Genomic DNA, 144,179 nt, shown 5'->3' on the forward strand with positions numbered 1-144,179 from the left:
AATGAAGGTGTGTTTAAAGGGGAACTCCGGGGCATTTGAAGCGTGTTTCCATTGCTAGAGGTTGTCAAATAATGATAGTAGGACACAGAGAGGTGCAGATCTGCGCTCCCTGTGTGGAGATCGCTCTGTCCGCACAGCATGTCATGCGAGGCTAATACGTGGTGGCTAAGGGGCAAGCGCTAACCCTTCCACGTAAAACAACAACTTGCACACTGCAGAAACGTCACACCACTTTATAACCCATCCGACAATAAAGTCACAAACCTTACCATCAAAACCATATGCATGGTTCTCACATTACTGGCATGGGGACGTTACAAAACAACTTTATAAACAGCATGTAACTCACCGGCTGGTTGTAGGCTCGCGCATGTGAAAGCCCAAAAGAGTCGATGGAGAATAATCCCATATACAAAACAATTATATTCTCTAGAAAAACTGCGTTCAAGTATTTAAAACATTACAACAATGCATGCCCAGTAATATTGTTGTAATGTTTTAAATACTTGAACGCAGTTTTTCTAGAGAATATAATTGTTTTGTATATGGGATTATTCTCCATCGACTCTTTTGGGCTTTCACATGCGCGAGCGTACAACCAGCCGGTGAGTTACATGCTGTTTATAAAGTTGTTTTGTAACGTCCCCATGCCAGTAATGTAAGAACCATGCATATGGTTTTGATGGTAAGGCTTGTGACTTTACTGTCGGATGGTTTATAAAGTGGTGTGACGTTTCTGCAGTGTGCAAGTTGTTGTTTTACGTGGAAGGGTTAGCGCTTGCCCCTTAGCCACCACGTATTAGCCTCGCATGACATGCTGTGCGGACAGAGCGATCTCCACACAGGGAGCGCAGATTTGCACCTCTCTGTGTCCTACTGTCAGTATTTGACAACCTCTAGCAATGGAAATGCGCTTCAAATGCCCCGGAGTTCCCCTTTGACGAAACACATGCAAAATCCAAACTCTTTTCAACAACAATACTCATCAGTCTCAATCCAAACCCCCAACAAAACATTTTTTGCCTCCCTTTTAAAAACCCTACCCTTAGTCACATGACTGATTAGACCAAACCATTAACAGGTAGGTTCAAATATTTACATAATTACCAATAAATCATAGATATGTACATACATCCATAATTGCAATATATACACAATATAATCACCTATTTACAAACCCCTAAACCATTACTTCACACCCCAAACATTTTGACATAAGAATCGTTGTCCAGGAAAAAGTCAGACCTCACATCGCTTGGCGCTATTTTTGCTTCCCTTGATATCAATGCATCCAATGTAAACTGTGCAGACCGAAGAGCAGACCGAGCAGTAAACACCGTAACAGGTGCGGCTATCGCTAGGTGGCTGGACGCATTGATATCAAGGGAGGTAAAAATAGCGCCAAGCGATGTGAGGTCTGACTTTTTCCTGGACAACCATTTTGTGATGCAAATGTATTACTCTTTTGAACGCATATTGTTTTGAGAAGCAAAACGCTTTATTTTTTAAACCCCAGCCAACTAGCCGGACTACCTTCATCAACGCCAAAACGAGGCTGGAACTCTGCTCACAGGACGCAGCAGGGGGTAAGAAGATGTTCAGAAATGATGTTGCTGATATGGGATGTTACACAGCTTCATGTCAAAAGAGGCGAACTATCCCCTTAAGCAGCCGCCCCATGTACAGAGGCTACAGTCCTCGCTGCAGCTGGCCCCGATTCGACTCCCGCACCGCCCGGCCCTGTGCTGCGTGTCTTTCCCCTCTCTCTGTCCCCTGCTTCCTGTCTCTCTCGAACTGTCCTAACATTAAGGGCATAAAAAGCCCCAAAAAATACTTTAATAAAAAAAAAATACAACAGAAAAACTAATTGAAACAAATGCATAGAAAAAGAGCAGTCCAATAAAGTCAAAATGAAATGATAATGAAACGGCAGTGACGTACTCTATAGTACACAATAAAATGTATAGGCCTATGGCATCTTATGAGATGTTGGCTTATGAATATGAGTAATAGCTTAAGAGAAAATGTGCACTGACCAAACAAAAGTTTACACTACAAATAAAAACAATATATAAGATAGACCGGGAATTGATAGATTTTATGTCATACTGTTTACTAAGTAATTAATTTGTGAGGAAAACGATTCAACCGGAAGTGCATTCGCGATTTTATTTTGAAATGTACGCCGTGCATTTCCGGGCCTGACAGTGGAGGTCTGCAGCCAGGACCTCTGGGCCGGAACTCCACCCTGTGACCCCGGAAACAAACACCGCAGCCGGCCGCCAATTTTCTTTGTGTGGGACTCAGCTGCTGGACGGTGTGTTAGCGTGTCTGAGCTGAATATCTGAGTGTGTGCAGCAACAATGTCTTCAGTTCAGCATCTGAGAGAGTTTATCAGCCAGCGACTAACTGCTGCCGCCGAAGAAATATTCTCAGAGTTTGAGAAAACCATCGTCCAGTACGAGGAAGAGATCGGCCGTCAGCGCAGACTGCTGGATATCAGCTGGAAACCGCAAATAAACTTCCACAGAGTGGGTAAGTAAGGCTGTGTGGAGGAACAGGGCTGCAGCTCTGAGCTCCGCTCCGGTTCTGTTGGGCTCAAAATGTGCTTTTCAATGCATTTTCCCACTTTTTCGAGGCCGTTGCGCACGCAGCATTGTGCTTTTTATGCTGGTCGGACCATCGGTGCTAGACTAGTAACGCGCCGAAATTCATGATGGAAACGGAAGAATAAGAGTCTGGCAACAGAGTAATATGTGTGTCTAATGCCTTCGGCATTGGCACACATAATAATCTGAGCATGAACCAATGCTGCAAACCTCAATGAGCTGAAGCAGCGTTGGAAAGAAGAGTGGGCCAAGATTCCTCCACAACCATGTGAGAGACTGATAACGTCACACAGACGACGCTGAAGTTGGCCTCCGATTCACGAATTAAAGGAGTGGGCATAAAGGGCCAGAACAAGGTCCTGTATGGAAACTACATTACTTACACTGCTCAAATCTGGATAGAATTATTCTAAAGAGGCTATAGATTCATTAAAACCTTGTTTGGGATTTGTGAAACCTTTTTCTGATTTGTGAAAACAGGGCCATTTTACTGCTTTTTTTGGTATTCTGATCACCATAAACTGAGTCAGAAATAAAGATAAAGTCTTAGCACTTTAGAATTAAAAGATTATGTAAATCTGATGTATCTTAAACAAGCTAACAAACCTACGTTTCTGCTCACCAGCCAGTTGATTGTTGCATCTCTGCTGTTAAGAGTGTTAAAACTTGAGACTTTCTCGTATCCTAAATAATTAGTCTCATTCACATTAAGTTTCACCCTCACATCTGTGGAACCCTTTTTATTACTTATAACTAGTGATGCACGATATGACAAACTTCCACTGATACCGATATATCCATATTTTTATATTAAATATAATCTGCAGTTTGTTTAAGATGGAAAACTGATGTTTTACTTGCTCTGGCCTATCTATAACAGCAAACAAGTTTTTGGCTCTTTAAATGTTTATTTTTTTTCATGTCATTACAAAAATATGTTACCATTTGCTATAAATAACAATAACAGAGCAAAAGTCACAACTCCACTTTAAGACAAAGTGCATGTAAGGTAAAGTGCAGCCCTTGAAATATTTAACAGAACAATGGGGTTTATCTGTAAAGGCATTTGTGGAGGTAGGTCAAGTATTTTTAAAAAATAAAATATATGCATTGACATTTGTCAACCTCAATTACAAAAATGTTATCTAATAAATAAAAATGCAACCTCAAAAATAAGGTTGATTACCCACTAAAGGTTGACATAATCATTCCTGATTTGACAGCATAAAAGCATCTTTGCTTCAAAATGAAAACTGTGATTTCCTCTTTCTTCTCAACATATTTTTCTTAACCTCCCCCGAAAAAATATGAGACTGCATCAGGCAGCATCAAGGCATCTTGAGTTCAAAATGGAAAATGAGATGATTTTCTCTTTTTATCTCAACATTTCTTAACTAAACTATCTTTTCACTTGTCACTGTCTACATTGTATTCTCTATTTTCTAGGTGAGGGCATCAGTGGGAGATTTTTCTTAACAAAAAGGAGCATTTCTGCCTTCTCACATCCAATTCGGTTCTGTTTTTCATCAATAACATTTGCAGCTGCAGAAAACAAACGTTCACTGTCTATGCTTGTGCAAGGAGAGGAGAGGCAAGGTCTGGGAACCGTTTTTTGTTGCTTCTCCAGTAGTCCATGGGGCTTTGAGATCGAGGAATCGTGGGCTCTGAGAGATAGGCTTGGATCTAAAATAGAAGAATAACAGTATACATATATATATAAAACAATATATATGAGACACTATGTTTTGGTCTACTTCTTAGAGATTACCAAAGCCTTATGTAAATAGATAAATTACCTGCTGATCTGTTTGCCTTTGGTTCAGCTCTTTTGAGCTGTTTTCTTGAAGGATTTCGTCGTACATTGTCAGCAGGGAAACATTGTTGTTGTCATCTTCCTTTGTTTTCTTCTCCTTTGGCTCTTCTTCACTGTCCTTTTCAGCTGATGCTACACCTCGTACTTTGTCCTTCAAAACTTCTGTTGCTTCCCTTTTTGTTTCTGGGTCAAAGAAGCAGTCCTTGTATCTGGGGTCCAAAATAGTAGCCAGAAAAAACAAGCCCTCTGTGTAAATGTGGTTGAAATGCTGTTCTACCGCTTGCAGTAGGGTGCTCCAAAGCCTGATTCTTACTCGGCGCAACCGCGCAACTGTTCTGGCTCGAGAACCATTAATGACGTCATCTAAAGCGCCAGCCCCTTCACAGTTCCTTCAGCTCATAAGCGCAGTTTGTGCCGAGTATGCGTCACATTTGCAGTTGCGACGCGTGAGGATTTTTTAGCTTGCGACGGGGGGCGTGGCGGAATTTTGGGTCACGTGACCGTTTGCGCCATTTGCGACCAGCTAGTAAGAATGGGTCAAAGCGAGGTTGCGCCGAGTAAGAATCAGGCTTTAGAGGTTTTAATTCCAGGATCTGTTGAAGCTGGCCTATTTAACAGGCGTCTCAAAGCTTGAATGGAAGGTATAACATCAGCCGTGGTGGCTGAGGCTGAGCTTATATCCTTTGTCAGCTGCTCACAGGGGTTGAGAATCGTAACCATGTTTTCAATTAAAGCCCACTGATGTGTGGTCAAAAAAGCAGGTAACTCAAAATCCACAGCAGATGTTGCCAGGGCCCTCTTTTGCTCCATCAAACTCTGCATCATATGGAAGGTGCTGTTCCACCTAGTGGGCACGTCTTGCTGTAGCCTCGCCTCCTTCGTTCCAAGCTGTTTTTGCAAGTTCTGCAGACGAGAGGTGGCGAGTTGGGAATGTTTAAAATGACCTATTATCTTCCTGCCAGTCGACACACAGTCCTGGATGCTCCTCTGGCTCAATACAGATTCATTAACAGCTAGCTGGAATGTGTGAGCCATACAGCCCAAGCTAGCAAGCCCACACTCATCCATAGCTTTTCTCATGTTACGTGCGTTGTCTCTGATCACAACATGCACTTGTTCTTTTTTAATGCTCCGCTGTGTTAGCATGGTGTCAAAAGCTTGACAAATCATTGTCGCTGTATGCGACCCGGTGCACTCCTGTGCATGCAGCATTGCTTTTTGCATGTTAAAGTCATCATCCAGCCACTGAGCCGTTAAGCTTAGCATACTGACCGGGCTAACATCTGATGTCCATATATGTTCGTTGTAAAACTTGCGTGTTTTCCGTTCTTGTCGATCAGGTTGTGGATGTGTGTGGCGACAATCCGAGGGACACATCCGAGAAGAAGCGGCGGCTTGGAAGTGTGTAACGTGGCTCCAAATATGCAATTAACGCACGAAAACCCGGGTTTTCAACAACACAAAAAGGCTGATCATCAAGCGCTATAAACTCCATAACTTTATCATTTATGTTTTTCGCCTTTTCACTGTCTCTTGGAAAGAGTTAACTTTCTTTTCAAATGCCTGTTGAATTGGGACATCAACCCTCAGGGTTGTTGTTGTAGCGCTTGCCTTGACTTTAGCACTGCTAGCGGCTGCAGCCTCATACTCACTCAATACTGCTTCGCCACGGTGACGGCTTTTCAGGTGAGCTATGAGGTTCGTTGTGTTAAAACTTGACGCTTTCTTTCCTCCTCTCGGAATCCTTGCTGAGCAAGTTTTACAAACTGCAAGGGTTTTGTCATCTGCCACCGAGAAAAACCACCATGCTGGTGATGACATGTTGTATTAGCTTGGGTCCTGGCAGCGGCGCAGTAAATGACGTAACCAGTGCGCCATGGCCAGTGTTTCGACTACTCGACCTGAATAAAACAGCCGGCATCTGCAAACTTTTATTTATCGGATTATTTTATCTGAAAAATGTTCCTATCGGATCGATAAAAATGGCTAATTTCCCCCCAAATCGGCCGATATATGTCGTTCATCCCTACTTATAACTAGGGCCCGACCGATATGGTTTTTTCAGGGCCGATACCGATAATTATGGAAATGGGAGGCCGATAACCGATAAATAGAAACATTATTCACGATAAATTAAAAATAGCACACACTGACACAAACTTTCATATCCATTAAGTCTTTTTAATTGTAAAAATGAAAAGTGCAGGGAGCTGCCAGCAGCATTTGTAAAATAAAGCCAAACATAACTTGGAATAAAACGGGAAATAAAATAATAGTATAAATACATAATTATCAATAAAGAAATAAATCACTCCCTGCTATGAGAATACTTGAATATATGCTATTTTTATATTAAGAAGTAATAGAAAATGAAGTGACTGAGAACTAAAAATCAAGTGTAGGGAGCTGCTTATAGCATTTTTAAACCGTAAAATAAACATAAACATCCCTGTACAACTCGACAATGAACCATCTACATTAGGATGCTTTAATGCCCATTCTCAAGCCTAATATTGCCAATTTAGCAGGATAATGTTGTAGTGGAGGAAGCACAGTTGCTCTGCGTGTTGTCCAGTGAGGCTTTTTCCTCACCTGAGTCGCGTCGCGTACGGCTTCATGAAGTTGTTCACCTAACACCATGGTTGTTAGCGCAAGCCTGCTAGCTACTTGGTGGTGGTGTGACAGCCTGTCTGGCTACCCGTAACAAGATGTTACTCCAGATGTTTGAAACGCAGCGACTGGCCAAAACGTAATTCTATTAAAGTTAATTTAGAGGGACATTACGACCAATCACCGTTGGCTCTAACGTGCTGGGTAACCAGTTGTTACGGAACAAGATAGGCTCTCACACCAGCAGGCTACCAAGTAGCTAGCAGGCTTGCACTAACAAATGGTTAGTCTCAGGAACAAACACAAACACGTTTTATTTGGTCTTCATTGACCATGGCTTTCAGTCCACCTTTCGTGTAGAACTACAGACACGTTCACGTGTCCATGTGGGGGTTTAAAAATGACCGTACACTATGCTGAGACTGCTTTATGGACAGCCGTTTCAGTGAGGAGTATTCGCTGTCATTCTGGTTATCCTTACGTGAGCTAAAGGTTTGCGTCGTTACACAGATCAAATGGACCATTTTCACTAGTTGTATACACTAATAAAGACGTTGTGCTGCCGTGCTTTTGCAACGTTGGTGTGTTTGTGACTTATTGCAGGGGATAAGGCTTCGTATATATATAATATTGCTTGGGGTGCCTCATATTCTTCTTACCTTAACCAGATACTCCTAATTCAGAAAAGATTCTTAAGAATGATTTCAAACTCTACAAATCAGGCGCCATCTGCACCTTTATTCAGTAAATTCAGACTCTTGTCAGTTTTTTCTATTAATATGCTTCAAACATCTCTGTTTCTGTTTAAATTCATTCATTGTAAACAAGACATTCCAGGCACTTTTCATACGTTCTTCTTGTTATCATCAGATATTCACTCGTATTCAGTAAGAGGTCAGAACAACCTTCTTTTACCTCTTTGTAGAACTTCCAGACATAAATGTTTTATCAAATTCCATGGTTCCCAGCTCTGGAAGTCCCTAGACAGAGGTGGCAAGCTTTTATCCTCCTACAAAATGTTTAGGTCTAGTTTGGTGAGGTATCTTCTGTCCAGGCAAAATTTCAATTGAAATGAAATTGTGATTTTGTTCTCTCTCTGTATTTTTCCTTGTCTCCTCCTCTTTTCTGCCTTTTCTTTTCTTTAATTGGTTGATTTAATTTAGTGTTTTGTATAGGGTTTATAAGCCCTTGGGCTTCCTTTCCTCTCCTGCACATTCTTTTGGCCTTTGTATTAATAAATGTATTTTCTTGTTTTATCATTGTGCATATTTAAAAAATATATATATATATATAACTTCAAACAAACTCCCTTTAAGGGAGTTTGTTCTCTCTGCTTCAGGCAGTACTGCCACCACCGTGGCCCCACTTGCGCCACGGCCGCCTTGAAACCGTTCGCAGCCTTGCGTGTTGATTGGTTGTATTCCGTGTGCCAAACAAATCAGATGCTGTGACGGGCGGGGCAATGCTCATGAACTCAAAGTGGCGAGAGCAGAAGACGCGTTCAGAACGAAACGGCTGCAAAATTGGTTGTGAAAATTATAGAAACTTATCGGTGGTAATTTATGGAAAGTATGGCCGATGCCGATATCCCCAAAATGCTGAATATCGGTCGGGCCTTACTTATAACTACAGTCTTTGTTATTTAGTGATGGTGTAAATAACCATTTCCTTGTGACCTTTTGTCTTTCCAGAGCTCCCACAGTATTATCTCTGTGAGAAAGAGATTCCTGTTAACCTTGAGAAGGACTCCAGTCTGGACCAGGAGGAACCAGAACCTCCACAGATTAAAGAGGAACAGGTGGAAGTCTGCACCAGTCATGAGGAACAGCAGCTCTTACTGAAGCAGGAGACTGATAACTTTACGGTGACCCTAACTTATGAGGAAAGTGACCGTAGTGAAGCAGAACCAACAAATGTCCAGCTCCAAGATCAGAGCCAAGATGAGGAAGGAAGTGGGCGTGAATCAACTGGAAATGCAGAGCTGAGGCCAAAGAAGAGGCGTCACAGTAACGATGGAGACAACTCTTCCATGTCAGAAAGTCACCGTAACACCGCGAAAGGTAAAGCATCTTTAAAACTTTAATAATGAATCAGCAAGACGTTATTCATCACCACAGGGGGTTTTACATGTTACAGCCGCATCACAGAAAACAGACTCAAAACCAGCACCATGTACAGTAATACTTACACACAGATATAATCTGAAGATGGTGTTACACACACAGTCTGTGGGTGAAAGGAAAATGTGAGGCTGAACAAGCTGGGAATGACATTTATATATATATATTTATTTATGTTGGAAATACAATAGAAAAACACTTTATTCATCCCCCAGTGTGGGGAATTCAAATTAGTCAAGTAGCTAAACAACGATTGTATATTAAAACAATAATAATAATAATAATGATAAATAGATAAATAAATTTGAGAAAATGTCAGCAGACACTGTTAACACACTGACTCCCAAGTCACGTAAAACTACGTTTTTACTGCCCATGCGTTGGCTCCCACATGGTAAAAATACGTTTTTACGTTTTTTTTATGGATTCTGAATCTATACATTCTAATGCACATTCTGTGGGATTTTTGTAATTATGTGATGAACAGAACTGACATAGATGGCAGTCAAAAACTGGTGTCATCATCTGGACATTTTGATCATTACGCCAATGGCTTTGCGTCAACTCAAGAACAGTTTTGATAACGCTGCATTGATTGTTGTGCATTTCCGCATTTTGTCCAATCGCACGTGTCGGTTTCCAGAGGGTGACGGTAAAGTAACATAAACAAACAACAAGAAGGAGAATAAGACACGCGACAAGTCTAAGAACAGGTTAGCTTTGCAACATGCGACACGACGCAAATCCTCTGACCCGGATATGTAAGTATCTAAAGTGCGACAGGCTGAAAGAAAGCACGTTTCACAAAAGCCCCGATCTCAGTTTGTTGTTGATTTTGGTGGATACCCGCCTTGGTTTAGCTAAGGATAGCTCGCTAATGGCGGCACCTAGAGACACGCAGTTTTGACCCACAAAGAGTTTAAAGTCTCAGCTTTCAAACGAGCCATAACATGTTTCAGTGGCCCTATCACATAATATGCTGTGACTGTACAAAAAACGTCAAAAAAATGATTTAGAACGCTGGGATTCTACGACATAATTCTGTAAAAACCGCCGGTATTCAATGTGTTAAAAAGCCTTATGGCTGTTGGGACGAAGGACCTCCTGAACCTCTCAGACCTGCAGCTGCTCCTCTGTCCTGCCAGGATGCTGTGCAGAGGATGTTTCTTATTCTCCAGAACAGAATCTAACTTCCTCCTCATCCGCTGCTCCACCACAGCACTGAGAGGGTCCAGCCTTCTGCCTACAACAGAACCAGCCTTTTTCACCAGTTTGTCCAGGCGCCTACAGCCTTTGTCTGCAGTGCAACTCCCCCAGCAGACAACAGCATAGAACAGTGCACTCTCAGTGACAGTGTGATAAAACATGCACATCATGTGATGAAGGATGGCTCTGGCCCCTCCTGTACACTGCTTCTATGTTGGCAGACCACTCCAGTTTATTATCCAGCAACTACTGTCTGGAAATGACAAAGGTTGAGCAGACAAACAGGAACGATGGATAACAGTTTTCACATTGTGCTGCTGGTGGAAACTCTTCCTGCTTTGGGGATGATTGGTCTGTGGTGGTGCTCCTTCTCACACTGCGGCTGCATCAGTCTGTGGCTGAAGGAGAAGCTCAGAGCTCCAACAGTGTCGTGTTGGTGGTGAACATGCCGTCCATGACTGATGTTAGGTTGGCTCCCATCCTCTTCTCACGGAGTTCAAAGGAAAGTCCAGGACTGAGCCGGCCTCCTGACCAGCTTGTTCAGTTTTGACCACCTCAGCACACCATATCATGGAAAAGGGCTGATGATATCTGATAATATCACTTTGGCCTTTCTGTGCTGTCAGACCAGAGCAGTTTGTTTATTGTACACCGAGGTACTTGTACTCTTCCACCTCTAAAATATAGAAAAAAGCAGCTTGGTACACAAGAAAAATGTTACTTTATTCTTCTGGATGAATCAAGGAGTTCACAGTCCCTCCAAAAGTTAAAACACACACTGAGCTAACACACTACCTGGGCTGACTAAAAAGAACTTGGGTCATGCAGACCCCTCCCACAGATTAAGAGAAAATATTGTCCACTCTTGGCTGAAACTAGTTTCAATGAGGGCTGTTATCACACAGTGAAATTAAACCTGCAGCAAGCCTACTTAGCCTACTCATCAATCACAACACCCTAGTTTCTAGCTACCTTTGATGGAGCAAGAGATAGAGATTCAGTTTGGATGCAGATGCTGTGGTGTATGTTTGGTTTGGCTGGGAAGAAAAGCAGTTCAGTTTTAGAGAGGTTCAGTTGGAGGTGATGGGCTTTCAGGCATTTTGATATGTCAGAGAAACAGTTTTAGTTTGGTGCTGAGACCGTGTGGTCGTCAGGTGGGAATTACATGAGGAGCTGGGTATCGTCAGCATAACATTGGTATGAGAAGCCATGTGATGGGATCATCTGGCCCAGTGAGGTGGTGTATAGGGCAAAGCGAAGGGGTCCCAGTACTGAGGTTTGGGGGACCCCAGTGGAAAGGTGGTGCGCTGCAGAAGTGTGGCCAAGCCAGGATACTTTGAATGACCGACCAGTGAGGTGTGATTCAAACCAGGAGTGTGCTCTCCCTGTGATGCCCACGCTGGAGAGTATGAACAGAAGGATACAATGGTTGACAGTGTCAAACGGAGCCGACAGATCGAGCAGGATAAGAACTGAAAGAAGATTTAGGAATACACGAAATTTATCTGCTTTTAACCCATCCAGGTTGGCACCTGTTGAACACACATGCACACGCACAGGGTCACACACTCATAGAGAGAGATGCCAACCTGGAGCGGTGTTAGCCAATCACAGCGCCCGGTTTACTGATGTGTTATGGGATAGTTTCCCGTGGGAGTCTGTCACCGCCTCCTTTGTTTTGCTGGTGTTTATGTGAAGGTGGCTGAGCGTGCAACAGCTGACGGTCAATGTTGAGCCCTCTGAGTTCCAGTTCAGTCCCCACTGATACAAACCCAACAATGAAGCTTTTGGAGGTGACAGGTGTGTTGTAAATGAAGTTTAGGCAAGGCAAGCCAAGGCATCTTTACGGTGCGTTCACACCAGACGCGGTGCGAGTGTTGCCGCGGGTGTAAATTGAATGAATAGTAAAAAACGAGTGAATAGCTCAAGGGGCTATCCATTTCATTCTCTCACCAACCATGGCTGATATAAGTACCATCGCGTCCTTGTACCTGCTGTGGCAGTCCGAGATTCGTCTGAAACGCACACGCCGTCGTGTTTGGGTCAGTGACATCATCCGGAGGCGCACTCAGCTCGGATAATTTCATCGCCTTCTCCAGGAGTTGCGTCTGTATGGCGGCCGCTTCCAGCGGTATTTCAGGCTCACCAGGACCCAGCCCGATGACCCGCTCGGGAGGATCGGTGCCGTGATCTCTCGTCAGGACACCAACTACAGGCGCTCCGCAGCTGAAATGGAGCTACGGTGCCATGATCACCTGAAATCGGTGATTTAATTTTTTTATTTTATTTAGTCAGGGACCATGTGCAAAGTACATTAATTACAAAGTAAAGAGATGACCTGCACCAGATTGTAGCTTAGAAGCTAATTTCCATCTGCAGTCCCATCTGCATGTCACAGACACGACTCCATTTCAGCTGCGGAGCGCCTGTCCATCTGTCTCCACGTCACTGTCGTCCAGAATCTCAACGCTGATAGGCTGTCTGACGTGAATATTTCGCCAAAGTTGGATTTTGTTTTTAACTCGCGCGGCGGCATGCGCCTCACCGCGCCCCACCATGCTAAAAAGCAGTTATCAATGAGATCACTGTATCTCTTTTGATGGTTCGAATGATCAATGAGGATGAATCAATGAGTTCAAGGAATAAGTAAAGCTTTCACAAAACCTTTGTGTCTTCTTACTTTGATTTACTTTATTTATTAGTTTGTGTGTCATGAGGCTGTCTTGATGCAGTCTGTCACAGTAAGCATGATCTAAACCAGCCTGTGGCTTCTATATAAATGTTACCTGCACAGAACCTGATATCTGAGACTCTGATTGTCAATCAAGCTAAAAGCAGTTATCAATGAGATCACTGTATCTCTTTTGATGGTTCGAATGATCGTCCTTCTGGAGCTGAGGAATGACCCGGCATGCTGTGCTGGCTGCTCATGCACCTTATTCCTGTAACCTGCCACTCACAGCGCTTCAAAGGACAGGAAGAGCGTACGATCACGTCTCGTCAGATCTTAGATTCATCTGTCATCGAGTTATTAACCTTTGGTTTTGTCCCTTTTCCCCCAGATATCTCACAACAATATGTCTGTAAGGAGGAGGAGGAGATTCTTACTGACCAGCAGTTCTTTAACCACGAGAGCAACTCCAGTCTGGACCAGCAGGAACCAGAACCGCCACAGTTTAAAGAAGAGCTGGAGGAACGCTGCACCTCTCAAGAGGAAGAGTGGCTTGAACTGAAGCAGGAGACTGATATCTTATTGGTGACTCCTACTCATGAGGAAAGTGAACTAACCAGTGAGCAGCTCCTCTCTCAGAACTCCTCTGTAGCTGAGAGACAAGAAATGGAAAAAAACTTGAGAGACGAAGAGTCTGAATCAGCTCAAAATGCAAAGCTGAAGCCACATAAGAGACGTGGGAGAAACATAAATCACAGTAACGATGCGATCAATGAGAGTCAGTTTAATGCCGACACAGGTGACCAGGCAGTAAAATGTGGAGTTTGTGGAAAAGCCTTTATAAATCACTCTGAGTTGAGGGCACATTACGGAATGCACACAGGTAAGAACCCATATTCTTGTGAAATATGTAAGAAAGCTTTCAGACAAAAAAATAGTTTGTTGGTCCACATGAGGATTCACACAGGTAAGAAACCATATTCTTGTGAAATATGTAAGAAAGCTTTCAGGAATAATAGTATTTTGTTGGTCCACATGAGGACTCACACAGGTGAGAAGCCTTATGTTTGTAAAACCTGTGGGAAAAGATTTTCTCAAATGTCAACACTTAAAATGCATATGCGAATCCACACAGGCGAGAAGCCGTTTTCATGTTCTACATGTGGCAAATGTTTCAGATGCAGCAGTCACTTAAAAGCTCACATAAAATTTCACACAGGTGAGAAGTCGTACTCATGTGAAACATGTGGTAAAGGCTTCATACAGAGTGGTGATCTGCGGAAGCACATGAAAACTCACACAGGCGAGAAGCCTTACGTTTGTAAAACCTGTGGGAAAAGATTTTCTCAAATGTCAACACTTAAAATGCATATGCGAATCCACACAGATGAGAAGCCGTTTTCATGTTCTACATGTGGCAAAGTTTTCAGATGCAACAGTAACTTAACCTCTCACATAAAAGTTCACACAGGTGAGAAGTCGTATTCATGCAAAACATGTGGCAAATGTTTCAGTCGGAGTGGTAGTCTGCTGCATCACATGAGAACTCACACAGGTAAAAAGTTGCAGTCCTGAAACATCTGTAAAGAAATAATGTGAATGACTTTAATAGATGCAGAGAACAACTATAATTCCAGCTGGGACGCTGTGTAAAATGTACATAAAAACAGAATGCAATGATTTAAGAAGCTCATATTCGAATCTTTTATTCACAATAGACTGTAGCAGTGTTGTATAAAGTACTGAAATCTCACACTCAAGTAAAAGTATAGATACCCCTCCAAAATATGACTTTGGTATAAGTCCAAGTCATTGACTGAAATGTTACTTGAGTGAAAGTCTTAAAGTATCCGAAACCTCTTGTACTTAAGTATGAGAATTACTGTAAAAATAGATGTACTTAAGTAATGTAATGAAAAGTATGAGTAAAAAGTAAACAAGGCAAATGCAGTTTGAATGAAATTTTTTATATTTTGGTAAACTTTGAAGGTCAAATACACTTAAAATCTACACACAACCAAGTGCAGGCAAAATTTAGACCAGGTTTAGACAGAAAATACAAACTTTGTGAACCTTTAAGTTTTTCTTCTTCAAGTAAGGTCAGTGCTGAAAATGAGGCGTACATTACACCATTAAGAAAAAAATGAAACAAAAGAGGCTGCTACTGTTATTGCCATCATTATAAACAAAATTTAAAGAAAAAATAGGAGAAAACTGAAGCTTATCTGGCAGCTGAAGAGGAAGACCTTTTTTTGTAAAACTACCTTAAAACCTAAAACAGGGGAGTTTCTGTAAGAGAATTTCCACGTCTTTGGGCAGGCAGAACATGCATGGGGTCAAAACACTGCTGCGTTTTTTTTCTCTCTCTTTTTTTTTTTTGTAACAAGTAACTAAACCGAACAATGAAAATGAATCGGAGTAAAAGTATGCAATTAAGTTCGGAAATATAGTGAAGTAAAAGTGAAAGTTGTCAAAAAAATTTAAACTCGAGGAAAGTACAAAGTATTCCAAAATATACTTAAGTACAGTAGTGAAGTATTTTTACTTTGTTACTATACAACACTGGACTGTAGAGATCAGACAAACTGTGTCTCACAAAACAAAAATAGGTCATGTTTTGGGGAATCCTCCTGATCATACAAACTGTGCAAACACTGGGTCAAAGTGCATGATGAACACAGTTTGCCAAACAGTGGGTGCCACCAATGGGCTGGCTTGGACAAACTCTGAAAACCCATTAATCCAAATGACAAAAGATCTCTGCTGTAGAGTTTAGTTGAGTATGCTCTAAAACCTGGTGGAGTCAGCTCAAAATTCAAATGAGTGTCGGTCTCCTTTTGGTTATTAACTGTTAAATGATGATGGGCAGCAGGTTTAGCAGAGAAACCCAAACATCCCTGTCCCTGGCCACTTCCATGTACATGGTACATTTGTACGTACGTTTTTCTTGTGTCACTTGTCAATTTAGATACACTCGTTATTCAGAACAGCTTAGAAAAAAGAGATGGAAGTTCTTCTCTGCATCAGATGTAATATATCTGTGCAGTTAGTTTTTCTTTAAAAGTCCTCTTCAATTATCTGGAGGGTTTCAAAGACCAACCAGTCACTCATGATTGATAGGATGGATCATTTGGATGTGCAGCCACAGTCTATCAGACGGTTCTGACACTACTGATGTCTCGCTTTGTGCTTTTACATGTAAAGTTATTTATGGATTGTGAACTCTTGCATTCAGGTTTTGCTCCCTGCCAACAGGACTCATTGTTTCATCTTATGTTTGCTTGTATTTTGTGATTACATCAACTTTTTAATGTGAATGAATCTGCTAGTGTGTCTTGTCATGCTTCCACCTCTGGCACCCTCTATACTTTCATTACCCCCTACCCGAACCAGGGTTTGAATCCCATTCCTACTTACCTTTAGCACAATTTTTCTTGTGTTTACCTTAAATCTAAATGTAGCCTAGCTAGTGAATGTTGTGAATAGGGCAGCTGACAACAAGGGAAAGACCATGTGGCAGATTGGAAAGACAATTGACAGGAGGCAAAGACCCAAAAGGTGCTGCCATGGGCTAGCAATCCACGGTAGCGGTAGTGGTAGCGAGGCCTATCAGCTTTGTTACAACCAGCATAAGCTACAAGTAGATTAAAGAGAATACCTCTTGAGTCAGCGAGAGCAGGGGCGGAAGATGACTCCCAGGCAGACTACATGGCAACTGACACTTTTTTACTCGTCCTCGAGTAATGGCACCTGTGTCTGGCCCTTCCGCTCTCCTGGCCCGCTTTCTGTCTGTGGCGTCTGCCTCTCTGTCTCAGCTGGTTATCCTATGTCTGCTACTTCCACAATTATTTCCAGCTAATAATGTATCGGCATCACTTGTATATGATCGGCAAATGCTGTTGGATATTAGATCCGCAATGTGATCCACCTCAACTACCTCCGTTTATCCGCCTTTGCTTGCTGCGACAAGGCCCCTCGATGCACCGTGATTGGAGAGAGAAACCGGCGCACCCGCCTAAGAATCGCTGCAAGCGGAGGAAGCGAGGGACAAGAAGGTGAGGGCCTTCAAGTCAAACTTGGCCGGCATCGATATCCATTCCTGGTCTGTCATCTTGTGGATCGTATCCTCATACCTCTCCTCCAATCAGGCGCTGCCTGGCCCCGAAGCCTTGTCAGAGCATCATACCTGCAGGCAATGTTTCCGGATACACCTGGCGGACTGCGAATGCATTTTCCCTGTCTCCACCGGGATCGTCACGGCCTGCCTGTGCTTAGGACCATCGAGTGTTCCTTTCAATGCTGAAACTAAAGCCCTCTCCTCTGTGAATATCTGCTTGATAAACGCCCGCTCTGTGGCGAACAAGGCTCACGTTCTCAAGGGAGAATCTGGATTTTCTGTTTATAACAGAAACATGGCAACAAAACCAGGAATTTATTCGTTTAAACCAGAGGTCCCCAAACTTTTTTGGGTGGGGGCCACATCAACTTTCCTTTCTGTGATGGGGGGGTCAGTCTATAACAGGAAATGATATGGACCAAAGTGACAACCAGTATTATTATGGAGATTAAAATGATCATTTGTTGCAGCTGCACTTTGCTTGGCCTTGCCACCTGTTGGTTTGCGAAAAAAAGTAATAAAAAGTCTTCACATGTTTATTTGAAGTACCACAGATACTCTTTTTTTTTTATAGAAAATAAAAACACAACCTAATGTCAGGTAACAATGAGGTGATGTGATTTTGTAACAGGTACAGGTTGGTTAACAATTAGTAGGTATTTTGTCTTTACAGGTCATGAAATTATATTAATACAGAATAATAGTAAAAATCAGGTGAAGTAGTCTTATCTAGGTGAGCTGACTTTGTATGTACAGAGTAAAGTAAAAGTGAGTTAACAATAGTAAAGTATTTTGTCTACACAGGTATATTTGTTTACTAAAGCTACAGTGAAATAACATTAATACAGAATGATTGTAATAAACAGGTGTATAAGGTGATCTGACTTTGTATTTACATGACTGTTGGATGAGGTTTTTGTGCTGTGATGATGAGGATTTCTGGCTCCAGGGTGGGAGCGATCAAAAACAATCGCTCCTTCTCACTTCAGGGTGGTCCTGGAAGCATGCAGGCCCTTCAGGAATGGCAGATAAAAAACACAAGCAGCCCATCAGCAGATGACATGCTGCAGTCTCATTTTCTCTGTGACATCACTGGTCAAGAAACATTTTGGCTATAAGAAGAGCATTACTATACTGACATTTTTTCATATTCATAGTTATTGAAATCAGCAGGCTTACCATGTCAGTGTGAGCTGTGGGCTTGCTTCTGACTGATGAGGAGATGGATGGCAGGTTCTATTCCAGTTACAGCCAGCCTCAGAGACTGATGCAGGTGTTGGTCTGAGAGTCTTGATCTCATCAAATTTTTTATCAGCTTCATGCGAGAAAAAGTTTCCTCACAGATATATGTGCTCCCAAAAACTGTGGACATCTTCATTGCATGCTTTCTTATGTTGGGGTAGGTCTCGTTTGGGAGGGAAGCATAGTACTCTATGAGACAGCTGGGGTTGAATGCGTCTTTCAGCACATCACAGGTCTGCAACTCAGCCAGTTCAAACTGAAGAGAAGGCAGGGTGTCGTTAATGTCGGCAGCAAAAGGGTTCTGGAATACGCAAATTTCTTTAACGTGGTCATGAAGCTCACGGAACCGCACACTGAACTCCGCCCTCAGCGTTTCCAGTGCGTCCTCGCACTTCTCGGTTGGGAACGGGACCGCTGGTTTCTCAGCTGAGAGGCTTCCAGTAGCAGGGAGATTGGTGAAGTCTTGTTTTTGCACTTGTCCAACAAGCAGCGCCAGTTTAACCTCAAATGCTTTGATGTGGGAGTACAGGTCACAGATTAATTGCCCTGCAGCTGTAAATTGAGGCCGTTTAAATTTTCTGTCACATCTGTTAAAAAGGCGAAGAAATTAGCTACAACTGTAAATAATTTGTAAATAAGGTAAATCTTAATTGGAATGCCAATCTTGATAATTAAGTGTGGATATTTTATAATAGGAAAATACAATTTTAAAAAATAGGCCATGTTTAGAGGGATTGCATGGGATTGTTAAGTGGGCCACTCCAATTGTTTAGGCGGGCCGGATGTGGCCCGCGGGCCGTAGTTTGGGGACCACTGATTTAAACGAACTATGTCCTGTGGAATGCTCCTTCTTTGGATCCCCGCAATTGTCTGGCCGCAGTGGAGGACTCGCCGTAGTATGGAGGAACTGCTACCCCTGCCAGCTGGTGAGCACGGAAACTCTCTCCTCTTTTGAACTGCAAATTACAAAAGTTGGTCGGCTAAAGTCTTTCTATTGTATCCTTATCTACCGCCCTCCTGGTCCTGCTGGACAGTGTTTATCTGACTTTACGGACTTTCTGTCTTCTGTTATTAAATTAGAAAATTTCTTAGTTCTTGGAGATTTGAACCTGCATATTGACGATGCTGATAACCGTGCAGCCAATGATTTTATAATTATTACTGAATTACATAATCTAAAGCAGCATGTAAATGGTCCCACTCACAGTGGTGGTCATACGTTGGACCATGTTTTCTCACTTGGCTTGGATGTTAACAGAATTCGTTGTGAGAATATGTTGATCTGTGATCACAAATGCATCTTTTTTAATCTCTCTGTTATTGCTGACCCCCCCATGTCTGAAAAAAATTTGTTGCACACGCATCGTTACTCAAAAAAACTAGAACATTTCACTACACGGTTTGATTTTGATTTTAATACTAAGGGTAATGATGTTGAACTCTAAATGCAGTCATTCAATGACTGCTGTTCGGTTGTGCTGGATGTAGTGGCTCCCTTTAAGATAAGATCTAAGGCAATCTGTGGCTCTTCTCCTTGGATGACGGACACTGTTCGTAGTCTAAGAAGACAGTGCTGCAAGACTGAATGCCTGTGGCAATCCACTGGTTTTGAAATACAACACCTGTTTCTTAAGGAACTCATGCATGATTTTAATAACCAAGTCAAGAAAACCAGCACTGCTTACTTTGCTGATTAATCTCTTCCTCTAAGAGAAACCCTAAGGTTTTATTTGACACCATCAGTAACATTTTTTCATCTCCTGCCACTGTACCATCATCTTCCCAAAGTGACTCAATTTTTGTTGAAAAAGTAAATACTATCAGGTCTAATATTGAATTTGGACCACACTTTCATACCTAAAGCCTTCCTCCATCTAGGCCTAGTATTTTTTAGGCTTTCCAACCCATTAGCTTCCATGATCTGTTTGGTATTATCAATTATTACTTAATTCCATCTTCATTGTTCTTAAAAATCCTACCCTCCATCGGGCCTGCTGTATTGGCTCTTGTCAATGCATCACTAGCTACAGGCTGTGTCCCATCCTATTATAAGCAAGCTATTATACAACCCATAGTAAAGAAGCCTAATCTTGACCCATCAGTTTTTAAGAATCACCGGCCCATATCAAAATTGCCGTTTTTTATCTAAAATATTAGAAAAGGCTGTGGCTAACCAACTCACAGGTTTTTATTTTATTTATTTTATTTTATGCCTTTAATGGACAGGGCAGTTCAAGAGAGACAGGAAGCAGAGAGAGGGGGAAAGACATGCAGCAAAGGGCTGCCCGATGCGGGATTCGAACCGGGGCTGACTGTAGCCTCTGTACATGGGGTGCCTGCTCAACCCACTACGCCACCGACCACCTCACAAACAGCTTTTATTTACAATTTGGATCTTTATGACAAATTGAAACAGAGACAGCTCTGTTAAGAATGCATAACGACATTCAGATGGCCTCTGACGCTGGATACTGCTCATCACTTGTGCTCCTTGATCTTAGCTCTGCGTTTGACACTGTTGATCACCATCTACTGATGAAGAGATTACACGACTGGGTGGCATTTCAGGTATTGCCCTGGACTGGTTTACGTCATATCTTACTGATGGGAGCTTTGCAGTTTCATATGGGGACTTTCTCTCCACATCCTCACCTCTGTCATGTGGTGTGAACGTGGAAACGTCTTCTTTTTTTCACACCTCGCATTTGATCGAACTCCTCCTACAGATTTAGTGGTAACGGTTCCAAACTTGGCCAGGTTACTCTTAAGCTATGGGAGAGAAAAAATCTTGACAAACTTTTCCAAGATAATAAAGCTTTCACAAAAACTTTCTTACTTTGATTTACTTTATTTATGAGTTTGTGTGTCATGAGGCTGTCTTGATGCAGTTTGTCACAGTAAGCATGATCTAAACCAGCCTGTGGCTTCTATATAAATGTTAGCGCTTCAAAGGACAGGAAGAGCGTACAAGCACGTGCACTGTTGTGCGAAGGTCTCATTTACTCATCAAAACTTCAGGCTCAGTTGGACATATAATTAGTCTCATTTGCATATTTTACGGTTCACCACATTTCTGTCGACATTTCAAACTAAAATGTTTCTCGTCAGATCTTGGATTCATCTGTCATCGAGTTATTAACCTTTGGTTTTGTCCCTTTTCCCCCAGACCTCTCACAACAATATGTCTGTAAAGAGGAGGAGATTCTTACTGACCAGCAGTTCTTTAACCACGAGAGCAACTCCAGTCTGGACCAGCAGGAACCAGAACCGCCACAGTTTAAAGAAGAGCTGGAGGAACGCTGCACCTCTCAAGAGGAAGAGTGGCTTGAACTGAAACAGGAGACTGATATCTTATCGGTGACTCCTACTCATGAGGAAAGTGAACTAACCAGTGAGCAGCTCCTCTCTCAGAACTCCTCTGAAGCTGAGAGACAAGAAATGGAAAAAAACTTGAGAGACGAAGAGTCTGAATCAGCTCAAAATGCAAAGCTGAAGCCACATAAGAGACGTGGGAGAAACATAAATCACAGTAACGATGCGATCAATGAGAGTCAGTTTAATGCTGACACAGATGACCAGGCAGTAATATGTGGAGTTTGTGGAAAAGCCGTTATGAGTTATTCTGAGTTGAGGGCACATTATGTAATTCACACAGGTAAGAATCCATATTCTTGTGAAATATGTAAGAAAGCTTTCAGACAAAAAAATAGTTTGTTGGTCCACATGAGGATTCACACAGGTAAGAAACCATATTCTTGTGAAATATGTAAGAAAGCTTTCAGGAATAATAGTATTTTGTTGGTCCACATGAGAACTCACACAGGCGAGAAGCCTTACGTTTGTAAAACCTGTGGGAAAAGATTTTCTCAAATGTCAACACTTAAAATCCATATGCGAATCCACACAGGCGAGAAGCCGTTTTCATGTTCTACATGTGGCAAAGTTTTCAGATGCAGCAGTCACTTAAAAGCTCACATAAAAGTTCACACAGGTGAGAAGTCGTACTCATGTGAAACATGTGGTAAAGGCTTCATACAGAGTGGTGATCTGCGGAAGCACATGAAAAGTCACACAGGTAAAAAGTTGCAGTCCTGAAACATCTGTAAAGAAATAATGTGAATGACTTTAATAGATGCAGAGAACAACTATAATTCCAGCTGGGACGCTGTGTAAAATGTACATAAAAACAGAATGCAATGATTTAAGAAGCTCATATTCGAATCTTTTATTCACAATAGACTGTAGCAGTGTTGTATAAAGTACTGAAATCTCACACTCAAGTAAAAGTATAGGTACCCCTCCAAAATATGACTTTGGTATAAGTCCAAGTCATTGACTGAAATGTTACTTGAGTTAAAGTCTTAAAGTATCCGAAACCTCTTGTACTTAAGTATGAGAATTACTGTAAAAATAGATGTACTTAAGTAATGTAATGAAAAGTATGAGTAAAAAGTAAACAAGGCAAATGCAGTTTGAATTAAATTTTTTATATTTTGGTAAACTTTGAAGGTCAAATACACTTAAAATCTACACACAACCAAGTGCAGGCAAAATTTAGACCAGGTTTAGACAGAAAATACAAACTTTGTGAACCTTTAAGTTTTTCTTCTTCAAGTAAGGTCAGTGCTGAAAATGAGGCGTACATTACACCTTTAAGAAAAAAATGAAACAAGAGGCTGCTACTGTTATTGCCATCATTATAAACAAAATTTAAAGAAAAAAATAGGAGAAAACTGCAGCTTATCTGGCAGCTGAAGAGGAAGACCTTTTTTTGTAAAACTACCTTAAAACCTAAAACAGGGGAGTTTCTGTAAGAGAATTTCCACGTCTTTGGGCAGGCAGAACATGCATGGGGTCAAAACACTGTTGCGTTTTTTTTCTCTCTCTCTTTTTTTTTTTTGTAAGAAGTAACTAAACCGAACTATGAAAATGTATTGGAGTAAAAGTATGCAATTAAGTTCGGAAATATAGTGAAGTAAAAGTGAAAGTTGTCAAAAAAATTTAAACTCGAGGAAAGTACAAAGTATTCCAAAATATACTTAAGTACAGTAGTGAAGTATTTTTACTTTGTTACTATACAACACTGGACTGTAGAGAACAGACAAACTGTGTCTCACAAAACAAAAATAGGTCATGTTTTGGGGAATCCTCCTGATCATACAAACTGTGCAAACACTGGGTCAAAGTGCATGATGAACACAGTTTGCCAAACAGTGGGTGCCACCAATGGGCTGGCATGGATAAACTCTGAAAACCCATTAATCCAAATGACAAAAGATCTCTGCTGTAGAATTTAGTTGAGTATGCTCTAAAACCTGGTGGAGTCAGCTCCAAATTCAAATGAGTGTCGGTCTCCTTTTGGTTATTAATTGTTAAATGATGTTGGGCAGCAGGTTTAGCAGAGAAACCCAAACATCCCTGTCCCTGGCCACTTCCATGTACATGGTACATTTGTACGTACCTTTCTCTTGTGTCACTTGTCAATTTAAATACACTCGTTATTCAGAACAGCTTAGAAAAAAGAGATAGAAGTGCTTCTCTGCATCAGATGTAATATATCTGTGCAGTTAGTTTTTCTTTAAAAGTCCTCTTCAATTATCTGGAGGGTTTCAAAGACCAACCAGTCACTCATGATTGATAGGATGGATCATTTGGATGTGCAGCCACAGTCTATCAGACGGTTCTGACACTACTGATGTCTCGCTTTGTGCTTTTACATGTAAAGTTATTTATGGATTGTGAACTCTTGCATTCAGGTTTTGCTCCCTGCCAACAGGACTCATTGTTTCATCTTATGTTTGCTTGTATTTTGTGATTACATCAACTTTTTAATGTGAATGAATCTGCTAGTGTGTCTTGTCATGCTTCCACCTCTGGCACCCTCTATACTTTCATTACCCCCTACCCGAACCAGGGTTTGAATCCCATTCCTATTTACCTTTAGCACAATTTTTCTTGTGTTTACCTTAAATCTAAATGTAGCCTAGCTAGTGACTGTTGTGAATAGGGCAGCTGACAACAAGGGAAAGACCATGTGGCAGATTGGAAAGACAATTGACAGGAGGCAAAGACCCAAAAGGTGCTGCCATGGGCTAGCAATCCACGGTAGCGGTAGCGAGGCCTATCAGCTTTGTTACAACCAGCATAAGCTACAAGTAGATTAAAGAGAGTACCTCTTGAGTCAGCGAGAGCAGGGGCGGAAGATGACTCCCAGGCAGACTACATGGCAACTGACACTTTTTTACTCGTCCTCGAGTAATGGCACCTGTGTCTGGCCCTTCCGCTCTCCTGGCCCGCTTTCTGTCTGTGGCGTCTGCCTCTCTGTCTCAGCTGGTTATCCTATGTCTGCTACTTCCACAATTATTTCCAGCTAATAATGTATCGGCATCACTTGTATATGATCGGCAAATGCTGTTGGATATTAGATCCGCAATGTGATCCACCTCAACTACCTCCGTTTATCCGCCTTTGCTTGCTGCGACAAGGCCCCTCGATGCACCGTGATTGGAGAGAGAAACCGGCGCACCCGCCTAAGAATCGCTGCAAGCGGAGGAAGCGAGGGACAAGAAGGTGAGGGCCTTCAAGTCAAACTTGGCCGGCATCGATATCCATTCCTGGTCTGTCATCTTGTGGATCGTATCCTCATACCTCTCCTCCAATCAGGCGCTGCCTGGCCCCGAAGCCTTGTCAGAGCATCATACCTGCAGGCAATGTTTCCGGATACACCTGGCGGACTGCAAATGCATTTTCCCTGTCTCCACCGGGATCGTCACGGCCTGCCTGTGCTCAGGACCATCGAGTGTTCCTTTCAATGCTGAAACTAAAGCCCTCTCCTCTGTGAATATCTGCTTGATAAACGCCCGCTCTGTGGCGAACAAGGCTCACGTTCTCAAGGGAGAATCTGGATTTTCTGTTTATAACAGAAACATGGCAACAAAACCAGGAATTTATTCATTTAAACCAGAGGTCCTCAAACTTTTTTGGGTGGGGGCCACATCAACTTTCCTTTCTGTGATGGGGGGTCAGTCTATAACAGGAAATGATATGGACCAAAGTGACAACCAGTATTATTATGGAGATTAAAATGATCATTTGTTGCAGCTGCACTTTGCTTGGCCTTGCCACCTGTTGGTTTGCGAAAAAAAGTAATAAAAAGTCTTCACATGTTTATTTGAAGTACCACAGATACTCTTTTTTTTTTTATAGAAAATAAAAACACAACCTAATGTCAGGTAACAATGAGGTGATGTGATTTTGTAACAGGTACAGGTTGGTTAACAATTAGTAGGTATTTTGTCTTTACAGGTCATGAAATTATATTAATACAGAATAATAGTAAAAATCAGGTGAAGTAGTCTTATCTAGGTGAGCTGACTTTGTATGTACAGAGTAAAGTAAAAGTGAGTTAACAATAGTAAAGTATTTTGTCTACACAGGTATATTTGTTTACTAAAGCTACAGTGAAATAACATTAATACAGAATGATTGTAATAAACAGGTGTATAAGGTGATCTGACTTTGTATTTACATGACTGTTGGATGAGGTTTTTGTGCTGTGATGATGAGGATTTCTGGCTCCAGGGTGGGAGCGATCAAAAACAATCGCTCCTTCTCACTTCAGGGTGGTCCTGGAAGCATGCAGGCCCTTCAGGAATGGCAGATAAAAAACACAAGCAGCCCATCAGCAGATGACATGCTGCAGTCTCATTTTCTCTGTGACATCACTGGTCAATAAACAATTTTGGCTATAAGAAGAGCATTACTATACTGACATTTTTTCATATTCATAGTTATTGAAATCAGCAGGCTTACCATGTCAGTGTGAGCTGTGGGCTTGCTTCTGACTGATGAGGAGATGGCAGGTTCTATTCCAGTTACAGCCAGCCTCAGAGACTGATGCAGGTGTCGGTCTGAGAGTCTTGATCTCATCAAATTTTTTATCAGCTTCATGCGAGAAAAAGTTTGCTCACAGATATATGTGCTCCCAAAAACTGTGGACATCTTCATTGCATGCTTTCTTATGTTGGGGTAGGTCTCGTTTGGGAGGGAAGCATAGTACTCTATGAGACAGCTGGGGTTGAATGCGTCTTTCAGCACATCACAGGTCTGCAACTCAGCCAGTTCAAACTGAAGAGAAGGCAGGGTGTCGTTAATGTCGGCAGCAAAAGGGTTCTGGAATACGCAAATTTCTTTAACGTGGTCATGAAGCTCACGGAACCGCACACTGAACTCCGCCCTCAGCGTTTCCAGTGCGTCCTCGCACTTCTCGGTTGGGAACGGGACCGCTGGTTTCTCAGCTGAGAGGCTTCCAGTAGCAGGGAGATTGGTGAAGTCTTGTTTTTGCACTTGTCCAACAAGCAGCGCCAGTTTAACCTCAAATGCTTTGATGTGGGAGTACAGGTCACAGATTAATTGCCCTGCAGCTGTAAATTGAGGCCGTTTAAATTTTCTGTCACATCTGTTAAAAAGGTGAAGAAATTAGCTACAACTGTAAATAATTTGTAAATAAGGTAAATCTTAATTGGAATGCCAATCTTGATAATTAAGTGTGGATATTTTATAATAGGAAAATACAATTTTAAAAAATAGGCCATGTTTAGAGGGATTGCATGGGATTGTTAAGTGGGCCACTCCAATTGTTTAGGCGGGCCGGATGTGGCCCGCGGGCCGTAGTTTGGGGACCACTGATTTAAACGAACTATGTCCTGTGGAATGCTCCTTCTTTGGATCCCCGCAATTGTCTGGCCGCAGTGGAGGACTCGCCGTAGTATGGAGGAACTGCTACCCCTGCCAGCTGGTGAGCACGGAAACTTTCTCCTCTTTTGAACTGCAAATTACAAAAGTTGGTCGGCTAAAGTCTTTCTATTGTATCCTTATCTACCGCCCTCCTGGTCCTGCTGGACAGTTTTTATCTGACTTTACGGACTTTCTGTCTTCTGTTATTAAATTAGAAAATTTCTTAGTTCTTGGAGATTTGAACCTGCATATTGACGATGCTGATAACCGTGCAGCCAATGATTTTATAATTATTACTGAATTACATAATCTAAAGCAGCATGTAAATGGTCCCACTCACAGTGGTGGTCATACGTTGGACCATGTTTTCTCACTTGGCTTGGATGTTAACAGAATTCGTTGTGAGAATATGTTGATCTGTGATCACAAATGCATCTTTTTTAATCTCTCTGTTATTGCTGACCCCCCCATGTCTGAAAAAAATTTGTTGCACACGCATCGTTACTCAAAAAAACTGGAACATTTCACTACATGGTTTGATTTTGATTTTAATACTAAGGGTAATGATGTTGAACTCTAAATGCAGTCATTCAATGACTGCTGTTCGGTTGTGCTGGATGTAGTGGCTCCCTTTAAGATAAGATCTAAGGCAATCTGTGGCTCTTCTCCTTGGATGACGGACACTGTTCGTAGTCTAAGAAGACAGTGCTGCAAGACTGAATGCCTGTGGCAATCCACTGGGCTTGAAATACAACACCTGTTTCTTAAGGAACTCATGCATGATTTTAATAACCAAGTCAAGGAAACCAGCACTGCTTACTTTGCTGATTAATCTCTTCCTCTAAGAGAAACCCTAAGGTTTTATTTGACACCATCAGTAACATTTTTTCATCTCCTGTCACTGTACCATCATCTTCCCAAAGTGACTCAATTTTTGTTGAAAAAGTAAATACTATCAGGTCTAATATTGAATTTGGACCACACTTTCATACCTAAAGCCTTCCTCCATCTAGGCCTAGTATTTTTTAGGCTTTCCAACCCATTAGCTTCCATGATCTGTTTGGTATTATCAATTATTACTTAATTCCATCTTCATTGTTCTTAAAAATCCTACCCTCCATCGGGCCTGCTGTATTGGCTCTTGTCAATGCATCACTAGCTACAGGCTGTGTCCCATCCTATTATAAGCAAGCTATTATACAACCTATAGTAAAGAAGCCTAATCTTGACCCATCAGTTTTTAAGAATCACTGGCCCATATCAAAATTGCCGTTTTTTATCTAAAATATTAGAAAAGGCTGTGGCTAACCAACTCACAGGTTTTTATTTTATTTATTTTATTTTATGCCTTTAATGGACAGGGCAGTTCAAGAGAGACAGGAAGCAGGGGGGGCAGAGAGAGGGGGAAAGACATGCAGCAAAGGGCTGCCCGATGCGGGATTCGAACCGGGGCTGACTGTAGCCTCTGTACATGAGGTGCCTGCTCAACCCACTACGCCACCGACCACCTCACGAACAGCTTTTATTTACAATTTGGATCTTTATGACAAATTGAAACAGAGACAGCTCTGTTAAGAATGCATAACGACATTCAGATGGCCTCTGACGCTGGATACTGCTCATCACTTGTGCTCCTTGATCTTAGCTCTGCGTTTGACACTGTTGATCACCATCTACTGATGAAGAGATTACACGACTGGGTGGGCATTTCAGGTATTGCCCTGGACTGGTTTACGTCATATCTTACTGATGGGAGCTTTGCAGTTTCATATGGGGACTTTCTCTCCACATCCTCACCTCTGTCATGTGGTGTGAACGTGGAAACGTCTTCTTTTTTTCACACCTCGCATTTGATCGAACTCCTCCTACAGATTTAGTGGTAACGGTTCCAAACTTGGCCAGGTTACTCTTAAGCTATGGGAGAGAAAAAATCTTGACAAACTTTTCCAAGATAATAAAGCTTTCACAAAAACTTTCTTACTTTGATTTACTTTATTTATGAGTTTGTGTGTCATGAGGCTGTCTTGATGCAGTTTGTCACAGTAAGCATGATCTAAACCAGCCTGTGGCTTTTATATAAATGTTAGCGCTTCAAAGGACAGGAAGAGCGTACAAGCACGTGCACTGTTGTGCGAAGGTCTCATTTACTCATCAAAACTTCAGGCTCAGTTGGACATATAATTAGTCTCATTTGCATATTTTACGGTTCACCACATTTCTGTCGACATTTCAAACTAAAATGTTTCTCGTCAGATCTTGGATTCATCTGTCATCGTGTTATTAACCTTTGGTTTTGTCCCTTTTCCCCCAGACCTCTCACAACAATATGTCTGTAAAGAGGAGGAGATTCTTACTGACCAGCAGTTCTTTAACCACGAGAGCAACTCCAGTCTGGACCAGCAGGAACCAGAACCGCCACAGTTTAAAGAAGAGCTGGAGGAACGCTGCACCTCTCAAGAGGAAGAGTGGCTTGAACTGAAACAGGAGACTGATATCTTATCGGTGACTCCTACTCATGAGGAAAGTGAACTAACCAGTGAGCAGCTCCTCTCTCAGAACTCCTCTGAAGCTGAGAGACAAGAAATGGAAAAAAACTTGAGAGACGAAGAGTCTGAATCAGCTCAAAATGCAAAGCTGAAGCCACATAAGAGACGTGGGAGAAACATAAATCACAGTAACGATGCGATCAATGAGAGTCAGTTTAATGCTGACACAGATGACCAGGCAGTAATATGTGGAGTTTGTGGAAAAGCCGTTATGAGTTATTCTGAGTTGAGGGCACATTATGTAATTCACACAGGTAAGAACCCATATTCTTGTGAAATATGTAAGAAAGCTTTCAGACAAAAAAATAGTTTGTTGGTCCACATGAGGATTCACACAGGTAAGAAACCATATTCTTGTGAAATATGTAAGAAAGCTTTCAGGAATAATAGTATTTTGTTGGTCCACATGAGGACTCACACAGGCGAGAAGCCTTACGTTTGTAAAACCTGTGGGAAAAGATTTTCTCAAATGTCAACACTTAAAATCCATATGCGAATCCACACAGGCGAGAAGCCGTTTTCATGTTCTACATGTGGCAAAGTTTTCAGATGCAGCAGTCACTTAAAAGCTCACATAAAAGTTCACACAGGTGAGAAGTCGTACTCATGTGAAACATGTGGGAAAGGCTTCATACAGAGTGGTGATCTGCGGAAGCACATGAAAAGTCACACAGGTAAAAAGTTGCAGTCCTGAAACATCTGTAAAGAAATAATGTGAATGACTTTAATAGATGCAGAGAACAACTATAATTCCAGCTGGGACGCTGTGTAAAATGTACATAAAAACAGAATGCAATGATTTAAGAAGCTCATATTCGAATCTTTTATTCACAATAGACTGTAGCAGTGTTGTATAAAGTACTGAAATCTCACACTCAAGTAAAAGTATAGATACCCCTCCAAAATATGACTTTGGTATAAGTCCAAGTCATTGACTGAAATGTTACTTGAGTTAAAGTCTTAAAGTATCCGAAACCTCTTGTACTTAAGTATGAGAATTACTGTAAAAATAGATGTACTTAAGTAATGTAATGAAAAGTATAAGTAAAAAGTAAACAAGGCAAATGCAGTTTGAATGAAATTTTTTATATTTTGGTAAACTTTGAAGGTCAAATACACTTAAAATCTACACACAACCAAGTGCAGGCAAAATTTAGACCAGGTTTAGACAGAAAATACTTTGTGAACCTTTAAGTTTTTCTTCTTCAAGTAAGGTCAGTGCTGAAAATGAGGCGTACATTACACCTTTAAGAAAAAAATGAAACAAGAGGCTGCTACTGTTATTGCCATCATTATAAACAAAATTTAAAGAAAAAAATAGGAGAAAACTGCAGCTTATCTGGCAGCTGAAGAGGAAGACCTTTTTTTGTAAAACTACCTTAAAACCTAAAAAAGGGGAGTTTCTGTAAGAGAATTTCCACGTCTTTGGGCAGGCAGAACATGCATGGGGTCAAAACACTGCTGCGTTTTTTTTCTCTCTTTTTTTTTGTAACAAGTAACTAAACCGAACAATGAAAATGTATCGGAGTAAAAGTATGCAATTAAGTTTGGAAATATAGTGAAGTAAAAGTGAAAGTTGTCAAAAAAATTTAAACTCGAGGAAAGTACAAAGTATTCCAAAATATACTTAAGTACAGTAGTGAAGTATTTTTACTTTGTTACTATACAACACTGGACTGTAGAGAACAGACAAACTGTGTCTCACAAAACAAAAATAGGTCATGTTTTGGGGAATCCTCATGATCATACAAACTGTGCGAACACTGGGTCAAAGTGCATGATGAACACAGGTTGCCAAACAGTGGGTGCCACCAATGGGCTGGCTTGGATAAACTCTGAAAACCCATTAATCCAAATGACAAAAGATCTCTGCTGTAGAGTTTAGTTGAGTCTGCTCTAAAACCTGGTGGAGTCGGCTCCAAATTCAAATGAGTGTCGGTCTCCTTTTGGTTATTAACTGTTAAATGATGATGGGCAGCAGGTTTAGCAGAGAAACCCAAACATCCCTGTCCCTGGCCACTTCCATGTATATGGTACATTTGTACGTACCTTTCTCTTGTGTCACTTGTCAATTTAAATACACTCGTTATTCAGAACAGCTTAGAAAAAAGAGATGGAAGTGCTTCTCTGCATCAGATGTAATATATCTGTGCAGTTGGTTTTTCTTTAAAAGTCCTCTTCAATTATCTGGAGGGTTTCAAAGACCAACCAGTCACTCATGATTGATAGGATGGATCATTTGGATGTGCAGCCACAGTCTATCAGACGGTTCTGACACTACTGATGTCTCGCTTTGTGTTTTTACATGTAAAGTAATTCATGGATTGTGAACTCTTGCATTCAGGTTTTGCTCCCTGCCAACAGGACTCATTGTTTCATCTTATGTTTGTATTTGCTTGTACTTTGTGATTTCATCAACTTTTTAATGTTTAATACTTGACAGATTGATAAAGAAACAACATGGTTTTGTAAAATGTTTTATTCTAATAAACTCATTTCTAAGAACATTTATTTTTTGTTTTTAAATTATTTCATCTTCCTCGGTGTGTTTTACCATCTCCTGAATTGAGTGACATCTTTGCTCCAACCCTCACCTGGGGTCACAGATCTGGGTAGTGACCCAAAGAATGAGGTCGTGGATACAAGCGGCTGAAATGAGTTTCCTTCAGAGGTGGGCGGGGCTCAGCCTCAGAGATAGGGGGAGGAGCTCCACCATCCGGTGAAAGCTCGGAGTCGAGCCGCTGCTCCTCCACATAGAAAGGAGTCAGCTGAGGTGTTCACCTGGTTAGGATGCCTCCTGGGAGGAGGCCCCGGGGCAGAACCAGAACTCACTGGAGGGATTATGCTGCTTATGGAGAATATTGCTGGAAACATAAATGTACCCAATGACGATGTTTTGTAATCCATAAATTTGTAATTTCTTACACTATCAATGACTCATGTTGTACCAGAGGGGCATGGACTCAATCTGTGTCCAATAATGATGATAAAAGATAAATAATAATGTTATGTGCTTCCCAAAATCACAAAATCATAAGTGACCTCTGTGCTGTTAAACTCAAACACTTACCAGCTCTGTCAATGCTCCCACTTGCACTTTTAGAACTATTAAGCCCAAATAAACAGTTTAATTTCACGCAGCTGTCTTGTTATGTCATCTCTGGTGTTTATGTGTTATCTCACCTGCACACAAGAACAGCTGCTTCATGTTGATATCACTCATGATAGGGTCTACATGTGTGTTTATGTATATATCAGGGCTCTAAATGTATGTATGTATGTGTGTATGTATATATGTATGTATGTATGTGTATGTATGTATGTATGTGTATGTATATATGTATGTATGTAGATATGTATGTATGTTTGTGTGTATGTATGTATGTATGTATGTATGTTTGTGTGTATGTATGTATGTATGTATGTATGTATGTATGTATGTTTGTGTGTATGTATGTATGTATGTATGTATGTTTGTGTGTATGTATGTATGTATGTATGTACTTGTGTATCTATCTAACAGTGGACTTCGGCGTCGTTACACATTCACCAACAGTGGACCATGGAGCCAACAGGGGTCATTGTTTAGGTCCCCTGTTGGACATGCTTTAAATCATGTTAAAATCATGTGAAAAACCATCTGGTGAAGTTTGATCACTTTAGCCAAGAGGGGACCTAAATGTGTGTGTGTGTTAAATTCGATGTTCAGTTGTCTCCCTCCAGGCTGGAGCAGGGATTTCAACGACCCATTCACACACGTCGCTTTTTACACTCCTCCAAAGTGTGAACGACTTGCAGCTACAGCAGCCTTTCAGACTGTAGAGAGGCTGTCAAACAGGCTACTTAGACTACGGCTACACGAAAACGAAACAAGGTTTTTTTTTAAAACGGGTACGCAAACGATTTCGACCACACACTTGCTGAAAACGATGCAGTATACACGAAACACCTCTATGTGCGCTGTAAGCCACCCCCACCGGTTACACCAATACAATAGAAGAAGCAATGCGCATGCGTGTACGCCCCTACTTCTACCAGCGCGAAGCTCACGTTGTTCCTTCAACAACGCCGCTGCAGTTAGCAGTGTCTGCAGCAGTGCTGCTATCAATGTTGTGGGGTCCATGATGATCGCTGTCTGTCCTTGTTGTGTTGTCTTCTTCTTCCGGATTTTGAATGGAAGCCGCTTTTTGTTCTGGTCACTGACGTATGTGTATACGTCACTGCGTTGGCCATGTGGCTGTGCAGATGTCAACAAATCCGTTTTGGCTGTAACAATGGAAACGAAACGACCCCGTTCTCAGATCTTCCCACTCTGGAACCCGTTCTCAAAAACTATCGTTTTGGGGTACTGGGAACGCCGGCTCCGTATGGCCGCAACAGCCAAACGATAAGCAAAAGTATCGTTTACAGTGAAAAACGTTTTCGTGTAGCCGTAGCCTTAGTGAACAGACCAGTACCTTGAAACATAATGTTATTTTTTTAAACAAGATATAAAGGTACAGTTTTCGTAAGTCGTAAGTTTTAAGCTCAACACTGTATTAGGTATAATAGAAATTAAAAAATTTTGAAAACTTGAACTCCCAGAATAAAAGTAGAAATAAAATGGTCAGCATTAGAACATTTCTTTTGAATTTTCATTTTACACTAATTTTTTTAAATCTTAAATCTTTTTAAAAGCATGTGATTTCAATCATTTTTATGTACTTGTATCCTAAATCTGTATGAGGATGTATTTAATTAATTGTTATGCATTACAGGAAAAGGTTTGTTACACTTGGTTTATATGGAATGACAGGGGTCCACTGTTGGCTGGTAAATAATGACACAAGTTCCCAGTGAGTTAGCATGGAGCGACATACACACTCCAGCATGTATGAATAAGAAAGAAATAAGCAAAATGGTCAACAAAAGAAAATAATTATAATCTAAGCATAATCTTAGATTTGTAGTGTTATATTTTAACAAAGTGGCAATGTTGTCACTAGCATTTGAAATGTCTGATGCACTGGAAAAACACAAGTGAAACAATATTAAACTATTTCAGATATTGACATGAAGGTGTTACCAGAGAACAGTCAGTTAACAGGTAAAGTGGGGGGGGAATGAGGTAATGGGAGTCACCAGTTTGTCTGAAATACAGTACAAGTGATAAGTCAGGTAGAGTACAGATTAACCTCACAAAGTTCAGTGTTAAACTTTTGCAACAACAATTTCTACAGTCCCTAAGGCTGTACTGGAGATTTTTTTACTTCTTACCTGCATTGTTGTCACACACTAAAAGTGTGACTTTTTTCTGAGGATGACAGTCTATGTAACATGTTGATGATTTAAAAAAAATTTATTGGCAAATACAAAAGGCATATTTGATGGATGAAACTGAGTTTGCATAAAATGAAAACGTTATTTACATTGATTTTTCTTTGGAACTTCGTGTTATAAAACAGAAAAAGAATGACTTTAGTCCACACTTTGCCTGTACAAAATGACACTGGTCCTCTGTTGAATGGTATTGAACGATACTTAACCTGTTAAGTTTTTGTTTAACGGTTTGTATTCAACAAAACTCAGAAAGAAGTGCAAAAATGCAGAACAGTTTATATGTTAGGCCAAAGTTTATTTGAAGTGCTTTGAAATACATACATCACAAACTCCTAAACTGAGAGTTTCTCACTTGCTTTTGCTGCACTCCTAACGACGGAAATGGCTTTCCACATAATAAACTATCAAGACAGCTTATCACATGAAAAATCTCATAAGCTCACTATAAGAGCCCCCCTCGCGGTAATACAGACTTTCCACCCTCAGTGATGAGTGCTGTTAGACAATAATTGCTCAATAAATAAATGACAGTACAATAAATAAAATATATAAATGTTTGTAGCAACAATTATAGTTAAATGTGAGTTATCAAAAACAGTTGTTTCAATATTATGGCAATGATGCAATGTTTACATGAACTACTAATGAATAAGCCAGGTAAAAAAAAAAAAAGCAGTGAAAAGAACAGTGAAAGAATTAGCTGTAGCCAACTACAACAGCTCACATGTTAAATTCAGTACACTGATGCTCCGTTTACATGGACTACCAACATTGTGACCCTTTCCCTGATGCTCCGTAATGCGAGCTCCCAGTATTCAGGCACACAACACTGATACTCCATAATGCGAGCTCCCAGTATTCAGGCACACAACACTGATACTCTATAATGCGAGCTCCCAGTATTCAGGCACACAACACTGATACTCCATAATGCGAGCTCCCAGTATTCAGGCACACAACACTGATACTCCATAATGCCAGCTCCCAGTATTCAGGCACACAACACTGATACTCCATAATGCCAGCTCCCAGTATTCAGGCACACAACACTGATACTCCATAATGCGAGCTCCCAGTATTCAGGCACACAACACTGATACTCTATAATGCGAGCTCCCAGTATTCAGGCACACAACACTGATACTCCATAATGCGAGCTCCCAGTATTCAGGCACACAACACTGATACTCCATAATGCCAGCTCCCAGTATCCAGGTGGTTAACGTTGATGGGCCATAATGTGAGGTGTCAGGATTCTGGCTCCAAGCATTACTGGTCTTATCGTAGTTACCACAAAGTCCTCTTCATAGCTGTAATTTTGTTATGCACAAAGTATTTCACTGCTTTCCAGTCTCTTCCATTATCCCTTAGGGTCTGATTGTCATTTAGGCATCTTTGACAGTCCACTTTTCCAGGGATCTTCATTTCCTTCAGGAAGTCCTTGAAATGTTGTTCAATGACTTCTCTCTCAGTCTTTGACCACGGCCTTTTGGATTTCCCTGTAAGTAAATGAAGAAAGTGATTTTTATTAATACATTTATTCATTTTCTAACTGCAAATCTGGTCAACAAAGATATTCCATGTAGACAATATTCCTTAGAGTGAATGGAATAACATACCCTTTTTACTGAATGGCAATGATGATTTTTTAAAGCCCCCAGTTGCCTTTCTTGATGTAGCAGTGCTCCCTTCACAGTGTCCATCCTCTGAAGTTTCTGAAAACACATAGCAATAAAATGTTTACATGAGATTCAAGTGATTTAACAATAATAATTAATAGTTAATAATAATAATGATAATAATTTAAAAACACTGTGTTTAGTGGCCAGATTTTTCTTTACCATTACTACAGCGCATATAGTGGAAAAATTTACCTTTTTGATTTCTGGTAGCAGTCCCCTCAGATTGGACATCTGCGTCTGAGTTGCTGGACTCCTCTTCAGCTGCAACAAAATGTTAAGTAAATACTTAAACACATTTTATTTTTCAACAAAGTATCCAATTTTCTTTATTTAATAAAAAAATAAAAGAAATCCTTTACTTACAGTTGATGTTTGGTGTTATGTCTTCCAGGGATTTTCCTTTGAATTTACCCATTCCATCTTGCAGAGCAAAAAGAAGTCTACTGACTTTTGCCATTTGGAGTGTTTCTTCAGGCAGTCTGTAAAACTCCCTATGGACCTCAATGTCATGTCCCATGAAAGTTGCCAGCTGGTCTAGTTCATGGGTTTGCAAGTTTAAGAGCTGTGAAACCGTGGCTACATGCCTTCTTAGTTTGGTTGATGTGAGATTTCCTGGGTGTTTTGCTCCACAGCTCTCAGAAAACCGTTTTAAGCAGTCATATCCACGAATACTCTCTTGGGATCCATAAAATGGACGGGCAAAAATGTAGGGATTGGTTGGGGAAATCCCAACCTCTTCTCTAGTTTTAATCAGAAGTTCTACAGACTCTTTTATACTTGTCTGGAACAGCACAGGTACTCTGCGGCCCCTTTTCCCCCGTACCTCTACCCTGATGAGATTCTCACATAGTTTTTTTTCAAACGGTGAAAGGCTCTCCAAAACTTCATCATGCATGCTGTGTTTGTTCCTCTGTAAGTATGTGTTGAGTTCCATTCTCGAAACTTCTCCTTCACGGCGGCGATTGAACAGGATTAACTGTGCCAGAGTGACTTGAGAGAGCGCACTCCATGATTTTTGTGATGGTTGATCAATAAGATTGTTTTTGTGGACCTCCTCAAGGCATTTCAGGTGGTCCTGGAGCTTTTTGATGTCTTCAGACAAAGGCAGTATTTGGGGGCTGTTCCATTTCTTCTGGTAAAAGGTTTTCAGGGCATTGGATGATACATGTGTCGTCCATTCCAGTTCAATCAGCTTAATAAATTGCTCTGCTTTTGACTTTAAGTCATTGTCCCCTTGACGCAGAGCCTCTCCTTGCAAAATGTACGACACTTTCACAAGAGAATGGCGCAGTTTGAGTGCTGTTGAGGGCACTGAGAATCTGTTGGATAACTCATTAAACCCAGTCATCTGTTTTACAGCCTCAAGGACTGTGTTGAATTTTCCCGGGCAGATCAAGTCCTTCAAAAAGACAATGTCCTTGTCGATGTTTCTGGCCATCAGAACAAGTCTGGCAAGTTCCCTCATCTTGTTTCTGATGTCTGCACGGTGTCGTCCAACTTCTCCATTTTTGAGGAACATTCTCTCTCCCAGTGAAACAATAAGGGTGTCAGCCTTTACTAACTGGGTTACATTGTCGCACGTCATATCCTGGAAAACCGTTTTAAGTCCAGTGGAAATTGCAGTATCTGTGGGTAACATCAGGGAACAACTTGCCTGAACTCTTCTTATCACCGGTCCATCTTCTTTCACTTGGAGTCTGCAACGTCTGTGGTGTCTCCAGAGATCTGTCTTTATATACATGGCAAAGCAAAACTTGCAAGGCAGGTAGTCTGTTGCAGCTGATGGATAGGTTGCTTGCCTTTTAGGTATGATTTGTCCTTTCCCAGAGGACAGGACAGAACAGTTGTGGTGATAGTTTCCCATGTTTCTTACTTTGGTCATAAGCAAGCAGTGCATTGGCGATCCTTCCTTGTGTGCAAGTGCCTTGGCCACATCAGGTTTATCTGAATGCTTCTGCTTCAGATGTCTTGTGATTTTTGTGTAAGACTTCTCACAGTAAAGGCAATAATTCCTCTTATAGATACGTTGGTGTGCAGTGTTTGAAGACATTTTCACTGTGATGCTATGTTGTTGAGGTTTACTGCCATATGAATTCTGTTCAGTTTTACAAGATGGTTTTCCATGGATTACTTCATTTTCTGGCATTTCTTCTTCTGATGATTGTTGATCCTCAACTTCTTCTTCATCTGACATTTCCAGAGAAAGGGAAACCTTTTCCTCGATGGTCTTAAATAAAGAAAATGTAACTTATTTATTACTTTGAAAATAATAAGATAATATCCATATCCATAACAAAGTTACGAATGTCTTCACCACTGCTTATATAATTAAACTCTTACTTACCATTTCACACTCAGAAAATTCCTCTCCTGTGGGAAAAGATGGAGGCAACAGGTTACTGCCAGTAATCTCAGCCTGATTGCTGACAATACTCTCTGCAATGTCCATTTCATCTGGTGTTTCGGGACAGCGATTTGCTGTATTGGTTCCATCCTGTAACAAGAACAACAACAACAGAAAGTAGTGGATAAATTCATACTGCTTATCGAGTAACAGTAAAGAAAGTAAAGAAATGTAGGCATTGGAATGAACAGTAAGACAAAATCTCTACGTGGAAAAATCTTTAGTGTCTTACAGATAATAAACTTTATATTGCCCAACCCTACTTGAAAACAATTACTCACTTTATTTTGATTGTCATTCCCAGTGTTGTTCGTGGTTCCAGTATAATCAGACTGATGTGTGAAACCTGTATATAAATCAAGATATGTTTAATTCAATTCAAATTCAATTCAAATTCAATTCAAAAATACTTTATTTATCCCAGAGGGAAATTAAATGTTGATGTAGCTCAATTAAATCAAAGAGTTATTATAGATGCTGATGGCTGTGGGCAGGAAAGATTTCCTGTAGCGGTCCGTTTTGCATCCAAACTGAAGAAGCCTTTGACTGAAGAGACTCTGTTTTCTGATAACAGTCTCGTGGAGAGGATGTTCAGGGTTGTCCATAATTCTCTTGATTTTATGCAAAATCCCTCTTTGCATTATTGTCTCCAGAGGTTCCACAGTCGTCCCCAGAACAGAACCAGCCTTCTTTATCAGGTTGTTGAGTCTTTTTAGGTCCCTGGTTCTGATGCTGCTGCCCCAACAGATGACGCAAGAGGAAATGACGCTCTCAACAACAGACTTGTAGAAGATCTGCAACATCTTGTTGCAAACCTTGAAGGACCTTAGCTTCCTCAAGAAGTACAGTCTCCTCTGTCCTTTCTTGTAGATGGCTTCACTGTTGTGTCTCCAGTCCAGTCTGTTGTCCACATGAACACCAAGGTATTTATATTCCTCAACCACCTTCACTTCTTCTCCCATGATGGAAACAGGGTTTGATCTGACCCTGTTTCTCCTGAAATCTACAATCATCTCCTTTGTTTTGTTAACATTCAAGATGAGATGATTGTTCCCACACCATGCCACAAAGCGGTCCACCAGCTCTCTGTACTCAGCTTCTTGTCCATCTCTGATACAGCCGACAACTGCAGAGTCATCTGAATATTTCTGTAGATGACAGGAGTCTGACTTGTACTGGAAGTCTGAAGTGTACAGAGTGAAAAGGAATGGTGAGAGTACAGTCCCCTGTGGTGCTCCTGTGCTGCTGATCACCTGGTTAGACACACAATTCTTCAGTCTGACAAACTGTGGTCTGTTTGTCAGGTAGTCATTAATCCAGGTGATTGTTGAGGCCTCCACCTGAGTCTTCTGGAGTTTCAGACGAAGCAGATCAGGCTGGATTGTGTTAAATGCACTGGAGAAATCAAAGAACATGATCCTCACAGTGCTGCCTGCTTTGTCCAGATGACAGTGGGTTTGTTGAAGCAGGTGTATGATAGCGTCTTCAACTCCAACTCCATGGCGATAAGCAAACTGCAGGGGGTCCTGATATGTGCTGGTTTGCTTACACAGGTGGGTCAACAGGAGTCTCTCCAGGACCTTCATGATGTGGGATGTCAGGGCAACAGGTCTGTAGTCATTGATGTCTGAGGGGTGAGTTTTCTTTGGTACCGGAACCAGACAGGATGTCTTCCACAACAGTGGTACCTTCTCTTGGGTCAAGCTAAGGTTGAAAAGGTGTTGCAGAATCCCACAGAGCTGCTCTGCACAGGCCTTCAGGACTCGGGGGCTGACACCATCTGGACCTGCAGCCTTGTTCCGGTTCAGTCTCTCCAACTGCCTCTTCACCTGACTTCTAGAAACAGAAAAGTGGGAGGGGGAGGCAAAGGGGACAGCAGCATCTCCTGATTGGGTTGAAGACAAACTAGTGGAAGCAGAGGAATCCATGACTGAGGTGGAGGTGGAGATGTGACAGGAAAGCTGTGGGTCAGAGGAGGGTGGGATGTCTCTTTGGCTGGGAACAGGATGGGAGGATGGTGAGCTTGTTCCTGAACTGAACCTGTTGAAGAATGTGTTCAGCTCATTTGCTCTGTCCAGACTCCCATCCATCTGATCCTCCCTCTGCTTGAGGCCTGTGATCTTCTTCATTCCTGACCACACATCTCTGATATTGTTCCTCTGCAGTTTACTCTCAAGCTTCTTTCTATACACCTCCTTGCTCTCTCTGATCTTGACTTTGAGCTGCTTCTGTATACTCCTCAGTAACTCCCTGTCTCGCTCCCTAAAGGCTCTTTTTTTCCTGTTCAATAGTTCCTTTAGCTCACTGGTGATCCAGGGTTTGTTATTAGGGAAGCATCTCACTGTTCTGGTGGGGATGGTGTTGTCCACACAGAAGTTTATATAGTCAGTCACACACTCAGTCATGGCATTAATGTCCTCTCCATGTGGCTTACAAAGAGAAACCCAATCGGTTGCATCAAAACAACCCTGTAAGGCTTCTTCAGCTTCCTCTGACCACTTTCTAACAGTCCTTTTTGTGACAGGTAGTCTCTGGACAAGGGGTTTATATGCTGAACAGAGAAAAACAAGGTTGTGATCTGATTTTCCCAGGGGAGGTCTTGATTTGGAAATGTATGAATCCTTGACATTTGTGTAAAACAAATCCAATGTCTTGTTTTCTCTGGTAGAGCAGCTGACAAACTGTTGAAAATTAATCAATTTCCATGAAAGTGATTTAAGACTGTGTTTCTCACTCTTTGTAAGGTAAACAAGCTTTCAGTATGAGGCCTTGTCTGTTTCATTTCCGACCGTAGCTACATTATGTGTCAATCAAAACATATTTCAGCAAAAACTCAACATCTAACTAGAGGCAACATGTAGCTCACTGTGCGTTTTAACTTTTGCAGGGACTGTGAACTCCTTGATTCATCCAGAATAAGTAACATTTTTCTTGTGTACCAAGCTGCTTTTTGCTATATTTTGACTGCTAAGTAGGCTTGCTGCTGGTTTGGTTTCACTGTGTGATAACAACCCCCATTGAAACTAGTTTCAGCCAAGAGTGGCCAATATTGCCTCTTCATCCTAGAAAAGGTTGTATACCAACAGCTTAGTGACTTTCTCCTGTCTAACAATGCTTTTGATACTTTCCAATCAGGCTTTAGGCCCCACCACAGCACTGAGACAGCTCTGATCAAGGTGACAAACGACATCCGCCTGAACACAGATGCCAGTAAAGTCTCAGTCTTAGTTCTGCTTGACCTGAGTGCTGCCTTTGACACAGTTGACCATGCGATCTTATTACAGAGCTTAGAAGACTGGGTGGGAATCTCTGGTCGTGCTTTAAACTGGTTCAAGTCCTATCTGGAGGACAGGAAATATTTTGTTGAAATCGGTAACTGTGTCTCAGACCAAATGGCTATGACCTGTGGGGTTCCCCAGGGGTCAATCCTGGGACCCGTATTGTTCAATCTGTACATGCTTCCACTAGGCCAGCTAATACGCAGCTATAATGTGTCCTACCACAATTATGCAGATGACACTCAGATCTATGTGTCACTGACGGCAGGAGAACACGGTCCTATAGATACATTGTGTCGCTGCATGGAACAGATCAGTGTGTGGATGCAAAACAATTTCCTCCAGCTAAACTCAGACAGAACTGAAACCATTGTCTGTGGCCCACAGAAACAAAGAGAAAGTGTTATCAGTCACCTTGAGATTCTCTATCCGGACGCACCTAAATTCATTTTGGGGGATTTTAACCACTGCCAGAATCAAAGGAATAGTGTCTAAACCAGACTTAGAGAGACTGATCCATGCGTTTGTCTCCAGCAGGTCAGACTGCTGTAACGGCCTGCTCACTGGGCTCTAAACGGGCTATAAGACAGCTGCAGTACATCCAGAACGCTGCTGCTCGAGTCCTGACTAGAACCAGGAAATACGACCATATTAGTCCAGTGCTCAGGTCTCTGCACTGGCTTCCTGTCGCTCAGAGAATAAACTTTAAAACAGCTCTGCTTGTAGAGCTGGGCGATATGACGATATATATCGTGAGGACGATAGAAACATGTCTATCGTGACCTTTCTCCTCTATTTTTTCTATCGTGATAAACTTTTTTTCATCATTGTGCTCTCCTCGCAGTGCGTATGCTTGTGCACAGCTAGACAGCCAGCTAACAATTAAAAGGAGGTTTGACCTCTCTGCTAGACCCCCTGGCATGGCTGGCTCCTGTTCCTCCCCCAACCCGCTGGTGAGCACCCCCCCCTGCAACCCCCGCTACTGGTATGAGGAGGGGGGACCAGACCCCACCTTCTGGAATATCCCCACGCCCCCACTCCACCTCTGGGGCCGACCAGGACTGCCCGCTCTCCATCAGCAGGGCTGATGTCTACCGCTCTTTCAAGCGGATCAACCCACGGAAGGCGGCTGGACCAGATGGCATCCCGGGACGTGTCCTGAAGGCTTGTGCTTACCAGTTAGCGGAGGTATTTACAGACATTTTTAACCTGTCTCTTTCCCTCAGCTCCGTCCCCACCTGCTTTAAAACCAGCACCAGCATTCCCATCCCCAAGCAGCAGAAGGTGACCAGCCTAAATGACTGGCGCCCCATAGCCCTCACTCCCATTGTCAGCAAGTGCTTTGAGAGCCTGGTCAAAGGACTCAGATGCCCCATGCTTCCCCCCACCCTCGATCCCTTGCAGTTCGCTTACAGAGCCAACAGGAGCACAGAAGATGCCATCACCCACGTCCTCCACACGGCCCTCTCCCACCTAGAGGGCAGGGGCACCTATGTGAGGATGCTGTTTGTGGACTACAGCTCCGCATTTAATACCATAATTCCCTCCAGGCTAGATGGCAAGCTCCGGGACCTGGGCCTGAACACACCACTGTGCGACTGGATCCTGGACTTCCTGACAGACCGCCCCCAGTCGGTGAGAGTGCCTGGTCGGACCTCCTCCAGACTGAGTCTCAGCATTGGGGCACCACAGGGCTGTGTCCTCGGCCCTCTCCTGTACTCCCTGTACACCTACGACTGCGTAGCGACACAGACATCGAACCATGTTGTGAAGTTCGCTGACGACACGGCAGTGGTGGGTCTGATTTCTGGCGGCGATGAGTCAGCCTACAGGGAGGAGGTGGCCATCTTGGAGCAGTGGTGTATGGCCAATCACCTCTCTCTGAATGTCAGCAAGACCAAAGAGATCGTGGTGGACTACAGGAAAAAGAAGGAGGAGCTACAACCAGTCACCATCATCGGCTCAGAGGTGGAGAGGGTGGACACCTTCAAATACCTTGGTGTAAACATTGAGAAGGACCTGACCTGGGACTGCCATGTGACCGCAGTTGTCAGAAAGGCCCAACAGCGCCTGTATGGACTCAGGCGCCTCAAGCAATTCGGCCTGACACCCAACACCATCAGGGACTTCTCCAGAGGCACAGTAGAGAGCCTCTTGACAGGCAGCTTCACATCCTGGTACGGCAGCTGCACGGACAGAAACCGCAAGGCGTTGAGGAGGGTTGTTCGCACTGCCAAGAACATCACCGGGTGTGAGCTGCCCAGTCTGGAGGACCTCTACGCCCAGCGCTGCCTGAACAAATCCCTGAGGATTATTACAGACCCCACCCACCCCCATAAAAACCTTTTTTCCCCGCTAAAATCCAAAAGGGTGAAGGGATACAAGATCCTCTCAACGCACACCAGCAGACTGAGGAACAGTTTTTTTCCCACAGGCTGTCAGACTTTTAAACAACAGTGAAAACTGATATGCTTGCCTATGTTTATTTATTTATTGTTTTAAGTGTTTTAGGTTGTTTTTATCATGTTTTATTTGTTTTTAGTATATCAGAGCTTCCAAGCGCAAAGTTTTTCACATGTATGTTCCCACAGTGCATCTAAGTGACGAAATAAAGTGAATCTGAATCTGAAGTGTATTTCGTCTCGCCTCTTCTTCTCTTCGCCTGAAACCGACGTCACGTTAGTGGTGAACGGGCCGACTCCGCCCACGTCCAGGTCATGGTTTGGGTGGAAAAGGAAATGGTACTGGTGCCGTGTCGTGTAGTGTAGTGTCGCGCTATATCGAACCGAGTAGAGTAGGGCTAGCTTGGCAGTGGAAAAGGGGCATAAGTGAACCCCTGATCCAGCAGCTTGTAGCAGCAGCTTCAGCAGCCGTAAGTTGAAGTAATGGTTTCCTGTGTGACGTTATCAGTCTCTCACATGGTTGTGGAGGAATCTTGGCCCACTCTTCTTTCCAACGCTGCTTCAGCTCATTGAGGTTTGCAGCATTGGTTCATGCTCAGATTATTTTACTTGCAATGGACAGAAATGTTTAACATCTGGTCATGAAGATTAGAAATTGATCTATATGTGATTTTAGAAGGTGATCCCCCAGATTGAGCGTAGGAACATTACCCAGATGTTAGAATTCAGGGTCTGTAAATAAAAGACAGCCTGAGAGGGAACCGGAACACAATCCAAAACAAACCACCATCACATTCTCCATGAGTTCTGTAACAGAGGCCATGTGTGAGAGGCACAGAGTGAAGCTTTTAAACTTTCTGTCTCTGCAGAACATGGTCTGTTCACAATAATGTGCACAGCCGCTGTGTTATTAATTAATTAATGTTTTTTTTTATTGTCCTCTTATTGTTTCTACTGTGTAGATGTGTTGGTATCTAATAAAGTTGAACAGATTTAATGATAAAACTGGAGTTTTAAGATGCAGCTGCAGCTGGATGTGTCACACCGTCAGATGTCCGGCTGCTTGGTTCTGCTGGACCAGAGGTCCGTAAAATGAGCCGAGTTATGCGTGGAGACTGCATCCGTACAGAGAAGTGGAAAAAAAACTTTGTTTTTCAAGAAAATTTGTGAGTAATCGTGATCTCAATGCAGATTAAAAAAAAAATGCTCGTGATTATCATTGCAGGCCTTGACGACGCTGAAGTTGGCATCCGATTCACCAGCCTCCGATTCGCGAATTAAAGGGATGGGCATAAAGGGCCATTTCACTGCTTCTTTTTTGCATTGTGATCACCCTAAACTAGGTCCTGTATGGAAACTACAATGATTAGACTGCTCAAATCTGAATGGAATTATTCTAAAGAGGTTGTAGATTCATTAAAACCTTGTTTGGGATTTGAGAAACCTTTTTCTGATTTGTGAAAATGCAGAACAGGGCCATTTCATATGGAATAGGGTATATTACTGGTTGAACTATGGGATGTCTGATGCAGGCAACAATAAAGGCTCTGGAAGTAGTCAGAAAAATTACAAGGATTGAAGCGGTGGTAGAGGTTGACCACGGGCAGATGGAAGACAGGTAAGAGAAGTCATTGTTTCGAAATAAAAGAACATGAGAATAAAGTCAACAAGTGGAGATCCTCATGGAAATTAAAATGAACATGGAGAGGCGAGGAATTTTGGGACAAAGAAAGGTTTCACAAATTCTAAAGTGTGTTTGATATCATTTATATCATGTAGTGAATAATTGAATTATTTTTCATACAGGTTCTGATTTTGGATGGTCCAAATATGAGAAAGAATGCTCAGATGACCTTTTTGAATTTTCAATGACAAATAAAGTTTTCAGAAATCATAAAATGTGTTTTAAAGCCTCTAGCCTATAGCCTCTTTAGAATAATTCCATCCAGATTTGAGCAGTGTAACTATTGTAGTTTCCATACAGGACCTTGTTTTGGCCGATCAAAATGCAAAAAATGCAGGGAAATAACCCTTTATAACCATCCCTTTAATTTGCGAATCGGAGGCTGATGAATCAGATGCCAACTTCAGCGTCGTCAGGCCTTGAGCGGAGGATGTAAAGTGGATGGGTTAAAAGCAGAGGACAAATTTCGTGTATTCCTAAATGATCAGTTCTTATCCTGCTCGACCTATCGGCTGCGTTTGACACTATCAACGATTGCATCCTTCTGTTCATACTCTCCAGCGTGGGCATCACAGGGAGAGCACACTCCTGGTTTTAATCACACCTCACTGGTCGGTCATTCAAAGTATATTGACATATTGCTTATTTTATGCATGTGAGACAGCGAGAGGAGACAACCTTCATAAGCAAACAGTAATAGAAGACCTACCCGCTTTTATTTTGTAGAAGTCTGTTGCTCACAGGCTTTTATTCTGTAAAAGTCTGCTGCTGTCTGCTGTGGAACAGGAAAAGAAAGTAATCGGCGGATCCACCAAACATGGAGAAGGGTACGGAACTTTTACTCGGCCATTTTCATTTTAAAGTTCTTCCAGACGGCGGAGTCGACAGAACCAAAGTCATCTGTAAACTCTGCCAATATGCCGCCCGTTGATTGGATGCGAGACTCCGGTTCTTTTCACAGATTTTTATTAACGCCATATCAACACCGTAGAACTAAATGTTTGAGTAAACAAAGTAAAAGACAACATTAGTTGTTGTAATCATTAAAGAAATAGCATTCTTAGCATTGTCGCTGGTACCGGGAGTAGGTCGTTTAGGCCAGGCTACCTGAGCAGCTGAAATCTTTATTATTGTACATTCGTTATTATAAGATATAAGTCAGCTCTACTGGTCTGTCTGGGTAGCCTACATATCGATGGTAAATTATTTAATAACCAACTTTAGTGTGGAAACGTTTTTTTTATTTAATAAATGGTGATTTATAAATTCATGAAATTGTGGAAATAATCATCCGCATTGCCACATTCATTGGACAATAATGCTGTAATTATTTAGAAGCCCGTTAGATTGGCGCGGTTTGTGAGAATTAAAATAGTGATTTATAAGATAAGCATGCATTGTCATCGAAAGGGTGACTGATCTGAAACACCACATTCGTTGGACAATAGGCCTAATTATTAATAATAATTCGTTATTTAGAAGCCCGTTTGCGAGATGGGACGTGGTTGATACACGTGAACACAAATTCACTAAATATGTGTTTATTTTACAGTTATTCGTAGGCCTATATATTCTGCTTCAATTGTATTTTATTTGAAATATTACTGTCATACAATTATGTTTGGACGAATAGTAAATTGTTGTTTAGGTTGAGTACAAGGGGAATTCCCCTAAGATGGGACGTGGCCTTTGGTTTTTTTTATGCCCCTACCTGCTCTGCATCCAACAGGCTAATTCGATAAAGTGAATATAAAAGGAATATGAAAGGAAAACAGCACCATATCAACCAAAATCAACACTTTATTTATCCCAAGTAAGGAAAGAAAAGGCACAAAGTGTAGGGAGCCCTAGGCTGTACAGGCACACACACACACGGCTACTCCACGTCATCACTCACTCTGACGTCACCCCGGAGGAATGATGGCGGCACGTGGTCCATGCTGACAACAAAGTTCAGATCCTTGGGTTCACATGGTCTCGTCCTCTGCCGACGACGATTCGCTGCCCTTGCCAAGTTCAGCGGCTTGGAGAGTGCAGGACAATGCACACCCTCCTGGACTTCATCGAGCAACACCTCTTGAACGATGACCGCTGCCGACTTGAACAAGTCTCTCGTCGCCTCCGCCTTCACGCGGGCTGCGACTTTGGCGGCTGTGGCAGCGCCGGGATTGGGTCCATGGTTGTGCGGGTATTGGCCTGCTTCAAACACACCATCACGCTGCAACACTTTGGCTCTGCATGCTGCGCCGTTTGGACGGGCAGTACATCTCCAGGTGACGGAGCTGGATCTAGTATGGTGAACACCAAAACGGTAGCCGGAGTTGTCTATCAGCTGCGGACGTCCTCTCTTTGTCCCACACTCGACAACTTCGTAAGTTGGCGCCACTGGATGGTCGTCCAACACTGTGTCTTCCACAACCGTCTCTTGTAGGGACTCCTCTATGGACTCGTTGTTCCCTGTCCGGGATGGGACTGGCGAAGGCATGGATGCGGGGGGTTGGTCTTCGATGACAGAGGATCGGTCTGTGGCGTTCGTGTCACGGCACGGGGCGCAGGTCCGCTGTACGTTTGATCTCTGCATCTGTCTGTAGAGGTCTTGCGATACACCTTTAGCGTGAAGAAAATAAAAACAATTAATACAGTGCATACATGCTTTGACTTTAGGCCAACACTTCATGTGATGTTAATTTACAACCCTGATCCCACCACAGCAGAACAACAGAATGAAACACTTACCGGTATCACACAGCCTGTGTTGCCACCCAGAGCACAGGTGACACACCAGTGTCTGTTGTCTTCTCGTTACTGCAGAGTCGCACACTATGCAGGAAACCGTTGTCGAATGAATGAAGTAATTCTTTGACCAAGGGTGCTTTTAAAGCCATTGTCGTGGGGGCGGGGGCGGAGGGTGGGGGGATGGCTTAGAAGGTGTGAAACCATTTGCATCCTAACACACCTGACACAAATATGGAAATGCCTTCACCTACATTTTGCAGCTATGAAGGAAATAATAGACTTTATTTTTTTAAGCTACAAGTTGCTTATCTGACATGGCATTAATGCATTTCCCCCCTCACATTCTCGTCGCAACTGTATCTTCACCGTTGGCTGTTGCCTACTGAATCTCCTATATATATATATATTTCCACACTAAAGTTGGTTATTAAATAATTTACCATAGATATGTAGGCTACCCAGACAGACCAGTAGAGCTGACTTATATCTTATAATAACGAATGTACAATAATAAAGATTTCAGCTGCTCAGGTAGCCTGGCCTAATCGACTGCTCCCTGTGGCCTAAACGACTCCTCTGTCGGCCTAAACGACCTGTATCCCTGGTACCAATAAATAATCAAAGTAATACTGGCCACTTTATCTGCTTCTCAACCAGCGGCAGAGTCATTCCCCAGAGGCAATCTGCAGGGTCAGAACTAGGATTCTTTAACTTCCACTTCTCCTCTGCATCACATTCACACAGTTACAGCAAACACCACCAAGCATGGAGGAATAAAATAAAGAGAAACTAGCAGCTAACATCACCGCTACAGGTGTGAAGCTAACGGAGCCAACCGGCACTACTTCCTGTTTTACTGGTTTCAACATAAAAGCACGTATTTCAAAATAAATTTTTAAAAAACTCCTGCATTTACAGCCAAGTTGAATTTTCTCATCATTGTAGTAGTTCCAGTCTAAAATATCACTTAAAGGCAAAACACACAACTGATAGCAGCAAGTCATTCAAGGAAACAGACAGTGGAGCGAGGCTTCTACATAAAAACTACAGAAAGATGCTGATGTTAAAAGTGTGTTTGCACAACAAATGTTATGGCACTTTCATTCATATGGCAGCACATTTAAAATAAAGCTAAATGCTAAAAGCTATACGCTACTTTTGGATTCATTTTTGCACATGGTGCTGGTTTTGAGTCTGTTTTCTGTGATGCGGCTGTAACATGTAAAACCCCCTGTGGTGATGAATAACGTCTTGCTGATTCATTATTAAAGTTTTAAATAGTGTTGCACCGATACCGATACCAGTATCGGGCGGGGCCCTGATCGGCACTAAAATGGTGGTATCGGTGAGTACCAACAAATAGGGCGCCGATACCATTTCCGATACTTGTATGACACTTGAACGTCTCACGACACTCGCTACACTGTGTTGTGATCACTGTGCAGCTATCGCTATTGGCCTGCTCCAGACCAATGAGAGCGGGCCAATAGCTGCTCTTAACCAATGCCGGGGCAGCTTTATCTATGTGTGAGGAGCAAGACGTCTGGCGACACGGCACTCTGTCAGCTGGGGAGGGTGTCGTTGGCAGTCATCTAGAGCTGCCGGCGACGAAGTCAGCTAGCCAGGGGGAGTTTGCAGCGCGAGTGTGAGGAGGGGAGGCTGGGTGCTTCCTGTAGTCAAAACAGGGTCCACGATAGAGAGTGCTGGACCGGCATCACTCCCTGTGCGGTCCTGACAGCGCACTACCAGCCCACAGCCAGTTACCGTCTTCGCCGTCCAGCAAAGCCCCGGGGAGTTGGACGGCGGCACAAGCTCAGACCCCGGGGGAGGATCTCGCCAAGTGGGCGAGTTAAGTATTCCTCTCCTTTTAACTTCGTGTTTTAGTGTTTATGTATAGGTCGGCCTATTGTTATGTGGTATTGATTGGTGGGGTTGCGTGGGGAGGAGTGACGGGTCTGTGGTTAAACGGGCGTCATATGCTGCAGGTTAGCCGCGTGTTTTGTGGTGTGTTGACTCTGTGTGCTGTGTTTAAAGCGTGCCTTAAAGCTAGTGAAGCTAGCCTGACTTGTAGTGGGTTTTCATTCCGTGTGCTGTGTTTAAAGCGTGTCTTAAAGCTAGTGAAGCTAGCCTGACTTGTAGTGGGTTTTCATTCCGTGTGCTGTGTTTAAAGCGTGCCTTAAAGCTAGTGAAGCTAGCCTGACTTGTAATGGGTTTTCATTCCGTGTGCTGTGTTTAAAGCGTGTCTTAAAGCTAGTGAAGCTAGCCTGACTAGTAGTGGGTTTTCATTCCGTGTGCTGTGTTTAAAGCGTGTCTTAAAGCTAGTGAAGCTAGCCTGACTTGTAATGGGTTTTCATTCCGTGTGCTGTGTTTAAAGCGTGCCTTAAAGCTAGTGAAGCTAGCCTGACTTGTAGTGGGTTTTCATTCCGTGTGCTGTGTTTCAAGCGTGTCTTAAAGCTAGTGAAGCTAGCCTGACTTGTAATGGGTTTTCATTCTGTGTGCTGTGTTTAAAGCGTGCCTTAAAGCTAGTGAAGCTAGCCTGACTTGTAATGGGTTTTCTTTCCGTGTGCTGTGTTTCAAGCGTGTCTTAAAGCTAGTGAAGCTAGCCTGACTTGTAGTGGGTTTTCATTCCGTGTGCTGTGTTTAAAGCGTGTCTTAAAGCTAGTGAAGCTAGCCTGAATTGTAATGGGTTTTCATTCCGTGTGCTGTGTTTAAAGCGTGTCTTAAAGCTAGTGAAGCTAGCCTGACTTGTAGTGGGTTTTCATTCAGTGTGCTGTGTTAAGGGTTAGTCTGTCGTGTGTGTCGCGACCAAGGAAGCCTGCGTTCCCAATCCTTCTCTCTCTCCATTAGATCGGAGCCCCCCACCCCATGTGTTTTATGAACTTGTAAACTAATAAAGATTTAACATTTTACATCCAAGTAGTATGCAGCTCTTCATATTTATTTATATATATATATATATATATATATATATATATATTAATTTTTATTTTTTTTCAAACAGAGTGGTATCGGTATCGGCCGATACTGCACAGCCAGGTATCGGGGCCAAAAAATGGTATCGGTGCAACACTAGTTTTAAAGATGCTTTACCTTTCGCGGTGTTACGGTGACTTTCTGACATGGAAGAGTTGTCTCCATCGTTACTGTGACGCCTCTTCTTTGGCCTCAGCTCTGCATTTCCAGTTGATTCACGCCCACTTCCTTCCTGATCTTGGCTCTGATCTTGGAGCTGGACATTTGTTGGTTCTGCTTCACTACGGTCACTTTCCTCATAAGTTAGGGTCACCGTAGGGTTATCATTCTCCTGCTTCAGTAAGAGCTGCTGTTCCTCATGACTGGTGCAGACTTCCACCGGTTCCTCTTTAATCTGTGGAGGTTCTGGTTCCTCCTGGTCCAGACTGGAGTCCTTCTCAAGGTTAACAGGAATCTCTTCCTCACAGAGATAATACTGTGGGAGCTCTGGAAAGACAAAAGGTCACAAGGAAATGGTTATTTACACCATCACTAAATAACAAAGACTGTGGTTATAAGTAATAAAAAGAGTTCCACAGATATGAGGATGAAACTTAATGTGAATGAGACTAATTATTTAGGTGCACAGATACGAGAAAGTCTCAAGTTTTAACACTCTTAACAGCAGAGATGCAACAATCAACTGGCTGGTGAGCAGAAACGTAGGTTTGTTAGCTTGTTTCAGATACTCAACACCTTTAGCTTGAGTCACATCAAAACAGGTTGAACATTAATCTGGCTCTAATTTAGCAATAAAATAGCATTTACGGTATTAGCAATAAAACTAATATCAATCTAACTCCAAACTAGCAATCACAAGAGCAACAAGCTAAATTAGCCTAGCATCAAATTAGCATTTTTTTTTAACCCAACCTAAGAGCAGAAGCCTCTTAAGCTAACATAGTTTAACATCAATATTAACACCAGCAGTAGCCCAGCCTAGTCATAAGCATATTTGGCAAGATCCCAATTGACCTGGCCTAATATCAAGATAGCATTAGCACGAGCTTGAGCCTAACCTAATCATAAGCGTGCAAAAAGTTTAGGGGGAATAGATAATGGAAGAAATTACAAAAAAAGAGAAATAAAAAAGGTTTGTCTTTGTTTAAACATGTTTTCCATGATAACTGAATCTGACAGAGAGGACAAAGGGTTAGAAAGGCTCAGAAGATTAGACAGAAAATATCTTTGGAAGATGTTTTTTGGTAGATTTAATCCCAAAATTCATTCACAGAAATTAATAATTTTTTTCAGCATCAACTTTTACGTCACTAATAAGAGACCTACAAACCTACAGACCTGCAAAAATAGAGCTGGATTGTGCTGGATAGAGTCAAGGATTGTTTTTATGGCGCATTTAAAAACAGTGAGCAGAGAGCAGCTTGGTGAGAGGATGTAAAAGCCGTTCAGGCTGACAGAAACAGCGGATTCAGGATGAGGCCCGTTAAAGCCCAACAGAACCGGAGCGGAGCTCAGAGCTGCAGCCCTGTTCCTCCACACAGCCTTACTTACCCACTCTGTGGAAGTTTATTTGCGGTTTCCAGCTGATATCCAGCAGTCTGCGCTGACGGCCGATCTCTTCCTCGTACTGGACGATGGTTTTCTCAAACTCTGAGAATATTTCTTCGGCGGCAGCAGTTAGTCGCTGGCTGATAAACTCTCTCAGATGCTGAACTGAAGACATTGTTGCTGCACACACTCAGATATTCAGCTCAGACACGCTAACACACCGTCCAGCAGCGGAGTGCCACACAAAGAAAACTCTCTCTCTCTTTTTCGGGTTGTTTTTATCGCGGTTGGCAAACAACTTAAGGAAGCATTACCGCCACCAAGTGGTGAGGAGTGTGATCACATGACAATTTCCTAATTCTCTCTCTATATATAGTATATGACAATTTCCTAATTATATATATATATACACCCACACACACATCCACATATACACACATATATATACTCTTACATATTTACATATACTGTACTACATTCTATTATACAACTTATACCATTTTAAATAAAAAATAACCTCAAATCCTCTGCTTCCTGATTCTTTTTGCGATAGATAGAGAGAGAGAGAGAGATAGATAGATAGATAGATAGATAGATAGATAGATAGATAGATAGATAGATAGATAGTTAGTTACTTCATTCATCCAAATTTGGGAAATTATTGTGTTGCAGCAGCGGCGTACATTTAACAAGCAAATAGAATAAATAGAATAGAATTTGAATAGAAATAGAATAAAAATAGAGAATAAACATTTGCTATATACACATCTACAGTATGAAGAGTAGTATGAAGAATAAATCTACTATATCCAATTTCATTTTCATCCTACTAAGTAGTGATGGCAAAATGAGGCTTTTTGAAGCTTTGAATCATTTTGAACCATTGTGTCATAAAGTGGTTCACTACCCGAAGCTTCATTCAATGCCCTTGGGTGACATCTACTGGCAGCAGCGAGTGTTGCACCAAATGAAGCCCTGCGAATGTGATGCATATAATAACACTATAATAACAGTTATGTGTGTATGTGTGTTGTACATATGTGTTTGTAGTACCTCATTAAAGATTGAGTAATTTACCCATGAAGTAATAATTTAAAAACAATGTGAACATTTTTAGTTTGTCATTCATATTTTCTTTGGGAGTGTGCTTGGTGTAATAAGGAGGGTGCTTGTGTTACTTCAGGTGTTTTTATTCAAGAAAAGTAGTTTTTGACTGAAACTGCATCCTATGAATGTGTGCTTAGTAGATTGAGTGGTGATAGGGAGGAGGGGGTGACCCCCTGGGGCAGGTTTTGGAACTAAATAAAGGTAAATAATGACCACCACTAGGACTCTGTTTTTTTTGTTTTGTTGTGCTTTCCCCAGGTGGGATCCTGTAATACTGTGTGCCTCAGCAGTCAGATATCATTATGTACTCACCTTGTCTTTGTGTCAGCTGCCTATTTTTGAGGCAAATACGTGCGAAGTCGGTTATTAGAATTCATTCTTACTCATATACTACTTGTTCCTGTATAAAGAAACATGTTTAATTTGCCATGTACCAAGCCTAAGAAAAGTTCAGTAAAAAACTTGAATTAAAAAAAAAAGAAAAGTAGTTTTTGCACAGTAGAAAAGCTCAAACGGTTTATTATTATTTTTTTTTTTTAATTTCTCCAGCTTTGGAAAATACTCTGTCACAGGGAACAGAGGAGGCTGGTGTGACCAGGAACTGTTTGGCTCGAAATATTCCCACACTTGGGAACGCTTCCTCGATGGTTGCTCCATGAGAGAATAATCCAAAACTCTGAAAATCAAAAAACGAGAGCAGTTCGTAACGTATAATACGTGTAGAACGGGGACATGAACCGGGGCTTCGGCCATCTTGAATACACTGAATCGCAGCAAATGTTCAAAGCTCCGCCCATCAGCTGGAAGCAGTCAGCTGACTCGGTCTGAATGAAGCGGCGAAGTGGTTCAAACGTCATCAGTGACGTCACATGAAGCTGCTTCACCAGAACTACCCCGTCGAGTTTGAAGCGCGCTTCGGAGCTTCGCTGTTGGAGGTAACATCACTCCTACTAAGATTTCTAACTAAATTATTTCTCTGAGCCTGATAATTCCTATAATATGAAATAACATGTTCAATTGTCTCATCTTCCCCACACTCACATTTCCCTGACTGATGTTTTCCTATCATGTATGGATTTTTATTCAATCCATTATGTGCCATTCTAAGTCTTGATATAATCGTCTCTTCTCTCCTACTTCCTGCTGATCTTCTCATTTTCCCTATCTTCCGTTGTATTTTACACAACCAACGTCCTTTTCTTTCTTCCATTTTATGTTTTATAATACCCTTTTCCTCTTTTACACTCAGTCTTACATTAATACCAATCAATACTCGTTTTACACTTTGTTTAGCCATTCTATCTGCCATTTCATTTCCCTCAACTCCATATCTATTCTTCTTTTCTAATAATGATAAATCTACTCTTGCTTCAGGCATTATCCATGGTGGAACTGTAGGTAATGGAACCGTTTGACTTATATCTATTTTATCTAAATATATTTCACTAATTTTAGTGTTTACTCTCGTTCCATAACTTTTCATTTTTTTCTTTTTCCCAACCTGTTTCTAATACTTTTAAAGTTGGATGACCTTTTCTCTGTTTGACAAATAGTTTAAGGATGATTGTTCCCTTCTCATTCTTAGAGGCATTTCACCCATTTCCACCTGTAATGCTGCTGTAGGAGATGTTTTAAAGGCACCTTTACATATTCTTAAAGCCTGATATTGAATATAATTTAACTTTTGAAGATTTGTATCTGCAGCTGAATTATACACTATGCACCCATAATCCAAAATTGACCCACTGATTACCTCTCACAACACAACCTCCTTGATCCAAACCAATCTGGGTTTAAAAGTGGACACTCCACTGAAACGGCTCTGTTGGCTGCGACAGAAGCCTTAAAAGAAGCCAGAGCGACAGCTAAATCATCAGTACTTATCTTCTGTCAACCATTGTATCCTTCTGTCCGTACTCTCCAGCGGGGGCATCACAGGGAGAGCACACTCCTGGTTTTAATCACACCTCACTGGTCGGTCATTCAAAGTATCTTGGCTTGGTCACACTTCTGCGGCGCACCACCTCACCACACGGGACCCCCAAGGCTCAGTGCTGAGACCTCTTCTCTTTGCCATATACACCACCTCACTGGGCCAGATCATCCCATCACATGGCTTCTCATAACAATGTTATGCTGACGATACCCAGCTCCATCTGTCATTCCCACCTGACGACCACACGGCCTCAGATTGTCTCCCTGACATATCAAAATGGATGAAAGCCCATCACCTCCAACTGAACCTCTCTAAAACTGAACTGCTTGTCTTCCCAGCCAAACCAACCATACACCACAGCATCTGCATCCAAACTGAATCTCTATCTCTTGCTCCATCAAAGGTCAAAACTTGGGTGTCATGATTGATGACCAGCTGACCTTTAAAGATCATGTTGCCTCCATTGCTCGATCGTTCTGCTTTGCATTTCTAAACTTATGAAAGATCAGGCCGTACCTAACCCAACACGCCACCCAGCTCCTGGTGCAGGCCATGTTCTTCTCCCGCCTTGACGACTGCAACACACTCCTAACTGGTCTCCTAACAGGTCTCCTAACAGGTCTCCTAACTGGTCTCCTAACAGGTCTCCTAACAGGTCTCCTAACAGGTCTCCTAACTGGTCTCCTAACAGGTCTCCTAACAGGTCTCCTAACAGGTCTCCTAACAGGTCTCCTAACAGGTCTCCTAACTGGTCTCCTAACAGGTCTCCTAACAGGTCTCCTAACTGGTCTCCTAACAGGTCTCCTAACAGGTCTCCTAACTGGTCTCCTAACTGGTCTCCCAGCCTGTGCTGTGAAACTGCTGCGGATGGTCCAGAACATAGCGGCGCGTCTGGTCCGCTTATGTGAAGTCGCTTTTAGAAGACCTGCACTGTGCCATGGCTTATCTCAGATGAACTGCAGAGCTGAACAGAAACGGGTTAAAAAAGTCGGGTTAGAAAAGTCAAAGGTCAGCTTCTGTGAGTTGGAGATCGGGTACTTCCAGTGAACAAAGGCGTAGGGAAGTGTAGTGGCTATTCGTCCTCTTGTGTCAATAATCAAAATTAAAAAAAAAATGTCAAAACCATAGTAAACTAAATTAAATCAAATGGCCACTGAGACACCTAGGGAGTGAATTTACACAGGTAAATTTTGTCCATTGTCCAGGAAAAAAATTAGGTTTCTTTAAGTTTAATTCTCCATCCACAAGCAAACAAACAAAGAACAATGGGCCTTTGCCGCCTCTCTTGCCCTGGTAAAAAACTATTTGCCCTCCCAGGTGCCTGCTCACCTGTGACTGCCTGCTCATCTAAGTAAACTCTCCCAGTGCGCCCCAGCTAACCCGTGCTTTCAAAATAAAAGCAGAATTAAATACCCAAATTAACTCAAACAATACTAAATATCATAAACAACCAAAAAAAGTGTATTTCCCAAACTAAACCCCCAAAAGATAACTAAATAATAAGTGAGCCAAATATACAAAATAACAAATAGCTCCTACAGGAAGCATAAGCTCTCTGATAAGTGGAAGCCCACTGTCTACACTGTGGTAGCTACAAAACCTGCTTTGCATATTTGCCGGATTAGAGATCTCGGGGTCTTGTTCACGAGTGAGGGACGAATGGAACAGGAGATTGACAGATGGATCGGTGCGGCGTCTGCAGTGATGCGGGCTCTGCACCGGCCCGTCGTGGTGAAGAAGGAGCTGAGCCAGAAGGCGAAGCTCTCGATTTACCTGTCAGTCTATGTTCCTACCCTCACCCATGGTCACGAGCTGTGGGTAGTGACCGAAAGAACGAGATCGCCAATACAAGCGGCCGAAATGAGTTTCCTCTGCAGGGTGTCTGGTAATGGCCATCAAGGCCATTACCAGAGTATGAACATCTGGTTTTACCCATCAAGGTAAAACCATTCTTCAACTTCCGTGTCGAGCTGCTCCTGGAGAATGAAATCGTCATGAAAGGAAACAGAGCATTTGTGCCTGACTCTCTGCAGTCCGAATACCTCCGCATGCTACACACAGGACACCCAGGGACAGAGTCAACAAAGAAAAAGAGAGTGTCTTCTGGCCATCAGTGAACGGGGACATAGAGACTGTCATCTCATCATGCAGTGTGTGTAACAGCCTGAAACCACACCAACAAAAGGAACCATTAAAACTGCACACAGTCCCTGACCTACCATGGTCCATTGTTGCCACCGACATCTTTGAATGGAAAAGCCATCATTACCTGGTGCTCGTGGACTCATACTCTGGGTGGTTTGAAATTGACCAGCTCAGCAGCTTATCTTCCAAGACTGTCATACAGAAGCTGAAGCGCCACTTTTCTGTAAATGGCATACCACTGAAATTATACTCTGACAATGGCACCCAGTTCACTAGCCAAGCACTTCAGGAATTCGCAGAATTATGGGACTTTCAGCTGGTGACAAGTAGCCCAGAGTACCCGCAGTCTAATGCCCCTTTTCCACCGCCAAGCTAGCCCTACTCTACTCGGTTCGATATAGCCCAACACTACACAAAACTACACGACACGGCACCAGTAACATTTCCTTTTCCACCCAAACTGTGGCCTGGAAGTGGGCGGAGTCGGCCCGTTCACCACTAACGTGACGTCGGTTTCAGGTGACTACAAAGTGTCACGCCGCGGTTAGTCAAAAGTAAACACAAGATCGAGTGTAATGTGTAATGCAGTTGACAATCCATATTGTTTAGTTAAACCAAGCTCTTTATTAAAAAAGACAGCACAAAAGTAAACAGCAGGAGTTGTCTCAGATACAGGCAGGGACGCCAGTGTTGGTGCCGGTGGAATGCAGATAGCAGCTGTTGCCTCAGCTGCAGATTGCGATGCCATTGTCGGTTCTGAAGCCTGCAGGATTGGAGGATCTTCGCTGACCTCAGCAACCGAACACTCATCGGTTGCACAAACCGAGTCTTGAGTGAAAAAAAATAAAAAGTGTGAACATACGAAACGCATACACGTAACCGCATAGGTGAGACACTGTGCTAGCCTTCCAAAACAGCGTTGTTTGCTAGCTCACTCAGAACAACTTATGAGACGTCTGTGTAACTTTTTACACAAGTTAAAGACTGAACATGTATTTGTTACGATATAAAACATGCATTTGTTAAGATATATGCGTTGCACCAATGGGATAAGAACAACTTACCATTTTTCATCGCCTCCAACAAAGACGTTGCCGTATCCATGCAGTTCGCCGGGCTGTGACCGTAAATGCCGTCCATTTGGTCGAACCACTTCCATGTCTTTCGGTTTGACCCACTCCGGCTGTTGTGGTCCTTTACCTGCCGGTAATAGCTCTTCAGCTTGTCTCGGCACTGCTGAGAATTCCGGTGATAGCATGGCTAGCCATCAGCTTGGTTATATCCTGGAACACCTTCTCATTTTATGTCGCTCCGTCCAGTTCCTTCTGCACGCGGTCCTCAGCCACCACACACAGAAAGGTCTGCACCTCGCTCACTGTCCATGGGTTGGCTTTCTTTCTCTGGTCTTCCATCTTCACAATTCTGTTTATTCTCTGGTTCTCTCGCAGTTGTGTTTTCATACATGGCGGGTGTTTCATACATAAAGCTCCCCGAGCTTCGTTGCGTGTATGACGTAATTTCACCTGACCAATCAGTGGACAGCACTGATCATGTGACGTTTTAGCACCGACAAGTACCTACTAGACCCACCTCTGAAGCAGGTACTTGCCGGGGCTCAAAATTGTAACGGGTCCCACCTTCAACCCGCGGTGGAAAAGCTCCCAACCAGGGTAGAGTGGGACCGTGTAGAGCTGTGTTGGTACAAAAATGTTCGGTGGAAAAGGGGCATAATGGGCTCAGTGAGAGAGCTGTGAGGAGTGCAAAGAAGCTGCTAGAGACCACAGAGCGTGATGGAACTGACTTCTATCTGAACCTGTTAGGGATGCGCAACACGCCCCGCGGCACGGTCCTGGGATCACCAGCACAAAGATTACTGTCCCGACGCACCAGAACAACTTTACCCATCTGCAAAAAGCTACTGAGACCAACAGCAAAAGCCACCACCAAGGTCAGGTTGCAGCTAAAAAAGAGGCGCATTGGGGCGGTCGGTGGCGTAGTGGGTTAAGCGGCCGCCCCATGTACAGAGGCTACAGTCCTCACTGCAGCTGGCCCCGGTTCGACTCCCGCACCGAGCGGCCCTGTGCTGCGTGTCTTTCCCCTCTCTCTGCCCCCTGCTTCCTGTATCTCTCAAACTGTCCTAACATTAAAGGCATAAAGCCCCCCAAAAAATACTTAAAAAAATAAAAAATAAAAAAGAGGCGCACAACACAGAAACACTACTATGACAGAACCAGCAAGCCACTGACACCCCTCGCACCAGACCAGGTGATTAGACTACAAACCACAAAGGGGTATGACAAACTGGGGGTCGTAAGGAAGAAGTGCACTGAACCACGTTCATACATCGTTGAGTCTGAAGGAAAGGAGTACCGACGAAACAGACGCCACATCTTGCCTGTTAAAGAGCCACAACCTTCACACACAGAGGAACTGGATACGTCACAGCACGCACCTGAGCCGCAAATCAACAAAACAACACTGTCTGAGAACTCTGTAACGGCAGTACCAGAGTCATGCCACAATTAATCAAGAAAAGACTCCCAGCAAGGTGGTGGAGCACCACATGAAGGTGCATGCAGAAGGCCCAACTCAACCCACCCCTTCCGGGTATCTCACCAGGTTTGGCAGGGTATCTAGACCTAACAAAAAGTACATGAGTTAGATGAAATGTTGTAGTAAATTCTGAGAGAGGTCGTCTTCAAAAACCGGTGTAAAAAATGAGTGATGAAGAAAGCTGCTGAAACGGACGTAGTCGAACAAAAGAAATCTTTATTTCTGTCATCAGGTCCGTCTCAGTTACAGAAAATGCATTTCCCGGGAGAGCCTGTGGTCAAATGTGAAAACTCTCTGCCTGGGGAGAGAAAGTCCCTTACATTTAAAGAAGATTCAAGGCCACTGGTCCAGGCGTAAAGCCAAAAGATATGGTCTGACTGTAAGGTCCCATATCAAATCTACCTTATTTGGGTAAAACTATTTAAGAGTTTGTTTTTCAGTGTATCTCAGTGTCTTGCACGGAGACGCGCGGAGGCGTCTTGAAATTAACCAGCTGTGGACTCATTACACTCTGGTTCGTCCATTTTGTCTGTGGACTCAATGAACTCAGTTCAGATTTCCTCATGTGCCTTTAGGCCCCATTTTGCCTGTGGGTCCATACACCTCAATGTGAAAAGAAAAATGCCTGAAAGATATCTAAATGTTTTATATTAGTTCAGATTAATGTATCGCGAGACTAGCTCGCGAGTTCTCGTTGTATAGTACCGGCGGTAGCTGAAGCAACGTGCTGGATGCGAGTCATTGGATTTATTAATAAACAACCACTTTGACTCAACTCTTCATCTATTCGTGACTTTCAAGAATAGAGACAAACTACAGCATGGTACTGAAATATCTGGTTAGTACTCTGAGTTGTGTTAAGGCTTGTAAGAATGGAGACCACACCGCTGCTATTTCGAAGGTCTTTATTTTCCTCAACCTTTCCTCACCGAAAGGTTGACCGTGTCTTTTGTGGCGGATGTTGCTCCCCTATAAAAAATGTACAGAAACAGAAAACAAAAACAAAAGTTCCCACTCACTACTCTTATAAATGTCGAGTTAAAACAATAATTTTGTGAAATTGTGAACAAGCCAAATTAATCCGTTACATTCAGTCAGCCGAAAAGAGCACAGGTCACCCCTCAGGTCATTGAGCTGCCACTTTCTTGACTTATATTCTTTATGATTTTGTGAAGCACATAACATTATTTTTTATCTTTTATCATCATTATTGGACACAGATTGAGTCTCTGGTACAACATGAGTCATTGATAGTGTAAGAAATGACAAACTTATGGATTACAAAACATCGTCATTGGGTACATTTATGTTTCCAGCAATATTCTCCATGAGCAGCATAATCCCTCCAGTGAGTTCTGGTTCTGCCCCGGGGCCTCCTCCCAGGAGGCATCCTAACCAGGTGAACACCTCAGCTGACTCCTTTCTATGTGGAGGAGCAGCGGCTTGAGCTTTCTCCGGATGGTGGAGCTCCTCCCCCTATCTCTAAGGCTGAGCACCTACCGATTGGTAGGCGACTGCTCTTTCGGTGGCGAGTGCGATTTGTCTGTCAGCGTTTGGGAAGTGTGTTTCTTTGACAGGGAGAATAACACCTGAACTGGCAGTAAATGCAGAGCCTATCAAACACATGAAAAAGCCAGTTTTTTGCACATAGCTACTCCTGCATACTTTCAGGTATTTCCACAATTTTGGTATCAAACCGTTCAGCTCTTTCAGCAGATTCCCGCTATCATTTTTGGTGCTTTTAACTTTTACACTTTTTAAGATATTCAACTTTTATTCAAATTTTCCTGTCATTCAAATGAATGGAAACTGCTTTCAGCTCTTCCAAATCATCTTCCTCTTTCCAATCTAACTACCTCTGCATGCTTTCAGCTGGAGACACCATTCAAACTTTAAATGGGTCACAAGACATTCAGCTATTACCAATAGTTTCAGCTTTTTCAAATCTTCAGCCAATTTTGAGATAAGACAGTTGAATGAGCAGTGCGCAATGAGCACACAGTTGAGTGCATGCTGATAAGTTTCAAATGTTTCTGTTTTTTCAAACAAATTCCTCTGACTTTCATACATTTTAACTTAGAGAAACACATTATACCTTAAAATGTAGGAAAAATTGTCCTCTTTCAGCCAATGTAACTACTAAAGAGCTCACATTTACAGAATTTCAGCTATGAGCCTTGAATCGAGAGCAACCTCTCAAATTCTCTCACTTACTCCAATGTTAAATTTGGTAGTACACAAAAATAAGCTTCAAGTGTGTTCAGCTCGCTGCCATTTAAAAATCTTTCACTCAATTGAAATAAAAACTACATTGCCGGGGCGGTCGGTGGCGTAGTGGGTTAAGCAGCCGCCCCATGTACAGAGGCTACAGTCCTCGCTGCAGCTGGCCCCGATTCGAATCTCGCATAGGACGGCCCTGTGCTGCGTGCTATTCCCCCTCTCTCTACCCCCTGCTTCCTGTCTCTCTCCACTGTTCTATACAATGAAGGCATACAGATACGACTTTTACTTTTCGAACAGAAACCGTTTGTTTTGTCACAGTCAAAATTATAGTTTAATTTTAAGAAAACATAGTGTGTGCACATATGTCAGTTTGCTTTCTGTTTAACACAGACGAGCCGCAGCTGGTTCTGTCTCCGTAGCAACGCCTCTGTTCTAATACTGCTTATGAGGGCAGAGCCAAGATGAATGCCCTGTTATGACAGCTTAATGTTATCAATCAGATCTGCTTTTCTACTTTAAACAGAGTGGGTGGAAGTTTGAAAATACCCACAATGCAATGGGAAAATGCATTGAAAAGCACTTACTGGGGCCGTTTTGAAAATGCCATAAAAGTTGTATTTTAAACAGGACGTTGATTAAAATGACATAGCTGTCTACAGCAGACATGTCTTGTGAATTTTTGTTCTCACAGAGACCCAAAATTCAATGGGAAAATCGATTGAAAAGCACTTAACGAGTCTCAAAATGCATTTTGAAAATGCCAAAAAGCTTTATTTTAAAAAGGACCTTGATAAAAAATGACATAAATGTCTTCTCCATTTTGGGACTCGCGGAGACGCAAAATGCAATGGGAAAATCAATTGAAAAGCACTTAAGGAGGCCATTTTGAAAATGCCATAAAAGCTGTATTTTAAACAGGACCTTGATAAAAATGACATAACTGTCTTCATAAGACGTGTCTTAGGACTTTTGAGCCTCGCTTCTCGATTGAAAAGCTCTTCACGGGCCAAAAAGCCAAAAAATGACCTATTTTGGAGGCCTCATAACTCAGCCATATGACATCACAGAGACCTCATTCAAAGTTTATATGTGAATGAAGACTCTGAACTTCAACTGAACTAAATGGTTTGTTGATAGGACGGGCAGTAGATTGGCACCCATCAAAATTTCTTCAGAAATTTTCTAGTTCCCTATACTCCCTATATAGATAAGTGAGCAGTGCTGACCAAAAGGTGGGAACCTCCATTCATCAGTGTTTCGTCTAGTTGGGCCCACGACACCTCAAGGAGGCTAGACAATGATCACTGGCGTCCCAGAGTAACTCCCCTAATGCCAACCAACACTGCACCTCACACCACAACAACCAGCTTTTTTCTTTTTTTTTCCACAACCACTAGCTACACCAGCCTCTCACCAACTGCAAATCAGTCACAGCGGGGTGGGGATTCAAACCCTGGTTCGGGTAGGGGGTAATGAAAGTATAGAGGGTGCCAGAGGTGGAGGCAGGACAAGACACACCAGCAGATTCAGCAGACAAACTCACCTAAACAGTCCTACAATCACTAAAAATTCCAGCAGAAACAAGGCCATTCAGTCCAACTCACCTAAAATGGCAGCCTGGTTTCAAAAGGCTCACATGGGCCAGACCCTCCATTTAAATATCTTGAATTTCTTCTTTGCTTCTTCCAAGAGTCTGTTTACCCTAAGTGCTCCCACTAATGGGCCCCCAGCTGCCATTGCATCTTGTAAACCAAATCCACTGACTGGACTTTACTGCCTCATCTGACACTTCCTTCACTATTTTCCTCACACTCTGTCCACTTACACCCAGCTCCCTCAACAATGAGACAACAGACTTTGCAACAAATCCTCTACATCCTACTTCCACTGGACAGATTCTAACTTTCCATCCTCGCTGATCTGCTTCTGCCCCCAACTCCACATACCTAAGCTTTCTCCTTTCATATGCTTCCACACACCGAGGAAGATGAAATCATTTAAAAACAAAAAAGAAATGTTCTCAGAAATAAGTTTATTAGGAGAAAACATTTTGCAAAAAGCCCTTTCTATCTCTTTTTTCTAAGATACCCATTTCCCAACATTGTGACCGACACTAAACAATTCAGTAGACAGAAATTTCACAAAGAGGCTATAAGCCAAACTTCAAGGCACTCAACAACATTCCCAGCCATCCAATCACTGCAACAGGTTTGCTTCCTGATGGTATTGTGAAAAGACAGAACAGCTCTAATCTTAACTACAATGATTGACAATTTCAAACCAATTGTTACAAGTTTGCACTTTGAGAAATCTAAATAAAAACTAAATAAAATCACTTTCAAATCATAAATCATTTTATTCAGAACAGAACAAAAACATATATATCAAATCCTGACAATGAAACAGGGGCTGCACAGCTGGGTTTGTCTGCTCAAGCTGTGTGTTTGTTTTTAAATCTTTAAATGGACTTGCCCCGCCTTACCTCTCTGAGCTGCTCCATGCTTATGCTCCTGCCCGGTGCCTCAGGTCAGCTGATCAGCTGCTCCTGGAGGTACCGAGGGCCAAACGGAAGCTCAGAGGAGACAGAGCCTTTTCTGTTGCCGGTCCGAAACTTTCGAACGACCTCCCGTTTCACATTAGACAGGCCCCTTCACTGCCCATTTTTAAAACCCGTCTTAAGACCCATTTTTATTCCCTGGCTTTTAACCCAGCATGAGACTCTGTTTCTAGTGTTGTTTTATTGTTTTTATTATTTTAATATTGTTGTTGTTTATTGTTGTTTTTACATTGTTTTTGTGTTTAAAGCCTTCTTTTCTTTTGTGTTGTACAGCATTTTGTTTTAGCGACAGCTGTGTTAAAAGGCTATATAATAAAGTTGATGATGATGATGAATGCCCCAGCGACCTGACCCCAGGAGAAGCGGTCGATGGATGGATGGATTGGAGAGCTATGTAATCATGAAATGGGTTAATGGGTTTTCAGAGTTTATCCAAGCCAGCCCATTGGTGGCACCCACAGTGATGAACCAGCAGCAGACAATAAAGACAACATCATTTAACAGTTAATAACCAAAAGGAGACCAACATTCATTTGAATTTGGAGCTGACTCCACCAGGTTTCAGAGCAGACTCAACTAAACTCTACAGCAGAGATCTTTTGTCATTTGGATTAATGGGTTTTCAGAGTTTATCCAAGCCAGCCCATTGGTGGCACCCACTGTTTGGCAACCTGTGTTCATCATGCACTTTGACCCAGTGTTTGCACAGTTTGTATGATCAGGAGGATTCCCCAAAACATGACCTATTTTTGTTTTGTGATACACAGTTTATCTGATCTCTTTTGTTGCCCCATCCCAACATTTGATGTTCTCTACAGTCTATTGTGAATAAAGATTTGAATATGAGCTTCTTAAATCATTGCATTCTGTTTTATGTACATTTTACACAGCGTCCCAGCTGGAATTAGGGTTGTTCTTGGCATCCATTAAAGTCATTCACATTATTTCTTTACAGATGTTTCAGGCCTGCAACTTTTTACCTGTGTGAGTTCTCATGTGATGCAGCAGACTAGCACTCTGACTGAAACATTTGCCACATGTTTTGCATGAATACGGCTTCTCACCTGTGTGAGTTCTCATGTGAAGCAGCAGATTATCACTCCGACTGAAACATTTGCCACATGTTTTGCATGAATACGGCTTCTCACCTGTGTGAGTTCTCATGTGCTGCAGCATATTACCCCTCTCACTGAAACATTTGCCACATGTTTTGCATGAATAAGGCTTCTCACCTGTGTGAGTTTTCATGTGACACAACAGACCATCACTCCGACTAAAACATTTGCCACATGTTTTGCATAAATATGGCTTCTCACCTGTGTGAACTTTTATGTGAGCGGTTAAGTGACTGCTGCATCTGAAAACTTTGCCACATGTTGAACATGAAAACGGCTTCTCACCTGTGTGGATTCGTGAATGCATTTTAAGTGTTGACCTTTTAGAAAATCTTTTCCCACAGGTTTTACAAACGTAAGGCTTCTCATCTGTGTGAGTCCTCATGTGGACATTCAAACCCTTTTTTTGTCTGAAAGCTTTCTTACATATTTCACAAGAATATGGGTTCTCACCTGTGTGCATTCCGTAATGTGCCCTCAACTCACAGTAACTCATAAAGGCTTTTCCACAAACTTCACATATTACTGCCTGGTCACCTGTGTCGGCATTAAACTGACTCTCATTGATCACATCGTTACTGTGATTTATGTTTCTCCCACGTCTCTTATTTGGCTTCAGCTTTGCATTTTGAGTTGATTCAGACTCTTCGTCTCTCAAGTTTTTTTCCATTTCTTGTCTCTCAGCTTCAGAGGAGTTCTGAGAGAGGAGCTGCTCACTGGTTAGTTCACTTTCCTCATAAGTAGGAGTCACCAATAAGATATCAGTCTCCTGTTTCAGTTCAAGCCACTCTTCCTCTTGAGAGGTGCAGCGTTCCTCCAGCTCTTCTTTAAACTGTGGCGGTTCTGGTTCCTGCTGGTCCAGACTGGAGTTGCTCTCGTGGTTAAAGAACTGCTGGTCAGTAAGAATCTCCTCCTCCTCACAGACATATTGTTGTGAGAGGTCTGGGGGAAAAGGGACAAAACCAAAGGTTAATAACTCGATGACAGATGAATCTAAGATCTGACGAGAAACATTTTAGTTTGAAGTGTCGACAGTGTTCGACAGATATGTGGTGAACCGTAAAATATGCAAATGAGATATATATGAGACAGAAAACAACTGTATAGTTCTCCTACAAAAACGAGCCATACGGATTATTAATAAGGTTGATTACTATGCACATACTCCCCCACTGTTTATGATATCACATGTTATGAAATTCCTGTCTGTTTTCTGTGATGCTGCTGTAACATGTAAAACCCCCTGTGGTGATGAATAACGTCTTGCTGATTCATTATTAAAGTTTTAAAGATGCTTTACCTTTCGCGGTGTTACGGTGACTTTCTGACATGGAAGAGTTGTCTCCATCGTTACTGTGACGCCTCTTCTTTGGCCTCAGCTCTGCATTTCCAGTTGATTCACGCCCACTTCCTTCCTCATCTTGGCTCTGATCTTGGAGCTGGACATTTGTTGGTTCTGCTTCACTACGGTCACTTTCCTCATAAGTTAGGGTCACCGTAAAGTTATCAGTCTCCTGCTTCAGTAAGAGCTGCTGTTCCTCATGACTGGTGCAGACTTCCACCTGTTCCTCTTTAATCTGTGGAGGTTCTGGTTCCTCCTGGTCCAGACTGGAGTCCTTCTCAAGGTTAACAGGAATCTCTTCCTCACAGAGATAATGCCGTGGGAGCTCTGGCAAGACAAAAGGTCACAAGGAAATGGTTATTTACACCATCACTAAATAACAAAGACTGTAGTTATAAGTAATAAAAAGGGTTCCACAGATATGAGGGTGAAACTTAATGTGAATGAGACTAATTATTTAGGTGCACAGATACGAGAAAGTCTCAAGTTTTAACACTCTTAACAGCAGAGAAGCAACAATAAACTGGCTGGTGAGCAGAAACGTAGGTTTGTTAGCTTGTTTCAGATACATCAGATTTGCATAATCTTTTCATTCTAAGGTGCTAAAATAATCATCTGCTCCTCAGCAGGTGTTAAAACTCGTTACATATCACACTGTGTCTTTATTTATGGGACAAAAACTAAGTGAACCCCTGATCCAGCAGCTTGTAGCAGCAGCTTCAGCAGCAGTAAGCTGAAGTAACGGTTTCCTGTGTGACGTTATCATTCTCTCATATGGTTGTGGAGGAATCTTGGCCCACTCTTCTTTCCAACTCTGCTTCAGCTCATTGAGATTTGCAGCATTGGTTCATGCTCAGATTATTATGGGTGCCAATGCCGAAGGCATTAGACACACATATTACTCTGTTGCCAGACTCTTATTCTTCTGTTTCCTTCATGAATTTCGGCGAGCTACTTGTCTAGCACTGATTGTCCGACCAGCATTAAAAAGAACACCACTGCGTGCAAAACCACTTCGATCGGTGTGCTATTAAGTTTGGTTCTCATAAGTCGAAAGAAATTCCGGCAAAATGGGAAAAAGTGGGAAAATTGTGGATGCAAAAATGCATTGAAAAGCACTTAACAAGGGCTTTTTGGCACTCAAGGAGCGCCAAAATGCTCTATTTTAGAGGCCTTATAACTCAGCCATAAAGCATAACACAGACCTCATTCAAAGTTTATATGTGACAGTAGACTCTCGGCTTTAACTGAACCAAAGGGTTTGTTGATACATTATACAGCTTTGACACAACGGCAGTTTGCTTTTTAGGAAGACTACATCTCAGCTGAGGTGTCTCTCCCACTCTGTTTCTTACTCTAAATTCAATATTGCACCAATTCCTCGAAACAAATGTCTCTCATGTCCAAAATATCTGCTTGATCTGGACAAATTTTACTTCAAAACGTGGGAATTTTTGTCCTTTTTCACACAAAGTCCCACTCATTGAGCTCTGCCTCACATATTTCTTACAAATTGCCTCTGAACCCAGAGGTCACCTCACCATTTCCATTATAAAAGCCTAAAGCAATAAAATCAATGTTAAAAATTATTCTAAAACTGCCATAAAAAACGAGCCACACATAGTAGCCAAATGAAAATTACACCGCTGGTTTTTGTCGTCTCTTGGGGCGCTGACGGTTCAAGAATTATTCGGATACGACTTTTACTTTTCGGACAGCGATCCTTTGTTTGAGACAGTCGAGTGCAGTCAAAATTATAGTTTAATTTTAAGAAGCCATAGTGTGTGCACATATGTCAGTGTTACGGACAGATTTTAGTTTGGGACTGTGATTGACATGCTTGGGTGGTGACGTGAGTAGATTGGGTCACGTGGTGATAATTTTGTATTTCACCTGGGCACTGGGGAGATGGAAGGCTAACTCGTACGACAGTGGGTGACTGGGGAGGCCTACTTTTTGCTGACCGCTCGCTTGGGCTACGCTACATCTTGCACCTTAAGCTTCAGTTTGCACAGCGCTTTGGCACTTTCCGCACGTTTTGCACACCTGGTTTCAATCGCTATGTATGGATTTTAACGATTTCATTGATGGAACACTGTGACGTTTTAACCCTTGAAGAAAGACAAGTCAATAAAACAAGCAAACGGAAACGTGGATCATCCATCCATCCATCCATTATCTTCCGCTGGTCCGGGGATCGGGTCGCGGGGGCAGCAGCTTGAGCAAAGAGACCCAGACGTCCCTGTCCCCGGCCACTTCCTCCAGCTCTTCTGGGGGGACCCCGAGGCGTTCCAAGGCCAGCCGAGAGACATAGTCTCTCCAACGTGTCCTGGGTCTTCCCCGGGGTCTCCTCCCAGTGGGACGGGCCCGGAACACCTCACCGGGGAGGCGTCCAGGAGGCATTCTCACCAGATGCCCGAGCCACCTCATCTGACTCCTCTCGATGCGGAGGAGCAGCGGTTCTACTCCGAGCCCCTCCCGGATGACCGAGCTTCTCACCCTATCTCTAAGGGAGAGCCCAGACACCCTGCGGAGGAAACTGATTTCGGCCGCTTGTATTCGCGATCTCGTTCTTTCGGTCACTACCCACAGCTCGTGACCATAGGTGAGGGTAGGAACATAGATTGACCGGTAAATCGAGAGCTTCGCCTTCTGGCTCAGCTCCTTCTTCACCACGACGGGCCGGTGCAGAGCCCGCATCACTGCAGACGCCGCACCAATCCGTCTGTCAATCTCCTGTTCCATTCGTCCCTCACTCGTGAACAAGACCCCGAGATACTTGAACTCCTCCACTTGGGGAAGGATCTCATTCCCGACCCGGAGAGAGCATTCCACCCTTTTCCGGCCGAAGACCATGGTCTCAGATTTGGAGGTGCTGATGGTCATCCCAGCCGCTTCACACTCGGCTGCGAACCGCTCCAGTGAGAGCTGAAGGTCACGGCCTGACGACGCCAACAGAACCAAATCGTCCGCAAAAAGCAGAGACCCGATTCTGAGGTCGCCAAACCGGACCCCCTCGACGCCCTGGCTGCGCCTAGAAATTCTGTCCATAAAAATTATGAACAGAATCGGTGACAAAGGGCAGCCCTGACGGAGTCCAACCCTCACAGGAAACATGTCCGACTTACTGCCGGCAATGCGGACCAGACTCTGACACCGGTCATACAGGGACCGAACAGCCCATATCAAGGAGTCCGGCACTCCATACTCCCAGAGCACCCTCCACAAGAGTCCCCGAGGGACACGGTCGAACGCCTTCTCCAAGTCCACAAAACACATGTAGACCGGTTGGGCGAACTCCCATGCTCCCTCCAGGATCCTGCGGAGGGTGAAGAGCTGGTCCACTGTTCCACGGCCAGGACGAAAACCACACTGCACCTCCTGAATCCGAGATTCGACTATCCGGCGGATCCTCCTCTCCAGTACCCCCGAAAAGACCTTACCAGGGAGGCTGAGGAGTGTGATCCCCCTATAGTTGGAACACAACCTCCGGTCCCCCTTTTTAAAGAGGGGCACCACCACCCCGATCTGCCAGTCCAGAGGCACTGCCCCCGATGTCCACGCGATGCTGCAGAGGTGTGTCAACCAAGACAGCCCCACAACATCCAGAGCCTTGAGGAACTCAGGACGGACCTCATCCACCCCCGGGGCTTTGCCACCGAGGAGTTTTTTGACCACCTCGGCAACCTCAGCCCCAGAAATGGGAGGTCCCACGTCCGAGCTCCCCAACTCTGCTTCCTCATCGGAAGGCGTGTCGGTAGGATTGAGGAGGCCCTCGAAGTACTCCCCCCACCGACTCACGACGTCCCTAGTTGAAGTCAGCAGAGCCCCGCCCTCACCATACACGGTGTTGACGGTGCACCGCTTCCCCCCCCTGAGCCACCGGATGGTGGACCAGAATCTCCTCGAGGCCATCCGGAAATCGTTCTCCATGGCCTCCCCGAATTCCTCCCAAGCCCGAGTTTTTGCCTCAGCAACTGCCGAGGCTGCGTTCCGCTTGGCCTGTCGGTACCCATCAGCTGCTTCCAGAGTCCCACTGGCCAAAAAGGCCCGATAAGACTCCTTCTTCAGCTTGACGGCCTCCCTCACCACTGGGGTCCACCAGCGGGTTCGGGGATTGCCGCCACGACAGGCACCGACCACCTTGCGGCCACAGCTCCGGTCGGCCGCCTCAACAATGGAGGCACGGAACATGACCCATTCGGGCTCAATGTCCCCCACCTCCCCCGGGACATGGCTGAAGCTCTGCCGGAGGTGGGAGTTGAAACTCCTCCTTACAGGGGATTCCGCCAGCCGTTCCCAACAGACCCTCACAATACGTTTGGGCCTGCCAGGTCTGACCGGCTTCCTCCCCCACCAGCGGAGCCAACTCACCACCAGGTGGTGATCAGTTGACAGCTCCGCCCCTCTCTTCACCCGAGTGTCCAGGACATACGGCCGCAAGTCCGATGATACGACTACAAAGTCGATCATCGAGCTGCGGCCTAGGGTGTCCTGGTGCCAAGTGCACATATGGACACCCTTATGCCTGAACATGGTGTTCGTTATGGACAATCCGTGACGAGCACAGAAGTCCAACAACAAAACACCACTCTGATTCAGATCGGGGGGGCCGTTCCTCCCAATCACGCCCCTCCAGGTCTCACTGTCATTGCCCACGTGAGCATTGAAGTCCGCCAGCAGGACGAGGGAGTCTCCCGGAGGAGCACTCTCTAGTGCCTCCTCCAGGGACTCCAAAAAGGGTGGGTACTCTGAACTGCCGTTCGGTGCATAAGCACAAACAACAGTCAGGACCCGTCCCCCCACCCTAAGGCGGAGGGAGGCTACCCTCTCGTCTACCGGGGTGAACCCCAATGTACAGGCGCACAGCCGGGGGGCAATAAGTATGCCTACACCTGCTTTACGCCTCTCACCGCGGGCAACTCCAGAGTAAAAGAGAGTCCAACCCCTCTCGAGGAGGCTGGTTCCGGAGCCCAAGCCATGCGTCGAGGTGAGTCCGACTATATCTAGCCGGAACCGCTCAGCCTCGCGCACCAGCTCAGGCTCCTTCCCCAGCAGAGAGGTGACGTTCCACGTCCCAAGAGCCAGCTTCAGTAGCCGAGGATCAGACCGCCAAGGTCCCTGCCTTCGGCTGCCGCCCAGCTCACATTGCACCCGACCCCCATGGCCCCTCCCACGGGTGGTGAGCCCGTAGGAAGGGGGACCCGTGTCGTTTCTTCGGGCTGTGCCCGACCGAGCCCCACAGGCACAGACCCGGCCACCAGGCGCTCGCCGGCGGGCCCCACCCCTGGGCCTGGCTCCAGGGGGAGGTCCCGGTGACCCGCGTCCGGGCAAGGGAACACGGCGTCCAAAAGTATCACTCATCATAGGGGTCTTGTGAGCTGTTCTTTGCCTGGTCCCTCATCTAGGATCTGTTTGCCATGGGTGACCCTACCAGGGGCTTAAAGCCCCAGACAACATAGCTCCCAGACTCATTGGGGCACGCAAACCCCCCCACCACGGTAAGGTGACAGCTCAAGGAACTACCTGGTGCCTGATCCCCCTGGCCTGTTTGATGGCCACGTCTGGCCCATGTATTTGAAACACAAGAAAAACGTGGATCATCTTGAAGCTTATTTGCACAACTAGCGCGTTGGGCACTACCTCCCCAGTTCAGCTGCTCGGCGACTAAAGCATTTGTTTGAGTAGCCGCCACTTCAGTCAGTTTGCTCTCTGTCGAACACAGACGAGCCGCAGCTGGTTCCGTCTCCGTAGCAACGCCTTGTTAGCCTGCTCTGTTCTAAGACTGCTTATGAGGACAGAGCTAAGATGGATGCCCTGTTATAACAGCTTAATGTTATCAATCTGATCTGCTTTTCTCCTTTAAACTGATAGTGAGGGAAGTTTGAAAATACCCACAACGCAATGGGAAAATGCATTAAACAGCACTTAACAAGGCAATTTTGAAAATGCCATAAAAGCTGTATTTTAAACAGGACTTTGATAAAAATGACATAACTGTCTTCATCAGACCTGTCTTAGGAATTTTGGGCCTCAATGGGAAAATCAATTGAAAAGCTCTTCACGAGCCATAATAGCCAAAAACTCTCCTGTTTTGGAGGCCTCATAACTCAGCCATACAACATCACAGAGACCTGATTCAAAGTTTATATGTGACAGGAGACTCAACTTCAACTGAACTAAAGGGTTTGTTGATAGGGTGGGCAGTAGATTGGCACCCATCAAACCTTTTCAGAATTTTCTAGTTCCCTATACTCCCTATATAGATAAGTGAGCAGTGCTGACCAAAAGGTGGGAACCTCCTTTCATCAGTGTTTTGTCTAGTTGGGCCCACGACACCTCAGGGAGGCTAGACAATGATCACTGGCGTCCCAGAGTAACTCCCCTAATGCCAACCAACACTGCTCCTCACACCACAACCATCTTTTTTTTTTTTTTTTTCACAACCACCAGGTACTCCAGCCTCTCACCAACTGCAAACCAGTCACAGCAGGGTGGGGATTCAAATAGAGACCGACCGATATGGGTTTTTCTAAAGCCGATACCGATATTTAGCGGTCAGAGTCAGCCGATGGCCGATGTGACCTGCCGATTTTTTGGGGCCGATTTTTAGGGCCGATATGCTATCGTATTATCCTTAATTGGCATGCAAACAAACATACTAGTAAGGCACAACAATTGTAAACTTCAAACATGTATGCATCGCGTAAACAAATGGGATGAAAATGTTTTAAAACGTTCACTTGTTATTTGTGAGTCCTCTTTTTGTTAACATTTCACTTAGATTATCCGTTACTTCAGTTTAGATCGTAACATAGCAGTCCCCAGCAAGGCTCCAAATTAACTTTTTTTCTTTACACTTCCAGCCAAAATGGCTAGTGGATGTTAATCTTTCTAGCCAAACACACACTCACTAATGGGTCGAAGTGGCTAGTAAGTTTTATTTTCTACCAGCCAAACTGAATTTTCAACAGCATTTGGCCGGTTGGCTGGTGTTAATTTAGAGCCAGCGTTGAGGGGGCTTGCATAGTCGGCGCATTCCCAACGCACTCGTAACCACAACGCTAAGCAACTTTCATTTCTTCTTCAACTCCAATGCAGTTGAAAACAAATGGACATGGGATGACAATGTTATAAAGCATTCACGTTAGATTAGCGTCCTCTTTTTTATTATATTTCCACTTAGATTATTGTTACTATACAGTGTTTCCCGCAGGAAATTGCTTAGTCAAGGTGGTGAGTCGTCAGCCGGGACCAGGGGTTTTGCGCGGATAGCGTTCCGTCGGGTGTCTTTTAATGTCTGAGCCTGGCAAAGCATTATTACTTCGGTTTAAAAAAAAAAAATAAATAAAAATTTTAATAAGAAAATCGGCCCATGCCGATTGATTAAAAAATAGCAAAAATCGGCCGATCGATCGGTCGGTCTCTAGATTCAAACCCTGGTTCGGGTAGGGGGTAATGAAAGTATAGAGGGTGCCAGAGGTGGAGGCAGGACAATATACACTAGCAGATTCAGCAGACAAACTCACATAAACAATCCTACAATCACTAAAAATACCAGCAGAAACAAGGCCATACAGGCCAACTCACCTAAAATGGCCACCTGGTTTCAAAAGGCTCACATGGGCCACAGCCTCCATTTAAATATCCTGAATTTCTTCTTTGCTTCTTCTAAGAGTCTGTTTACCCTAAGTGCTCCCACTAATGGGCCCCCAGCTGCCATTGCTTCTTGTAATCCAAATCCACTGACTGGACTTTACTGCCTCATCTGACACTTCCTTCCCTATTTTCCTCACACTCTGTCCACTTACACCCAGCTCCCTCAGCAATGAGACAACAGACTTTGCAACAAATCCTCTACATCCTACTTCCACTGGACAGATTCTAACTTTCCATCCTCGCTGCTCTGCTTCTGCCCCCAACTCCACATACCTAAGCTTTTCCTTTTATATGCTTCCACACACCGAGGAAGATGAAATCATTTAAAAACAAAATAGAAATGTTCTCAGAAATAAGTTTATTAGTAGAAAACATTTTACAAAAAGCACTTTCTATCTCTTTTTTCTAAGAGACCCATTTCCCAACTTTGTGACCAACACTATACAATTCAGTATACAGAAATTTCACAAAGAGGCTATAAGCCAAACTTCAAGGAACTCAACAACATTCCCAGCCATCCCATCACTGCAACAGGTTTGCTTCCTGATGGTATTGTGAGAAGACAGAACAGCTCTAATCTTAACTACAATGATTGACAATTTCAAACCAATTGTTACAAGTTTGCACTTTGAGAAATCTAAATAAAATCGGTTTCAAATCATTAATCATTTTATTCAGAACAGAACAAAAACATATATATCAAATCCTGACAATGAAACAGGGGCTGCACAGCTGGGTTTGTCTGCTCAAGCTGCTACCCCCGGAGAAGCGGTAGCTGGATGGATGGATTATTTGGTGAGCTATGTAATCATAAAACAAAAAAAAGACAAGTCGCTGTGGGACAAATGCGATTTAATGTGAATTTTAACTGCAGAGCGGCTTTGAACAGCAGAAGATGAACCAGCAGCAGACAATAAGGACAACATCATTTAACAGTTAATAACCAAAAGGAGACCGACACTCATTTGAATTTGGAGCTGACTCCACCAGGTTTTAGAGCAGACTCAACTAAACTCTACAGCAGAGATCTTTTGTCATTTGGATTAATGGGTTTTCAGAGTTTATCCAAGCCAGCCCATTGGTGGCACCCACTGATTGGCAACCTGTGGTCATCATGCACTTTGACCCAGTGTTTGCACAGTTTGTATGATCAGGAGGATTCCCCAAAACATGACCTATTTTTGTTTTGTGATACACAGTTTGTCTGATCTCTTTTGTTGCCCCATCCCAACATTTGATGTTCTCTACAGTCTATTGTGAATAAAGATTTGAATATGAGCTTCTTAAAGCATTGCATTCTGTTTTTATGTACATTTTACACAGCATCCCAGCTGGAATTATGGTTGTTCTCTGCATCCATTAAAGTCATTCACATTATTTCTTTACAGATGTTTCAGGCATGCAACTTTTTACCTGTGTGAGTTCTCATGTGATACAACAGACTACAACTCTGACTGAAACATTTGCCACATGTTTTGCATGAATAAGGCTTCTCACCAGTGTGAGTTCTCATGTGAAGCAGCAGATTATCACTCCGACTGAAACATTTGCCACATGTTTTGCATAAATATGGCTTCTCACCTGTGTGAACTTTTATGTGAGCGGTTAAGTTACTTCTGCATCTGAAAACTTTGCCACATGTAGAACATGAAAACGGCTTCTCACCTGTGTGGATTAGTGAATGCATTTCAAGTGTTGCCCTTTTAGGAAATCTTTTCCCACAGGTTTTACAAACGTACGGCTTCTCACCTGTGTGAGTCCTCATGTGGACATTCAAACCATTTTTTTGTCTGTAAGCTTTCTTACATATTTCACAAGAATATGGTTTCTCACCTGTGTGCATTCTGCAATGGGCCCTCAACTTAGAATAACTCATAAAGGCTTTTCCACAAACTCCACATATTACTGCCTGGTCATCTGTGTCAGCATTAAACTCGCTCTCATTGATCACATCGTTACTGCGATTTATGTTTCTCTCACGTCTCTTATTTGGCTTCAGCTTTGCATTTTGAGTTGATTCAGACTCTTCGTCTCTCAAGTTTTTTTCCATTTCTTGTCTCTCAGCTACAGAGGAGTTCTGAGAGAGGAGCTGCTCACTGGTTAGTTCACTTTCCTCATGAGTAGGAGTCACCGATAAGATATCAGTCTCCTGTTTCAGTTCAAGCCACTCTTCCTCTGGAGAGGTGCAGCGTTCCTCCAGCTCTTCTTTAAACTGTGGCGGTTCTGGTTCCTGCTGGTCCAGACTGGAGTTGCTCTCGTGGTTAAAGAACTGCTGGTCAGTAAGAATCTCCTTCTCCTCACAGACATATTGTTGTGAGAGGTCTGGGGGAAAAGGGACAAAACCAAAGGTTAATAACTCGATGACAGATGAATCTAAGATCTGACGAGAAACATTTTAGTTTGAAGTGTCGACAGTGTTCGACAGATATGTGGTGAACCGTAAAATATGCAAATGAGACTAATTATATGTCCAACTGAGCCTGAAGTTTTGAAGGTTTGATGAGTAAATGAGACCTTCACACAACAGTGCACGTGCTCGTACGCTCTTCCTGTCCTTTGAAGCGCTCTGAGTGGCAGGTTACAGGAATAAGGTGCATGAGCAGCCAGCACAGCATGCCGGGTCATTCCTCAGCTCCAGAAGGACAATCATTCGAACCATCAAAAGAGATACAGTGATCTCATTGATAACTGCTTTTAGCTTGATTGACAATCAGAGTCTCAGATATCAGGTTCTGTGCAGGTAACATTTATATAGAAGCCACAGGCTGGTTTAGATCATGCTTACTGTGACAGACTGCATCAAGACAGCCTCAAACTAATAAATAAAGTAAATCAAAGTAAGAAGACACAAAGATTTTGTGAAAGCTTTATAATCTTGTGAGTATGTCAGTTAGATGTTGACCCGTCAATAATAATAATAATAATAATATTTATAATAATGATGGGTTTCGGTCTGCTCTGGGCTTTACATAACAGTTCCAGACGTGAAGTGATGCAACATTTCTGTAGCTTGGTCAGCAGTCATGGGTCAGAGCAGCAGTCACACCTCAGGATGATCAGAAATAAAAAAGCAACCTGACTACATGGATCATAAAGTACTTCGCCAGCAGACATAAATATGTGAGGCTACCTGGCAGTGGGTCTGATATGGTGGTCCGCACCACTGACACTCTGCCCTTTTCCTTTAACTCTGTACGCTTTAAATTTCCTTTACAACACATCTGTCACCTCCAAAAGCTTCATTGATGGGTTTGTATTTGTGGGGACTGAACTGGAACTCAGAAGGAAATCAAACTTTCATACGTATTGCCAGAGGTGGGTAGTAACGAGTTATATTTACTCCGCTACATTTACTTGAGTTTGTTTTTGAAAAAAAATTATACTTCTAGGAGTAGTTTTAAATCACTATAATTTTTACTTTTACTTAAGTAGATTTGTGAAGAAACTGTCCTCTTAGGCCCAATCCCAATTCACCCCTTGGCCCTACCCCTTACCCCTTTCCCTCCGTTTTGCACGTTCACGTGTAGGGGTAGTGTTGTCCCAATGCTCTTCCAAAGCCCTTCCCCTTAACCCTACCCCTGCGTTATAGCCCTTGAAACGGAGAGCTTTGGCCAGGCAGACTGGTGTATTGTTTGAGTTTAATATGGTGGCAGTGTGTAGTTATTTTCTGATTTAAACGAACATGGGAAAAGTTGCTATTTTCCATGGAGTAATCGGTCAATGCATGTGAAGGTGCTGCGAAAGAGTTGTTTTTTTAAATTGTAATACGAGTATTTACAAGCAATGTAGTTGGTTAACCATAGAGAAGTTCCTTTTGAGTGACATGAGCGTCATTTCGCTACCTATTATCACAAGTATTCATATACGTGACTGTGATTCACAGGGACTCAAGCATAAACAAAGAGCCTGATCAGGTTTAGCGCCGAAAACGAAGATCTGTTTCTAAAGTCATCCCCATCCCCAAAAAGAAGTAGGAAGTCCAATCCCATAATGGATTACCTGATACAGGAGAGCCTGAAGGAGCAGAAGCGCCACAAGCAGAAAACGGAGCGCTTCTTAGCTCTGTTTGAGCGCATGATAGACAAACTTTAAGGTGAGTTGATGCGCCATGCACCTATTGTACACACAGCCACCACTACCGCATTCTGAAACACCTTTTTTAATTTTTTACAATGGATGAAAGTGCATGCTATAATGTCATGTCGTGTCTTGTTCCCCCAGAACATCACTGAGCCCATGCAGCACCTCCGCTGTTCCTGCTCCTGTCATCTCGTTTTCGATGATTGCACTGTTGCCCTTTTATATTCATACTGTTTATTGTCCATATTTGCACCACACACTTTACAGCAGACACTTTAAGCTGTTATTTCTGAAAATAAGCTGCCTTACCAGTCTGTAATGTGAGCCTAATGAAAGAAAATTAAGGACAAAAGGTTTGTGAGCATGATTATCACATCAACATCATATGAACGACTGGAACGAATATTGGTATGAAGAGATTTATCATACAAAGGATAACAAAAAAAATTGGGGTACATGTTGTGGTCCAATGGGCAATAATTTGTAGGACGACCCGTCTGCTGGAAAGAAAAACATGGAAAGATCAGGCTTTCATCCTCCCAAACCAACACATTGATAGCACACACAATGCAGTGCATTTATTTATGTCATCAAATCTGAACCTGGTACAAAGAAAACCGCTTCAAAAACGCATGAGCTGCATGTTTATCCCAAACGGAACGAGGCGAGTAACAAAGGCTAAAGATTAGCTTATGTTTTCAGCTAGGTTAGCCAGGTTAGGATACTACTCCAGTCAATAAATCAGCAAATCCAACGAGGCAAGCAAATTGTTTCTATATTACACGATATCACAAATGTACAGTTAGAAGCACTTTCAAACACACACACACACAATCATTTTCACACGCCGGCTCTGGAAGCTACCAGCTGCTCACTCACACGCGTTATTTACATTAATTTCTCATTGTACATACCGTAACAAGATCCAGCAATGCTCCCAGATGTCGAAGACGCCTTCACCTGATGGCACTCCGTCGATTCGACGCAGATATTTCTAAAAATATCCGAATAGCCCAGGACAGCGCGAACACCACAGCACCGGTCATGTTTGTTTACTTCTGGCTAAAGCTGTCGCTTTTGGTTACGTAACAACTGACGGCGCGGACTTATTACGTTCGTGAGTGTGAAGTGCTGTCCCAATTCGAAGGGGTGACATTCCTAGCCCTTCGCCTACCCCTACGTTCGAAGGGGCGAGGGGTAGGCGAAGGGGTAGAAAATAGAATTGGGATTGGGCCTTACTCTGCTACACTAGACTAAAATGAGCTCGATACTTTTCTTCTTACCTCTTTGGTATTCTACGCCTAATTATTTTTATCGCCCCACATTAGCCTCATTATAATGTTTTATTTTGACAGAGAGAAAGACTTCCGCCAAAGGCTCTACCACCTGACTGTGTTTCACCAATCAGACGCAGCCGTGCAGTCTGGTCACGTGACCAAAAATCTATCTCAGCGGCGGGACGGGTTAGCTTTGCAATTTACAGTCGTAGCAAACAAACAAAGAAACAGATGAAAAATGTCAGATTCAACGGTCGGAAATGAAAACACAGACAAGGCCTCATACTGAAAGCATGTTTACCTTACAAAGAGTGAGAAAAACCAGCTACATTATGGGTCAACCAAAACAAACATATTTCAGCAAAAACTCAACATCTAACTAGAGGCAACATGTAGCTCACTGTGCGTTTTAACTTTTGGAGGGACTGTGAACTCCTTGATTCATCCAGAATAAGTAACATTTTTCTTGTGTACCAAGCTGCTTTTTGCTATATTTTGACTGCTAAGTAGGCTTGCTGCTGGTTTGGTTTCACTGTGTGATAACAGCCCCCATTGAAACTAGTTTCAGCCAAGAGTGGTCAATATTGCCTCTTCATCCTAGAAAAGGTTGTATACCAACAGCTTAGTGACTTTCTCCTGTCTAACAATGCTTTTGATACTTTCCAATCAGGCTTTAGGCCCCACAACAGCACTGAGACAGCTCTGATCAAGGTGACAAATGACATCCACCTGAACACAGATGCAAGTAAAGTCTCAGTCTTAGTTCTGCTGGACCTGAGTGCTGCCTTTGACACAGTTGACCATGCGATCTTATTACAGAGGTTAGAAGACTGGGTGCGAATCTCTGGTCGTGCTTTAAACTGGTTCAAGTCCTATCTGGAGGACAGGAAATATTTTGTTGAAATTGGTAACTGTGTCTCAGACCAAATGGCTATGACCTGTGGGGTTCCCCAGGGGTCAATCCTGGGACCACTATTGTTCAATCTGTATATTCTTCTATTAGGCCAGCTAATACGCAGCTATAATGTGTCCTACCACAACTATGCAGATGACACTCAGATCTATGTGTCACTGACGGCAGGAGAACACGGTCCTATAGATACATTGGGCCTCATGCAAGAACATTTTCGTATTCTTATTCTAAATTTCTCTCACTTTTTTCGTAAGAAGGTCTCGTACGAACACGCCACGTCAGATTCAACAAGCGCTCTTAACTTCGGAAAAAGTGTGTAAACGACCTGCGTAAATGATGAATCACACCTGTGCGTATCTAAGTTCACGTGCATGAGGATAGTAGATTTGCATACTCCACGCCCTAAATTATACCATATAAGGCTGTGCTTCCTCTCTCCTGTGCCAGGAACTGTTGAGTGTTGAGTCATGAGAACGGCATCAAGGCGTAAAAAGAACAACTTTAGGGGCTCTGAGACTGAAGTTCTGCTTTCAGAGATCCAGAAAGGAAAATCTGTCATTTTTAGCAGTGTCAGCAGTGGAATTACGGGACCTGCTAAAGCCAAGAAATGGGAAGTTATTACGAGTGCTGATAATACCATGTCACCGAAATAAAAAATAAATGGTTTGATATGAAAATGAATTTAAAAAAACGTCTCGCCATGGGCAGGCGATCGATGACTGTAACTAAAGCCGTGCAATCAGTTGTTGCCTCATCGTGATGGCACTTTGATGGGGCGGTCCATGAGGGGGGGGTCTTCTGGCACCTTCTGGTCTGCCTGGGCTGGTTCAGGTGGAGACCCTCGTTCATGAACGAGGTATGGAGACACACCCACCTGGCCTTCAGCTCAGTGCGCTCCACAACAGCACGGGTGCTTTGATGCGTATATGTGTCTCGTTCTCCAATTATGATTGGCATTCCAGCCACGGCATGAAAGTCCCTCTTAATTTATACTTTTTGGGCAGCGGTGTATGGGAATCTGATGTACCATGGGTGATAAACTGATGAGAGCTTTGATGACCAAGGGGAGCGCACGACTCACAGAGGACTGGGACACCCCCGATCTGTCTCCAATCTCGCTCTGAAAGGTTCCAGGGGCCAAAAATCCAAGGGTGGTGAGGACCTGGGCGTGTGGTGGAATTGGGTTTGATCGGCGTGTTTTTCTCTGGAGTTGTGGCTCTAGCAAGCTGCATATTTGCAGCAGGACAGTCCTTGGGAATCTTAATCGCGATGTCAGCCATTCGTCTGTCTCCACACGCTCTCTTCCAAGAGCCTGACGCGCTAAGGCATCCGAAAGTAGCAAGACAGCCGCTCCGCTTCCCGTTGACCTTTTTATATACAGATTCAAATGAACCTTCAATAAGTGCACAATTTAAGTCAAACAGAATAATGTCAGCATAATTATGGGGTATAATGTATATTTATTTATGTTTTCTTCAAAGTAATACTAAGCAAACTTGATTGGAATAACAGCGGACTATTTTAAGAAACTCCTACGACAGGTCTGGATCACTCGTAAATTCTGTTCATACCTGAAAGAAAACGTAAAATACGAAAAGATTGGTGAATGCGCAAATTCTCTTAAATCACTCGTACAGACAATTTAAGAATAAATCTGTGCGTACAAACGCTTCTTGCATGAGGCCCATTGTGTCACTGCATCGAACAGATCAGTGTGTGGATAGAAAACTTTTCTCCAGCTAAACTCAGACAAAACTGAAACCATTGTCTGTGGCCCACAGAAACAAAGAGAAAGTGTTATCAGTCACCTTGAGACTCTCTCTCTAAAACCTAATCGTAAAGTTAGAAACCTAGGGGTAATATTGGACTCAGACCTGAACTTTAAAAGCCACATTAAATCAGTAACAGTGGAAGAGTACAAATACCTCAATGTACAATAAACAAACTGCTCTGTTCTGACAGCACAGAAAGGCCAAAGTGATATTATCAGATATCATCAGCCCTTTTCCATGATATGGTGTGCTGAGGTGGTCAAAACTGAACAAGCTGGTCAGGAGGCCGGCTCAGTCCTGGACTTTCCTTTGAACTCCGTGAGAAGAGGATGGGAGCCAACCTAACATCAGTCATGGACGGCATGTTCACCACCAACACGACACTGTTGGAGCTCTGAGCTTCTCCTTCAGCCACAGACTGATGCAGCCGCAGTGTGAGAAGGAGCACCACCACAGACCAATCATCCCCAAAGCAGGAAGAGTTTCCACCAGCAGCACAATGTGAAAACTGTTATCCATCGTTCCTGTTTGTCTGCTCAAGGCAAGGCAAGGCAATTTTATTTATAGAGCACAATTCATACACAGGGCAATTCAAAGTGCTTTACAGCTACATAAAATCACAAGAAGGCAATAAAACCATTAAAAAGGAATAAAAAAAATAATAAAAGAAAGAAATTAAAAAAGAAATTTAAAACCCATTAAAATAATCATCAATTAATTAAAAAGTGAAGAGTGCAGATAAAACACTTTCAGGTGTCATATGCACAGCTAAATAGAACTGTTTTCAGCCTGGATTTAAACATTGTCAGAGTTGAGGCCTGTCTCACATCTTCTGGAAGACTGTTCCAGATTTTAGGAGCATAAAACTGAAACGCAGCCTCAGCTTGTTTAGTCCTGACTCTGGGCACCAGCAGGAGACCCCTCCCTGAGGTTCTCAGAGCCCGAGTTGGTTCATATGGCTCTAACATGTCAGAGATGTACTTTGGTGCTTGACCATGAAGAGACTTGTACACAAGCAGAGCTGTTTTAAAGTCTATTCTCTGAGCGACAGGAAGCCAGTGCAGAGACCTAGCACTGGACTAATATGGTCGTATTTCCTGGTTCTGGTCAGGACTCGAGCAGCAGCGTTCTGGATGTACTGCAGCTGTCTTACAGCCCGTTTAGAGCCCAGTGAGCAGGCCGTTACAGCAGTCTAACCTGCTGGAGACAAACGCATGGATCAGTCTCTCTAAGTCTGGTTTAGACACTATTCCTTTGATTCTGCCAATGTTTTTTAGGTGGTAAAAAGCTGCTGATGTTACAGATTTAATGTGGCTGTTAAAGTTCAGGTCTGAGTCCAATATTACCCCGAGATTTCTAACTTGATAGTTAGGTTTTAGAGAGAGAGTCTCAAGGTGACTGATAACACTTTCTCTTTGTTTCTGTGGGCCACAGACAATGATTTCAGTTTTGTCTGAGTTTAGCTGGAGGAAATTGTTTTGCATCCACACACTGATCTGTTCGATGCAGCGACACAGTGTATCTACAGGCCCGTGTTCTCCTGCCGTCAGTGACATGTAGATCTGAGTGTCATCTGCATAATTGTGGTAGGACACATTATAGCTGCGTATTAGCTGGCCTAGTGGAAGCATGTACAGATTGAACAATACGGGTCCCAGGATTGACCCCTGGGGAACCCCACAGGTCATAGCCATTTGGTCTGAGACACAGTTAGCAATTTCAACAAAATATTTCCTGTCCTCCAGATAGGACTTGAACCAGTTAAAAGCACGACCAGAGATTCCCACCCAGTCTTCTAACCTCTGTAATAAGATCGCATGGTCAACTGTGTCAAAGGCAGCACTCAGGTCCAGCAGAACTAAGACTGAGACTCTACTTGCATCTGTGTTCAGGCGGATGTCATTTGTCACCTTGATCAGAGCTGTCTCAGTGCTGTGGTGGAGCAGCGGATGAGGAGGAAGTTAGATTCTGTTCTGGAGAATAAGAAACATCCTCTGCACAGCATCCTGCAGGACAGAGGAGCAGCTGCAGGTCTGAGAGGTTCAGGAGGTCCTTCGTCCCAACAGCCATAAGGCTTTTTAACAGTGACTGCTGACATTTTCTCAAATTTATTTATTTATTTATCATTATTATTGTTTTAATATACAATCGTTGTAAAAATTCCTTTTTTCTTAGCTATTTGACTAATTTGAATTCCCCCACTGGGGGATGAATAAAGTATTTTTCTATTGTATTTCCAACATATATTCCCTGTAAGCTGGTTGTGTCATCAACAGATTGTTCCGTCTATAAATGTCCTTCCCAGCTTGTTCAGCCTCACATTTTCCTTTCCCCCACAGACCGTGTGTGTAACACTATCTTCAGATTATATCTGTGTGTAAGTATTACTGTACATGGTGCTGGTTTTGAGTCTGTTTTCTGTGATGCGGCTGTAACATGTAAAACCCCCTGTGGTGATGAATAACGTCTTGCTGATTCATTATTAAAGTTTTAAAGATGCTTTACCTTTCGCGGTGTTACGGTGACTTTCTGACATGGAAGAGTTGTCTCCATCGTTACTGTGACGCCTCTTCTTTGGCCTCAGCTCTGCATTTCCAGTTGATTCACGCCCACTTCCTTCCTGATCTTGGCTCTGATCATGGAGCTGGACATTTGTTGGTTCTGCTTCACTACGGTCACTTTCCTCATAAGTTAGGGTCACCGTAGGGTTATCAGTCTCCTGCTTCAGTAAGAGCTGCTGTTCCTCATGACTGGTGCAGACTTCCACCGGTTCCTCTTTAATCTGTGGAGGTTCTGGTTCCTCCTGGTCCAGACTGGAGTCCTTCTCAAGGTTAACAGGAATCTCTTTCTCACAGAGATAATGCCGTGGGAGCTCTGGAAAGACAAAAGGTCACAAGGAAATGGTTATTTACACCATCACTGAATAACAAAGACTGTAGTTATAAGTAATAAAAAGGGTTCCACAGATATGAGGGTGAAACTTAATGTGAATGAGACTAATTATTTAGGTGCACAGATACGAGAAAGTCTTAAGCTTTAACACTCTTAACAGCAGAGATGCAACAATCAACTGGCTGGTGAGCAGAAACGTAGGTTTGTTAGCTTGTTTCAGATACTCAACACCTTTAGCTTGAGTCACATCAAAACAGGTTGAGCATTAACCTAGCTCTAAATTGGCAATAAAATAGCATTTATGGTATTAGCAATAAAACTAATATCAATCTAACTCCACACTAGCAATCTCAAGAGCAACTAGCTAAATTAGCCTAGCATCAAATTAGCATTTTTTTTTTAACCCAACCTAAGAGCAGAAGCCTCTTAAGCTAACATAGTTTAACATCAATATTAACACCAGCAGTAGCCTAGCCTAGTCATAAGCATATTTGGCAAGATCCAAATTGACCTGGCCTAATATCAAGATAGCATTAGCACGAGCTTGAGCCTAACCCAGAGTGGTGTAAAAAGAGAGAGAGACTTCTATAGAAAGAAAGGAATGCGGAAGTCACGTGGGTCACGGAGACGCCACAGTTCCAAACAAGGGACGCAGCTCCGTTAACCTCAATTGCTCGTCAAGAACAATTACTGGTAAGTTAATAAAATAACAGCATTTTAAACGTTTTTTACATTTTTAAGCATTATCTATCAGAAGTATACTCTTAGACATTGTTATTTTTACATTTGGTTAGCATGAAATGTCGATGTTGATGTTAAAAATGGAATGGATTTAGGGACCTAGCTTAAAGCTTGGTAACGGAGGCTAACGTGAGGTAATTAAAGTGATCATTTCATTAAAGTCCGTTAACTTTTTATTGTCAGGTGACATTGTGTAAAGTTGTTTTGATTGTTAGGTTTTAAAACATTACCAAAATACTATATAGGCCTATAGTAATAATACATTTAATACATTTTTGGTATTTCTGACGTATTTTCTCCGGTAAATTGATTAAATTACAACATTTTTGGCATAGTGAGGCATTAGCTGACTGGTCTTTAATTAAGTAAGTTTTTTTCAGCATGACTTTGCAGCTGTGATAATGAATTTATTAATTTCTCTGTTGTTGTTGTCAGGGAGGTCAGCAGATGTGGTGCTCGCTGCTGTCATGGATCAACCCTCATTAGGACTTCAGAACTTTCCTACAATGTCCAAACCCTTGAATTTGATCAAATACAGTTAATTGTTGCAGATTAATCTACCCAACAGTATAAATAGCAATAAAATAACTTCTTTATTAAGGCTTGTTTTACATTTTCCATGATGTAATTTTATAATAAAATGTTTGGTTTAAATCTGTTTGTTTATTTTTTTTCACAACTGACACATTTATTTTGTCATTAATATGGTTTTAACCAGAAAAAAAGTTAAATTCATGTTTTAATCCATCCATCCATCCATTATACCCGCTGAATCGGTCGATCGGGTCGCGGGGGTGGGGGGGCTCATTGTCCATCTGACACCAGAGAGAACAGACAGACTGAATGACATCTTCTACAGATGGATTGTTTGGGACAACAGGAGTAAATCCTGGGAACAGACAGTAACATCATGCTCTGTTGAAGGATGTAGATCTGAAGGTAAGCTGGACCACTGGCATGATTCAGTATAAAGGAGGACGAGGTAGCTGCCCCCTGCTAGCATGCAGGGGTACCCTCTATGATTTAAAATGGTCATATGTGTCTCTGCCGCTCCAAAAAAGAAAAATGTTGATAAAATACATCGTCGGTGAAGTGATCAATGCACATTAGGGGTCAATATTTACCGAAAATTGCGTCGTAAATGTTAAAGTAATCTTTTTTGTGCTCCGTCCCGCTAAAACCCGTTCAGACTGACTGACAGCGCTGTGATGTTTGGAACTCCGGAGGCTCACATGAACCACGTGACAGCCCTAGCGGCGACTTCAAAGCGTGTCGCAACTCTGTATTACTCTATAGCTTTGGCCTAACCTAATCATAAGCGTGCAAAAAGTTTAGGGGGATAGATAATGGAAGAAATTACAAAAAAAGAGAGAAATAAAAAAGGTTTGTCTTTGTTTAAACATATTTTCCATGATAACTGAATCTGACAGAGAGGACAAAGGGTTAGAAAGGCTCAGAAGATTAGACAGAAAATATCTTTGGAAGATGTTTTTTGGTAGATTTAATCCCAAAATTCATTGACAGAAATTAATAATTTTTTTCAGCATCAACTTTTACGTCACTAATAAGAGACCTACAAACCTACAGACCTGCAAAAATAGAGCTGGATTGTGCTGGATAGAGTCAAGGATTGTTTTTATGGCGCATTTAAAAACAGTGAGCAGAGAGCAGCTTGGTGAGAGGATGTAAAAGCCGTTCAGGCTGACAGAAACAGCGGATTCAGGATGAGGCCCGTTAAAGCCCAACAGAACCGGAGCGGAGCTCAGAGCTGCAGCCCTGTTCCTCCACACAGCCTTACTTACCCACTCTGTGGAAGTTTATTTGCGGTTTCCAGCTGATATCCAGCAGTCTGCGCTGACGGCCGATCTCTTCCTCGTACTGGACGATGGTTTTCTCAAACTCTGAGAATATTTCTTCGGCGGCAGCAGTTAGTCGCTGGCTGATAAACTCTCTCAGATGCTGAACTGAAGACATTGTTGCTGCACACACTCAGATATTCAGCTCAGACACGCTAACACACCGTCCAGCAGCTGAGTCCGGTGCAGGCACCAGAGCGGCTCGGGTTCCGTCGTCTGCTGATTCGTCACACAATATGGCTGAATAGGAGTACATTGTGATTGGCTCGGACAAACATAGATAGATAGATAGATAGATGGATAGATAGATAGATAGATAGATAGATAGATAGATAGATAGATAGATAGATAGATAGATAGATAGATAGATGCCATTTCTTTAAGCTAATTTTTCAGTTTGTGTATTTGTCTTATTTACTTAGACTTTATCTATGTATACACATATATATATACATATAAATGTAGTGTATGTATATACACACATATCCAACAGGACAAGTTTTATGTACATTTATGTACAGGAGTCCACACGCATATAATCAAAGAGTTTATTGCTACTCAGCAGACACAAACAATACACAAAACTGAAAATGAAGCTTTTCATAGAGAACCAAGGCCAAAATAATTCAACAAAACAAACTAGATTTTAAAGGGAAACTACCTAAACCTTGTGTCAAATGAATTAACAAAAAGATGATTAATAAAACCTCCTAAAAAAAACATCCTAAAATAACAAAAAACATGAGAAAACTAGTAAAAAAAAAAAAAGGCGGCTCACTTCTACTGCTTCCAGGTACTAACAGTGTCTATATACAAATGTTGAAAAAAGGTGACAATTCAAAGTGACTATGTACAACAAAAGTGACTAGTGAAACAAACTAAGTTAATTTTTAACATGCAAATTTGTAACAGTGGAAACTAACAAAGCACAGGAACAAGAACAGAAACATTAATCCAAACGGCTGGCCATGACAAGTCGACATCTGTAATTAAGGACATATAAATAAATATATAGACCTTTCCCTTCATACATTTCAGTGACATAATTTAGTCTAGGATTTGTGTCTGTGTCCAACTTATGTTCACCTTTTGCAATTGGCTACAGAAGCGACTGCAGTATCCTTGATGTAGGGCTTCAGAATACACTGCTTGCAGTATTCCTCTTTTTCCTGTCCCGACATATCCTGTGAAACAAAAAGGAAAGAATTCAAAATAAAAACATACTCACAAGTGACCTCTACAGATGTGGTCAATGCATCGTTATGAGATCAATTACTGTGTGTAATCAAACAGATACAAACACTGTCGAGTATAAGATGTATACCCGGTGTGCAGTTTTTATATAGCTGTCCACATCCAAGGCAGGTGTCAGTGGTGTACATGGTGTAGAAGGCGTTTCTGTACATTGCAGAAAACCTCATGATCATGATGAGGCAACAACTGATTGCACGGCTTTAGTTGCAGTCATCGATCGCCTGCCCATGGCGAGACGTTTTTTTAAGCCATTTTCATATCAAACCATTTATTTTTTATTTCGGTGACATGGTATTAACAGCACTCGTAATAACTTCCCATTTCTTGGCTTTAGCAGATCCCGTAATTCCACTGCTGACACTGCTAAAAATGACAGATTTTCCTTTCTGGATCTCTGAAAGCAGAACTTCAGTCTCAGAGCTCCTAAAGTTGTTCTTTCTGGATCTCTGAAAGCAGAACTTCAGTCTCAGAGCCCCTAAAGTTGTTCTTTTTACGCCTTGATGCCATTTTCATGACTCAACACTTCCTGGCACAGCAGAGAGGAAGCACAGCCTTATATGGTATCATTTAGGGCGTGGAGTATGCAAATCTACTATCCTCGTGCACGTGAACTTAGAGACGCACGAGTGTGATTCATCATTTACGCAGGTCGTTTACACACTTTTTCCGAAGTTAAGAGCGTTTGTTGAATCTGACGTGGCGTGTTCGTACGAGACCTTCTTACGAAAAAATTGAGAGAAATTTAGAATAAAAATACGAAAATGTTCTTGCATGAGGCCCAATGTCTCTAAATGTGGTACACACCAGAGCCAATGTCAGGTAGACTCCATCTCCTTCCTGGAGCCAGCGGCGTCGAACAGGGGGAAAAAGTCAGACTGCTTCACAGGGTCCAGCCTACAGGGGGGGCCTAAGTGAAATTTGGTGCCACGCCCCTGCTGGAGCACCACCTCTTTGAGGATTTCATCAAGCACAGATGTTGGCAACTGTAAAATATAGGTCAGGAAAAAGCAAGCTTATTAGAGTTTTTCTCTATTGGTTTGGCCCATTTCTTGAAACAGAAATTACATTATCACAATAACATGGACAAATCTCCAAACCACCTCGCAATTGTTCACAACAGAATGGCATTTCTCATTGCTTTCATCAAATTGCAATTGTCTTAATACATGTGTCAATTGTTTCAGTGCATCTTTGCAAAAGATTATGTACAAGTAGCCTAGTTTGCACAGTTTACCTACAAGTGAATAGATTTTGGTGATCTGAACTGATTAGTTGATTCTTGGTCTAATGGTTCTTCTATCCAAAATATGTCAGCATGATTTCATTGTATAAGTCATCACATGCACAATAATCTGTTCAATTGTCAAAATGGGCCAAGAACATGATACCATCAATACCATATAGAATCTCATGTAACATTTGATCAATTCATGACAGTAATTGAGTAATTGATTTCATGCTTAGAAGCAGTTCAGTGTGCTTTACAGAGTAAAAGAAGTAAATAAAAACAGTGTGTGAAAACAGCTAAAAAGCACAGATGTACATGTAATTTTTTTACTCTAACTTTTGCAGATAATAATGGGATTGGAAGCAAATGAGACCCCTCACATCCTCGTGTTTGTAGATGAAGCCGGCTTCAACCTGGCCAAGGGGCGAAGATGTGGCCGCAACATTATTGGCCACCGGGCCACGGTGGATGTTCCAGGCCAGCGAGGGGGCAATATAACTATGTGTGCTGCCATTTCTGAGAATGTTGTGGCCACTCACATCCCCACTGTTGGCCCATACAACACACAGAAGCTCCTCTTCTTCTTGGACCACCTTTATACTAATTTGGTCCCTGAATATGAGCGAGGTCTTCTTGAGTCTCACCTACCACGCTACGTGATTGTGTGGGACAATGTCAACTTCCATCGTGGTCCACTCATCAGGGCTTGGTTCACTATGCATCCGAGAATGATGATGGAGTTGCTCCCACCTTATTCCCCTTTCCTTAATCCTATTGAGGAGTTTTTCTCTGCTTGGAGGTGGAGAGTGTATGAGCATCATGCTCAAGACCAAAGATCCCTGCTCCATGCAATGGACGCTGCATGTTTAGACATTACAGGAGATCAGTGTAGGGGATGGTTGCGGCATGCACGGCGTTTCTTCCCGCGTTGCATTGCAAGGTAAAATATACGTTGCGATGTTGATGAGAATCTGTGGCCAGACAGACAGCAACATCTGGACGGCCAGGAGGGTGAGGACAGTGGTCATGAGGGAGGGGCGGGGGAGGGTGAGGGTGAGCGGGACGACAGCGACCAGTAAAGTGTTGCTATAGTGTTTTCTGTAAGCTGCAGATTTATTTACAGTACTGTAGGCCACATAATTTTGCTTGTTTTTTGTTTGTGTTTATATTACAGTATATGTGTGCTATGTATAATTTTCTTTTTCTTCTACAATACTATACTGTATGGAAGTTACGTACTTCACAGTATTTGTGTGAATAAAAATGGTTGGCATGAGTGTATTGTGTGTGCTTTGAGGCTACTCTTACTGTGAAACTTTTTCCTTCAGTTTTATACACTATTGTATTCTGTTAGGTAGTCCTATGCCATAGTGACAAAACATCTAAACATTTTGACTTGTAGTGCTCACACAATGCCAAAAGGATAATGCATTTTGGGGGCACTGACTATTTGAATGAGAAAGAAAAACTTCATTTTGACACATGGGTGAACTGTTTAGGGGGAGATATGAGCTTTTGCTGGTGAACCATTCAGTTTAGTTTTGCAAAAAGTACTAAAGAGTGTTGAAAACATCCGGTCTGTTTCAAGAAATGAGCCTAGGCAGTTGAGAAAGATCTTTGCAATTTGGGTGGCACTGACTCTTTACATGGGAAAGAAATCAGGTCTGAAGCATGGGTGAACAGTTTTGGGAGAGATATGTGCTTTTGTAGGTTAGCTATGCTGTTGTGCTGAACTATAAGAGTGTTATGCCAAATGACCTTAGAGTTTTGAGAATGTAATTTCTGTTTCAAGAAATGAGCCAAACCAATAGAGAAAAACTGTAACACATTCCCCTGATGTTTCCTGTCTCTCTTTTCCTCTTTGTCTATGTGCAGTGATTAGATAGATAGATAGATAGATAGATAGATAGATAGATAGATAGATAGATAGATAGATCAAAGTAAATAAAAAGATAAATAAATAAAAATTACCTCCAATATGAAGCACCTGTCTGCCTTTTCAAACTGAACCTTTGAGGGAAAATGATTAATTTATCAATATAGACATGTAGGAATAAGTAACTTGAATTGTGCTAATGAGTCTATCACAAAACATGAGCATGCCACTGGATGTCCTCTGCCATCAACATCATGCTCACCTCATGATCCCTCTTTTTGGTCTTCGGAATCCTGTAGATCGGCTGCAGTGACCCTTGGAGCAATGCTGTGGCCGCATTTGTCCAGTAGGCAAACCTCTGTCCGCAGCTTGTGAGTGACAGTGACAGAAAAAAAAGTGAATTGATGTATAACTAATGTTGTGTAGGAAGTTACATTTAAAGTTGTCTTACCCATCAATCTGGAACCGTTCCATCAAATTAATGCACCACCATTTCCTGATGTGTACCATGTCCCTCTAAAAGAAATTATAGAATATTAAAGTTGAGGACTAATGGTCATTTTCAGTTACAAATCAGTATTTCACAATTTGTCTATTTGTTCATGTATATGTCTTTGCATAATACTGACCTCAGTAAACCAAAATGGAGCATCTGTGCTCAGGCTTAGTGCATTCTGTGAAAGGCAAAGATCTGTTCATTTGATAGTTTCAAATACAGTGGAAACCGCTTATAGTGGTCACGGATATAGTAATCAACCGCTTATATGGATCAAAAGGCTTGGGACGGAATCATTTCTATACAAATGCTGTTTAAATAATTCGTTTATAGTGATCAAGAAATCCGCTTATAATGTTCATTTTTGGCCATTTCATGAATGTAAACATGTGCAAAAATAATTTTAAAACTACGTGTAGCTATTTTATTTTTTACTCCCTTGATTCCTTTCTGGACGTCTGCTTCTGCCTCGCTAGCTAACGTAACGAGTTGACACCGGGCAGCAAGCGCGCGAATCATGGCTGGAAAAAGGAAGTCATGGAGGAGCATGTGTCCGAGGATGGGTGCTGGAGAGCGGATTGAATGCGCGTGTGACCGCTGGAAGCTCCAGGCTGGTTCTTGTAAGATGGGAGGCCGGTGCTCATTCGATTTCTCCGACTTGTCGAGAATTGCTACTTTGTGATTTTGCGCATGCGCCAAGCCGATTTCCTAAGTTTCGTTTTCACACCAAGTAGCACAAATCGACAACATCGGCACGGAGGAGCATAGATCCGAGCAGGGGTGCTGAAAGGCGGATTGAATTCAAACTTTATTTTCTGACATGTAAGGAAAAAAATGCACCGGCGGCACAGCAGAGAATAAGTAACGTACTGTATTTGAGTTAGCCTACAGTATGTCTGCGCACTGCGCAGTACTGTAATTAAATTTGCATGATAATAAAATTCAGTAAATGCTGAAGCTATCCGTTTCATTTCATTTTGCTCATTGAAAAACGATACAAATGGCATTTAGATGATATTCTGCATAAAAAAATAAGTGAAATACCTGCACTGTAATACAACTTCGGTTTTAGTAATCAACCGCTTATAGTGTTCAAATTGGCTCTGGACCAACGTGATCACTATAAGCGGTTTCCACTGTAATACAAAAACACTTAGACACTAGAAAGAAATTTACCATCAGTATATAGATACCACAATTATTCCCAGTGGTTTGGTGAGGGAAACCCTGTAAGAATGCCCAAGGACTTAGGTCAAAAAGTTGAGGTCAAAAAGACGAGTGCATGTGCATGCAAGTGGATGAGATGCAGGAGAAATATACCTCGATGTCTCTACCAAATTTAGCTGTCCACTGGCCTGGAGCAATTGGATGAGCTAGGTCACTGTTAAAATAAATCATAAGAAATACAAATAACTCAACTCATATTTGTATTTGTGTCAGAAAAACTGACCTCCAATTGTATGAAAAGTTATAAGAAACCCAATGATATCACCCAAAAAATATATATATAATTACATACACAATACAAGAGTAAAGTTACAATAGCCATTGAACAAGTCAAACATTACAATTCATAGTATCCTGTTGCAGACCTTTTGGTTGCGAAAGAATTGCAACAGAAGTTAAATTTTCTCATTTGACAAACCTGGCCAATTAGCTGTGTTACTGCATTATTGGAATACTATGAATTCTGTAGAATTCCAGTACTGAACAAGCCACAGAACAGGGCTGATTGTTCTTGTGTTACGAAACCTAAAGATGCTATGGAAACAACTGTCGCCAAAGCCGTCTGGTCTAAGCGAGTCCAGCAAAAGTATCTCTTTATTTGCTGGCTTCAGGACCTGTCACATTTCCAAAACAGCAAAAATGACATACAAGAGAAAAACATACAGCACAAATTCAGTTCAATTTTACATAGACTGTTGAGGATTTGAAATAGACTTACGCAAAGCAAATAGTGGTCAGCTTTTCCCAGATGTCGACTCCAGGCAGGGATGATTATGCAATCTTTTGACAGGAGGTCACCCTAGTATTTTAAACAAGTGAATTTGCGGCACTGTATATCAATGTCAAGCAACTCAGAAGGTCACAGGAAAAAATAACTTACAGGAAAATAATCCATTGGGTCCACAGTCTTCGATTTCCATGTTGGCACAACATACATGTCCACAATGTGGACATCTTTTCCCTATATTGATAAAATGACATTCACAATAATTAGTACAATGTCAAGGGAAAACTGGACTACACAAGTTTAACCACTCATAAGCACTATTTGGAAAAAAAAAAGAGGTGGAAGTGAAGTGGCCTACTTCTGCAAGTGCATAATTTATGTTTTAATAAATGAAAAGATAAAAAAAAAACAAAAAACATACAAATCTTTTGGCGGCTTCCTTCACAAGTTTGAAGCATGCGTTTCCAATCTGTAACAAAGTGTAACAAAGGTAAGTAACTTTTGCTTTCGTTTGAAACCTGATACGATGGGCGTCTTTAGTATACTGACATTTGATTCCATATATTGGGGATGGCCCAGGCTCCAGAAGTCCTCCCGTGTCAGACAGACATTCCTCTCCTTCACAAGGATCTCTGCTCCAGGTCTGTTGACATCTAGCACGTAGTTCAGCTACATATAAAAGATGCAAAACATACTTAAAATCAATTGAAAACATACAAAAGAAAGAGTAAAATGAAAACAATGCACATTCACAATTGTGTATAAAGTAGATATATTTAGATCTACCAGCATGTCTTGAATTGGAAGCATCGCCTTTAAAGGTGATAGAGAAAGGTTGAATGGGGCATTAATCCTTGTTCTGTGATGTGATATGTAGCCCAAAAAAAATTGGTTGGGTCTGTAATGGCTCAGAACCTCCCTAAAAGGCTCTCTGAAACAGCTATGTTACTATGCTGGGTTTAGAATGCGTCGTTTGCCCTTATTGGCGTCGTTTCAGAGCTTATCTGGCAACCTCATTATGAAATGCTGTTCGGTTGCCGTTGCTTGATTGATTTGTTTTGTTTTACTTCGGTAACTGTGACTTCCAAAGGTTATGCATTGAAACAAGCAAGCTGGCCTTTGCAGGCTTACTTACCGCCTGCATAATAGTGCAAATAGCTAGCTGCTAAGGGGTTAGCTCATTCCCTTTAGATGAACAAGCCAGAGCTAACATGCAATTCTTACAACAGGAATATGGCACAACACACATTTAAAACAAAATAAAATGTGACCCCTACAGGCTGTACTGATTGCTGGGGTTGATTTTGTTGCAAAGTCGGAACTGACCCTCCACTGAGCATTAAATTCCGACTGAAGCCTTCCGGGGGAAGAATATGTAACGATCGTAGTCCGCTTTCACAGCCTTGGAAGGCACACCTGTTTCTGTTTCTCGCCGAAGGGGCGTGTCTGAAAGGGGGTGGCTGTGGATTTTGGTGTGGGGGGGCGATTGCGCCAAAAGATACGTCACTTAATGCTCAAACACGAATTGGCCCATTTTCTGGCGGCAATTCAAAACAGGGGGAGGACTTTAAACAGAGGTTCTGACACTTGCTGGCACTTGGTGTGTACTCCCCACAGCGGGGAGACTCAGTGTTGCGGCGAACACCCCTTCTCATCAGCTGTCTGAGCATGAGCATGCAGCTCACCTGCGTGCAATCAAGAATAACGAGGGGAGACTAACTTCCTGGTTTGAGTGCAGGGACAGCAGCTCTAAATAAAAGAGTCTGCCTTCCTACGCGGGCAGGAAAAAAAGAGCTGTGCAACACTTGTATCAAGGAACAAAGAACTGAACATACAGCCGGTAAGCTCACGTTGAAACCTTTGTGGCGAATACATGGCACTTGCTGTGCTGACGAGACGTTGAGACATGGGGGAAATGTTTGTGTTTGTAGCATGGTTTAGCTTGTGAAACTCACATGGTGTTTTGTGAAAATGTTGGCTGGTGAGAACGGGTTAAAGTCTGCATCTTTTTTCTAGCAAATGGTGATTGGAATGGACTTGGAGTGTTCCACTGCTAAAGTGTAGTTTCATGGGTTGGATGGTTGTGGATATGTATATTTGAAACGCGTTGGAATTTACTGACTGGTAATTCATTACTGTTCGGGGATTCATGTAGCCTATTGGATTTAGTAACCTGCTTAATTCAACATGGCTCCCGTGGTTATGTTTTAATATTTGGTGCATTTTCATAATTAATTTGAAAAGTAGTTTGTCTTAACTAAGTGCCTTAACTTAAGGTAAAACCATAGTCTATTTTCATACATGTGTTTAATGCTAAATTTCTCAGAACAACCTTTTACAACAATGTGCAATATAATAAATGTTTGTTTTTGCTTGGTTTTTAAGGTTTTTCACCTAACTGAATGTTTGGCTGTAAATATCACAAGAGAGGAAAATAAAAGGAAAGAAACGGAACAACAGTCTGGTCATTGAGTGGAACCCAGTTTAATGTTCAGCCTGGTACAACCTTTCAAGTGGGGAAAAGCACAGTAAAAAAGCGTAACACTTGACACTCAGAACTAACACCAAAAACATGAAAAAGATGATTTTGATTCTCTATCCCCTTTAAACAACTCGCACCAGACCAGTAATCATGGTCGTGACGCGTTTGCTCAGACAGGGACTCCTGTTCATCCGTTAATGGATAAAAATAAATTATTTTTTACAAACATGGCACTAAAGACTTTGCCAGGGACAATCTGTTACACTTTAAGGACATGTGCATCTGGAGTGGCAATTCAAAAGTTTTCTTGTATTCCTAACTACCACAGCCACACTAGCTGACTAAAATGCATTTAAACATGTACTTTGGAAGCTCTCACCTTTAGGGATCGAGTTATAATTGTCCTTCTTGATTGAGCTATCTGGCTCTTTGGACTCTAATGAGAAGGATACAGTATTATGCAACCATCACATACAGTCCACTTACAATGTGTTGTTGTATCAACAATTATAATACCTCTCAAATTAGGCCTGATGAAAGGCTTCAGCTGTGAAACACTCTGTTTCGGCGGAGCCCCTGATGTGCTTGACAGCATTGGTACACCCTTCTTTGAAATGGATGCCATGACATAAGGGCCAGACCAGTTGCTTTCCAGTCGTCCTCCTTTTCGTCCTTCCTTTTTTTTGTTGGCTTTTAGGACCTCATCGCCAATTTGGAAGAGGAAGGACTTCACATTCCTCCCCTTGTGTGTCTTACATGCTTTCTTTTGCCTGTCCTGGGCAATCTTTATGTTTTGGTAAATCTGAGAAAAATACGAGATGCGTACAATTTAATTGTCCTTTAAAACATATTAATTATATTTTAAGGAGTTCTTATGCTGCATTGCCATTTCACCCTCACCTTTGCATGTAGATCTGCAATTTCTTTAGTCTTGGCCTCCAGGTGCTCTTCGGTCACATCAGACACAACAATGGAGATGTCATCCTCCTCTTTTTTGTTACTATTAAGGACTCCAGGGGTGCGAGGGTGCCTGCCAAAAAGTGCACAATATGGCGTGTACTTTGTTGACCTCTGTAAAAAAAAAATGTTAATAGCATTTTACCCTTTTTTTTTCTCTGTTACACAATATTCAAAGAGGCCAAGTACAGGTTTAGCAAGGGGGTGAGAGAAGCTAAACGTCTGCACTCTGAGAAAATTCAAAAACAGTTCTCAACCAACGACTCTGCTTCTGTCTGGAGAGGACTCAGGCATCTGACCAACTACAAGCCGAAACCCCCCACTCCCTGGACAATCTTGACCTTGCCAACAGCCTGAACGAGTTTTATTGTCGTTTCGAGAGACTATAGCCCCTTTGCCCCTTCGACCCGCGTCAAGCAATGTGAACGTTTGGCGTATTAGGTGACCCGTGTCGCCTGAAGCCGAGTTCAGGGGGCGTGGCCTAGTGGCAGAGCGTCACACGAAACACATAAAATGCTGGGCGTGTACAATGACGTAGGCACAAGCCATGCGTCGGAGGTAGGGTTAAATACACCTGTCTGCATCAAATTTTTCAAACAAACGATGGCAGGACACCCTGAGGACTCGTTTTTGCAATTGTATATGCAGTTGATGGAGATGTTATTTTACCGAAATGTGGCGGTAAATAACGTCCTCTGCTCGGAGGCTGAGGAGCTCGCGGACCTCCTTGTCTCCCCAGTTGGCCATCTTGAAAAATGTCTCAAACTTGCAGAGTAGAACTTGAAGTGAAACTTGTCCTCACCTGTCGCTGTTGTTCTGAATCAGCTGTCCATTCTGTCTTTTAAACTCCTCACGTCACGCCCACGTCCGACCCGCGTCAATTGCTTTCACACCAAACTCGGCTCGGCAAAAAGACTAGGGTCCGACGCGGGTCGAAAGGCGAGTCGAGTTGACGCGCCAGCCCGGGTCGTCAGTGTGAAAGGAACAGCGGACACGCTAAATTCGCGAATTAAACGTGGGTTATTCCTCAGTGTGAAAGGGGCTAATGGGACAGCCCTGACACCATCCCCCGTGACACCATACCCCAACCCCAGCCCACCAGCCCCTCCTCCCCCACCACAGTAACGACTCTCTCCATCCTGGAGAGAGACGTCAACAAGCTCTTCAAGAGGCAGAACCCCCGCAAAGCAGCCGGGCCAGACTCTGTCTCTCCCTCCACCCTGAAGCACTGCGCTGATCAGCTGTCCCCGGTGTTCACAGGCATCTTCAACACCTCACTGGAGACATGCCACGTACTAGCCTGCCTCAAGACCTCCACCATCATCCCAGTCCCCAAAAAGCCAAGGATCACAGGACTCAATGACTACAGACCCGTCGCCCTGACCTCTGTGGTGATGAAGTCATTTGAGCGCCTTGTGCTTTCACACCTGAAAGCCATCACGGACCCTCTCCTGGACCCCCTGCAGTTCGCCTACAGAGCCAACAGGTCTGTAGACGACGCAGTCAACATGGCCCTCCACTTCATCCTCCAGCACCTGGACTCCTCAGGAACCTACGCCAGGATCCTGTTTGTGGATTTCAGCTCTGCCTTCAACACAATCATCCCGGCTCTGCTACAGGACAAGCTGTCCCAGCTGAACGTGCCTGACTCCACCTGCAGGTGGATCACAGACTTCCTGTCTGACAGGAGGCAGCACGTGAGGCTGGGAAAACAGGTCTCAGACTCCCGGACCATCAGCACCGGTTCCCCTCAGGGCTGTGTTCTTTCCCCTCTGCTCTTCTCCCTGTACACCAACAGCTGCTCCTCTAGTCACCAGTCTGTCAAACTCCTGAAGTTCGCGGACGACACCCCCCTCATTGGACTCATCTCTGGTGGGGATGAGTCCGCCTACAGGTGGGAGATTGACCATCTGGTGACCTGGTGTGGACTGAACAACCTGGAGCTCAACGCTGTGAAGACAGTGGAGATGGTGGTGGACTACAGGAAGAGCCCAGCCCCACTCACCCCCATCACCCTGACAGACTCCCCAGTCCACACTGTGGAGTCCTTCCGCTTCCTGGGCAGCATCATTTCCCAGAACCAGTGGGAGCTGAACATCAGCTCCCTGACCAAGAAAGCCCAACAGAGGATGTACTTCCAGCGGCAGCTGAAGAAACTCAACCTGCCAAAGACAATGATGGTGCACTTCTACTCCTCCATCATCGAGTCCATCCTTACCTCTTCCATCACCATCTGGTACGCTGCTGCCACCGCCAAGGACAAGGGCAGGCAGCAGCGTGTCATCCACTCTGCAGAGAAGGTGATCGGCTGTAATCTGCCATCTCTGCAGGACCTGTACGCCTCCAGGACGCTGAGGCGTGCAGGCAAGATTGTGGCCGACCCCTCCCACCACGGTCACAAACTTTTTGAAGCACTCCCCTCTGGCAGGAGGCTGCGGTCCATCAGGACCAAAACCTCCCGCCACAAGATCAGCTTCTTCCCCTCTGCAGTTGGCCTCACCAACAAGGCCCACTGTACCCCCCCACTGACACTTTATATATTAAAGTTCTCGCTGTCATTACAGAGTGCGTTACATTAACGGATTCTTCTTACAAATACTTTGTACATATTTAATTTTTTTTTTTTTACATTTATTACTTTATTCTATTATTATTCTATTTTTGTTCTTATGGCACCAAACTGACCAGGCCAAATTCCTTGTGATGTAAAAATTACTTGGCAATAAAACCTTTTCTGATTCTGATTCTGATTTCAACCCAAACAGTTCCTTCTCACACCAGCCTCCTCTGTTCCCTGTTCCCAGAGTATTTTCCAAAGCTGGAGAAATTGTCTAAAAAAAAAAAAAAAAAAGAAACCGTTTGAGCCCTTCCACTGTGCAAAAACTACTTTTCTTGAATAAAAACACCTGAAGTAACACAAGCACCCTCCTTATTACACCAAGCTGTCAGGTTGAGTGTGTGGAAGGGTGGACACGGATGCGGACTTCAAAAATAAGGAAGATTTATTAATTCAAAAACAGAAAAGTCGTGGAACATGGATGGAACCAACAACAAAGATCCGGCAAAACTGAAAGGGGAGGCAGGAAACTAAATAGGGAGTGAGAGTGATTGGGGAGTGAGTGCAGCTGAGGGAAAAAACACTGGTGAAGTGAGTGAACTAATAAACAGAGTGCAGGGAAACTAAAGCATGACAAAAAACCTAAACCTGGACTGAAAAACAAACATAACCTAAACATGAAAACTAAAAACAAGAGTCTCTGGGCGTGACAGAGCCCCCCCCTCAAGGGGTGGATCCCAGACAACCCTCAACAGTCCAAGGGTGGGAGGGAGGGGCTCGAAGCCGGCCAGGCGGGAGACCAAAGACGGCCATGTGGTACCGGCTCCGGGCAGCAGGAGGCGGTGGTCTGGCGGACGCCCAGACCGCAGACGGCATAGCAGGAAGAGGCAGTGGTCTGGCGGACGCCCAGACCGCAGACGGCATAGCAGGAACAGGCAGTGGTCTGGCAGACGCCCAGACCGCAGACGGCATAGCAGGAACAGGCAGTGGTCTGGCGGACGCCCAGACGGCATAGCAGGAACAGGCAGTGGTCTGGCGGACGCCCAGACCGCAGACGGCATAGCAGGAACAGGCAGTGATCTGGCAGACGCCCAGACCGCAGACGGCATAGCAGGAACAGGCAGTGGTCTGGCGGACGCCCAGACGGCATAGCAGGAACAGGCAGTGGTCTGGCGGACGCCCAGACTTCCGTCGGCGTGGCGGCAGGAGACGGTGGTGGTCTGGCGGACGCCCAGACTTCCGTCGGCGTGGCGGGAGGAGGAGCCGGAGACCGTCCCACGGTCGGACGGACCTCCGACGGGGGGGGAGCCCCCCCTTCAAGGGATGGATCCCAGACATCCCCAAAGTCTGGGGGTGGGAGGGAGGGGCTCGAACCGGTGAGTCCATGGGCCCCATAAGCTCTGAGGCTTGGTCAGGCCCGGAGGCCTCTTGGTCGAGGTCAGGCCCGGAGGCCTCTTGGTCAGGCCCTAACGCCTCTTGGTCAGGCCCTAAAGCCTCTTGATCAGGCCCTGTGGCCTCTTGGTCAGGCCCGGAGGCCTCGTGGTCGTGGTCAGGCCCTGTGGCCTCTTGGTCAGGCCCTAAAGCCTCTTGGTCAGGCCCTAAAGCCTCTTGGTCAGGCCCTGTGGCCTCTTGGTCAGGCCCTAAAGTGTGACAGGCGGTGGTCTGGCGGACGCCCAGACTTCCGTCGGCGTGGCGGCAGGAGACGGCGGTGGTCCGGCGGACGCCCGGACCCCCGATGACGTGGCAGCAGGCGGTGATCCGGCGGACGCCCGGACCCCCGATGACGTGGCAGTAGGCGGTGGTCTGGTTGGCACCCAGACTTCCCTCTGCGTGGCGGCAGGAGACGGCCCGGCGGACGCCCGGACCCCTGATGACGTGGCAGCAGGCTGTGGTCTGGATGGCACCCAGACTTCCGTCGGCGTGGCGGGAGGAGGAGCCGGGGACCGTCCCACGGTCGGACGGACCTCCGACGGGGGGGGAGCCCCCCCTTCAAGGGATGGATCCCAGACATCCCCAAAGTCTGGGGGTGGGAGGGAGGGGCTCGAACCGGTGAGTCCATGGGCCCCATGGGCTCTGAGGCTTGGTCAGGCCCGGAGGCCTCTTGGTCGAGGTGAGGCCCGGAGGCCTCTTGGTCAGGCCCGGAGGCCTCGTGGTCGTGGTCAGGCCCTGTGGCCTCGTGGTCAGGCCCTGTGGCCTCGTGGTCAGGCCCTGTGGCCTCTTGGTCAGGCCCTAAAGCCTCTTGGTCAGGCCCTGTGGCCTCTTGGTCAGGCCCGGAGGCCTCGTGGTCGTGGTCAGGCCCTGTGGCCTCTTGGTCAGGCCCTAAAGCCTCTTGGTCAGGCCCTAAAGCCTCTTGGTCAGGCCCTGTGGCCTCGTGGTCAGGCCCTAAAGCCTCGTGGTCAGGCCCGGAGGCCTCGTGGTCGTGGTCAGGCCCGGAGGCCTCGTGGTCAGGCCCTAAAGCCTCTTGGTCAGGCCCTAAAGCCTCGTGGTCAGGCCCTAAAGCCTCGTGGTCAGGCCCTAAAGCCTCTTGGTCAGGCCCTGTGGCCTCGTGGTCAGGCCCTGTGGCCTCGTGGTCAGGCCCTGTGGCCTCTTGGTCAGGCCCGGAGGCCTCGTGGTCGTGGTCAGGCCCTGTGGCCTCTTGGTCAGGCCCTGTGGCCTCTTGGTCAGGCCCTGTGGCCTCGTGGTCAGGCCCTAAAGCCTCTTAGTCAGGCCCTAAAGCCTCTTAGTCAGGCCCTGTGGCCTCGTGGTCAGGCCCTAAAGCCTCTTAGTCAGGCCCTAAAGCCTCTTAGTCAGGCCCTGTGGCCTCGTGGTCAGGCCCTAAAGCCTCTGGAACGGCTGGGGCCGGGGCCAGCTCTGGAACGGCTGGGGCCGGGGCCAGCTCTGGGACGGCTGGGGCCGGGGCCAGCTCTGGGACGGCTGGGGCCGGGGCCAGCTCTGGGACGGCATGACAAAAAACCTAAACCTGGACTGAAAAACAAACATAACCTAAACATGAAAACTAAAAACAAGAGTCTCTGGGCGTGACACAAGCACACTCCCAAAGAAAATATGAATGACAAACCAAAAATGTTCACATTGTTTTTAAATTATTATTTCATGGGTAAATTACTCAATCTTTAATGAGGTACTACAAACACATATGTACAACACACATACACACATAACTGTTATTATAGTGTTATTATATGCATCACATTCGCAGGGCTTCATTAGGTGCAACACTCGCTGCTGCCAGTAGATGTCACCCAAGGGCATTGAATGAAGCTTCGGGTAGTGAACCACTTTATGACACAATGGTTCAAAATGATTCAAAGCTTCAAAAAGCTTCATTTTGCCATCACTACTTAGTAGGATGAAAATGAAATTGGATATAGTAGATTTATTCTTCATACTACTCTTCATACTGTAGATGTGTATATAGCAAATGTTTATTCTCTATTTGTATTCTATTTCTATTCAAATTCTATTCTATTTATTCTATTTGCTTGTTAAATGTACGCCGCTGCTGCAACACAATAATTTCCCAAATTGGGATGAATAAAGTACTTATTAGTATCTATCTATCTATCTGTCTATCTATCTATCTATCTATCTATCTATCTATCTATCTATTGCAAAAAGAATCAGGAAGCAGAGGATTTCAGGTTATTTTCTATTATTTAAAACAGTATAAGTTGTATAATAGAATTTAGTATATGTAAATATGTAAGAGTATATAAATGTGTGTATATGAGTAAGGTCTATGTAAATGTTTAGGCATGTGTGTATATATGTGGTTCCTAAATTAGACAATTTTCCTAATTATATATACATATGTATATCTATATATATATATATATATATATATATATATATATATATATATATATATATATATATATATATATATATATATTTACAAATAATAAATATAGAATTTATTTATATAGAATTAGGAAATTGTCATGTGATCACACTCCTCACCACTTGGTGGCGGTAATGCTTCCTTAAGTTGTTTGCCAACCGCCACAAAAAAAAAAACGAAAGAGAGAGAGAGAGTTTTCTTTGTGTGGGACTCAGCTGCTGGACGGTGTGTTAGCGTGTCTGAGCTGAATATCTGAGTGTGTGCAGCAACAATGTCTTCAGTTCAGCATCTGAGAGAGTTTATCAGCCAGCGACTAACTGCTGCCGCCGAAGAAATATTCTCAGAGTTTGAGAAAACCATCGTCCAGTACGAGGAAGAGATCGACCGTCAGCGCAGACTGCTGGATATCAGCTGGAAACCGCAAATAAACTTCCACAGAGTGGGTAAGTAAGGCTGTGTGGAGGAACAGGGCTGCAGCTCTGAGCTCCGCTCCGGTTCTGTTGGGCTTTAACGGGCCTCATGCTGAATCCGCTGTTTCTGTCAGCCTGAACGGCTTTTACATCCTCCGCTCGAGGCCTGCCATGATAATCACGAGCATTTAAAAAAAAAAAATCAACATTGAGATCGCGATTATTCACAAATTTCATTGAAAAACAAAGTTTTTATTCCACTTCTCTGTACGGATGCAGTCTCCACGCATAACTCGGCTCATTTTACGGACCTCTGGTCCAGCAGAACCAAGCAGCCGGACATCTGACGGTGTGACACATCCAGCTGCCGCTGCATCTTAAAACTCCAGTTTTATCCAGGGGCGATTTTAGGATCTGGTATTTAGGGGGGCCCAGCCCCCAGTGCTCACAGAGGCACATTATTTCTCACTAATTGAGGCGAACTAGTACATTTATAAATTTTGGAGCCGTATTAGTTTTGCTTTGAGTAGTGTTTTCCCCTACAACATTCAATTTTGACCTCTTCATTTCAAAAGACTTGTGGCTCGACAGGGATAACAGAGAGCCTGAGACAAATATTGAAGATAACTCAACATTTCTTTTGGGAGTAAAGAGTTAAAACAAAAACAAATGCTAGAAAACAAATAAAATGGTCACTAAAATAATGCATCCTTGAGGGGAAAAAAAAGTGTTTTTGCATAATACAATATTTTAAAAATGTGCCGAGCTATCTCACGGTGGGGCCTTGGCACCACTAAAAATACCCTAGCCTCGCCCCTGATTAAATCTTTTCAACTTTATTAGATACCAACATATCTACACAGTAGAAACAATTAAATAGGCATTAAAACCTGGCTTAAACCTGTCTAAGATGGATGAAACAATTTATTTACCATCCTCAAAATGGGAGGCAGTTCTATCCTTCAGTTCTAATTCTAACCATAACCACTGGCCACAAATATGTTTGAACACCTTCAGAATGACTCGAAATCCTAATTTGCAGCTCATACAAAACAAAATCCTTCACAGAACACATTATACAGGACAAAGGATGTTCAGGATGGGTCTAACTAGGGCTGCCAACTCCCTGAAAAATAAATAAGGGACACCTCATTAGAAGGGCCGGCCGAATTGAATTAGATGCATATTGTGACATGAACACATGGAAAACAAATTATTATTCAGGAATTCACTTTAATACAAAAAAACAAAATTAACTGAATAAAATAAGTATCTTTCTTAAAGGAGAAGTTCTTTTTTTTTTTTTTTAACCTGGACCTTATTTCTGGCATAAAATCCGTTCATCTACTCACCGATAACAGTTTGGTGAAAGTTGGCGTCCTTCGGAAGATATTTAGGTCACTGGAGATCCGTTTATATCCGTTTATTATCTGTCTTTATTTCACCGATACTTTACGACCAATGAATGAATGAACGTGTACTATTGCACTGTTAGCTCAGAGCTAGATATGTAGAATGGCATTCTATACATATCTATGGGGGTAGGGGGGTCACGGACAGAGGAATACTCAAAAACCCACATTCAGTACTTTACATACTAAAAGACCCTGTGCGATATTTTATTTATTCGATCATCTGTGCAATAATTCACGTCACTACTGTGCAATATCTTTTCTATTTATGGTCAGACTATGTGCATACAATGTGTAATTAACACAAGTGTAGTGCAATATGGGCAATAACTCAACCATAGTGCTATAACTTATTTTATTTAACTCTCTTTACTTTGTATATCTTGTATAGCCTATATTCTTTTTTACACTTTGTTTTAGATTATTCTATATTAATTATATTTTAATTATATATTATATTAATTATTCTATATTATACTGTATTTTACATTTATAGAGATCCTATGTGTGTGTTTGGAGCTACTGGGGACTTGAATTTCCCTGAGGGAGTCATCCCAAGGGATAAATAAAGTTGAGTCATGGGGCAAATAAACGTGAAATATTTACGTTTTTATTTAAAAAAATAAATATGGACTTCGTCTGTAGTGTGATAATTAGCTTACTACTTTGATGTTTATAATAACCTAAACGTTTGAGAATTAAGCAAGTTATGTCTTGAATGTTTCACCATCAACACAATGTTGTCGGCGAGAGAGCTGCCTGTGGTAAGATGGCGGCCATCTGCGGACGTTCGACTCCGTTGACCAGCAACGCGGACGAGACATCTAGCCATTCTATACATATCTATGGGCCCGTTATTCATTTCCATTGGCATGATACTGACTATTTTTAGACTCTCACAGTAATACGGAACAGGTGCTGTTGTTTCTAAATACGGGACGATTCCGTTTTTCAAGGGACGGTTGGCAACCCTAGGTCTAACACACTCAAATATCTGCTCACATTGCACAGATAACAAACCTGATGATTATGCACACGCTTTGTGGTTTTGTGCGCCTGTCCAGAAGTTTTGGCTTGAGGTCTGTGAGGACCTATCAACATGACTTAAGTGTAGTATTCCTGCACACTCCACACTGTGCATACTGGGTGACTTGGACAACATCAACATGGAAATGAACTCAGCACACATGGTCCTCACAGTGCTATGTATCGCAAAGAAAACTATTCTCATGAACTGGAAAGCAGAGAACAATCTGTGTATTAACCAGTTTATAAATGTTCTTTTAGATTATATTAGCATGGAAACAATGTCTGCCTCCTCAAAAGATCAACTGGCTGAATTTCATTCTCTCTGGTCCCCGCTGATTAGCTTTATCACATAGTGGGGGTGGTCGGTTGCTGTCCCGCCGCTCTGGGCGGTTGGTTGTGTGCTGGGGAGGCTGTGTGGCTTCGGGTTTCTGGTGGTCTCTCGGGTGGTGGGGGCCGGGTTGATCTTTGCTGGGGGTGACTGTGTCTGGCCTGGTGGGCAGTTTGGGGGGCTTGTGGTTGGAGCTATCTTGCGGTGTGGGGCGTGGTCGCTTGGGGGGCCATGGGGGGGTGGCTTATGGGTCGGGTGGCCGCCACGCTCTAGGATGGGTTGTAGTGCTGGGCCTGGGCCCTGGTGTCTGAGCGCTGCCTGTGCCTGGGGGGTCTGGGTTGCCCTAGGCACGCCGCGGTGAATGTGGGTTGGTGCGGGTCCTGGTGTCGGGCTGGTTGCTCTGGGATCTCTGATGTGTCTGCAGGTTTTTCTTTGTTCGGGTGTGGTGGTGTGCGGTGGGGTGTGGCGGTGCTTTTCCCCTGTTGGGGGCAGCTTGGGTGGGCCTGGGTGATGGTGGGTCTCAGGCCCAGGTGATGGTGGGTCTCAGGCCCGAGCTGCGGCCGTCTGGGGTGACTGCATGGTTTGTTTGTTTTGTTATTGTCTTTATTTGTAGGGGCTGTCTTGGGTGGGGCGGGTGGGTGCCTTCGGGTTACCAAGTGGCTCCCCGAATACAAATTGGGGGGTGGTAGCACTGAGTGGTATCTGGAGGGCGGGGCTCTTTGGGTATTTAGGCTGCCCGGAGGGCCGCGCTCCCAGTTCCACAAGGTTGCCTGCCCCTCAATTTTAAATGCTCACTATTAGAAAATATCGAAGAGCCAGAAGGGCGAGGGGAGGGGTCTTCCCACACACTTGTTGCCTGGTTGCTGCTTGGGGCGGGAGGGGCTAGGAGGAGTTGTCCTGCTGGTTCGAAGTCTGTGGTAGCTGGGGGGCTGCTGGCCCCCGGATGTGCCCGCTTCGCCACACCCCAGCGGAGTTGGGGGATGGATGCATGTGCTGTGCGAGTGTGTGTTTATTTATTTTTGTATTTTTTATTATTATTAATATTATTGTTATTAATTATATTTTGCAGAGGCCCAAAATTCATAAGACATGTCTGCTGAAGACAATTATGTCATTTTTATCAAGGTCCTGTTTAAAAATACAGCTTTTATGGCATTTTCAAAATGGCCTCGTTAAGTGCTTTTCAATGCATTTGCCCATTGCATTGTGGGTATTTTCAAACTTCCTGTCACTATCAGTTTAAATGAGAAAAGCAGATCAGATTTATAACATTAAGCTGTTATAACAGGGCATCCATCTTGGCTCTGCCCTCATAAGCAGTCTTAGAACAGAGCAGGCTAACAAGGCGTTGCTACGGAGATGGAACCAGCTGCGGCTCGTCTGTGTTAGACAGAGAGCAAACTGACATATGTGCACACACTATGGCTTCTTAAAATTGCACTATAATTTTGACTGCACTCGACTGTCTCGAACAAACGGTCGCTGTTCGAAAAGTAAAAGTTGTATCCGAATAATTCTTGAGCCGTCAGCGCCCCAAGAGACGGCAGAAGCCAGCGGTGTAATTTTCATTCGGCTACTATGTGTGGCTCGTTTTCTATGGCAGTTTTAAAATCATTTTTCACATTGATTTTATGACTTTAGGCCTTTATATTGGAAATGGAGAGGCGACCTCTGTGCGCCGAGGCAATTTGTGATAAATCTGTGTGGCAGAGCTCAATGATTGTGACTTTGTGTGAAAGAGGACAAAAATGCCTACGTTTTAAAGTAAAAATTTTCCAGATCGGGCAGATATTTTGGACATGAGAGACATTTGTTCGAGGATTTGGTGCAGTATCGAAATTGGAGTGAGAAACAGTGGGAGAGACACCATGCCGAGATGTAGTCTTCCTAAAACGTAAACTGCTGCTGTGTCAAAGCTGTATAATGTATCAACAAACCCTTTGGTTCACTTCAAGCCGAGAGTCTCCTGTCACATAAACTTTGAATGAGGTTTGTGTTATGCTTTATGGCTGAGTTATAAGGCCTCTAAAATAGACTAGACTAGTAGCGAGCCGAAATTCATGACGGAAACGGAAGAATAATCTGAGCATGAACCTATGGTTCTGAAGCTGCTGCTACCAGCTGCTGGATCAGGGGTTCACTTAGTTTTTGTCCCATAAATAAAGACACAGTGTGATATGTCACGAGTTTTAACACCTGCTGAGGAGCAGATGATTGTTTTCGCACCTTAGAATTAAAAGATTATGTAAATATCAGCGGTCCCTGCAAACCATCCACACGGTCACGCCTTTTCTCTGTTCTGGCCCCCCGATGGTGGAACGATCTCCCGACTGATGTCAGGACAGCTGAGTCGCTGCCCATCTTTGGCCGCAGGCTAAAAACCATCTCTGCAGGAAACACTACCCAGATCCGCCCTCTGAGGACATCACCTGTTTCCTCCCAGCTCCTTACGCACTTATTTGATTCCTAAATTGTCTTCCCATTTGTCTCGGTACCTAACTTACCGCACTTACTCTAGCACTAGTTATGCTCTTAGCTGTTTGGTTTAGGAAGGAAATGCACTTATGATTAAAAGCGTCTGCAAAATTACCGTAATGTAATGTAAATCTGATGTAACTGAAACAAGCTAACAAACCTACGTTTCTGCTCACCAGCCAGTTGATTGTTGCATCTCTGCTGTTTAGAGTGTTAAAACTTGAGACTTTCTCGTATCTGTGCACCTAAATAATTAGTCTCATTCACATTAAGTTTCACCCTCCTATCTGTGGAACCCTTTTTATTACTTATAACTACAGTCTTTGTTATTTAGTGATGGTGTAAATAACCATTTCCTTGTGACCTTTTGTCTTTCCAGAGCTCCCACGGCATTATCTCTGTGAGGAAGAGATTCCTGTTAACCTTGAGAAGGACTCCAGTCTGGACCAGGAGGAACCAGAACCTCCACAGATTAAAGAGGAACCAGTGGAAGTCTGCACCAGTCATGAGGAACAGCAGGAGACTGATAACCCTACGGTGACCCTAACTTATGAGGAAAGTGACCGTAGTGAAGCAGAACCAACAAATGTCCAGCTCCAAGATCAGAGCCAAGATCAGGAAGGAAGTGGGCGTGAATCAACTGGAAATGCAGAGCTGAGGCCAAAGAAGAGGCGTCACAGTAACGATGGAGACAACTCTTCCATGTCAGAAAGTCACCGTAACACTGCGAAAGGTAAAGCATCTTTAAAACTTTAATAATGAATCAGCAAGACGTTATTCATCACCACAGGGGGTTTTACATGTTACAGCCGCATCACAGAAAACAGACTCAAAACCAGCACCATGTACAGTAATACTTACACACAGATATAATCTGAAGATGGTGTTACACACACAGTCTGTGGGGGAAAGGAAAATGTGAGGCTGAACAAGCTGGGAATGACATTTATAGACAGAACAATCTGTTGATGACACAACCAGCTTACAGGGAATATATGTTGGAAATACAATAGAAAAACACTTTATTCATCCCCCAGTGTGGGAATTCAAATTAGTCAAATAGCTAAAAAAAAAAAAATGGAATATTTACAAGGATTGTATATTAAAACAATAATAATAATAATAATAATAGATAAATAAATTTGAGAAAATGTCAGCAGTCACTGTTAAAAAGCCTTATGGCTGTTGGGACAAAGGACCTCCTGAACCCTGGTCTCCCTGTGATGCCCACGCTAGAGAGTACGGACCAAAGGGTACAATGGTTGACAGTGTCCAACGCAGCCGATAGGTCGAGCAGGATAAGAACCGATGATTTAGCCGTCGCTCAGGCTTCTTTTAAGGCTTCTGTCGCAGCCAACAGAGCCGTTTCAATTCAATTTCAATTCATTTTTATTTATAAAGCGCCAAATACAACAAATGTCATCTCAAGGCACTTAGATATTAAAGTCCAATTCAAGCCAATTGGAATTCAATTAATTGTATTGAAATTGCACTGTAACACCATTCAGAGGATACCTGTTGGAACAGGGAAACACGAGTTAATGACCACAATAATGTCACATATACATAATATCATTTGAGAAATTAAACAGGGGAAAAAGAGAGTAAAGTGAGGAAAGGTGTGACAGATGAGCTTCCCAGCAGTCTAGCCGGATACAAGTCGTTTAGGCCATTGGCGTTTAGGCCGCAGTCGTTTAGGCCGACAGAGGAGTCGTTTAGGCCGACAGAGGAGTCGTTTAGGCCGACAGAGGAGTCGTTTAGGCCCCCCAGGCTATAAGATAAGCATCCGTATTGCCATCAAAAGGGTGACTGATCTGAAACCACCACATTCGCTGGACAGTAGGCCTAATTATTAATAATAATTCGTTATTTAGAAGCCCGTTCTCCTCCCGTTTCAGTCTAAAACCATTGAAAGGGCGTCTTTAAGCAGGTCAATGATTACCTCTCACAACACAACCTCCTTGATCCAAACCAAACTGGGTTTAAAAGTGGACACTCCACTGAAATTATCGTTATCTTTGGACCTGAGCGCTTCAGGGAGAAATTGTCTAGCTATATAGTTACTCTAGATGGTATTTCCTTGGCTTCTAGTTCTACAGTGAGGAACCTTGGAGTTATTTTTGACCAGAATTTATCATTTGACTCGCATATAAAACAGGTTTCTAGGACTGCCTTCTTTCATCTTCGTAATATTGTTAAAATCAGGAACATCTTGTCTCAGAGTGATGCAGAAAAACTAATTCATGCATTTGTTACTTCAAGATTGGACTGCTGTAATTCTTTATTATTGGGCTGTCCCACATATTCTCTGAAAAGCCTCCAGTTGATCCAAAATGCTGCAGCCAGAGTTCTGATGAGAACTAACAGGAGAGATCATATTTCTCCAGTTTTAGCTTCTCTTCATTGGCTCCCTGTTAAATTCAGAATAGAATTTAAGATTCTTCTCCTCACATATAAAGCTCTTAATGACCGAGCTCCATCATATCTTAAAGATCTCATTGTAAGATATTTTCCTAACAGAGCACTTCGTTCCCAAACTGCAGGTTTACTTGAGGTTCCCAGAGTTTCTAAAAGTAGAATGGGAGGCAGAGCCTTCAGTTATCAGGCCCCTCTCTGTGGAACCAGCTGCCAGTTTGGGAGGCAGAGCCTTCAGTTATCAGGCCCCTCTCTGTGGAACCAGCTGCCAGTTTTGGAGGCAGAGCCTTCAGTTATCAGGCCCCTCTCTGTGGAACCAGCTGCCAGTTTGGGAGGCAGAGCCTTCAGTTATCAGGCCCCTCTCTGTGGAACCAGCTGCCAGTTTTGGAGGCAGAGCCTTCAGTTATCAGGCCCCTCTCTGTGGAATAAGCTGCCAGTAAATGTCTGGGAAGCAGACACCCTTTCCACTTTTAAGATTAGGCTTAAAACTTTCCTTTGTGATAAAGCTTATAGTTAGAGCTTAGAGCTTATAGATGAAACATCCCATAGTTAAGCTGCTATAGGCCTAGACTGCTGGGGGAGATCATCACTCACACCTTTCCTCACTTTACTCTCTTTTTCCCCTGTTTAATTTCTCAAATGACATTATGTATATGTGACATTATTGTGGTCATTAACTCGTGTTTCCCTGTTCCAACAGGTATCCTCTGAATGGTGTTACAGTGCAATTTCAATACAATTAATTGAATTCCAATTGGCTTGAATTGGACTTTAATATCTAAGTGCTTTGAGATGACATTTGTTGTATTGGATACAGGTCGTTTAGGCCGCAGTCGTTTAGGCCGACTGGAGTCGTTTAGGCCACAGGGAGCAGTCGATTAGGCCAGGCTACCTGAGCAGCTGAAATCTTTATTATTGTACATTCGTTATTATAAGATATAAGTCAGCTCTACTGGTTTGTCTGGGTAGCCTACATATCTATGGTAAATTATTTAATAACCAACTTTAGTGTGGAAACGTTTTTTTATTTAATAAATGGTGATTTATAAATTCATAAAATTGTGGAAATAATCATCCGCATTGCCACATTCATTGGACAATAATGCTGTAATTATTTAGAAGCCCGTTAGATTGGCGCGGTTTGTGAGAATTAAAATAGTGATTTATAAGATAAGCATGCATTGTCATCGAAAGGGTGACTGATCTGAAACACCACATTCGTTGGACAATAATTATTAATACCTAATAATTTGTTATTCAGAAGCCAGTTTGGTTCGTGGTTTGTGAGAATATTTTTGGAATCCTGATCACATAATTTCCGCAGTAGCTGGGGCGTGTACAATTGCTTCCCTGGTTTATCTATTTTTAGAGAGAGCGCGCGAAAATGTACAGATGGCTGGTTGGCATGTGTGTCATTGATCTGCGCGGATAGTAATCGCTCTGCATACAGAGCTGCAAGTGGCTTTGATGGGTTAACATTCCATACCCTCGCCTCGTTCACAGCTGGCACATTTAAATGGTCTACGCCAGCACTAATCGCCCGGCATACCAACACCTACCTCTAGTCAGGTGAGAGTGGTTTCGATGGCTTGGATGGCTAGACTATATATGAACACGTGTTCACTAAATATTAGTAATGTTTATTTTGCAGTTATTCATAGGATATAAACATTAAAACACACACAAGCGCACGAAAGACGCTTAAGAGAACTGCGAGTTGCTTGGAAATTGGAAGAGGAGATGCAAAACTGCCAACAAACGTGTGAAAATAAACCACGTGCACACATTCGTTGGACAATAATGCTGTAGCCTAATCATTTAGAAGCCCGTTTGGCGGTTTGTGAGAATTAAAATAGTGATTTAGGCTATAAGATAAGCATCCGCATTGCCATCAAAAGGGTGACTGATCTGAAACCACCACATTCGTTGGACAATAGGCCTAATTATTAATAATAATTCGTTATTTAGAAGCCCGTTTGCGAGATGGGACGTGGTTGATACACGTGAACACAAATTCACTAAATATGTGTTTATTTTACAGTTATTCGTAGGCCTATATATTCTGCTTCAATTGTATTTTATTTGAAATATTACTGTCATACAATTATGTTTGGACGAATAGTAAATTGTTGTTTAGGTTGAGTACAGGGCAATTCCCCTAAAGCTGGGCATACACTGTGCATACACTGGCCGAGTTTTGGCTCAATCGTGCGTCTCGCATCGTGTAGTATACACGGGGTAACGACAAACGATTAAGCCCTCCCGACCACCTCCCGATCGATCGGATGAAAATCAAACTTGTTTGAAATCCTGGTCGCCCCTCGTGAGGCTCTCGCACAGTTGAAGCAGTTGCACGAGCCGATTGACCTCATCCTGTCACACTACGCATGCGCGCACATAGGTACAGAAGAGAAAATTGTCAACAGAAGAAGAAGAAGACAACAGAAGCATGGCAGCGACCGAGTCCGACGTGTCGTGTAGTGTGAGCAGCCAGATCGCATCAGACCATCGGGTCGTACAGTGTGAGAACAGGAATCGTGAGCTGCGACGTTTTAACCCTTGCGATTCACTCGTACAGTATGAGCAGCAGCTGAATACCGCGATTGAAAAAATCGCACAGTGTATGCCCAGCTTAAGATGGGACGTGGCCTTTGGTTTTTTTTATGCCCCTACCTGCTCTGCATCCAACAGGCTAATTCGATAAAGTGAATATAAAAGGAATATGAAAGGAAAACAGCACCATATCAATCAAAATCAACACTTTATTTATCCCAAGTAAGGAAAGAAAAGGCACAAAGTGCAGGGAGCCCTAGGCTGTACAGGCACACACACACACGGCTACTCCACCTCTACGTTGCTTTACATTTAGGCCCAACTATAGCCTTGAAAGACGGTCAAGTTTGTATTGCATTTGGTAGGCCTATTGCATGATATATGCCTACACCAAGAAAATAATCCCTACAGTAAGTAGGCCTATTCATTATAGCGATCAGGAGATTCAGTAGGCAACAGCCAACGGTGAAGATACAGTTGCGACGAGAATGTGAGGGGGGAAATGCATTAATGCCATGTCAGATAAGCAACTTATAGCTTAAAAAAATAAAGTCTATTATTTCCTTCATAGCTGCAAAATGTAGGTGAAGGCAATTCCATATTTGTGTCAGGTGTGTTAGGATGCAAATGGTTTCACTCCTTCTAAGCCATCCCCCCACCCTCCGCCCCCGCCCCCACGACAATGGCTTTAAAAGCACCCTTGGTCAAAGAATTACTTCATTCATTCAACAACGGTTTCCTGCATAGTGTGCGACTCTGCAGTAACGAGAAGACAACAGACACTGGTGTGTCACCTGTGCTCTGGGTGGCAACACAGGCTGTGTGATACCGGTAAGTGTTTCATTCTGTTGTTCTGCTGTGGTGGGATCAGGGTTGTAAATTAACATCACATGAAGTGTTGGCTTAAAGTCAAAGCATGTATGCACTGTATTAATTGTTTTTATTTTCTTCACGCTAAAGGTGTATCGCAAGACCTCTACAGACAGATGCAGAGATCAAACGTACAGCGGACCTGCGCCCCGTGCCGTGACACGAACGCCACAGACCGATCCTCTGTCATCGAAGACCAACCCCCCGCATCCATGCCTTCGCCAGTCCCATCCCGGACAGGGAACAACGAGTCCATAGAGGAGTCCCTACAAGAGACGGTTGTGGAAGACACAGTGTTGGACGACCATCCAGTGGCGCCAACTTACGAAGTTGTCGAGTGTGGGACAAAGAGAGGACGTCCGCAGCTGATAGACAACTCCGGCTACCGTTTTGGTGTTCACCATACTAGATCCAGCTCCGTCACCTGGAGATGTACTGCCCGTCCAAACGGCGCAGCATGCAGAGCCAAAGTGTTGCAGCGTGATGGTGTGTTTGAAGCAGGCCAATACCCGCACAACCATGGACCCAATCCCGGCGCTGCCACAGCCGCCAAAGTCGCAGCCCGCGTGAAGGCGGAGGCGACGAGAGACTTGTTCAAGTCGGCAGCGGTCATCGTTCAAGAGGTGTTGCTCGATGAAGTCCAGGAGGGTGTGCATTGTCCTGCACTCTCCAAGCCGCTGAACTTGGCAAGGGCAGCGAATCGCCGTCGGCAGAGGACGAGACCATGTGAACCCAAGGATCTGAACTAAATAAAGTGTTGATTTTGATTGATATGGTGCTGTTTTCCTTTCATATTCCTTTTATATTCACTTTATCGAATTAGCCTGTTGGATGCAGAGCAGGTAGGGGCATAAAAAAAACCAAAGGCCACGTCCCATCTCGTAAACGGGCTTCTAAATAACGAATTATTATTAATAATTAGGCCTATTGTCCAACGAATGTGGTGGTATAAGATCAGTCATCCTTTTGATGGCAATGCGGATGCTTATCTTATAGCCTAAATCACTATTTTAATTCTCACAAACCACCAAACGGGCTTCTAAATGATTAGGCTACAGCATTATTGTCCTATTGGCTGCTCACACTACACGACACGTCTGACTCGGTCGCCGGTCGCTGCCATGCTGTTCTGTTGTCTTCTTCTTCTTCTGTTGACAATTTTCTCTTCTGTACCTATGTTCGCGCATGCGTAGTGTGACAGGATGAGGTCAATCGGCTCGTGCAACTGCTTCAACTGTGCGAGAGCCTCACGAGGGGCGACCAGGATTTCAAACAAGTTTGATTTTCATCCGATCGATCGGGAGGTGGTCGGGACGGCTTAATCGTTTGTCGTTACCCCATGTATACTACACGATTGAGCCAAAACTCGGCCAGTGTATGCACAGTGTATGCCCAGCTTTAGGGCAATTGCCCTTGTACTCAACCTAAACAACAATTTACTATTCGTCCAAACATAATTGTATGACAGTAATATTTCAAATAAAATACAATTGAAGCAGAATATATAGGCCTACGAATAACTGTAAAATAAACACATATTTAGTGAATTTGTGTTCACGTGTATCAACCACGTCCCATCTCGCAAACGGGCTTCTAAATAACGAATTATTATTAATAATTAGGCCTATTGTCCAACGAATGTGGTGTTTCAGATCAGTCACCCTTTTGATGGCAATGCGGATGCTTATCTTATAGCCTAAATCACTATTTTAATTCTCACAAACGGGCTTCTAAATGATTAGGCTACAGCATTATTGTCCAACGAATGTGGTGTTTCAGATTAGTCACCCTTTCGATGACAATGCATGCTTATCTTATAAATCACTATTTTAATTCTCACAAACCGCGCCAATCTAACGGGCTTCTAAATAAGTACAGCATTATTGTCCAATTAATGTGGCAATGCGGATGATTATTTCCACAATTTTATGAATTTATAAATCACCATTTATTAAATAAAAAAACGTTTCCACACTAAAGTTGGTTATTAAATAATTTACCATAGATATGTAGGCTACCCAGACAGACCAGTAGAGCTGACGTATATCTTATAATAACGAATGTACAATAATAAAGATTTCAGCTGCTCAGGTAGCCTGGCCTAATCGACTGCTCCCTGTGGCCTAAACGACTCCTCTGTCGGCCTAAACGACCTGTATCCAATACAACAAATGTCATCTCAAGGCACTTAGGTATTAAAGTCCAATTCAAGCCAATTGGAATTCAATTAATTGTATTGAAATTGCACTGTAACACCATTCAGAGGATACCTGTTGGAACAGGGAAGCACGAGTTAATGACCACAATAATGTCACATATACATAATGTCATTTGAGAAATTAAACGGGGGAAAAAGAGAGTAAAGTGAGGAAAGGTGTGAGTGATGATCTCCCCCAGCAGTCTGGGCCTATAGCAGCTTAACTATGGGATGTTTCATCTATAAGCTCTAAGCCCTAACTATAAGCTTTATCACAAAGGAAAGTTTTAAGCCTAATCTTAAAAGTGGAAAGGGTGTCTGCTTCCCGGACATTTACTGGCAGCTGGTTCCACAGAGAGGGGCCTGATAACTGAAGGCTCTGCCTCCCAAACTGGCAGCTGGTTCCACAGAGAGGGGCCTGATAACTGAAGGCTCCGCCTCCCAAACTGGCAGCTGGTTCCACAGAGAGGGGCCTGATAACCGAAGGCTCTGCCTCCCAAACTGGCAGCTGGTTCTCTGGAAACTCTGGGAACCTCAAGTAAACCTGCAGTTTGGGAACAAAGTGCTCTGTTAGGAAAATATCTTACAATGAGATCTTTAAGATATGATGGAGCTCGGTCACTAAGAGCTTTATATGTGAGGAGAAGAATCTTAAATTCTATTCTGAGTTTAACAGGGAGCCAATGAAGAGAAGCTAAAACTGGAGAAATATGATCTCTGCTGTTAGTTCTCATCAGAACTCTGGCTGCAGCATTTTGGATCAACTGAAGGCTTTTCAGAGAATATGTGGGACAGCCCAATAATAAAGAATTACAGTAGTCCAATCCTGAAGTAACAAATGCATGGAGCAGTTTTTCTGCATCACTCTGAGACAAGATGTTCCTGATTTTAACAATATTACGAAGGTGAAAGAAGGCAGTCCTAGAAACCTGTTTTATATGCGAGTCAAATGATAAGTTCTGGTTTAAAATAACTCCAAGGTTCCTCACCGTAGAACTAGAAGCCAAGGAAATACCATCAAGAGTAAGGCAAGGCAAGGCAATTTTATTTATAGAGCACAATTCATACACAGGGCAATGAATTGTAACTATATAGCTCGACAATTTCTCCCTGAAACGCTCAGGTCCAAAGATAACGATAATTTCAGTGGAGTGTCCACTTTTAAACCCAGTTTGGTTTGGATCAAGGAGGTTGTGTTGTGAGAGGTAATCAGTGACCTGCTTAAAGACGCCCTTTCAATGGTTTTAGATAGTTGGATAACATGAGTTGGAGGGAGGGAAGATTTCTTGAGCAGCGGTGTAACCCGAGCTTGTTTGAATGTGGTAAGAAATGTGTCCGATGTCAGTGAACAGGGAATACACGAAATTTATCCTCCGCTTTTAACCCATCCAGGTTGGCACCTGTTTTTTTGTTTTTTTGTTTTTTTAAACATATCTTTATTGCTTTTTCAAATTATTGACAAAAAGCTTTATACAGACGCATGAAAGCGCCTTATATTACACAGAACGTGGTGAACAAGTAAACAAACAACCATACAACAGCAAAAACCCACACAGTGAAAGAAAGGAAGGAACAAAAACAACAACAAATAAAACAGGAAAATCTGAAAAAATATATTCAAAACGGATTAATATTAAGTACAGACGAGGACCAAAACAAAAATAAACCATACAACAACATTAAAAGCTCAAATTTGTTCATCAGCAGATATCCAGGTATTACAGTGTTACTATGATGTTTAGTTGGTTTCATAACTCAAGTGTGGCTCCCTCTGGGAATGTCAGACCATAGAGGCCCTTCTGTAGAGTCTTTGCACTCTCCATACCAATATAATCTAAAAATGGATTCCAAGTTTTGCCAGTAGGTCATTGCTTCTAAGGGAATAAGCTCCCTTATACTCTGCAACCACTGTGAAAGCTTAGGTTTGTCGGAGACCCACTGAAGTAGGAAACACCATCTGGCACCAAACAGAAGAACATCGAGCAGTCTCGGCATACAAGAATTTTAGTTCAGTGCAGAATGTAAACCATGAATACAAGAAAGTGGGGTTGGGTCCAGGTCTTTACCAAATATGTCCTAAATGTCTCTACAGACCTTTCTCCAGAAATCTTTAATAAAGGGGCAGTCAAAGATGCAAATGATAGCATGATCCCTCTGAGATCTGGCATTTATTACAGTATTTGGAAAGTGTGGGGTTAAATTTGTTCCTTCGCACTGGTGTAATCTGGAGTCTGCGGGGAAATTTTGAATTGAAATTCCTTAACATTGTTAGTGGACAAACAACCGAGAGAGCTCAACCACACATCACCCCACTCACCTTCTGAGATTGATACCCCTAGATCAGCCTCCCAGAGCAATTCAAGCTGACCCATGCCCTCAGCTGGGGTCAACAGGGCACCATATAACCTGGTTTTTGGGGTTCAGGGTCTTGTAGTACCTCTTCTATAGGAGAGTGAGTGAAAGAACCCACCAGGATATAACCTTTCTTTTGAAGAAATAAAACTACGGACCTGCAAATACCTAAATAAATTACTGGAGGGAAGGTCATATTGTTAGATTAGCTGGTTAAAGGATTTGACCGTACCATCAGATACGAAGTCTCCTATAGTACAAATACTCTTTTCAGTATAAAAGAAATGCATTGTTTTCAACGCCTGGAGCAAACTCTGGGTTAAAATGAATGGGGGTGGAAAGAGGGAGACCACCTAAACCTTTTATGTATTTTGGAGGAGGAAGTCTCCCCTTACTTTGTTTGACACCCATTTTTTAGAAACATACGTAATATTACGAAGAGGAATTGGATCAAGAGGGGCAGCTTCAATGCCAAGCCAAGTGGATCGGGGATCGTTTCTAAACCATTCCCAGAGATAGCGACTGAGACAAGCCAACTGGTAATATTTAATATTCTGCAAGGATAACCCACCCTCTCCTAAGCGAAGTTGCAACTTTTGTAATTTCACTCCGTCCCGTTTGTTCCAACACAAAAAGGAAGATAATGAGCGTTTCAGAATGAAGAGGGAATTTTGGAACCATTTGGAACAGCAGACGAGGAAGTATGTTCATCTTAAAAAGGTTTGCCCTACATATAAGAGATAATGAGAGACTGGTCCCACGTGCCAGATCGTCTTTGATTTTACGGATTAAAGGTACAAAATTGGCTTCATAAAGACCGGAGAGGGAGGGAGTAATTTGTATACCCAGATAAGTGAACCCAGAAGGTGACCATCAAAAAGGGACTGCACTGGGGAGGACCAGGGGGTGTGGAGGGTTAGGGGCATAGCCTCTGAGTTTGAATAATTAATCTCAGGGTTACTTAGAAAGAGCAGCAGGTCATCCGCATAAAGGGAGATAATGTGTTTCTGGGGACCTATATTAATGCCAGCCACCTGAGGATCGCTCCTCATCGCCTCCGCTAAGGGCTCAATGGCGAGTGCGAACAGAAGAGGAGAGATTGGGCAGCCCTGGCGAGTGCCACTTGCAACTGAAAATGAGGGAGATATCCAACCATTTGAAATGACAGAAGCACGAGGGGAATCATATAAGAGAGAAATCCCAAATTAAATTTAGAGAGGACCCTCAGCAAATATGACCACTGACTCTGTCGAAGGCCTTCTCGGCATCGAGAGAGACTACAACGGCTTGGGCTTTCAAGTTTGTGCCAAACTGATTAACATTCAGCAGTCTCCTAATATTATTGCAGGAATTGCGTCCTTGAATAAAACCTGTTTGGTCTATTGAAAGAAGGTCTGGAAGGACATGCTCTAATCTTCTAGCTAAGATTTTTGCAAAAAGTTCCCTATCTACATCAAGCAAAGCGATTGGTCTGTATGAGGAGCAATCCTCTGGCGGTCTGTCCTTCTTCGGAATCAGCGATGATGGTATCCATCATAGTATTTGGGAGCTGGCCAGAGTTAAACGAGTGGGATAACATTTTAAGCCGAGGGTCAACTAGCAGGCTCTGAAAAGTTTTTAAAAAAACTCAGGAGTCGGGCCATCGGGGCCCGGGGCCTTGTTTTTTTGCAGTTCATTAATAGCAGCAATGACTTTGCCTCGTGAGATGGAGCTGTTTAACAAATCTTTCTGGGACTGAGACGCCTGAGGTAGAGTGATGGTTGACAGAAAGTTTTGCATCAGTCGTATCTGTCGAACACTGTCGACATTTCAAACTAAAATGTTTCTCGTCAGATCTTAGATTCATCTGTCATCGTGTTATTAACCTTTGGTTTTGTCCCTTTTCCCCCAGACCTCTCACAACAATATGTCTGTGAGGAAGAGGAGGAGGAGATTCTCACTGACCAGCAGTTCTTTAACCACGAGGGCAACTCCAGTCTGGACCAGCAGGAACCAGAACCGCCACAGTTTAAAGAAGAGCTGGAGGAAAGCTGCACCTCTGAAGAGGAAGAGTGGCTTGAACTGAAACAGGAGACTGATATCTTATCGGTGACTCCTACTCATGAGGAAAGTGAACTAACCAGTGACCAGCTCCTCTCTCAGAACTCCTCTGTAGCTGAGAGACAAGAAATGGAAAAAAACTTGAGAGACGAAGAGTCTGAATCAACTCAAAATGCAAAGCTGAAGTCACATAAGAGACGTGGGAGAAGCATAAATCACAGTAATGATGTGATCAATGAGAGCCAGTTTAATGCCGACACAGGTGACCAGGCAGTAATATGTGGAGTTTGTGGAAAAGCCTTTATGAGTTATTCTGAGTTGAGGGCACATTGCAGAATGCACACAGGTAAGAAACCATATTCTTGTGAAATATGTAAGAAAGCTTTCAGACATAATAGTGTTTTGTTGGTCCACATGAGGACTCACACAGGTGAGAAGCCTTATGTTTGTAAAACCTGTGGGAAAAGATTTTCTATTAGGCTCACACTTAGAAGGCATTCGCAGATCCACACAGGTGAGAAGTCGTTTTTATGTTCTACATGTGGGAAAGGTTTCATACAGAGTACTAATCTGCGGCAGCACATGAGAACTCACACAGGTGAGAAGCCGTACTCATGTGAAACATGTGGGAAAGGTTTCAACTACAGCAGTAGCTTAACCGCTCACATAAAAACTCACACAGGTGAGAAGCCGTACTCATGTGAAAAATGTGGGAAAGGTTTCAGCTACAGCGGTAGCTTAACCGCTCACATAAAAGCTCACACAGGTGAGAAGTCGTACTCATGCAAAACATGTGGCAAATGTTTCAGTGAGAATGGTAATCTGCGGCAGCACATGAGAACTCACACAGGTGAGAAGCCTTATTCATGCAAAACATGTGGCAAATGTTTCAGTCAGAGTAGTAGTATGTTGTATCACATGAGAACTCAACACAAGTAAAAAGTTGCAGTCCTGAAACATCTGTAAAGAAATAAATTGAATGACTTTAATGGATGCAGAGAACAACCATAAATCCAGCTGGGACGCTGTGTAAAATGTACATAAAAACAGAATGCAATGATTTAAGAAGCTCATATTCAAATCTTTATTCACAATAGACTGTAGAGAACATCAAATGTTGGGATGGTGCAACAAAAGAGATCAGATAAACTGTATATCACAAAACAAAAATAGGTCATGTTTTGGGGAGTCCTCCTACGGAGCCCCTAAAGGGATATGGAGGGATTTTTTTATTTTTTTTACGAGATCTCGCAAAAGTATTTTTCCCACGTCAGTGAACCGGAAGTAAAAACAGACACAACGATTTCAGATGTCTCTAACTTATGTCAAAGCCATATCTACGTGCAAGAACGGATTTGACGTCTTTATATGTTAGGCCAATACTAAAATAGAAATCAATAAACTTCTCCCACGGATGATGGGTAGGCTCCTCCATCGCTGTGTCTGTTTTACTTCCGGTTCACTAATGTGGGAAAAAAACTTTTGCCCAGATCGTGCAAAAAAAAAAAATCCCTCCATGTCCCTTTAGGGGCTCCGTATCCTCCTGATCATACAAACTGTGCAAACACTGGGTCAAAGTGCATGATGAACACAGGTTCCCAAACAGTGGGTGCCACCAATGGGCTGGCTTGGATAAACTCTGAAAACCCATTAATCCAAAGGACAAAAGATCTCTGCTGTAGAGTTTAGTTGAGTCTGCTCTAAAACCTGGTGGAGTCAGCTCCAAATTCAGATGAGTGTCGGTCTCCTTTTGGTTATTAACTGTTAAATGATGTTGTCCTTGTTGTTTGCTGCTGGTTCATCTTCTGCTGTTCAAAGCTGCTCTGCAGTTAAAATTCAGATTAAATCGCATTTGTCCCACAGCGACTTGTCTTACGTTTTATGATTACATAGCTCACCCAACTATCCATCCATCTACTGCTTCTCCAGGGGTCGGGTCGCGGGGGCAGCCGTCCCTGTCCCCGGCCACTTCCTCCAGCTCTTCTGGGGAGACGCCGAGGCGTTCCCAGGCCAGCCGAGAGACATAGTCTCTCCAACGCCTCCTGGGTCTTCCCCGGGGTTTCCTCCGAGTGGGATGTACCTGGAACACCTCACTAGGGAGGCGTCCTGGAGGCATCCTAACCAGATGTCTGAGCCACCTCATCTGGCTCCTCTCGATGCGGAGACCCTGCAGTGGAAGCCCATTTCAGCCGCTTGTATTCGTTCTTTCGGTCACTGCCAACCGCTCGTGACCATAGATGAGAATAGGAGTGTAGACTGACCGGTAAATCGAGAGCTTCGCCTTCTGGCTCAGCTCCTTCTTCACCACGACGGGCCGGTGCAGAGCCCGCATCATTGCGGACGCCGCACCAACCCTGAGATACTTGAACTTACTTAGGGAAGGATCTCATTCCCAACCTGGAGAGGGCATTCCACCCTTTTCTAACTGAAGACCATGGTCCCGGATTTAGAGGTGCTGATTCTCATCCCAGCCGCTTCACACTCGGCTGCGAACCGCTCCAGTGAGAGCTGAAGGTCGAGGCCCGACGACGAAAACAGAACTCCTTCAAAATCAAAATCGCTTTTATTGCCAGGTTTGTGAACGCAGACAAGGAATTTGACTCCGGTTTCACTTTGCTCTCTTGGTACAAACCGAAAGAACAAACAAGCATAGACAGACCAAAATAGAGAAGCTATGTACATGTTGAAAAAGCTAAGTAGATTTTTCTTTTTTGGTGCAATAGTGCATGCAGCCCCTATCAAGGGGTTCCGGCACTCCATACCCCCGGAGCACCCTCCACAGGACTCCCCAAGGGACACGGACGAACCCCTTCTCCAAGTCCACAAAACACATGGAGTTGGGCGAACTCCCATGCACCTACTGAGGGTGCAGCAGGGTCCTGGAGGGTCCCCACACACAGGGACCACTGTTCCACGGCCAGGACGAAAACCACACTGCACCTCCTGCATCCTCGTTTCGACTATCCGACAGATCCTCCTCTCCAGTACCCCCGGCTAGATCTTAGGGAGGCTGAGGAGTTTGATCCCCCTATAGTTGGAACACAACCTCCGGTCCCCCTTTTTAAAGAGGGGCACCACCACCCCGATCTGCCAGTCCAGAGGCACTGCCCCCGATGTCCACGCAATGCTGCAGAGGTGTGTCAACTAAGACAGCCCTATCGTGTCCAGAGCCTTGAGGAACTCAGGACGGACCCCATCCACCCCGGGGCCTTGCCACAGAGGAGTTTTTTGACCACCTCGGCAACCTCAGCCCCAGAAATGGGAGGCCCCACATCCAAGCTCCCCGACTCTGCTTCCTCATCGGAAGGCGTGTCGGTAGGATTGAGGAGGTCCTCTAAGTATTCCCCCCACCGACTCACAACGTCCCCAGTTGGGGTCAGCAGAGGACAGCCGTCACCATACACGGTGTTGACAGTGCACCGCTTCCCTGAGCCGCCGGATGGTGGACCAGAAACTCTTCAAGGCCATTCGGAAGTCGTTCTCCATGGCCTCCCCGAACTCCTCCCAAGCCCGAGTTTTTGCCTCAGCAACAGCCGAGGCCGTGTTCCGCTCAGCCTGTCGGTACCCATCAGCTGCCTCCAGAGTCCCACTTGCCAAAAAGGCCCAATAGGACTCCTTCTTCAGCTCACCACTGGTGTCCACCAGCGGGTTCAGGGGTTGCTGCCACGACAGGCACCGACCACCTCACGGCCACAGCTCCGGTCAGCCGCCTCAACAATGGAGGCACGGAACATGGCCCATTCGGGCTCAATGTCCCCCACCTCCCCCGGGACATGGTTGAAGCTCTGCCGGAGGTGGGAGTTGAAACTCCTCCTTACAGGGGATTCCGCCAAACGTTCCCAGCAGACCCTCACAATACGTTTGGGCCTGCCAGGTCTGATCAGCTTCCTCCCCCACCAGAGGAGTAAACTCCCCACCAGGTGGTGATCAGTTGACAGCTCCGCCCTTCTCTTCCCCCGAGTGTCCAGGACATACGGCCGCAAGTCCGACGATACGAACACAAAGTCGATCATCGAGCTGCGGCCTAGGGTGTCCTGGTGCCAAGTGCACATATGGACCCCCTTATGCCTGAACATGGTGTTCGTTATGGACAGTCCGTGACGAGCACAGAAGTCCAACAACAGAACACCACTCTGATTCAGATCGGGGGGGGCGTTCCTCCCAATCACCCCCGTCCAGGTCTCACTGTCATTGCCCACGTGAACATTGAAGTCCCCCAGCAGGACGAGGGAAGGTGGAGGGAGGCTACACTCTCATCCACCGGGATAAACCCCAATGTACAGGCGCACAGCCGGGGGGGCAATAAGTATGCCCACAACTGCTCTGCGCCTCTCACCGCGGGCAGCTCCAGAGTGGAAGACAGTCCAACCCCTCTCAAGGAGACTGGTTCTGAAGCCCAAGCTGTGCGTCGAGGTGAGTCCGACTATATCTAGCTGGAAACGCTCAGCCTCGCGCACCAGCTAAGGCTCCTTCCCCAGCAGAGAGGTGACGTTCCACATCCCAAGAGCCAGCTTCAGTAGTCGAGGATCAGACTGCTAAGGTCTCTGCCTTCAGCTGCTACTCAGCTTGCATTGCACCCGACCCCCTTTGCCCCTCCCACGGGTGGTCAGCCCGTCGGAAGGGTGACCCACATCGTATCTGCGGGCTGTGCCCTACCGATTCCCATGGGCACAGCCCGGCCACCAGGTGTTCGCTGTTGGGACCCGCCCCTGAGCCTGGCTCCAGGGGGAGGCCTCGGTTACCCGTGTCCGGGCAAAAGAACGTTTTCCAACATTGTTTTTCATCATAAGAGGTCTTGTGAGCTGTTCTTTGTCTGGTCCCTCATCTTGGATCTGTTTGCCTTGGGTGACCTAACATGGGGCTTAAAGCTCTGGGCAACATATTCCGGGAGTACACGGGGAGAACCCAGCCGGGATTTGAACCAGGAACCCTCTGCTGAGGAGACGGTGGTAACCCCCAGACCACTGTGTAGCCCCTTTTTCATTGTCAGAATTTGATATATTTTCTTTGTTCTATTCTGAATAAAATGGTTTAAGATTTGAAACTGATTTTATTTAGTTTTTTTTATTTATTTTTTAAAATATTTTTTTGGGGCTTTTTTTTATGCCTTTAATGATAGGACAGTTGGAGAGAGACAGGAAGCAGAGAGAGGGGGAAGACATGCAGCAAAGGGCCGCTCGGTGCGGGACTCGAACCGCGGCCAGCCGCAGCGAGGACCGTAGCCGCAGCGAGGACCGTAGCCTCAGCACATGGGGCGGCCGCCCAACCCACTACGCCACCGACCGCCCCAATTTAGTTTTTATTTAGATTTCTCACCGTGTCCCAATTTGTAAGAATTGGGTTGAAATTTTAAATCATTGTAGTTAAGATTAGAGCTGTTCCGACTTGTCACTATACCATCAGGAAGCAAACCTGTTGCAGTGATGTGATGGCTGGGAATGTCGTTGAGTGCCTTAAAGTTTGGCTTATAGGCTCTTTGTGAGGTTTCTGTCTATTGAATTGCATAGTTGGAAAATGGGTCACTGTGGCACAGTGGACAGCTGAGAGCGAGAGGGAAAGGATTACGTACGTACCTTTTTCTTGTGTCACTTTTTAATTTAAATACACTCGTTATTCAGAACAGCTTAGAAAAAAGAGATAGAAGTGCTTCTCTGCATCAGATGTAATATATCTGTGCAGTTAGTTTTTCTTTAAAAGTCCTCTTCAATTATCTGGAGGGTTTCAAAGACCAACCAGTCATTCATGATTGATAGGATGGATCATTTGGATGTGCAGCCACAGTCTATCAGACGGTTCTGACACTACTGATGTCTCGCTTTGTGCTTTTACATGTAAAGTAATTTATGGATTGTGAACTCTTGCATTCAGGTTTTGCTCCCTGCCAACTGGACTCATTGTTTCATCTTATGTTTGCTTGTATTTTGTGATTACGTCAACTTTTTAATCTTTAATACTTGACAGAATGATGAAGAAACAACATGGTTTTGTAAAATGTTTTATTCTAATAAACTCATTTCTAAGAACATTTATTTTTTGTTTTTAAATTATTTCATCTTCCTCGGTGTGTTAGTCTTTGCACAACATGATAACCAGCTTGCTGTGTTACCTACGGGCTACTGAAGCTGAACTAATACTTGGATGGTACATGTACCTTAGTCGTTGTCAGTAGGTTAGGTAGTGGGAGTTCTAGTTGTTATGATGCAGGTGAACTTAACAAGGTACCACGTGCTATTCAAGAGACATTTTAGATGTTATGCTGGAACATACTGGTGTCATCATTTCCTTAAACGTAGTTTACCTTGCAGTGTCATTACAGTGCAGTTCAAAGCTATTTTGGTCAGTAAACCCCACATGTGGAATTTATTCTAATGAAATGAGCTATCTGCTTCTTACGTTTTCATTTCATTGTATTCTCAGGACTGTCTGTACTGAACAACTGATGTTCTTTCTCCTAACTCTGACAGCATATATACATATTATTAGAACTTCTTTTGATGGAAAATATAAACTCATGATATGTTGCCCAAGATAAAGCCGCTTCTCTGAAGTACATGTGAACATTTAATGCTCCTTATTACTGTTTCTGTAACATTACCAGTGGATCAGTACATTTTTATCATGAAGTTATAAATATATGTTTTTTATATATATTATAATATTAGTAATCTTTTTCTTGTGTCTGTGTCTCTCTCCAGAACTCCCTCAGCATCTTATCAGTGAGGTGCTTGTCACGGACCAACACTTCTATAACCAGGAGAAGAACTCCAGTCTGGATCAGGAGGAACCTGAGGAACTCTACACCTATCAGGAAGAAGAGCGCCTTTTACTAAAGGAAGAGCCTGATGTCTTTATCGTGACTTCTGAGGAATGTGAACAAAGTGAACGGCTCCTCTCCCACAGCCAGGATCAGGAATCAAGCTGGCACAGAGACCCTGAATCCGCTAGAAACGTACAGCTGAAGCCAAAAAAGAGACATTACAGACATACAAGTCAAAATAATACCACAAACACTTTTCCCGCATTGGAGTATCCCTGTAACACTGATGCAGGTACAAGTTCTGTAAAATATCTGGAGGGTTGTGGGGAACCCTTTGAGAATAACTTCAAAATCGGAGAACATTACATAATCGGCGCAGATGAAAAGCTGCACTCTTGTGAAATATGCAAGAAAGATTTTAGAAAACGTAAACATCTGTTGGTTCACATGAGAATTCACACCGGTGAGAAACCGTATTCGTGTGTTATATGTGCTAAGAGTTTTAGTCAAAATGGGCATTTGACTGTTCACATGAGAACTCATACTGGAGAAAAGCCATACCTGTGCATAACATGCGGGAAAAGATTTTCTGACTCATCAATACTTAAAAACCACATGTTGATCCATACAGGCGAGAAACCGTTTTCCTGCGGCATATGTGAGAAAACTTTTAGATATAGTAGCAGTTTGACTGTACACATGAAAATTCACACGGGTGAGAAGCCATATCTCTGCAAAATATGTGGGAAGAGTTACAGACACAACAGCACGTTAATAGCCCACATGAGAAATCACTCGGGTGAGAAATCATATTCGTGCAAAACGTGCAGTAAAGGTTTCACGCAGAGTAGCGCTTTGATGCGGCACGAGAGGATTCACACAAGCGAGAAGCCATATTCTTGCCAAACCTGTGGAAAATGTTTCAGGAACAGTAGCTATTTGAATATCCACACGAGACTTCACACGGGTGAGAAGTCGTATTCGTGCACATTCTGTGGGAAAAGTTTCAGCCGCAGTCCTAATTTGTTGCGGCACATGAGAAGTCACATGGAGGTGAGCCACTGTAGTCCTGAAACTTTTGAAGAAAAGATATCGTGTTAGAAGCTAACTTTGACAGCAGCGCAGCTCATCTGTGTGAATTCTAATTCAGCTGCCTGCTGCTACTCTGTAGTTATATGGGGGTTTTCTCTCCTGCGTTTCAGCCATATTATCAATAGTTTAAACAAACTATGTATAGCCGTGTGTTTTTTCAACTGTTTGTCTCCTATCTGGTTGTTGGATTCCTGCAGTTCTCTCTCTCTCTCTCTGGAGTCTTCTTTTGGCACAATGTTGATAAATAGGTTACTTGCATGGAATAAGTTTTACAAAATGTTCTAATCTCCTCTGTCCTGTCCAGTGACTTTGTATCTACACTATATTACACCAGAACTCTTAGGCTCTTAGACAAGATAGTCTTGCGATACTCTGTAGCTAGAAGTAGAGGCATTTTTTTGTAACTGTGCTGTCATTTTTGAGTACATTAGTGGTCTAATTCAAAATATACTTGCCACTAGGGATGGTTAGGGATGATCAATGTATTATCGATATAATGGTTATCCATGCTACTTTTCATAACTCAAAGCAAGATACGAATACATAACATGTAAATATGTAAAAGGTTTTAAAGTCATTGAATAAAAACTGATTTTAAATTGTCCCCAGGAGTGAGTGTGAGTGTGTATGGTTGCTCTTGCTGTTTAGACATCCTGCCAACAGCTTTTTTCAAAAGGGTGTCAAAGATTTTGGAGTCAGACCTGTTACTGATGGTGAACTTGTCTTTAATGTCGGGTGTGTTTCCAGAGCCACTGAAAACAGCTGTAATCAAACCTCTGCTGAAAAAGGACAATCTTGACAAGACACAATTGAACAACGAGAGGCCCGTCTCAAATCTCCTATTTTTAAGTAAGGTCATTGAAAAAGTGGTTTTTCAACAGCTTAATTACCTTTTTAAAACAAAATAACTGCTATGACACCTTCCAGTCAGGTTTTAGACCGCACCACAGCACTGAGACTGCTCTGACCAAAGTGTTTAATGACATATGTCTGAATACAGACGGTGGAAAAATGTTAGTTTTACTGGATCTCAGTGCTGCATTTGATACAGTTGACCACAATATATTACTGAGACGACTGGAAAACTGAGCGGGTCTATCCGGAACTGTACTAAACTGGTTCAAAACATACTTAGAGAACAGGAAGTACTTTTTTTATTTTTTATTTTTTTAAATAATTTGTTTATTAGGACATTATCAGTAGACCCAAAATTAGTGTCACAGGAGAAGGAATTACAATATCCATTTATTTTTCATACAACACAAAACAAGAACAAAAGAAAAGAAACCCCACCCACCCTCCCCGCCCCCATTGGTCTGTACTTATAGTTTTACCCAAGCAAACCTAAGTATTTTATAGTCTATATAATGTGCTCTAATCTATGGCTAGTACTTTACAAGTCTAGCTAAAAATTACGGGTTGGAAACTGCAGATACTTTGTCAAAATAAAAGAGGAAAGGCCGCCATGTAGTGAAAAGATTCTCAACTGATCCTCTTAAAGAAAATTAGATTTTTTTTCAGTTTTAAGAATAACATCACATCCTCTATCCAGGTATGCAGTCCTGGAGCAATTGGTGTCTTCCAATCTAGGAGGATACGTCTACGGGCAATTAGAGAGGCGAATGATAGTACATTACATTTTTGTGCGCTGAACGTAGGGTAGTTCAGAGGCACCCCAAAAATAGCAATAAGTGGACAAGGTTTTATATCAGTCTCTAAAACTGCAGACATGATTTAAAAAAAATTCTTCCAAAAACCTGTCAGCTTTGAACAGGTCCAAAAAGTGTGGGCAAGATGGGATGGAACAAAGGTTCATCTATTACAGGGGGGTGTTCCTAGAAAGTAGCTAAAGAAAGCCAGGCTATAGCCGGAAAGCGTCGCTTGAACTAGCGCCATCTCCCATTTAAGCCTCAAGTCGTTCCTCAAAGATATTTTAGCTGCATCTCGGTGAGGCTAATCCAAGCGAGGCTTACATAGCCTAGCTTAGTGCGAGTGCACGAGGAACGTAAAAAGCCCTGACGAGTGGATGGTGGAAAAACCGAGATCTCTGTGAAAAGGAGAGCAAGACAAGAGCTGTTATTTTTTCGGCAGCTGAACAAATAATGCTGATGGAGCTGTATGAGGATTTTAAAAGTGTCATCACCAGAAATGGTAATACAGCTGCGGTCAATAAAGCGAAGAAACGGCAAACAACTGCAGACAGACTAAACGCGTTAGTTATGAAAGTTTCATACCATTGTCAATTGTTAGACATTCATTTTACTGTCCTCGTGTATTTATGCTCTCCTCTTTGTGTTATAATGTGTTTACATAAAGCATGCTGAATTGTCTCTGTATGAGATGTACAGCACACATATACTGGCCCTGCTCACTTTATTAATAACCCAATAATCGACACGCATCATCATACTTTGTGACTATATTATCCTGTGTGTGACCCAGATATTATTTTTTCACTGTTACATCTCAGCAGGAGCAATCTTAACAGCCAAAAGCGTACCTGGCAGCAAGTGAAGGTAAAGTACAGAAACATGTTTCAGAGTGAAAAGAAGTTTAACTCAAAGGTCACAACAATAAGAATCAAAGGAAATATGTGTCCCTGTACAGGTCCCTCACTGTGTCAGGAGAAACTGAGTCCTTTCAGGCACTGGAACCTGCAGTGACTCAGACTTCAGCCTGAAAAGTTGTCCACAAGACAAAATGTATAAAATATGAAGTATACTATTAATTTAAGATGGCTCTGTCAGAAGTCAGCCATGGTGCCTGAGAACTTTAAGCAATGAACTTGTATTTAATTTGGCCAAAGGTCATTTCTATCCGTGCCCTTGTTGTAGCATGTGCATGTGCATGTGCATGTGCATGTGCATGTGCATGTGCATGTGCATGTGCATGTGCATGTGCGTGTGCGTGTGCGTGTGCGTGTGCGTGTGCGTGTGCATGTGCGTGTGCGTGTGCATGTGCATGTGCATGTGCATGTGCATGTGCATGTGCATGTGCATGCCCTTGTTCCTGGATCAGGATATGGCGTGAGGAGGTACGGCCAGCATGCATAGCCTCTGTCCCCAAGCAGGACACCATTGAACTCTCCTGCAGAATAAGAGAAATGTTGGATGGATATACATGTGTTAAGACTTTAGGCAATTTGATGCAATATGTGCCTTATATGGCTATCTATAATAAAGTATGACGAGCACTTTAAATTCCTTAAGATGACCTCTACACCTGACCTCTCATTAGATTACCAAAATTCTGCCTATGCTACACCTTACTTCAAAAGTACACTCCTTCGGGTAAGTAATATTCTCACACCTTGTGCAAACGTCTGTGCCAGTGAGGATGCTCGGAACATCCTAGAATCATGAACTGATCCCGGCCATTTAGCCTCAATGTTGGAAATGAAATGAGCTCCATCACAGATCATCTGTATGCACGGAGGATAGGAGTCAATGATGAGGTTTCACAGGGCATAAATGTAACATTGCTCAGCATTACTCAAAGGGGTTGATGTGGTATTTTTCAAAATGAGAAATCCAGTTCAGAGTCTATGGACAATTATCCCCAAGTGTACCTGTACATTTAGGATATGGAAAAATTTTTGGTTTACATAGCCAGCCTGGGAGGGAGATGATGAACTTAATGCAAATACTTCAGCCAGTAGGTTGTTTTACATTATCGGCTCCTGTAAATGTGGAGCAGCAGCCTGAAAGGACAGAGGTCCCCCCCCCCCCCACTCTCCCTCTGTTCAAGTCTTAACTCAAAACCCATCCGTTTAACTTTGCTTACCTACAGTGATTGCTCCGTTCTGTGTATTTTTAATATGGTAAGATGTTTTAATTCCTGCGTTTTATCTAATATCTTGTTTGTACAGTGTCCTTGACTGTTTTGAAAGGAGCTTTCAATAATTTGTATCATTAACATTATTACCTGTCCCCCATTTTTCTGAGTCTGGTCCTACGTGGGTGTAGATCGGATGTTTGTTAGGTATTGATTAGTTTTAATGAATACCATGTTCTCTCTCATTTAATTTCATGCTCAATACGTGTGTATAGTTGCGTTTCTTTAGTTGCACTGGCACCGACTGATTGATTTTTCGAGACAGTGAAAGTGGTGATATGATAACCACAGTTTTTGTTTCGTTTTTTAGACAAGACATGAGTTGCGGGAGCGCAGAATTCTAGGTGAACATTTCTTTCGGGAGTCTGTTTCAGCCGGTCGGACATTTTTTGAGTTGCAGCTCAGCTAAGCTTCAACTTTAGCCTGCCCGGGACCAGGCTAGTTCAGCAGCATAAATTACCATGGTTACTCAGCGGGCGTTCAAATAAGCCACGTTTATGAGACGTAGCGAAATAAGTCAGGCTTTCCGCTAAGCCAGCTTCTAGGAATACCCCCCAGGCCTCACTAGTACCAGGAACATATTTTGCCAATTTGGCTTTGCTTAAGTGCATCAAAGTACTTTGTGTCAATAGGTAACTTTACATCTGAGAAGACAAGAGTCACATGTGGAGTTCCCCAAGGTTCCATCCTGGGACCTCTTCTGTTTAACATCTACATGCTCCCACTGGCAGAGATTATAAAAAACAACCAAATAAACTACCATAGCTATGCAGATGACACACAGATATACATTACAATGTCACCAGGAGACCGAGGCCCTGTACAGGCTCTTGGTAAATGCATTGTGTAGATTAATGACTGGATGTGCCACAACTTTCTCCAGCTAAACAAAAACAAAACTGAGGTAATCGTCTTTGGAGCCAAAGAGAAACGATTACAGGTCACCATAGAACTTCAATCTATACACCTAGAAACTACCAACCAGGCCAGAAATCTGGGTGTAGTGATGGACTCAGACCTAAACTTGGAAAAACACATTAAGGCAGTAACAAAGTCAGCCTACTATCACCTTAAGAATATATCAAGGTTAAAGGATCTGATGTGTCAGCAGGACCTGGAAAAACTAGTCCATGCATTCATCTTCAGTCGGCTTGATGACTGTAACAGCATCTTTACAGGTCTACCTAAAAACTGCAGCTCATTCAGAACTCTGCTGCTCGAGTCCTCACTAAGACCAGAAAAGTGGACCACATCAGTCCAGCTCTGAGGTCTTTACACCGGCTGCCTGTCCATCAGAGGATAGACTTTAAAGTTCTGATGCTGCTCTATAAAGCTCTGAATGGTCCAGGACCAGAATGCATCAGTGACCTCCTGACCCAGTATGAACCTTCCAGACCCCTCAGCTCATCTGGATCCGGTCTTCCATCAGTTCCCAGAGTCAGAACCAGACATGGAGAAGCTGCATTCAGCTTCTATGCTCCACATGTCTGGAACAAACTCCCAGAAAGCCTCAGATCAGCTGAAACACTCAGTGTGTTTAAGTCCAGGCTGAAGACACACCTATTTTCAGCTGCATTTGAATAAAGCTCAAAACTAAATCACTTTTTAACTACTGATTTGATCTATTGTTCTTCTTTCTTTCTTTTTTGTTTAAAATTTTATTCATGCTTTTTATTTCTACTGTTTTAATGTCTCTGTAAATCACTTTGAATCACCTTGTTGTTGAATTGTGCTGTAAACCTGCCTTGCCTAGTGCCTTGCTTATCTGGTTTGTCTCCGTGTGATGGACTGCTGACCCCACCAATGGCAGCTGGGATATACTTGAGACTCAGCTTATCATCTTCTGCGATCCTTCAGCCAGTATTGTCCTAGAAATTCAGAGGTGCAGGGCATAGTGACAGTAAAACTACACAGCTAAACAGACCAGGTTCAGTGGAAAAACGCAAAGTGCGATGATGCGTGACGTTTTTGTTTCTGCATGTAGCAGACGTTTTTATCGAAAACGACTTACAAATGAGAATATATCATTACAGCTAACATCAAAGCAAACAATGAGCTACATAGAAGGAAAACCACCAGTCAGACTCTGTCAGAGCTGACGGGTGGCAGTGTAGAGATAGAGTGCAGGCATGGAGGGAAGTACAGAAAGATAAAGTGCAGTAGAGGGGGTAGGGAAGAACAGGGTCAGTGCAGGATTTAAGCTAAACACAAGAAACTTGTGCTGAAGAAAAAAAGGACCAGACTCAGTGAATAATCCCCTATGACAGAGGTCTTCAACAGGGGGTCCGCGGAGGTACTGCAGGGGGGTCGCGAAATCTTTGGTTGATTAGACGATTTTTAACATTTCTTTTTTCTTTTTTTTTTCAAACAGTTTTTTCTCACAAATTGTGTGCAAACGCGTGCCATCCACAGATGGTTTGAGGATTCATTGTCCCATCTACATGCATGTTTAAAGTTCAAATCTGAGGATTATCTGAATAGCTCAGTGTTGTATGCAAGATGTTTGTTTATAAATGGCAGTGGCACGGCCACCCTGTACCTTGCACATGTTTAAAATAAAAACATGAATATATTAACCCGTGTATTATTTGAATAGCTTAGTATTGAATGTACAATAACAGAGTAGCTATGTTTATACACGGCACTAGGCCCCGTTAAATATAAAACACAATTGTATGCCATATAAATAGTAGGGGGGTCCCTGCTCCAACTCTCCATCAGTTTGGGGTCCCTGGGCTGAAAAACGTTGAAGACCCCTGCCCTATAATATAGACCAGTGAGCAGTGCTGACCAACATGTTGCTGCTACCGGAGTTTGTTGTGGGTCTCTGCTCTTTCCTGTGCAAAGCACATAAACAAGTTCTGGCACCTCCCCTTAGCCAAATTGAATTGTCTTTTATTTAGGGTATCCAGTTTGTTTTTGTGGATATGGCACACAGCAGATAAAGTAGTGACCCAAAGAATGAGGCCATGGATACAAGCGGCTGAAATGAGTTTCCCCTGGAGGCTCGTAAATAAGGATCCTATTTGTTTTAGGATGATTAGAGGATATGAGATTTCAGACAAACTTCACTTGAATAAATGGTTCTAATTACATGTGTGTTGGATAACCAGAGGTGGGGAGTAACGAGTTCCATTTACTTGAGTAAGTTTTTGAAAACATTATACTTCTAGTAGTAGTTTTAAATCTCTATGCTTTTTATTTTTACTTGAGTAGATGTGTGCAGCAGAAGCTGTCCTCTTACTCCGCTACATTAGGCTACAATGAGCTGGTTACTTTTCTTCTTACCTCTTTGGTATTCTACGCCTCATTATTTTTATCCCCCCGCGTACGCCTCATTTTAATGTTTTATTCTGACAGAGAGAGAGACTTCCGCCAAAGGCTCTACCACCTGACTGTGTTCCACCAATCAGACGCAGCCGTGCAGTCTGGTCACGTGACCATCCTCAATCTCAGCGGCGGGACGGGTTAGCTTTAGCATTAGCAGTCGTAGCAAACAAACAAAGAAACAGATGAAAAATGTCAGAACCAACGGTGGGAAATGAAGACGCAGACGAGGCCTCATACTGAAAGCATGTTTACCTTACAAAGAGTGAGAAACAGCAACTACATTATGTGTCTTCTGTGTCAACCAAAACAAACGCACATTTCAGCAGAAACTCAACATCTAACTTGAGGAAACATGTAGCGCTAAGTTTCCTAAACTCGTTTTTCCCCCCATGGATAGGTGAATGTTTGTTTTTTAGGTTACATATGGGTTACATATGTTTTAAACATTTCCTAAGTCTCTTTTATTTTTTATTGAAGTTCTTGAATTTACCTGGATTATTTTAATTTAAGCTATTTTGTAATTAATGAATTCATTTTAATTTATTTTATCAATTGGATGAACTCTAATTGGCCTAAAGATGATTATTTAGTATTTTTGTCTGTCTGATTGAATGCTTGTGTTAACAAATAAATCAGACGTTACTCAACAGTTACTCAGTACTTGAGTAATTTTTTCACCGAGCACTTTTTTACTCAAGTAATTATTTGGATGACGAATTTTTACTTTTACTTGAGTCATATTATTCTGAAGTAACAGTACTTTTACTTTAGTACATTTTTTGGCTGCTCTACCCACCTCTGTTGATAACTGATATGCAACAAGCCCAGTCAGTTAGGGGAAGGTAATCTTAGAGCCATTTACTTTACAGGAAGAACATTTATTCAGGATTAGGCTGAATTTAAGGTTGAGGTTTAACTGGAGACCATTTAAACTGCTCAGATTTTAGTCTATAGAGACGGTTTTCATTAAATATTTCAAATAGAAATGTAATTTCTTGTTTTTTTAACTTAATAATTTAAACTTAAACCCAAGAGGTGAGCTCTTTCCGTTCATACTCTTCACACTTCAGGCAGTTTTTTTTTTCAATTTTTATGCTTTCATGATAGAACTCCAGATGTATTTCAAGTCAATTTCCTCCTCTAATAACAAGAAAGCTATCAAAACTATAAATCTAGTCTCCCACTTTGAAATCTTTAACTCAGTGAAATCCTCATTGTTCAGGTCCCCTGGTATATTCTCTCTCTTTCTCTCTTTCTTTCTCTCTCTTTCTCTCTCTCTCTCTTTCTCTCTCTCTCTCTCTTTCTCTCTCTCTCTCTCTCTCTCTCCCTCTCTCCCTCTCTCTCTCTCTCTCTCTCTCTCTCTCTCCATTTATTATAAAACTACTTATGTATGTATTTATTTTGGTATGCTTATTTGTTCTTCATTTATTATTAATGATACTTGTCATGTTTTTGCACTGTTTTTGTATCTTGTAAAGCAAAATAAAGTTGTATTAAAAAAAAAAAAAAAAATTCCGGTAGTTTTTTTTTTTCTTTCCGTCTCCCTTCCCTTTTCCGTTTTACGACACTGATTGCGACCTGATTGCGGCAGCTGGTTACCATAGCACCCACCAACATGGCAGCCGCAGCGCAGGATTCCGGCGTCGGAGCGGGTTTAACGGAGAACCGGGAGAGTTCTGCGGCGGGAGGAGGCGGCGGGACGCCGGCGTCCGCCGCCGCTGACCGGGACAGACCCGTGTGTCTGGTCGTGCTCGGCATGGCGGGCTCCGGGAAAACCACGTTCGTCCAGGTGAGCTCGGGGTCGTTAGCACGTGCAGCTAACGGCTGCGTTTCATCCTGTGTCGCAGAAAATACAAACTTTGCGAACCTTTAAGTTTTTCTTCTTCAAGTAAGGTCAGTGCTGAAAACGAGGCGTACATTACACCTTTAAGAAAAAAATTAAACTAAAGAGGCTGCTGCTGTTATTGCCATCATTATAAACAAAATTTAAAGAAAAAATAGGAGAAAACTGAAGCTTATCTGGCATCTGAAGAGGAAAACTACCTGAAAACCTAAAAAAGGGAAGTTTCTGTAAGATAATTTCCATGTCTTTGGGCAGGCAACATGCATGGGGCGTTTTTTTTTCTCTCTCTCTCTTTTTGTTTTTGTAACGAGTAACTAAACCGAACAATGAAAATGTATCGGAGTAAAAGTATGCAATTAAGTTTGGAAATATAGTGAAGTAAAAGTGAAAGTTGTCAAAAAAATTTCAAACTCGAGGAAAGTACAAAGTGTTCCAAAATATACTTAAGTACAGTAGTGAAGTATTTTTACTTCGTTACTATACAACACTGGTCATCACTGTGTATGACAGCAGTTTGCCGTGGCGTCGTCTATTTCCTGACCTTTTTACGGCAGGCTGTTCATGGACGGAACGTTTTGACGCATTTATTCGAAGATTTTAATATCTTAGTGTCATGGATGCGTAAAGTTCAACCATTTCTGGTTAAAGATGTGATATAACTTCACTGAGGAAGTCCCCAAACTCTGAAACAACCACCCCCCCTCGTGCTGCAAACACATTAAAGGGACAGTTCGCCTCTTCTGACATGAAGCTGTGTAACATCCCATATCAGCAACATCATTTCTGAACATCTTCTTACCCCCTGCTGCGTCCTGTGAGCAGAGTTCCAGCCTCGTTTTGGTGTTGATGAAGGTAGTCCGGCTAGTTGGCTGGGGTTTAAAAAATAAAGCGTTTTGCTTCTCAAAACAATATGCGTTCAACAGAGTAATACATTTGCATCACAAAATGGTTCTCCAGGAAAAAGTCAGACCTCACAATCTCTTGGCCCTATTTTCTCTCCCTTTTGTATCTGTTGTGGTTTGGTAACGGAGGCAGTGTTTCCCATGCATTGAGGAAACTATGGCGGCCCGCCATGGTATCCGAATCCCAATCGTTTGAAACACAGCGATTTTTATTTTTATTTATTTATTTTTTTTTATTTTTTTTTTGAAACAGCGATTTCCTCGAAAACCAACCAATATGACTATACAACAGGTGAATTAGTAATTAAACATGTCCTAAAGTGTGCAATGTCAGAGTTTTGAAGTTTAGTGGCAAAAAAAAAGGTTTATGTGTTATTAGTCGCTGTCGGGGCGATTGACACACGTTATAGATTAGTGGGTGCGCGTGCATAAAGGTCAGCTGTAATCATCGTGATTTCGTTGACAAACATATTTTTTTGACCTATTTATATTCTGAGAAATAATGTGAAATTTGAGCAATGACGAGTACACTAGTATGTTGTCCGGTATGTTGCTTAAAAAAAATAGCAAGCTCAATAGTTTCTGTTTAAAATAAGGTGTTTCATCCGTCCCGACTAGGCGGAGCGGGGTGAAGTTGGTTTTATATTCGACATTCGCCTATTTTCCAGCTTTGTAATTGTAATAGCGTCACGAAAACCTCACCAATTAGCCTCAGGATGGTATTAATATTTACAGAAAACTAAGACTAACATACCACAGGCTTTATCAACTCACCAAAGTAAGCCTGAAAGATCAGAGTAACCGCGCCGAATATACTTCTAAGTGAACTACGGCAGCCGGAGCGCTTAGGGACCGTCGCAAAAGTGCAACGCCTTTTTTTGTTCTCACTGGATATTCAACCAATGAACACCAAACCACTTCGGATGGGTTTGTGAACTCACTATAAAGCTTTCACAGCCTTTTAGTTTCCAGAAAAATCATTTTAGGTAGAACATTTACTCAGTGTGCATAGTTAATTCCATTTTAGACTTTTATTTTGTAATAGCTCTCTTGTTTTTAAAGATATCAAAACCAAACCACTTCTGATGTGTTCATGAACTCAGTGTGTACTTCCCACACCCTTTATTATCAAGGAAAACCTTTTCAAGTTTCTCAAAAAGGCATAAGTATTCAGTGTATATGATCCATTCATATTTTCCATGAAGTTTAGTTTTAACCTGTAAATATTTTCTATTACAATTGTTATCCTTGGCGCGCTGTATGTCGCTGGATGTCTTGCTGCTGCTATTCAACGGTGTCCGGAAAAATAGGTCCACCAAATGCTAAAACAACTGTTAGAAGGCACATTTCGCTGCGATTTTCGGGTCAATTTATCGCTGTCCACCACTGACCACACGGTGAGTTCCATGTCTCTTCAAACGAAAGTTTAATGCCGTTTTATGATTGTTTGCTTGAGTGGTCATGGACTCAATGCAAAGGTGGGGGGGCTGCAGCAGTGGATACCTAAATGCTCCGTTCAGCACCAAATGTCCAAATTGTGATCAGAACATCTATAATTCACCCCAGACTACCTAAAAACAGGGCTTAATGTGCAAAATGGCGAACTAACCCTTTAAAGGATTTATTTTAAATATAAAGAAAAGACGCAGCAAAGCTGGAACACTGAAAAAACTAAACATAAAACTAAGAAAATAACAAAACAAGACTGAAATACTGGCGGGACAAGGACTGACGAGGAAAACCAAGGACCATAGGACGGGACGGCGTGACGGGGTAGATAGACGAGGAAAGGAGTGGTGGAACTAGAGAGACATTTATACCGGGGAGGGTG

At 43.2% G+C, this 144,179-nt stretch overlaps 7 protein-coding genes across 10 annotated transcripts in view; 4 read left to right on the top strand and 3 right to left on the bottom strand.

Annotated features, from left to right (window-relative positions):
* Positions 1-2,287: 2,287 nt before the first annotated feature.
* On the top strand, positions 2,288-32,044 carry LOC142382453 (uncharacterized). Its single transcript, XM_075468317.1, has 5 exons — positions 2,288-2,535; positions 8,724-9,092; positions 13,421-13,912; positions 21,555-22,043; positions 29,436-32,044. Exons 1-5 carry the CDS (start codon positions 2,364-2,366, stop codon positions 30,362-30,364), a joined length of 2,451 nt encoding a protein of 816 aa, XP_075324432.1. The 5' UTR covers positions 2,288-2,363; the 3' UTR covers positions 30,365-32,044.
* A 3,232-nt stretch (positions 32,045-35,276) lies between these two features.
* Positions 35,277-53,947, bottom strand: LOC142382438 (uncharacterized). 3 transcript variants are annotated; one of them, XM_075468294.1, is made up of 8 exons: positions 53,700-53,947; positions 52,266-52,634; positions 39,357-39,421; positions 39,016-39,165; positions 37,035-38,898; positions 36,864-36,932; positions 36,609-36,704; positions 35,277-36,488 (listed from the first exon to the last, which is right to left on the bottom strand). In XM_075468294.1, exons 1-8 carry the CDS (start codon positions 53,869-53,871, stop codon positions 36,277-36,279), a joined length of 2,997 nt encoding a protein of 998 aa, XP_075324409.1. In that variant the 5' UTR covers positions 53,872-53,947; the 3' UTR covers positions 35,277-36,276. The 3 variants fall into 3 exon arrangements, with proteins under 3 accessions (XP_075324409.1, XP_075324400.1, XP_075324419.1); XM_075468285.1 differs by having other exon boundaries at positions 36,831-36,932; XM_075468304.1 differs by lacking the exons at positions 35,277-36,488; positions 36,609-36,704; positions 36,864-36,932; ... (1 more) ...; positions 39,016-39,165; positions 39,357-39,421 and adding an exon at positions 48,227-49,046.
* An 8,398-nt stretch (positions 53,948-62,345) lies between these two features.
* On the bottom strand, positions 62,346-90,070 carry LOC142382494 (uncharacterized). Its single transcript, XM_075468423.1, has 3 exons — positions 89,811-90,070; positions 68,633-69,001; positions 62,346-68,274 (listed from the first exon to the last, which is right to left on the bottom strand). Exons 1-3 carry the CDS (start codon positions 89,980-89,982, stop codon positions 67,178-67,180), a joined length of 1,638 nt encoding a protein of 545 aa, XP_075324538.1. The 5' UTR covers positions 89,983-90,070; the 3' UTR covers positions 62,346-67,177.
* LOC142382935 (uncharacterized) lies at positions 75,832-88,159 on the bottom strand. Its single transcript, XM_075469065.1, has 3 exons — positions 88,138-88,159; positions 86,881-87,249; positions 75,832-78,655 (listed from the first exon to the last, which is right to left on the bottom strand). The coding sequence occupies exons 1-3, from the start codon at positions 88,157-88,159 to the stop codon at positions 77,727-77,729; spliced, it is 1,320 nt and encodes a 439-aa protein (XP_075325180.1). The 3' UTR covers positions 75,832-77,726.
* A 16,628-nt stretch (positions 90,071-106,698) lies between the features above and the next one.
* Positions 106,699-118,750, top strand: LOC142383943 (uncharacterized). Its single transcript, XM_075469815.1, has 4 exons — positions 106,699-106,952; positions 112,543-112,896; positions 117,879-117,962; positions 118,092-118,750. Exons 1-4 carry the CDS (start codon positions 106,781-106,783, stop codon positions 118,748-118,750), a joined length of 1,269 nt encoding a protein of 422 aa, XP_075325930.1. The 5' UTR covers positions 106,699-106,780.
* Positions 118,751-123,783: 5,033 nt separating this feature from the next.
* On the top strand, positions 123,784-126,332 carry LOC142383951 (uncharacterized). The gene is made up of 2 exons (XM_075469827.1): positions 123,784-123,853; positions 124,442-126,332. The coding sequence occupies exons 1-2, from the start codon at positions 123,784-123,786 to the stop codon at positions 125,527-125,529; spliced, it is 1,158 nt and encodes a 385-aa protein (XP_075325942.1). The 3' UTR covers positions 125,530-126,332.
* A 14,865-nt stretch (positions 126,333-141,197) lies between these two features.
* The window catches only part of gpn1 (GPN-loop GTPase 1), a 19,370-nt gene continuing 16,388 nt past the window's right edge, over positions 141,198-144,179 (top strand). For both annotated transcript variants that reach the window (XM_075468659.1, XM_075468669.1), the window contains exon 1: positions 141,198-141,392. In XM_075468659.1, the coding sequence (XP_075324774.1) occupies positions 141,219-141,392 (174 nt within the window). In that variant the 5' untranslated portion in view covers positions 141,198-141,218. The remainder of the gene's footprint in view (positions 141,393-144,179) is intronic.

The sequence above is a fragment of the Odontesthes bonariensis genome, chromosome 1 (genome assembly GCF_027942865.1).
Source record: "Odontesthes bonariensis isolate fOdoBon6 chromosome 1, fOdoBon6.hap1, whole genome shotgun sequence".
NCBI classification, from domain to species: Eukaryota; Metazoa; Chordata; class Actinopteri; order Atheriniformes; family Atherinopsidae; genus Odontesthes; species Odontesthes bonariensis.

Excerpts from the sequence above, each read along its gene's own strand:
- LOC142383951 (XM_075469827.1), top strand. The coding sequence starts at position 123,784 with ATGACCACTGACTCTGTCGAAGGCCTTCTCGGCATCGAGAGAGACTAC. Across the intron at positions 123,854-124,441 it reads CGGCTTGGGCTTTCAAGTTT|ACCTCTCACAACAATATGTC; the intron begins GTGCCAAACTGA and ends CTTTTCCCCCAG.
- LOC142382494 (XM_075468423.1), bottom strand. The coding sequence starts at position 89,982 with ATGTCTTCAGTTCAGCATCTGAGAGAGTTTATCAGCCAGCGACTAACT. Across the intron at positions 69,002-89,810 it reads AATAAACTTCCACAGAGTGG|AGCTCCCACGGCATTATCTC; the intron begins GTAAGTAAGGCT and ends TTGTCTTGCCAG. Across the intron at positions 68,275-68,632 it reads TCACCGTAACACCGCGAAAG|ACCTCTCACAACAATATGTC; the intron begins GTAAAGCATCTT and ends CTTTTCCCCCAG.
- LOC142382935 (XM_075469065.1), bottom strand. The coding sequence starts at position 88,159 with ATGATCACTTTAATTACCTCAC. Across the intron at positions 87,250-88,137 it reads GATCACTTTAATTACCTCAC|AGCTCCCACGGCATTATCTC; the intron begins GTTAGCCTCCGT and ends TTGTCTTTCCAG. Across the intron at positions 78,656-86,880 it reads TCACCGTAACACCGCGAAAG|ACCTCTCACAACAATATGTC; the intron begins GTAAAGCATCTT and ends CTTTTCCCCCAG.
- LOC142382453 (XM_075468317.1), top strand. The coding sequence starts at position 2,364 with ATGTCTTCAGTTCAGCATCTGAGAGAGTTTATCAGCCAGCGACTAACT. Across the intron at positions 13,913-21,554 it reads ACATTACGGAATGCACACAG|ACCTCTCACAACAATATGTC; the intron begins GTAAGAACCCAT and ends CTTTTCCCCCAG. Across the intron at positions 22,044-29,435 it reads ACATTATGTAATTCACACAG|ACCTCTCACAACAATATGTC; the intron begins GTAAGAATCCAT and ends CTTTTCCCCCAG.
- LOC142382438 (XM_075468285.1), bottom strand. The coding sequence starts at position 53,871 with ATGTCTTCAGTTCAGCATCTGAGAGAGTTTATCAGCCAGCGACTAACT. Across the intron at positions 52,635-53,699 it reads AATAAACTTCCACAGAGTGG|AGCTCCCACAGTATTATCTC; the intron begins GTAAGTAAGGCT and ends TTGTCTTTCCAG. Across the intron at positions 38,899-39,015 it reads AATTTTCTGAGTGTGAAATG|ACCATCGAGGAAAAGGTTTC; the intron begins GTAAGTAAGAGT and ends TCTTTATTTAAG.
- LOC142383943 (XM_075469815.1), top strand. The coding sequence starts at position 106,781 with ATGTCTTCAGTTCAGCATCTGAGAGAGTTTATCAGCCAGCGACTAACT. Across the intron at positions 112,897-117,878 it reads TCACCGTAACACTGCGAAAG|TGTGCGACTCTGCAGTAACG; the intron begins GTAAAGCATCTT and ends TTTCCTGCATAG. Across the intron at positions 117,963-118,091 it reads ACACAGGCTGTGTGATACCG|GTGTATCGCAAGACCTCTAC; the intron begins GTAAGTGTTTCA and ends TTCACGCTAAAG.